We start from the raw sequence: 144,179 nt of genomic DNA, 5'->3' as shown, positions 1-144,179 counted from the left end.
TTGGGGGTGGGGGACTATGTATAATGTAATGTGCTACTATGGGGGGGGGGGGGTGTTGTAATGTGCTACTGTGTGTAATATGGGGAGTGTAATGTAATGTGCTACTGTGTGTAATGTGGGTGTGTGTGTAATGTGCTACTGTGTGTAATATGGGGGGTGTACTGTAATGTGCTACTGTGTGTAATATGGGGGGGTGTAATGTAATGTGCTACTTTGTGTAGTATGGGTGTGTGTGTGTGTGTGTGTGTGTGTGTGTGTGTGTGTGTGTGTGTGTGTAATGTGCAACCGCCGGTAATATAGGGGAGTGTACAATGTAATGTGCTACTGCGTGTAATATGGGTGTGTGTGTGTAATGTAATGTTGTACTGTGTGTAATATGGGGTGTGTGTGTAATGCAATGTTCTACTGTGAGTAATATGGGTATGTGTGTAATGTGCTACTGTGTAATATGGGGGGTGTAAAATGTAATGTGCTACATCGTGTTATAGGGGTGTGTGTAATGTAATGTTGTACTGTGTGTAATATGGGGGGTGTAATGTAATGTGCTACTGTGTGTAATATGTGGAGGGTGTGTAATGTGCCACTGTGTGCAATATGGGGGGGGGGGGTGTAATGTAATGCGCTACTGTGTGTAATATGGGGCTGGTGTAATGTAATGTGCTACTGTGTGTAATATGGGGGGTGTAGTGTAATGTGCTACTGTGTGTAATATGGGGGTGTAATGTAATGTGCTACTGTGTGTAATATGGGGGGTGTAATGTAATGTGCCACTGTGTGTAAAATGAGGGGGTGGGGGTGTAATGTGCTCATGTGTGTAATATGCGGGGGTGTAATGTAATGCGCTACTGTGTGTAATATGGGGCTGGTGTAATGTAATGTGCTACTGTGTGTAATATGGGGGGTGTAATGTAATGTGCTACTGTGTGTAATATGGGGGGTGTAAAATGTAATGTGCTACTGTATGTAATATAGGGGGGTGTAATGTAATGTGCTACTGTGGGTAATGTGTGTAAGAGGCTACCTGGTGTAAGGTGTGTGTAAGAGGTTACCTGGCGTAGGCTACTTGGCGTAATGTGTGTAAGAGGCTACTTGGCGTAATGTGTGTAAGAGGCTACCTGGTGTAGTCTACCTGGTGTAATGTGTGTAAGAGGCTACCTGACGTTGGCTACCTGGCGTAATGTGTGTAAGAGGCTACCTGGCGTAGGCTACCTGGTGTAATGTGTATAAGAGTCTACCTGGGGTAATATGTGTAAGAGTCTACCTGGCATAATGTATATAAGGGGCTGTCTGGCGTAATGTGTATAAGGGGTACTACTGTGTGGTGTAAAGTGGCAAAAGTACAACACTGTGCAGGGTAATGTAATGTGAATTATGTGGTCATGCCCCTTTCCCATGAAGCCACGCCCACATATTTTTGATACACGCCTTCACACAATCGCACACCAGTGTATATACTGTAGGTTCTCTATTTGTCAGTCTCCTCACAAGTGTACAGTACACACTATCTTAATATATAGTGTACCTATATTATTACGCTTTTTTCTTTCTTTCTGCTTTTAGTACTATAGTTTTCATCAGGACACACCCCTGAGTGGCAATAAATACCCTCATAGATGGACCTAGACATGCATGGCCCGATACCCCCATCCACCAACGGAAAGCGCTGCGTATCCTGCTGCCACCTGAAATCTCCCTGAAAGTGGTTTTCAAAAGTAGGCAAGTATGGCTCAACCTAGTAAGCCTTTCCTCGTAATCCAGTCCCTCTAGCCCTTTAATCAGTTTAGAAGCTCGCCTTTGAACCCTTTCGGGTCCACCGATATCTTTTTTATACAGTGGTGCCCAAAACTGAACACAATATTCCAGGTGCGGACGTACCAATGATTTGCACAGCGGCAGAATTACATCCTTGTCCCTTGTCTCAATTCCCCGTTTTATGCACGCTAACACCTTACTTGCCTTCTTTACTGCACTTTGACATTGTATACATTGTATATTAAGCTTATTATCAATGAGTACCCCCAAATCTTTTTCCAAAACATTTACCCCTAGACTTTCCCCATTTAATATGTAGGATGAAAGTTTGTTTTTAGTCCCGAAATGAATAACCTTGCATTTTTCTATATTGAACCTCATTCTCCATTTAGACGCCCAGATTTCAAGTTTAGATAAGTCATTCTGCAGAGACTCCACATCTATTTCTGAATTAATTACCCTAAACAGTTTAGTATCATCTGCAAATATTGACACTGTGCTTTCCAAGCCTATTTCTAGATCAGTGATAAATATGTTGAACAGTAGTGGCCTGAGTACGGACTCCTGTGGTATTCCGCTGACTACTGGTGTCCAGCTTAAGGACTTCCCGTTGACCACTACTCGCTGTACCCTGTTGTCCAGCCAGTGACTTATCCATGTACAAACAGTTTTTCCTAGGCCAAGCTCCTCTAATTTGATGATTAGTCTTCTGTGAGGCACTGTATCGAAGGCTTTTGCAAAATCTAAGTAGACCACATCCACTGCTTTTCCTTGGTCAAGATTGTCGCTCACTTCCTCGTAGAAGTTAACTAAGTTAGTTTGACATGATCTGTCCTTTACAAACCCATGCTGGTTCTTGCTAATAATCTTAGTGGTCTGCAGATACTCCTGTATGCTATCCCTTAGAATTCCTTCCAATATTTTCCCCACTATAGATGTCAGACTAACTGGCCTGTAGTTACCCGGATGATTTTTGGATCCCTTTTTAAATAATGGCGCTACCTCTGCTATATGCCAATCCTTCGGTACCATGCCAAATCTAATTGAACTATTGAAAATCAAGTACAGGGGTCTTGCTAGTTGTGACCTAAGCTCCATAAGAACCCTCGGATGAAATCCGTCCGGGCCAGGTGATTTATTAATCTTTATTTCGCGTAATCTCTCCCTGACTACTTCTTCGCTTAAACAAGTATCTAAACACGAATCCTTACTGTCACTATCGCTATGCACTACTCCCACCGTCAGTTCTTCTCTGGTGAACACTGATGACAAAAATTTGTTCAGTATTTCTGCTTTTGAGTCGTCATCATTTACCAATACTCCAAATTCATCCTTTATTGGACCTATGTTCTCCTTTTTTAACCTTTTACTGTTTATGTATTTAAAAAAAAATAGGATTGGTTTTACTCTCTATAGCACTTTGCTTTTCGTTTTCAATGTTAGCTGCTCTTATTGCATTTTTGCATCTTTTATTGCATTCCTTGTAGTATTGAAATGAATCCTCCTTTCCATTAGATTTAAATGCTATGAAAGCACGCTTCTTTTTATCGATTTCGGCCTTGACCTTCTTGTTAAGCCACATCGGTTCGAGTTTGGTACTACTGCGCTTACTGCCCATGGGAATAAATTTGTGAATATTGCTATCTAGCAACCCTTTTAAAGCATCCCACATTTCCGAAGTGTTCTTATCATGAAAAAAAACTTCCGACTCAATGTCGTTTAATGCACATCTCAGCTTACTGAAATTAGCCTTCCTAAAGTTAAATGTTTTTGTTGAACCCTTATACTGTAGCTATGTTTCCTGAAACTGATGTCGAATGTGATCATATAGTGATCACTGTTACCCAAAGTCTCCCCAACTTTAGTATTCGATATGATGTCCACATTATTAGTAATTACTAGATCTAGAATAGTTTTACCCCTAGTTGGGTCCTCGATTAATTGAAACAAGTATTGATCTTTTAACATATTTAAGAACCTGTTGCCCCTGGCTTTAACACATGAATCATTACTCCAATTAATATCAGGATAGTTAAAATCCCCAATCACTAGCATGTCCCCCAATCCCACAGCCCTTTCGATTTGCTGCAAGAGTTGTTCTTCCACATGTATGCTAATATCTGGCTGTTTGTAGCACGTGCCTATAACTAGTTTTTTTGCATCAATACCCCCACTTGAGATTTCAACCCATAGTGACTCCACATTATCGCCAGTCTCCTCATAAATAATCTCCTTTAAGTATGGTTTAACATAAAGACATACACCTCATCCTCCTCTTTTGCTTGCCCTGTCCCTCCTGAAAAGAGAATACCCCTCCAAGTTTGCAACCCAATCGTGAGAGTCGTCCCATCATGTTTCCGTAATACCTATAATATCATACTCAGCCTTTGATGCTAACAATTCCAATTCCCCCATTTTACCTGCTAGACTTCTTGCAAGCATACATTTTGGTTTAGTGGTTCCCTTGTCCACTTGTTTTTTTACAAGAAAAAAACTAGAGCCTCCCTAGAGTTACTCTTACGGACTTTCCTTCTCGCCCCTCTGCCCCCCCCCCCCCCATACTTAATACTGCCCACCTTACCTCTTTGATTAACTTAGAGTTTCGGCCTAAATTCTCCGCACTGACATAAGTATTTCCCCTTATGCTACGTACATCCTTTTCTATATACTGTAATGATGACACATAAATGTTGTTAGTTAATGTTTTGGCAATACCTTTGTTAATACCCTTTTTAGAACCCATGTAAATACCCTTGCCCTTGCCGGCTGCTCTTTCCCTCCCCTCTTCTCCACCCCCATTTAGCTAATTACCACCATCTTTACTATTCTCACTACATGACCCATAGTTTCTAAATAAACCCTCCCCCCAGGTGCCTAGTTTAAAAGCTCCTCCAACTTACTAACCATCCTTCCCCCCAGCACCGCAGCACCCTCCTCATTCAGGTGCAATCCATCATGACAAAAAAGATGGTGCCTGACTGAGAAGTCCGCCCAGTGTTCCAGGAACACAAACCCCTCCTTCCTACGCCAGTCTCTAAGCCACACATTTACCTCCCTAATCTCCCTCTGCCACCCTGGGCTAGCGCGTGGCACTGCTAATATTTCAGAGAATATTACCTTAGATGTCCTTTCTTTTAGTTTCTGGCCTAAGTCCCTATAATCTTTCTTAAGGACATCCCACCTACCGCTAACTTTGTCGTTGGTGCCAACATGCACCAAGACCGCCGGGTCTTTCCCAGCCCCTCCCAACAATCTATCTTCCCGGTCCGCGATGTGCCATACCCGAGCACCCGGGAGACAACAGACCATACGGCGATCACGATCCCGGTAGCAGATTGCCGTATCTGCCTTCCTGATGATAGAGTCCCCTACCACTACCATCTGCCTGGGTGCCGCTCTAACTTTCATCCCATATGAGCCAGAGTAACCACTCCTCCCGTTGCTAGAGGGAACAATCTCCTCCGGCTCCGTCATTTCCTCTCTATCGTCCGTCGAATCTTCGTCCAATCGGGTAAATTTGTTCGGGTATGATAGTTCAGAGATGTCGTGCCTATCCCTCTTTTTCTTTCTTCTAACAGTGACCCAGCTGGCTACCTGTTTTTCCTCGTCTACCGGTGACCCCTCCCGCAACTCCTCCACCGTTATATCTAAACCTTGCTCGAGATTATGAATATCTCTCAGTCGCGTAACGGTCTGCTCTAGATCAGTTACCTGGGTTTCCAGTGCAACCGTTCGCACACCTCTCTTGCATATGTATTCGCACTGGGACGGCTGCTCCAGGTGCGCATGCATCTTGCACGACATGCACTGAGTGAGATTCTCAATCACGGCCCATCCCATTGTTTGAAAAACACAACTCCCTAATACCTTCAGAAGAACAATGCAAAACAATACAAAACTATGCAATATGATATTGACTATGACCTAGCTGTGATGAGAATCAATATTCACAACACAGCAGAAACAGCCAATTCAATCACATACACAATAAAGTAGATAATCATTACTTATCTGAGTGGGCCCTCTCCTGCGTCACCGATACTCCTCCTTGCAGTTGCTCCAACTCTCTGCACCTCCTTCTCGCTTGCTGCCATTCACCTGGCTTCCGGCACCTGCTTCGTCCGCAGTCCTCACTCACGCAGGCTGTGGCTGCCGCAGCACACACTCGCTCACCCAGCAGCAGCAGCCCTCACACCCTTTCTCTCCCCTAGCAACACACTCTCACTCACTCTCACCCTGCAACAGCACTCACACTCTCACACCCCCCAGCAGTGCCCACACACTCACTCACCCAGCAGCAGCAGCCCTTTCACTTCCTTCCTTCTTTCTTTCTTTCTTTCTTTCTTTCTTTCTTTCTTTCTTTCTTTCTCACACCTATTCACACACTGAACGTGCCCTCACACACTTACTTGCTTACTCACACACTCCACTAGCTCATACTTACCTACTCTCCCGGAAGCTGTGGGAGGCTCCCGTTTTTTGGGGTAGCCCCCCGCACCCCCGGAAGAGTGGGGAGGTCTCACGCATCCTGCTCGCACCCTAGTGATGCGAGCAGGATGGAGAGATAACCTCCCGATTCGCGGGTCCGTCGGGTGGAGAAGGGGTTAAAATGACGCAAATCGCGTCATTTTAGCCCCGCCCCCTTCCCGCGGACCCGCGAATCGCGGCATTTACCGATGCGGCATTTACTCTCCCCGGAGAGGAGAAAGAAAATGTCGGTAAGTATGCACTAGCTACGCTAGCAGCAACGGCCCGGCAGTGGTAGGGCCCTCCACTTTCACACTCTCCCTCACTCCCACAGCAGCATCAGCACACACACAGCAGCGGCCTCACATACACACAGCAGAGGCCTCACACACTCACAGCAGCGGCCTCTCACACTCACAGCAGCGGCGGCAGCAGCAGTGATCCTCCCACTTCCCGGCACCCGGCCACTTCCGCACACGTGCGCGCCCGCTCACTTCCGCCAGCAGTCCGCTTCACTTCCACCAGCAGTCCGCTCCCCTCCGCCAGCAGATCACCAACTCCTGTCACGTTGCATTGCTCTGTCTCAAGCCATTGAAATGTATTAAAGGAGTTTTAGGGGCCTCTTCATTATGGTGAATGGGTCTTTTACACATTAAACAGTAACCCATTCGTCATTGGAGTGCGAAGTGGATGCCGTCCATTCCTCAACCTCCAAATACTCCCATGGTACCTCATTCCTACCTCCACCAGCCCTCTCTGTGCACATATATGAACTATATGCTCACGCATGTTCTCTTACACTGCCTAAACTTGAACATTACTAATTAGCAGTGAAAGTGGCAGTGCTAGGACTGGCGTATTTATAACTGGTGCAAGACGTGGCCGCTGGGTCCAGTGAGACCCACACACCCTGCACTCATATAACTATACTTACCACTCCGCCGGAGTTCCCGGAGACCTGCGCATGCACAGCAGACTCTTGCACAATGCCAAAGTGTACTGAACCATCGGGGAGGAGGGGGCCCAATCGGAGCCTGCACACGGGCCCCCTCTGCCTCTTAATGCTAGGCATTACTAAATACCAGCTGTCAGGGTACCCGAAAAACACTAAATTGCTCTGGTGCATTACTGTCAGCCCCTGAAAATAACAGCTAGTTAAAAACTTTTTCTGCACATTTATAATGAATAGGCCCCTTGTGGTCCTACTTCTGGACATAATGTACAGTATAGATTTTCTCTATCTTCTTATAGTGGTATCAGTAACAAGGCTGAAAACTCGTTGGAACATTGAGAAGAAAACAATGAATGCAGTAGCAGTTTGTGACTGAAAGAGAGCTCTGCTCTGGGTGAGATAGAACCATTGCTATTTGTTTGAGAGTGATGGCTGCTGAAAGATTAACTTCCAGCAGCCACCTAATGGGCAACCAATAGTGGGCGCTAATTATTATTTAAAAAATGAGCTGAGTACTTATTCTAATAGCGGCCCACACAAGGGGGATCTGGGTATCCACCAATACATCGAACTAGAAAATAAAAAAGTAATGTGGGCGCTCAAAAATAGGAAAAATGACCATGAAAAATATATTCAAATGTTGACAATTGTACTACTAGTCTTGTTTTGCAGACCCCATATAGCTGCAGATTCCATTTTCCATCATCTTAATGGAGTATGTGGTGCGCTCCTACACTTCCCTCCATAATACTTTACCTGAAGCATTTGCCCATACCTTACCAAGATGGCTGCTGATATTTAATCTGTACATAAGCAACGCCATCTTGCCATTCTATGTTTGAGCGTCACAGTGGTCAGTAGTGGATCTTGCCACGGGCAAGCATGACTTTTGCCCGGGGCGCCGCCTTCCGGAGGGCGCCGCACCATGGTAAGATCCGCTACTGTGCTACTGTGGCCCCCGCTGTGTACCCCGCTGGTCCCCCGCTGTGAAGGAAACTACCCGTCTAGTTTCCCTTCGTGAAGAGGACCTTTGCTGTGCGGTGCGCGATGACGTCATCGTGCACCGCACAGCATTGTGGGACTGACACAGTTAGAATTTACCTCTAGTGTCTATCTATGCTGTGATATGGGAGAGACGTCATGACGTCTCTCCCATAGATCAGAGGAGAGGAGCGGCGTCGGCGGAGGTCTGCAGCGGTCGGGAATCAGGAGCAGGGAAAGTAAGTATTAATTTTCTTTTGTATAAGCGGCGCTACTCTACAGGGGGCACAAATGGGGGCACAATTCTACAGGGGGTGTAACTGACCACGCCCCCTGTATGAAGCCACGTCCCTATTTTCCGCCCAGGGTGACAAAAGGGCTAGAACCGGCCCTGACAGTGGTACACGGCTGTGTACCATTTAGCTTCTCGGGGATCCTGTGAATCCTGCTTCCAAGTACCTACATGTATGACTGGCTGGTCCGCTGTATGCTCCACTCCATGGGTGGGATGTATGATGCATTTGCACATTTTGAATGTGATGAATCCCACCATGGTGCCCACTGCTTCCAAACCTCACAATATATTGTATAGCGGTCTTGGTGCATATGCATTAAGCAGTCAAACCTCTGAAAATGCAGCATTTTTAACCTTGTTGCATCCCACCCAATATCCGTTATCCATTATGGGAATCTGTGAGCATGGCTGTAAAATATCTGTGTCACTATAAATAAACTAGAGATGAGCGGGTTCGGTTCATCGAGATCCAAACCCCCCCCCCCCCCGAACTTCACGTGGTTTATACGGGTCCGAGGCAGCCTCGGTTCTTCCCGCCTAACATGCAAAACCCGAACGGGGGAAAACGTCATCATCCCGCTGTCGGATTCTCGCGAGATTCGGATTCCATATAAAGAGCTGCGTGTTGCCGCCATTTTCACTCGTGAATTGTCGATTGAGCGGAGACGACGTGGCTACGTTCTCTGCCTGTAAAGCTCAATATCTGTGCTCAGTGTGCTGCACTGTGGTGACCACCAGTATATAGTAGTACAGTACAGTACAGAAGGCCATTGCTGTATCTTGCAGCTCCGCATCAGACTCAGTTCTATTATCCAGATCAGTGCTCAATATCTGGTGCATTGTTGTGACCAGTACATAGTAGAACAGTGCTGCATTGTGGTGACCACCAGTATATAGTAGTACAGTACAGTAGGCCATTGCTGTGTCTTGCAGCTCCGTGTCAGACTTAGTTCTAGTATGCTGATCATTGCTCAATATCTGCTGTATTGTTGTGACCAGTATATAGTAGAGATGTGCACCAGAAATTTTTCGGGTTTTGTGTTTTGGTTTTGGATTCGGTTCCGCGGCCGTGTTTTGGATTCGGACGCGTTTTGGCAAAACCTCCTAAAAAAAAACCCTCAAAAACAGCTTAAATCATAGAATCTGGGGGTAATTTTGATCCCATAGTATTATATACCTCAATAACCATAATTTCCACTCATTTTCAGTCTATTCTGAACACCTCACAATATTATTTTTAGTCCTAAAATCTGCACTGAGGTCGCTGGATGACTAAGCTAAGCGACCCAAGTGGCCTGCACAAACACCTGGCCCATCTAGGAGTGGCACTGCAGTGTCAGACAGGATGGCACTTAAAAAAAATTAGCCCCAAACATCACATGATGCAAAGATAAAAAATAAAAAAAAGAGGTGCAAGATGGAATTGTCCTTGGGCCCTCCCACCCACCCTTATGTTGTATAAACAGGACATGCACACTTTAACAAACCCATCATTTCAGCGACAGGGTCTGCCACACGACTTTGGCTGACATGACTGTTTGGTTTGGGCCCCCACCAAAAAAGAAGCAATCAATCTCTCCTTGCACAAACTGGCTCTACAGAGGAAAGATGTCCACCTCCTCCTCATCGTCCGATTCATCACCCCTTTCACTGTGTACATCCCCCTCCTCACAGAGTATTAATTTGTCCCCACTGGAATCCACCATCTCAGGTCCTTGTGTACTTTCTGGAGGCAAATGCTGGTGAATGTCTCCACGGAGGAATTGATTATAATTCATTTTGATTAGTGATGAGCGGGTTCGGTTCCTCGGAAACCGAACCCCACCGAACTTCACCCATTTTACATACTCGGATTCTCCCGTATGGCTCGGTTAATCCGAGCGTGCCGAACGTCATCATCCCGCTGTCGGATTCTCGCGAGATTCGGACTCTATATAAGGAGCCGCGCGTCGCCGCCATTTTCACTCGTGCATTGGAAATGTTAGGGAGAGGAGTGGCTGGCGTCCTCTCCGTTTATTAATGTTGCTGCAAATATTTGTGCTTATTGCTTAATTGTGGGGACTGGGGAGCAGCTGTATTATATAGGAGGAGTACAGTGCAGAGTTTTGCTGATCAGTGACCACCAGTTTTATCCGTTCTCTGCCTGAAAAATGCTCCATATCTGTGCTCAGTGTGCTGCATATATCTGTGCTCACACTGCTTTATTGTGGGGACTGGGGACCAGCAGTATTATATAGGAGGAGTACAGTGCAGAGTTTTGCTGACCAGTGACCACCAGTATTATACGTTGTCTGCCTGAAAAACGCTCCATATCTGTGCTCAGTGTGCTGCATATATCTGTGCTCACACTGCTTTATTGTGGGGACTGGGGACCAGCAGTATTATATAGGAGGAGTACAGTGCAGAGTTTTGCTGACTAGTGACCACCAGTATTATACGCTGTCTGCCTGAAAAAACGCTCCATATCTGTGCTCAGTGTGCTGCATATATCTGTGCTCACACTGCTTTATTGTGGGGACTGGGGACCAGCAGTATTATATAGGAGGAGTACAGTGCAGAGTTTTGCTGACTAGTGACCACCAGTATTATACGTTGTCTGCCTGAAAAAACGCTCCATATCTGTGCTCAGTGTGCTGCATATATCTGTGCTCACACTGCTTTATTGTGGGGACTGGGGACCAGCAGTATTATATAGGAGGAGTACAGTGCAGAGTTTTGCTGACCAGTGACCACCAGTATTATATGTTGTCCTCCTGAAAAACGCTCCATATCTGTGCTCAATGTGCTGCATATATCTGTGCTCACACTGCTTTATTGTGGGGACTGGGGACCAGCAGTATTATATAGGAGGAGTACAGTGCAGAGTTTTGCTGACCAGTGACCACCAGTATTATATGTTGTCCTCCTGAAAAACGCTCCATATCTGTGCTCAATGTGCTGCATATATCTGTGCTCACACTGCTTTATTGTGGGGACTGGGGACCAGCAGTATTATATAGGAGGAGTACAGTGCAGAGTTTTGCTGACTAGTGACCACCAGTATTATACGTTGTCTGCCTGAAAAACGCTCCATATCTGTGCTCAGTGTGCTGCATATTAGAGATGAGCGGGTTCGGTTCCTCTGAATCCGAACCCGCCCGAACTTCAGGTTTTTTACACGGGTCCGAGCAGGCTCGGATCTTCCCGCCTTGCTCGGCTAACCCGAGCGCGCCCGAACGTCATCATCACGCTGTTGGATTCTCGCGAGGCTCGGATTCTATCGCGAGACTCGGATTCTATATAAGGAGCCGCGCGTCGCCGCCATTTTCACACGTGCATTGAGAGTCATAGGGAGAGGACGTGGCTGGCGTCCTCTCCGTTTAGAGAAGAGAGAGACACAGTATTTTCGGGGAGCATTATTAGGAGGAGTACTACTGTATACTACTATACTACTTGCTGAAGTGATATTTATAGATTAGATAGTGTGACTGTAAGTGTATTATCTGACTTGTGGGGGAGACACTGACAGTGGGGAGCAGTTAGAGTCTGAGAGCAGGACTCAGGAGTACATATAACGTACACTGCACACTTTTGCTGCCAGAGTCAGTGCCACACTGCCATTGTTGTGACTACACTGACCACCAGTATAATAATATATTTTGTGATTGTCTGCTTAGGCCTCGGAGTACTAGTTGCAAGTTGCAACGTGACCTGTCCTGAAGTGACCACCAGTTTAATAATCAATCACCACCAGTTTAATATATATATATATATATATAATTGTATATAATATATATATATATATATAATATTGTATACCACCTACCCGTGTTTTTTTTTTTTTTTCATTCTTCTTTATACATACTACTATAGTAGCTTACTGTAGCAGTCTGCGGTGCTGTGCTGACCTGACAGTGTCCAGCAGGTCCGTCATCAGTCATTACATAATAAATATATATAGTACCTGTCCGGCTGCAGTACTAGTGATATTATATTGATTTCATCTCATTATCAATAATTTATCATCCAGTCTAGACTCTATATTAGCAGCAGACACAGTACGTTAGTCCACGGCTGTAGCTACCTCTGTGTCGGCACTCGGCAGTCCATCCATAATTGTATACCACCTACCCGTGGTTTTTTTTTTTCTTTCTTCTTTGTACATACTACTATAGAGTATAGTAGCTTACTGTAGCAGTCTGCGGTGCTGCTGAGCTGACAGTGTCCTGCAGGTCCGTCATCAGTCATCATTACCTAATAAATATATTATCTACCTGTCCGGCTGCAGTACTAGTGATATTATATATACATACATATATATATTGATTTCATCTCATTATCAATCATCCAGTCTATATTAGCAGCAGACACAGTACGTTAGTCCACGGCTGTAGCTACCTCTATGTCGGCACTCAGCAGTCCATCCATAATTGTATACCACCTACCCGTGGTTTTTTTTTTTCTTTCTTCTTTGTACATACTACTATAGTATAGTAGCTTACTGTAGCAGTCTGCGGTGCTGCTGAGCTGACAGTGTCCAGCAGGTCCGTCATCAGTCATCATTACCTAATAAATATATTATCTACCTGTCCGGCTGCAGTACTAGTGATATTATATATACATACATATATATATTGATTTCATCTCATTATCAATCATCCAGTCTATATTAGCAGCAGACACAGTACGTTAGTCCACGGCTGTAGCTACCTCTGTGTCGGCACTCGGCAGTCCATCCATAATTGTATACCACCTACCCGTGTTTTTTTTTTTTCTTTCTTCTTTGTACATACTACTATAGTATAGTAGCTTACTGTAGCAGTCTGCGGTGCTGCTGAGCTGACAGTGTCCAGCAGGTCCGTCATCAGTCATCATTACCTAATAAATATATTATCTACCTGTCCGGCTGCAGTACTAGTGATATTATATATACATACATATATATATTGATTTCATCTCATTATCAATCATCCAGTCTATATTAGCAGCAGACACAGTATGTTAGTCCACGGCTGTAGCTACCTCTGTGTCGGCACTCGGCAGTCCATCCATAATTGTATACCACCTACCCGTGGTTTTTTTTTTTCTTTCTTCTTTGTACATACTACTATAGTATAGTAGCTTACTGTAGCAGTCTGCGGTGCTGCTGAGCTGACAGTGTCCAGCAGGTCCGTCATCAGTCATCATTACCTAATAAATATATTATCTACCTGTCCGGCTGCAGTACTAGTGATATTATATATACATACATATATATATTGATTTCATCTCATTATCAATCATCCAGTCTATATTAGCAGCAGACACAGTACGTTAGTCCACGGCTGTAGCTACCTCTGTGTCGGCACTCGGCAGTCCATCCATAAGTATACTAGTATCCATCCATCTCCATTGTTTACCTGAGGTGCCTTTTAGTTGTGCCTATTAAAATATGGAGAACAAAAATGTTGAGGTTCCAAAATTAGGGAAAGATCAAGATCCACTTCCACCTCGTGCTGAAGCTGCTGCCACTAGTCATGGCCGAGACGATGAAATGCCAGCAACGTCGTCTGCCAAGGCCGATGCCCAATGTCATAGTACAGAGCATGTCAAATCCAAAACACCAAATATCAGTAAAAAAAGGACTCCAAAACCTAAAATAAAATTGTCGGAGGAGAAGCGTAAACTTGCCAATATGCCATTTACCACACGGAGTGGCAAGGAAAGGCTGAGGCCCTGGCCTATGTTCATGGCTAGTGGTTCAGCTTCACATGAGGATGGAAGCACTCAGCCTCTCGCTAGAAAACTGAAAAGACTCAAGCTGGCAAAAGCACCGCAAAGAACTGTGCGTTCTTCGAAATCCCAAATCCACAAGGAGAGTCCAATTGTGTCGGTTGCGATGCCTGACCTTCCCAACACTGGACGTGAAGAGCATGCGCCTTCCACCATTTGCACGCCCCCTGCAAGTGCTGGAAGGAGCACCCGCAGTCCAGTTCCTGATAGTCAGATTGAAGATGTCAGTGTTGAAGTACACCAGGATGAGGAGGATATGGGTGTTGCTGGCGCTGGGGAGGAAATTGACCAGGAGGATTCTGATGGTGAGGTGGTTTGTTTAAGTCAGGCACCCGGGGAGACACCTGTTGTCCGTGGGAGGAATATGGCCGTTGACATGCCTGGTGAAAATACCAAAAAAATCAGCTCTTCAGTGTGGAGGTATTTCAACAGAAAAGCGGACAACAGGTGTCAAGCCGTGTGTTGCCTTTGTCAAGCTGTAATAAGTAGGGGTAAGGACGTTAACCACCTCGGAACATCCTCCCTTATACGTCACCTGCAGCGCATTCATAATAAGTCAGTGACAAGTTCAAAAACTTTGGGCGACAGCGGAAGCAGTCCACTGACCAGTAAATCCCTTCCTCTTGTAACCAAGCTCACGCAAACCACCCCACCAACTCCCTCAGTGTCAATTTCCTCCTTCCCCAGGAATGCCAATAGTCCTGCAGGCCATGTCACTGGCAATTCTGACGAGTCCTCTCCTGCCTGGGATTCCTCCGATGCATCCTTGCGTGTAACGCCTACTGCTGCTGGCGCTGCTGTTGTTGCTGCTGGGAGTCGATGGTCATCCCAGAGGGGAAGTCGTGGACATCTTGCCTCTGTAGAGCCAGTTTGTGCAAGGAGAGATTAATTGCTTCTTTTTTGGTGGGGGTCCAAACCAACCCGTCATTTCAGTCACAGTCGTGTGGCAGACCCTGTCACTGAAATGATGGGTTGGTTAAAGTGTGCATGTCCTGTTTATACAACATAAGGGTGGGTGGGAGGGCCCAAGGACAATTCCATATTGCACCTCTTTTTTCTTTAATTTTTCTTTGCGTCATGTGCTGTTTGGGGAGGGTTTTTTGGAAGGGACATCCTGCGTGACACTGCAGTGCCACTCCTAGATGGGCCCGGTGTTTGTGTCGGCCACTAGGGTCGCTTATCTTACTCACACAGCTACCTCATTGCGCCTCTTTTTTTCTTTGCGTCATGTGCTGTTTGGGGAGGGTTTTTTGGAAGGGACATCCTGCGTGACACTGCAGTGACACTCCTAGATGGGCCCGGTGTTTGTGTCGGCCACTAGGGTCGCTTATCTTACTCACACAGCTACCTCATTGCGCCTCTTTTTTTCTTTGCGTCATGTGCTGTTTGGGGAGGGTTTTTTTGAAGGGACATCCTGCGTGACACTGCAGTGACACTCCTAGATGGGCCAGGTGTTTGTGTCGGCCACTAGGGTCGCTTATCTTACTCACACAGCTACCTCATTGCGCCTCTTTTTTTCTTTGCGTCATGTGCTGTTTGGGGAGGGTTTTTTGGAAGGGACATCCTGCGTGACACTGCACTGCCACTCCTAGATGGGCCCGGTGTTTGTGTCGGCCACTAGGGTCGCTTATCTTACTCACACAGCTACCTCATTGCGCCTCTTTTTTTCTTTGCGTCATGTGCTGTTTGGGGAGGGTTTTTTGGAAGGGACATCCTGCGTGACACTGCAGTGACACTCCTAGATGGGCCCGGCGTTTGTGTCGGCCACTAGGGTCGCTTATCTTACTCACACAGCTACCTCATTGCGCCTCTTTTTTTCTTTGCGTCATGTGCTGTTTGGGGAGTTTTTTTTGGAAGGGACATCCTGCGTGACACTGCAGTGACACTCCTAGATGGGCCAGGTGTTTGTGTCGGCCACTAGGGTCGCTTATCTTACTCACACAGCTACCTCATTGCGCCTCTTTTTTTCTTTGCGTCATGTGCTGTTTGGGGAGGGTTTTTTGGAAGGGACATCCTGCGTGACACTGCACTGCCACTCCTAGATGGGCCCGGTGTTTGTGTCGGCCACTAGGGTCGCTTATCTTACTCACACAGCTACCTCATTGCGCCTCTTTTTTTCTTTGCGTCATGTGCTGTTTGGGGAGGGTTTTTTGGAAGGGACATCCTGCGTGACACTGCAGTGACACTCCTAGATGGGCCCGGCGTTTGTGTCGGCCACTAGGGTCGCTTATCTTACTCACACAGCTACCTCATTGCGCCTCTTTTTTTCTTTGCGTCATGTGCTGTTTGGGGAGGGTTTTTTGGAAGGGACATCCTGCGTGACACTGCAGTGACACTCCTAGATGGGCCCGGTGTTTGTGTCGGCCACTAGGGTCGCTTATCTTACTCACACAGCTACCTCATTGCGCCTCTTTTTTTCTTTGCGTCATGTGCTGTTTGGGGAGGGTTTTTTGGAAGGGACATCCTGCGTGACACTGCAGTGACACTCCTAGATGGGCCCGGTGTTTGTGTCGGCCACTAGGGTCGCTTATCTTACTCACACAGCTACCTCATTGCGCCTCTTTTTTTCTTTGCGTCATGTGCTGTTTGGGGAGGGTTTTTTGGAAGGGACATCCTGCGTGACACTGCAGTGCCACTCCTAGATGGGCCCGGTGTTTGTGTCGGCCACTAGGGTCGCTTATCTTACTCACACAGCTACCTCATTGCGCCTCTTTTTTTCTTTGCGTCATGTGCTGTTTGGGGAGGGTTTTTTGGAAGGGACATCCTGCGTGACACTGCAGTGACACTCCTAGATGGGCCCGGTGTTTGTGTCGGCCACTAGGGTCGCTTATCTTACTCACACAGCTACCTCATTGCGCCTCTTTTTTTCTTTGCGTCATGTGCTGTTTGGGGAGGGTTTTTTGGAAGGGACATCCTGCGTGACACTGCAGTGACACTCATAGATGGGCCCGGTGTTTGTGTCGGCCACTAGGGTCGCTTATCTTACTCACACAGCTACCTCATTGCGCCTCTTTTTTTCTTTGCGTCATGTGCTGTTTGGGGAGGGTTTTTTGGAAGGGACATCCTGCGTGACACTGCAGTGACACTCCTAGATGGGCCCGGTGTTTGTGTCGGCCACTAGGGTCGCTTAGCTTAGTCATCCAGCGACCTAGGTGCAAATTTTAGGACTAAAAATAATATTGTGAGGTGTGAGGTATTCAGAATAGACCGAAAATGAGTGTAAATTATGGTTTTTGAGGTTAATAATACTTTGGGATCAAAATGACCCCCAAATTCTATGATTTAAGCTGTTTTTTAGTGTTTTTTGAAAAAAACACCCGAATCCAAAACACACCCGAATCCGACAAAAAAAATTCGGTGAGGTTTTGCCAAAACGCGGTCGAACCCAAAACACGGCCGCGGAACCGAACCCAAAACCAAAACACAAAACCCGAAAAATTTCCGGCGCTCATCTCTACTGCATATATCTGTGCTCACACTGCTTTATTGTGGGGACTGGGGACCAGCAGTATTATATAGGAGGAGTACAGTGCAGAGTTTTGCTGACTAGTGACCACCAGTATTATACGTTGTCTGCCTGAAAACGCTCCATATCTGTGCTCAGTGTGCTGCATATATCTGTGCTCACACTGCTTTATTGTGGGGACTGGGGACCAGCAGTATTATATAGGAGGAGTACAGTGCAGAGTTTTGCTGACAGTGACCACCAGTATATATAGCAGTATGGTACGGAAGGCCACTGCTCTACCTACCTCTGTGTTGTCAAGTATACTATCCATCTAGATTCTATACCTGTGGTGCATTTTAGTTTTGCAGTTTGCTGACAGTGACCACCAGTATATATAGCAGTACGGTACGGAAGGCCACTGCTCTACCTACCTCTGTGTCGTCAAGTATACTATCCATCTAGATTCTATACCTGTGGTGCATTTTAGTTTTGCAGTTTGCTGACAGTGACCACCAGTATATAGCAGTACGGTACGGAAGGCCACTGCTCTACCTACCTCTGTGTCGTCAAGTATACTATCCATCTAAATTCTATCCTGTGGTGCATTTTAGTTTTGCAGTTTGCTGACAGTGACCACCAGTATATATAGCAGTACGGTACGGAAGGCCACTGCTCTGCCTACCTCTGTGTCGTCAAGTATACTATCCATCTAGATTCTATACCTGTGGTGCATTTTAGTTTTGCAGTTTGCTGACAGTGACCACCAGTATATATAGCAGTACGATACGGAAGGCCACTGCTCTACCTACCTCTGTGTCGTCAAGTATACTATCCATCTAGATTCTATACCTGTGGTGCATTTTAGTTTTGCAGTTTGCTGACAGTGACCACCAGTATATATAGCAGTACGGTACGGAAGGCCACTGCTCTACCTATCTCTGTGTCGTCAAGTATACTATCCATCTAGATTCTATACCTGTGGTGCATTTTAGTTTTGCAGTTTGCTGACAGTGACCACCAGTATATATAGCAGTACGGTACGGAAGGCCACTGCTTTACCTACCTCTGTGTCGTCAAGTATACTATCCATCTAGATTCTATACCTGTGGTGCATTTTAGTTTTGCAGTTTGCTGACAGTGACCACCAGTATATATAGCAGTACGGTACGGAAGGCCACTGCTCTACCTACCTCTGTGTCGTCAAGTATACTATCCATCCATACCTGTGGTGCATTTCAGTTGTGCGCAGTATATATAGTAGTAGGCCATTGTTATTGATACTGGCATATAATTCCACACATTAAAAAATGGAGAACAAAAATGTGAAGGTTAAAATAGGGAAAGATCAAGATCCACTTCCACCTCGTGCTGAAGCTGCTGCCACTAGTCATGGCCGAGACGATGAAATGCCATCAACGACGTCTGCCAAGGCCGATGCCCAATGTCATAGTAGAGAGCATGTAAATTCCAAAATACAAAAGTTCAGTAAAATGACCCAAAAATCAAAATTGAAAGCGTCTGATGAGAAGCGTAAACTTGCCAATATGCCATTTACGACACGGAGTGGCAAGGAACGGTTGAGGCCCTGGCCTATGTTCATGGCTAGTGGTTCAGCTTCACATGAGGATGGAAGCACTCATCCTCTTGCTAGAAAACTGCAGTGCCACTCCTAGATGGGCCAGGTGTTTGTGTCGGCCACTTGGGTCGCTTAGCTTAGTCACACAGTTACCTCATTGCGCCTCTTTTTTTCTTTGCATCATGTGCTGTTTGGGGACTATTTTTTTGAAGTGCCATCCTGTCTGACACTGCAGTGCCACTCCTAGATGGGCCAGGTGTTTGTGTCGGCCACTTGTGTCGCTTAGCTTAGTCACACAGCGACCTTGGTGCGCCTCTTTTTTTCTTTGCATCATGTGCTGTTTGGGGACTATTTTTTTGAAGTGCCATCCTGCCTGACCCAGCAGTGCCACTCCTAGATGGGCCAGGTGTTTGTGTCGGCCACTTGTGTCGCTTAGCTTAGCCATCCAGCGACCTCGGTGCAAATTTTAGGACTAAAAATAATATTGTGAGGTGTTCAGAATAGACTGAAAATGAGTGTAAATTATGGTTATTGAGGTTAATAATACTATGAAATCAAAATGACCCCCAAATTCTATGATTTATGCTGTTTTTGAGAGTTTTTTGTACAAAAACACCCGAATCCAAAACACACCCGAATCAGACAAAAAAATTTCAGGGAGGTTTTGGCAAAACGCGACCGAATCCAAAACACGGCCGCGGAACAGAATCCAAAACCAAAACACAAAACCCGAAAAATTTCCGGTGCAAATCTCTAATTTTGATGAACATCATCTTCTCCACATTTTGTGGAAGTAACCTCGTACGCCGATCGCTGACAAGGTGACCGGTGTTAGGTTTCTGGTGCTCAGAACTAGAGAGATGTTGCGTAGTGAGTCCAGAGCACCAGGAGGTGACGCTGAAATAAGGTGTGGTATGGAAATAGCCCCTAGCACCCTACCTCCATTGTTTCACCCGTGTGGTCAGTTCACGCCTGAGTGACTATGGTTTCTTGGGCCCACGGCAGCCGCGTTTGAAGGGCGGATTATGTCTGCCCAACTCCGATGCCCCCAGGTCTTAGAGTGAGACAAGGCATGAACCGAGACTGGATAATAACAAGGGGACCTCTAACTAAAGCAAACAGAAGGCTAGGGGCTACTAACAACCCTAAAACTAAATATATGCACGGCACGCCGCCAAAGGATAAGGACAACAAAAGATACCACTGTCCACACCCCACACGGCACCGTCGTGTACCGGGGAGGACAGTGAAAAGCGGAAACCTCCGCAAAACCACCAGTACAAAATAAACGCAAGGACTAAGCGGCCTAGGCCGCAACACGCGGCAGAAGCCGCTACTCACGAAACCGGGAGTGAACCCCAATAAGCGAGAACCCCCAGATGACTGCAACAGGTTCACTTGGACTGGAAGGATTCCCAGGACCGGCTTCAGAACTCCAGGACTCAGGAGCACAGGGAGCAGGATCGACCAGATGCAACTGACCAGGAACAAACTTTGCAAGGCAGGAACAGCATACAGGAAGCTATCACCGGCGAGGCTGCAGTGTGCTGGCTCCCATAAGAAGGCCCTGCTGGCCAATGACAGGAGGGCCAGCAAGACCAGACCCCAGACCCTAATTACTAGTTGCCGTGCAGCTGCCCTGCTGCACGAACAACAAATCAATTTTATCTGGCAATGGGGAACGCGGTCCGCCAATGGCGTCCCCGTTGCCATGGACCCAGCGGCTGTGGACGCCCGGCGTCCTAGCGTTGCCAGGGACCTGGCGGCTACAGTACGCACGGCGTCCTGGCGTTGCTAGGCGCCGGGCGGGCAGGGAGGGTGGTGCGGCGGCCGTGAGCGTCGCTCGGAAGCAGACCGAGCGGCGCCGTGGACCGCGGCACCTAACAACCGGCTGCACTAAACACTCTTTCGGAGTACACACTGGAGGGGGGGCAACTTAGGTAAAATAAAGCCAGTTTGTGCAAGGGCCTCCAAATTGCCTCTTTTTCCTGCCAGTATACGTACGGACTATCTGACGTGCCTACTTGGATGCGGTCACTCATATAATTCTCCACCATTCATTCAATGGTGACAGAATCATATGCAGTGACAGTAGACGACATGTCAGTAATCGTTTGCAGGTCCTTCAGTCCGGACCAGATGTCAGCATTCGCTCCAGACTGCCCTGCATCACCGCCAGCGGGTGGGCTTGGAATTCTTAGCCTTTTCCTCGCAGCCCCAGTTGCAGGAGAATGTGAAGGAGGAGCTGTTGACGGGTCACATTCCGCTTGACTTGACAAGTGTCTCACCAGCAGGTCTCTGCAGACTCGTGTCTGCCGGAAAGAGAGATACAACGTAGGCTTTAAACCTAGGATCGAGCACGGTGGACAAAATGTAGTGCTCTGATTTCAACAGATTGACCACCCGTGAATCCTGGTTAAACGAACGAAGGGCTCCACCCACAAGTCCCACATGCCTAGCGGAATCGCTCCGTTTGAGCTCCTCCTTCAATCTCTCCAGCTGCTTCTGCAAAAGCCTGTGAGGGGAATGACCTGACTCAGGCTGGCAGTGTCTGAACTGACTTCACGTGTGGCAAGTTCAAAGGGTTGCAGAACCTTGCACAACGTTGAAATCATTCTCCACTGCGCTTGAGTCAGGTGCATTCCCCCTCCTTTGCCTATATCGTAGGCAGATGTATAGGCTTGAATGGCCTTTTGCTGCTCCTCCATCCTCTGAAGCATATAGAGGGTTGAATTCAACCTCGTTACCACCTCTTGCTTCAGATGATGGCGGGGCAGGTTCAGGAGTGTTTGCTGGTGCTCTAGTCTTCGGTACGCGGTGGCTGAATGCCGAAAGTGGCCCGCAATTCTTCTGGCCACCGACAGCATCTCTTGCACGCCCCTGTTGTTTTTTAAATAATTCTGCACCACCAACTTCAATGTATGTGCAAAACATGGGACGTGCTGGAAATTGCCCACATGTAATGCACACACAATATTGGTGGCGTTGTCCGATGTCACAAATCCCCAGTAGAGTCCAATTGGGGTAAGCCATTCTGCAATGATGTTCCTCAGTTTCCGTAAGAGGTTGTCAGCTGTGTGCCTCTTATGGAAAGTGGTGATACAAAGCGTAGCCTGCCTAGGAACGAGTGGGCATTTGCGAGATGCTGCTACTGGTGCCGCCACTGCTGTTCTTGCTGCGAAAGGCAATACATCTACCCAGTGGGCTGTCACAGTCATATAGTCCTTAGTCTGCCCTGCTCCACTTGTCCACATGTCCGTGGTTAAGTGGACATTGGGTACAACTGCATTTTTTAGGACACTGGAGAGTCTTTTTCTGACGTCTGTGTACATTCTCGGTATCGCCTACCTAGAGAAGTGGAACCTAGATGGTATTTGGTACCGGGGACACACTACCTCAAGAAATTCTCTAATTGCCTGTGAACTAACGACGGATACCGGACGCACGTCTAATACCAATACAGCTGCCAAGGCCTGAGTTATCCGCTTTGCAACAGGATGACTGCTGTGATATTTCATCTTCCTCGCAAAGGACTGTTGGACAGTCAATTGCTTACTGGAAGTAGTACAAGTGGTCTTCAGACTTCCCCTCTGGGATGATGATCGACTCCCAGCAGCAACAACAGCAGAGCCAGGAGCAGTAGGCGTTACACTCAAGGATCCATCGGAGGAATCCCAGGCAGGAAAGGACTCGTCAGACTTGCCAGTGACATGGCCTGCAGGACTATTGGCTTTCCTGTCTAAGGAGGAAATTGACACTGAGGGAGTTGGTGGTGTGGTTTGCAGGAGCTTGGGTACAAGAGGAAGGGATTTAGTTGTCAGTGGACTGATTCCACTGTCACCCAAAGTTTTTGAACTAGTCAATGACTTCTGATGAATGCGCTCCCGGTGACGTATAAGGGAGGATGTTCCTAGGTGGTTAACGTCCTTACCCCTACTTATTACAGCTTGACAAAGGCAACACATGGCTTGACACCTGTTGTCCGCATTTCTGTTAAAATAATTCCACACCGAAGAGGTGATTTTTTTTGTAATTTGACCAGGCATGTCAATGGCCATATTCATCCCACGGACAACAGGTGTCTCCCCGGGTGCCTGACTTAAACAAACCACCTCTCCATCAGAATCCTCCTTGTCAATTTCCTCCTCAGTGCCAGCAACACCCATATCCTCATCCTGGTGTACTTCAACAGTGACATCTTCAATTTGACTATCAGGAACTGGACTGTGGGTGCTCCTTCCAGCACTTGCAGGGGGCGTGCAAATGGTGGAAGGCGCCACCTCTTCCTGTCCAGTGTTGGGAAGGTCAGGCATCGCAACCAACACAATTGGTCTCTCCTTGGGGATTTGTGATTTAGAAGAACGCACAGTTCTTTGCTGTGCTTTTGCCAGCTTAAGTCTTTTTATTTTTCTAGCGGGAGGATGAGTGCTTCCATCCTCATGTGAAGCTGAACCACTAGTCATGAGGAACATAGGATCGGGCCTTAGCCGTTCCTTGCCACTCCGTGTCGTAAATGGCATATTGGCAAGTTTACGCTTCTCCTCAGACGCTTTTAATTTAGATTTTTGGGTCATTTTACTGAACTTTTGTTTTTTGGATTTTACATGCTCTCTACTATGACATTGGGCATCGGCCTTGGCAGACGACGTTGATGGCATTTCATCGTCTCGGCCATGACTAGTGGCAACAGCTTCAGCACGAGGTGGAAGTGGATCTTGATCTTTCCCTATTTTACCCTCCACATTTTTGTTCTCCATTTTTTAATGTGTGGAATTATATGCCAGTAATATATCAATAGCAATGGCCTACTGTACTATCTGTACTACTGCTGCTGGTTACCACAATACTTCACTGTCCTACTATATACTGCTCACAACAATGCAGCACAGATATGGATACTTGAAGTGATACGGAGCTGCAAGATACTGCAATGGCCTACTGTACTGAACTACTGTATATGTATACTGGTGGTCACCACAATGCTTCACTGTCTTACTATATACTGCTCACAACAACAATGCAGCACAGATATGGATAGTATACTTGACACAGAGCTGCAAGATACAGCAATGGCCTACTGTACAGTACTATATGTATACTGCTGGTCACCAAACTGCTGCACTGTCCTATTATATACTGCTCACAATAATGCAGCACAGAGATAGTATACTTGACACAGAGCTGCAAGATACAGCAATGGCCTACTGTACTGTACTATATGTATACTGTTGGTCACCAAAATGCTGCACTGTCCTACTATATACTGGTCACAATAATGCAGCAAAGAGATAGTATATGTGACACAGAGCTGCAAGATACAGCAATGGCCTACTGTACAGTACTATATGTATACTGCTGGTCACCAAAATGCTGCACTGTCCTACTATATACTGCTCACAATAATGCAGCACAGATATAGTATACTTGACACAGAGCTGCAAGATACAGCAATGGCCTACTCTACTGTACTATATGTATACTGCTGGTCACCAAAATGCTGCACTGTCCTACTTTATACTGCTCACAATAATGCAGCACAGAGATAGTATACTTGACACAGAGCTGCAAGATACAGCAATGGCATACTGTACTGTACTATATGTATACTGCTGGTCACCAAAATGCTGCACTGTCCTACTATATACTGCTCACAATAATGCAGCACAGATATAGTTTACTTGACACAGAGCTGCAAGATACAGCAATGGCCTACTGTACTGTACTATGGCCCTCATTCAGAGTTGTTCGCTCGCTAGCTGCTTTTAGCAGCATTGCACACGCTAAGCCGATGCCCTCTGGGAGTGTATCTTAGCATAGCAGAATTGCGAACGAAAGATTAGCAGATTTGCGAATAGAAAATTCTTAGCAGTTTCTGAGTAGCTCCAGACTTACTCAGCCATTGCGATCAGTTCAGTCAGTTTCGTTCCTGGTTTGACGTCACAAACACACCCAGCGTTCGCCCAGACACTCCCCCGTTTCTTCAGACACTCCCGTGTTTTTTCCAGAAACGCCAGCGTTTTTTCGCACACTCCCATAAAACGTCCAGTTTCCGCCCAGAAACACCCACTTCCTGTCAATCACACTCCGATCACCAGAACGATGAAAAATCCTCGTTATGCCGTGAGTAAAATACCTAACTTTTGAGTAAAATAACTAAGCGTATGTGCTCTGCGAACCTTGCGCATGTGCAGTAAGTGACTATTCGCAATATAGCGAAACTCGTCAATGAGCGAACAACTCGGAATGAGGGCCTATATGTATACTGCTGGTCACCAAAATGCTGCACTGTCCTACTATAATTATATACTGGTGGTCCCCACAATGCAGCACACTGAGCACAGATATTTGCAGCACACTGAGCACAGATATGGAGCATTTTCAGGCAGAGAACGTCGATATTTGCAGCACACTGAGCACAGATATTTGCAGCACACTGAGCACAGATACAGAGCTTTTTAGGGAGAGAACGCAGCCATGTCCTCTCCGTTCAATCTCCAATGCATGAGTGAAAATGGCGGCGACGCGCGGCACTTTATATAGAATAAGAATCTTGCGAGAATCCGACAGCGGGATGATGACGTTCGGCCGCGTTCGGGTTAACCGAGCAAGGTGGGAAGATCCGAGGCTGCCTCGGAACCGTGTAAAATAGGTGAAGTTCGGGGAAGTTCGGATCTCGACGAACTGAACCTGCTCATCTCTAGAATATAGTAGTACAGTGCTGCATTGTGGTGACCACAAGTATATAGTAGTACAGTAGGCCATTGCTGTATCTTGCTGCTCTGTGCCACTTCTATTCTCCTGATCAGTGCTCAATATCTGTGCTGCATTGTGGTGACCACCAGTATATAGTAGTATAGTGCTGCATTGTGGTGACCACCAGTATATAGTAGTACAGTACAGTAGTCCATTGCTGTATCTTGCAGCTCCGTGTCAGACTCAGTTCTATTCTCCTGATCAGTGCTCAATATCTGCTGCATTGTTGTGACCAGTATATAGTAGTACAGTGCTGCATTGTGGTGACCACCAGTATATAGTAGTACAGCACAGTAGGCCATTGCTGAATCTTGCTGCTCCATGTTAGACTCAGTTCTAGTATCCAAATCAGTGCTCAATATCTGCTGTATTGTTGTGGCCAGTATATAGTAGTACAGTGCTGCATTGTGGTGACCACCAGCATATAGTAGTACAGTACAGTGGTCCATTGCTGTATCTTGCAGCTCCGTGTCAGGCTCAGTTCTATTCTCCTGATCATTGCTCAATATCTGCTGCATTGTGGTGACCAGTATATAGTAGTACAGTGCTGCATTGTAGTGACCACCAGTATATAGTAGTACAGTACAGTAGGCCATTGCTGTATCTTGCAGCTCCGTGTCACTTCTATTCTCCTGATCAGTGCTCAATATCTGTGCTGCATTGTGGTGACCACCAGTATATCGTAGTACAGTGCTGCATTGTGGTGACCACCAGTATATAGTAGTACAGTGCTGGATTGTGGTGACTGCCAGTATATAGTAGTACAGTACAGTAGGCCATTGCTGTATCTTGCTGCTCCATGTCACTTCTATTCTCCTGTTCAGTGCTCAATATCTGTGCTGCATTGTGGTGACCACCAGTATATAGTAGTACAGTGCTGCATTGTGGTGAGCACCAGTATATAGTAGTACAGTACAGTAGTCCATTGCTGTATCTTGCAGCTCCGTGTCAGACTCAGTTCTATTCTCCTGATCATTGCTCAATATTTGTTGCATTGTTGTGACCAGTATATAGTAGTACAGTGCTGCATTGTGGTGACCACCAGTATATAGTAGTACAGTACAGTAGTCCATTGCTGTATCTTGCAGCTCTGTGTCACTTCTATTATCCTGAACAGTGCTTAATATCTGTGCTCAGTGTCAGTGCTGCATTGTGGTGACTAAAAGTTCAGTCTCTTGTGCTGCATCTTGCTGCTGTAGGGTGCTGTGGTAGTGTCCTGTCATTGTGCATAGGTCATCATCATTCCAGTCAAGTGGTATCTGGTATCTATCTAGTGGTATCAAATTCCAGACATTACTGCCATCTAATTCCAGATATATTACTGGCATATAATTCCACACATTAAAAAATGGAGAACAAAAATGTGGAGGGTAAAATAGGGAAATATCAAGATCCACTTCCACCTAGTGCTGAAGCTGCTGCCACTAGTCATGGCAGAGACGATGAAATGCCATCAATGTCGTCTGCCAAGGCCGATGCCCAATGTCATAGTAGAGAGCATGTAAAATCCCCAAAAAACAAAAATCTAAATTAAAAGCATCTGAGGAGAAGCATAAACTTGCCAATATGCCATTTAAAACATTGAGTGGCAAGGAACGGCTAAGACCCTCTCCTATGTTCCTCATGACTAGTGGGTCAGCTTCACATGAGGATGGAAGCACTCATCCTCCCACTAGAAAAATGAAAAGACTTAAGCTGGCAAAAGCACAGCAAAGAACTGTGCGTTCTTCTAAATCACAAATCCCCAAGGAGAGTCCAATTGTGTCGGTTGCGATGCGTGACCTTCCCAACACTGGACGGGAAAAGGTGGCACCTTCCACCATTTGCACGCCCCCTGCAAGTGCTGGAAGGAGCACCCACAGTCCAGTTCCTGATATTCAAATTGAAGATGTCACTGTTGAAGTACATTAGGATGAGGACATGGGTGTTGCTGGCGCTGAGGGGGAAATTGACGATGAGGATTCTGATGGAGAGGTGGTTTGTTTAAGTCAGGCACGCGGGGAGACACCTGTTGTCCGTGGGATGAATAAGGCCATTGACATGCCTGGTCAAAATACCAAAATAATCACCTCTTCGGCGTGGAATTATTTCAACAGAAATGCAAATAACAGGTGTCAAGCCGTGTGTTGCCTTTGTCAAGCTGTAATAAGTAGGGGTAAGGACGTTAACCACCTAGGAACATCCTCCCTTATACGGCACCTGGAGCGCATTCATCAGAAGTCATTGACAAGTTCAAAAACTTTGGGTGACAATGGAATCAGTCCACTGACAACTAAATTCCTTCTTCCTCTTGTACCCAAGCTCCTGCAAACCACACCAGCAACTCCCTCAGTGTCAATTTCCTCCTTAGACAGGAACGCCAATAGTCCTGCAGGCCATGTCACTGGCAAGTCTGACAAGTCCTCTCCTGACTGGGATTCCTCCGATGGATCCTTGAGTGTAACTCCTACTGCTGCTGGCGCTGCTGTTGTTGCTGCTGGGAGTCGATCATCATTCCAGAGGGGAAGTCGGAAGACCACTTGTACTACTTCCAGTAAGCAATTGACTGTCCAACAGTCCTTTGCGAGGAAGATGAAATATCACAGCAGTCATCGTGTTGCAAAGTGGATAACTCAGGCCTTGACAGCTGTGTTCTGTGTTGGTGTTAGACGTGCATCCGGTATCCTCCGTTAGTTCACAGAGACTTAGAGATTTTCTTGAGGTAGTGTGTCCCCGGTACCAAATACCATCTAGGTTCCACTTCTCTAGGCAGGCGATACCAAGAATGTACACAGACGTCAGAAAAAGACTCACCAGTGTCCTAAAAAATGCAGTTGTACCCAATGTCCACTTAACCACGGACATGTGGACAAGTGGAGCAGGGCAGACTCAGGACTATATGACTGAGACAGCCCACTGGGTAGATGTATTGCCTCCCGCAGCAAGAACAACAGCGGCGGCACCAGTAGCAGCATCTCGCAAACGCCAACTCGTTCCTAGGTAGGCTACGCTTTGTATCACCGCTTTCCATAAGAGGCACACAGCTGACAACCTCTTACGGAAACTGATGAACATCATTGCAGATTGGCTTACCCCAATTGGACTCTCCTGGGGATTTGTGACATCGGACAACGCCACCAATATTGTGCGTACATTACATGTGGGCAAATTCCAGCACGTCCCATGTTTTGCACATACAATTAATTTGGTGGTGCAGAATTTTTAAGAAAACGACAGGGGCATGCCAGAGATGCTATCTGTGGCCCGAAGAATTGCGGGCCCCTTTCGGCATTCAGCCACCGCGTGCCGAAGACTGGAGCACCAGTAAACACTGAACATTCCCCACCATCATCTGAAGCAAGAGATGGTAACGAGGTGGAATTCAACCCTCTATATGTTTCAGAGGATGGAGGAGCAGCAAAAGGCCATTCAAGCCTATACATCTGCCTACGATATAGGCAAAGGAGGGGGAATGCACCTGACTCAAGCGCAGTGGAGAATGATTTCAACGTTGTGCAAGGTTCTGCAACCTTTTGAACTTGCCACACGTGAAGTCAGTTCAGACACTGCCAGCCTGAGTCAGGTCATTCCACTCATCAGGCTTTTGCAGAAGCAGCTGGAGAGATTGAAGGAGGAGCTAAAACAGAGCGATTCCGCTAGGCATGTGGGACTTGTGGATGGAGCCCTTAATTCGCTTAACCAGGATTCACGGGTGGTCAATCTGTTGAAATCAGAGCACTACATTTTGGCCACCGTGCTCAATCCTAGGTTTAAAGCCTACATTGTATCTCTCTTTCCGGCAGACACAAGTGTGCAGATGTTCAAAGACCTGCTGGTGAGACACTTGTCAAGTCAAGCGGAACGTGACCCGCCAACAGCTCCTCCTTCATTTTCTACCGCCACTGGAGCTGCAAGGAAAAGGATCAAATTTCTAAAACCACCCGCTGGCGGTGATGCAGGGCAGTCTGGAGCGAAAACTGACATCTGGTCCGGACTGAAGGACCTGCCAACGATTACTGACATGTCGTCTACTGTCACTGCATATGATTCTGTCACCATTGAAAGAATGGTGGAGGATTATATAAGTGACAGCATCCAAGTAGGCACGTCAGACAGTCCGTACGTATACTGGCAGGAAAAAGAGCCAATTTGGAGGCCCTTGCACAAACTGGCTTTATTTTACCTAAGTTGCCCCCCCCTCCAGTGTGTACTCCGAAAGAGTGTTTAGTGCAGCCGGTCACCTTGTCAGCGATCGGCGTACGAGGTTCTTTCCACAAAATGTGGAGAAGATGATGTTCATCAAAATTAATTATAATCAGTTCCTCCGTGGAGACATTTACCAGCAATTTCCTCCAGAAAGTACATAGGGACCTGTGATGGTGCATTCCAGTGGGGACGAATTAATACTCTGTGAGGAGGGGGATGTACACAGTGAAAGGGGTGAGGAATCGGAGGATGATGATGAGGTCGACATCTTGCCTCTGTAGAGCCAGTTTGTTCAAGGAGAGATTGATTGCTTCTTTTTTGGTGGGGGCCCAAACCAACCAGTCATTTCAGCCACAGTCGTGTGGCAGACCCTGTCGCTGAAATGATGGGTTTATTAAAGTGTGCATGTCCTGTTTATACAACATAAGGGTGGGTGGGAGGGCCCAAGGACAATTCCATCTTGCACCTCTTTTTTTTTTTATTTAGCTTTGCATCATGTGATGTTTGGGGCCAATTTTTTTTAAGTGCCATCCTGTCTGCCACTGCAGTGCCACTCCTAGATGGGCCAGGTGTTTGTGCAGGCCAGCTTAGTCATCCAGCGACCTTGGTGCAAATTTTAGGACTAAAAATAATATTGTGAGGTGTGAGGTGTGCAGAATAGACTGGAAATGAGTGGAAATTATGGTTATTGAGGTTAATAATACTATGGGATCAAAATTACCCCCAAATTCTATGATTTAAGCTGTTTTTGAGATGTTTATTTAAAAAAAAAACACCCGAATCCAAAACACACCCGAATCCGACCAAAAATTTTAAGGGTGGTTTTGCCAAAACGCGTCCGAATCCAAAACACGGCCGTGGAACCGAATCCAAAACACAAAACCTGAAAAATATCCAGTGCACATCACTAAAATAAACCAAAGCTCCTAGTCATGTCTATCCGACTGGTGTGCTCCAACAGTTCTTTTTCGCCGGTGTCTTCTATTCACCACCTTGTGTACACCATGTAATAGTATACACATCCCGCCACTTATCGGGTACATACCGGTGTAAATAATGCTAGTATTTACAAAGAAATTTGCAAAGGACAGCCCTCCCGATGAGAGCTGTCCCTTGCAATAAAAGTACTTTAGCGCCCAGCAGCTCTTCTGTGCATACACAAAAATGCTGCGGGGGTTGCTGGGAAGGATCAGGGGGAGTTCCAAAAAGAAGCACATAGATTTCTATTGGTTAATGCCACCCAAAGATGGCGTTACCCACCAGCTCCAAGCTCCAGGATGGGCTGCATTTGTATATATGGAAAACCCTGAAAACAGGATTTTCAGGGTTATTATCACATTTTAGGCTTTAGTACATTCTGCCCGCACCAATAGTGACAGAATGTAACAGGATGGTGGCAAAGGCCAAATAATGGCATCCAAATGGTTACCATTAGCACAATGTGAACAATGATGATTGACTTCATCAGAAAACACTGTCGTTATGGATCGACTGATAGCTAATCAAATTTATTAGGGGACTTAAAAAATAATAATAAGTATCTCCCATGTGAGGAGAAGCTGATTGCTGCAGCTCTCCTGCACCCTCGGTAACCGGAGCACACAGCGCCTCCCGCTCGCGGCTTTTCTCCGCACCTGGCGCACACTACCTGTGGGAAAGTGCTGGGGACTGGATGGAAAGGTTTCTGTCCTCCCCCATGCACCCTAAAGCCCAGAGATCGAGGTCTGAAAAACGGACGGGGAATCCAAGATGGCCGCCGCACCTAGCTCACAAACGAGTCTGCAGGCTGCTGGCAGCATTAAACAGGCTTCTGCAAAACACATTTCTCCCTCAGGTGAGCCTGACTGTTCCCCTGCCTCTCCAGTGACTTATGCTGATGTTGTGAGAGCTGTTAGGGATGCCATGGAGCCTACCATGGATGCACATGCTGCTAAAATGCAGCAGGCAGTAAAAGACCTAAAATCCCAAATCAAGCAGTTATCTAAGACTGTTCTTACAAATGAACAAAGGCTGGGGGAGACTTTTCAGGATGTTGGGGATCTTAAGCACAGATATGATGAGCTCCAGAAATCTCACTTTCAGCTGTTGAACAAGGTTGACGATCTTGAAAATAGATCGAGGAGATCGAATCTTCGGGTGCTGGGGCTCCCTGAGTCACTGAAAGGTCCTGATTTGACTCTTTTTTTTACAAACGTCCCTCCTTGATTTGTTGCATATCCAAGATGAATGCACTGGCTTAGTTATCGAGAGAGCCCACAGACTGGGTCCCCCACATTCTTCACCTAATAGCAGACCACGTGTGGTTATATTTAAATGTCTGAACTTTCTCCATAAGGAGGCAATATGGACGGCATCCAGGAGGCATAGGAATTTACAATGGGAGGGAGCTCGTTTGGCCATTTTCCAGGACTACTCCGCGGAGGTATCCCGGGCACGTCGGGAATTTACCCCCCTTTGCTCCCGTTTGGTAAAGGCGAATAAAAAATTTGCTTTGCTCTTCCCTGCAAGACTACGCCTGTTTGATGGAAATTCTTTCCGGGACTTTACAAATCTTGCAGATGCAGAGGCTTATGTTTCTGAGGCATCCAAGGCAGATGACGACTCCTCTCAGGCGGATGACACCCTGGATCGAGATGGCTGAGTATTGCTCCTGGACTTCTCTGTTTCCGGTTATGTCTGCCAATTTAATTATTGCTGTAGAATCTGCTGCAGGTGTTTTTTCCCCCAAAAGAGACTTTGGTCTTATACAGCGGGCTGAACCTTTTTGCCTTGTTTTCTGTTTTAGATTTTTCTTATTCATCTGTTGTCTTTTTGTAGCTATGTAATCTTTCTAGAATGGTTATATATGCTTAGCGGAGATATCTCCCCCTACTTCTTATGTGACAGGCTGCGTTTTTCTTTTTCTGTAACATGCTCTGTGTGCTCTGATATTTTCTTGTTATTTTTCCTATGTATATTTTCATATATTATGTTGCCGAGGGTGGGTAAGGGCGCCCCCTCCCTCATTTTTTCCTCAGGTTTTCATAATTCTGGCTGGCTCATTGGCGGTCTATGACGGCCTCTGTGCTTGCTTGAACCGGTTGTTCTCGTTTTCTGAAGTTATGATTGTCCTTAGCAGGACTTTCTTTCACAATGTTAATGTTATATTTTGTGTGTTTTCTATGTTTTTGTCCCTCTTTTCTTTTCCCCCTCCCCTTCTCCTCCTAATGTGTCCACCCCGGTATGATTTGTATCCGTTTTTCGGCGGCTGTAGATATCATGATTACTGCGCAGGTTTTCAGGTTTTCCCAGTTCATTTGATGCATGGCTAGTTTGAGTGTCAGCACGTGGAATGTGGGAGGGATCAACTCCCCAGCTAAACGCAGAAAGATTTTGCTCTATCTTCGGAAGGTGGGGATGGATGTTGTTTTCATTCAGGAATCTCACCTTATGCCAAATGAGGTGGTTAAACTGAACACTATGGGTTGGTCTGTGGTAGCCTCTTCTTCCTTCTCTTCTAAGGCTAGGGGAGTGATTATTTTAGCACGGCACACGGTCCCTATCTCTGTCCATGCGATTTTAGATGACACTCAGGGTCGTTATGTACTGGCAGATGTCACATTGTATGCATCCAGGTTCCTACTTTGTAATATCTATGCTCCCAATCAGTACTCTAAGCAATTTTATACGAACATGGTCACTAAGCTACTAAGCTACTGTGAAATTCCTATAATCTTGGGTGGAGATTTTAATTTATATTCTTCTCCAACCTTGGATAAATCCCCCCCCCCCCCCCTCGCGCTCCCCCCTCGTTACCACGTGTTGGTATCCCCTATATTTGCTCGCAGTTGTCCTTAGTGGATGTGTGGCGCGCATGCTACCCATTAGAAAGGGAATTCACATGCCTCTCAGCTGCGCACCACACGTTCTCGAGGATTGACTATCTGCTATTATCTGACTCCTTTTTCTCAAAAGTGGCTGACTCTAAAATTGAGAATATCTGTATTTCGGACCATGCTTTATGCTGGATGAAATTGATGCTCCTCTCAGAAAAATCCCCTTTTCGCTCCTGGCACTTCCCCTCTCATTTAAGTGGCTCTCTGAAATTCCGCTCCTCATTAGATGCAGCGTGGCTGGATTATCATACGCATAATGGAGAAACTCTGAGTGAGGATCCTGCTCTTTTCTGGCAGGCGTCAAAATCAGTTATTCGGGGGCACATTATGTCCTATAGTAAAAAAAGGGATTTAGATTTAAACTCACAATATTTGGAAGCCCAGGTGGCTCTTACTCACTCTTTTCAGGAAATTAAATCCTCCCCCTCCCCTTCTACTACGGAACGATACCTTACACAAAAAACACTGTTTGATACCCTAAAAAATTATAATCACCAGCGATAGGTTGTATGAAGTATGTATATAGTGATATACTAATTAAAAATTCAGGATGGTAGGTTATATTGAGATAATGTATATAATAAATTTAATAATAATTAAAAATACAGATGCCTTTGCAACACAATTATAGGTTAATTGATCAAATAAAATGACACATCCACATATCTCCTCAGTAGGATTAAATCATACCCCGGCTAGGACTCCCTCTGGAAATATGTCCATATATGTTGTAGGAGAATTGATAAAAGCAGTGGAGTTGGAAAAGTCCCTGTTAAGCATACCAAATGCAAGCGTTTTCAAGCAGATAGGGAAACTCCAATTTCTCCGCAGATGGTGATGTCCAAGGGAAATGCTGTCCAATTGATGCCGTATGGGTAGCAGGAATGGTGGTATCCAGCAATAATGAGGAGATTTTTGGAAGATGTGTCAGGCAGTCTCTAACTCAAAGCGTTTCGCTGGTGTTGACACCCAGCTTCCTCAGGAGTGAATGATAGAGTACTGACCCTGGGCTCCTTATAAACCCTGAGTAATTAGTAAAATCATAGACACCTGAATACAATGAATCAACAAACCTAGCCGTCCAAATAAAAATCTAAAAATAATATACTATTCAAGTTGGTATTGGTCTCACATGTATAAATATCATTTTGTACCCAAAAACGAGTTGTGGAAAGTGTTTATAATATACCTTAAATTTCTATGTAGTTTCAACAGGTCCGGTCATGTGACTACACATCGTCACATGATCGGTTTACTGCAGGATGATTTGTCCATAGAAGGTCAGGTGACTAGTCTGACCAAAGTCTGAGTCACGCCCCGCTGGTAGCGCCCGCGCCAGCCGCGCACGCATCCGCATCCGCCAGGACGAGCCAGCGGCCTCCCACCATGCCGCGCGGCCCGTGACGTCGACACGCGCGATGATCACGTGATCAAAGTCAGGACGCTGCACCATGGTAACAGGCCGCGGCGAGCCCAGCGAGCACGGACCGCACACGGCTCGCGCGTGCGCACCAGCGCGGCGATCCCCATACATTCACATTCCAAGTGGATATAGAGACATGCATGCATAGCAAATCCACCAGTATTAGATGTATAACTATAATAGTCATTTTGTTTTGAAAAGGACAATAAATCCAGAATAAAACAGTTATATAGGAAACTATGCTGGTGTTTATCACAATAGTACAAGGATATAATGTTTATGTTATATCCATCACTGGAAATATTTCAATTCCACATTATTACAAGTCACACCCAGATGAATGAAGAGGGAATTTTCCACCCGAGGTACAACCACAGGGGAATAAAAGACATAAGATCATTCAACACTTGAGAATCATTATATAAACAATAATAAAACAGACAAAAATGGGGGACAATGAATAAGAGAAGTGACATAGTGTTATTATAGCTATATTACAGAGTTAAGCTCTATTGTCTCGTTAAGTCCATCGGGATGTAAAGAGTTGCACTTCAACATCTAGTAAACCTCCCTATTGCATAATTTGTTAAAACGATCGCCACCCCTAGCTGTAGGTGCGATAAATTCCAAGCATACAATTGAGAGACTGCTGGGATCATTAGAATGTCTATCATTAAAGTGTTGAGAGACACTATGTGTGGTACAATTCTTCATGATATTGCGACGGTGTTCCATAAATCTGGTGTGAAGGGATCTTGTGGTCCTTCCTACATAGCATAGGTTACAGCCACATCGAAGAAGATATATAACAAATTTTGAGTCACAATTCATGAAGGATTGTAATGTATATTCTTCATTCATTGATGGCAACTTTAAAGTTTACAGATGTCGTTTTCCTTGGCATATAAGAGCACATAGTACATCTAGTTTTGCCACATCGATAAAAACCAGGTGGTCTCTGCATTAGCCAGCTATGATTCAAAGTTTTAGCTTTAGTTTTATAGGTTCTTAGATGGCTCGGTGCTCAAATAGTTTTTAGTGTTTTATTTTTCTTATAAATCACTTGTGCATTGCTCGGTAGTATTTTCCCAAGAATATTATCCTGTCTAAGGACTTTATAATTATGAGTAATAATAGCTTTAATTTGTCCCGAGCATCTATTATATTTGCTAATGAAGGCACATTGTCTGTCTTCTTTTTCTTTGTCCTTTTGGTGATCCAGAGAGGATTTATGCCCCTTATGTTTGGTTAAGAGATCATTTCTATCCATACTAGAAACTTCCTTTAGGGCTTGTGCCAAGATAGTTACAGGGTACTCCCTTGTCCTAAATGATTCGATCATAGCATTGGCTTGTGCGTAGAAGGTGTCAATTTCTGTACAATTACGTCTCAACCTCATTAGTTGTCCCTTTGGAATATTACGTTTCCAGGGAGCATAATGGGCACTTTTGTAATGCAAATATGAGTTAGTATTCACCGGTTTAATATAATTGGAAGTAATTATTTTACCATCTACTATTCTAAGGGTCACATCCAAGAAATCAACACTTTCCTGACTAAAAGTGGAAGTGAAAGATAAATTATAGTGATTAGAATTAAGAGTGGATACAAAAGAAAAGGCTGAAAAAGAATCACCAACCCAAATAATAAAAAGGTCATCTATATAACGGCCATAGAAAACCAGGTTCGCGTCCCAGGTGCCGCCCCACACATGGTGATCCTCAAAGTCACCCATGCATAAGTTGGCATAACTGGGCGCGAACCTGGTTCCCATGGTCGTTCCCATCACCTGGAGATAATAAACGTCAAGAAAAAGAAAATAATTGTGATGAAGAATGAAGAAAATGGAATCCAAAAGAAATTGACTATGTTCCACACTGAGGTCGCCATCCCTGGACAAGCGTTCACGTATAGAATCAAGGCCTTTAGAATGGGGGATATGAGTATATAACGCTTGAACATCTAATGTTAAAAATGCGTAACTTGATTTCCAGGGGATATTTTGAATTTTGTTGAGAAAGTCCGTCGTGTCCTTCAGATGCGACCTCAGTGTGGAAACTCGTGACTGAAGAAAAGAATCAATGTAATAGGACAAATTAGAGGTAAGTGAACTTATACCAGAAATTATAGGTCGCCCAGGAGGTGATGTGAGGGATTTGTGAATTTTTGGAAGAAAATAAAAGGTGGGTGTGACCGGAAACAAAGGAAGCAGGAATCTGTGTTCTTCCTTGGATATGACCCCTGAAAGCACTGCGGAGTCCAAAAGGATGCGGAGTTCTTGTATAAAGGAAGGAGTGGGATTATTCTTTAGTATTAAATAAAACTGAGTATTGTGTAATTGTCTGTGCGCCTCTCTGATGTAGTCATCTTGATTCATTATGACTAACCCCCCTCCCTTAGCTGCTTCCTTAATAGTAATAGTGGTGTCTTGAGTACGTAATTTGAGGGCCCTTTTTTCCTGTCGAGACAAATTAGACTGATGGTGGTTACGTTTTTGTTGTTTCCTGACTAGTTCTTTAAAATCTTCTAGGGTCATTTTATAAAAGGACTCTATACTACTACTTTTTGCCGAAATAGGAAAGAACTCAGATTTTAATTTGAATAAATGATTGGGTTCTTGTATGTCATAAATCTTCTTGTAGGTTGAGGTAGTGTCTTGTTCGATGTGATTTTGTTCCCAGAGTTCTTCAAGGGTGGAAAGCATGACATCATCATTTGAATCCAACAATATGGGTAAAGATTCGTCTCTATGTCGTTCGAGATTCCTTTTTGCAAAGTATCTCTTACGACATAGAGCACGAACATAACGGATTAATTCAACATAGAGGTCACAGATGTTCGGTTCGTCTGTCGGTGAGAATTTTAAGCCTTTCTCTAACAGAGATATTTCTGATTGACTCAAAATTCTGCTGGAAAGATTAAAGATGTTTCTTTTGCATTTCTCACCATCTTGGAACCGAACTATACCCTTCTTGGATTTTTTTCTGTTCATGCTTTCCTCCTCTCTAACCTCTGGGCTTATATCTCTGCCTCTTTTTGGAGTGTCTCTCTGATGAGGATAGAGGGTTTTTATCTTTGGGCGTGCCCCTAAAAAATCTCTAGTATTTGTATATTGGGTCTGATCATCTACGGAAAACTCCTCTCTATATTCCCCCCTTCTTTTATGTTGTTGTGGGGAAAAGGTATGCTCATTAGCAGGGTTGGGGTAATCTCTCCTATCACCTCTCTTTGCTCTAGAATCCTGATTGTGATGAGAAAAATCTCTGGAGTTGTTTCTATTAAATGATCTAGATCTTACTTTAGACCAATCCCTCTCTCTAGGGGGTAATGGTTGTTCCCTAGTTCTCTTTTGTTTTTCTGTATCTTTCCTATAGGATCGTACAGCATCATTCTCATAGTCAGATAAATCTCGCCTAAACTTTTTTTGTTTTTGTTCCATAATATTTCGTTCATATCTGATTACCTTATCATTAACTATCTTGTCCCTCTCATTAAAGGTGTCTTCTCTATTAAATGTTTCCATTGATTTTTTCAAAACATCAATTTCCGTTTCAATACTTTGAACTTTAGAGGATCTGTATCTGACGATTAATTTCATCAATGCAAGGGAGCACTCGTCTAGGAGTCTATCCCATTCAATTTAATAATCTTTATTATCATGAAAAATAGACGATTTAAACAAACGGAGGCCTCTAGGTACCATTTTTTTATCAACATATTGTTGTAAATTGGCACTATCTAGCCAATTCCTAGATTCGGCTTTCAAGAGGTCCTCTAGTTTGTGAAAATCCTGAGTCATATCAGATCTGTCCGATACAGGCCCTTCAGTTCTGGGTACATCCATGTGAGGCCAATACGCTTGCCTCCTATCATTACGTTCACTTATATTAGTAAAACAACTCATGACTGCCGCACTGCAGGTTACCAAAAAAACACAAATAGGTACAAAGAATTTAGAAAGAGTGCGCTGTCAAGAAGCTGCTGGTGTAGGGGGTGGTAATTCCCCAAGAGAGTATATACAATAAAAAATGATGATCACCAGCGCTAGGTTGTATGAAGTATGTATATAGTGATATACTAATTAAAAATTCAGGACGGTAGGTTATATTGAGATAATGTATATAATAAATTTAATAATAATTAAAAATACAGATGCCTTTGCAACACAATTATAGGTTAATTGATCAAATAAAATGACACATCCACATATCTCCTCAGTAGGATTAAATCATACCCCGGCTAGGACTCCCTCTGGAAATATGTCCATATATGTTGTAGGAGAATTGATAAAAGCAGTGGAGTTGGAAAAGTCCATGTTAAGCATACCAAATGCAAGCGTTTTCAAGCAGATAGGGAAACTCCAATTTCTCCGCAGATGGTGATGTCCAAGGGAAATGCTGTCCAATTGATGCCGTATGGGTAGCAGGAATGGTGGTATCCAGCAATAATGAGGAGATTTTTGGAAGATGTGTCAGGCAGTCTCTAACTCAACGCGTTTCCCTGGTGTTGACACCCAGCTTCCTCAGGAGTGAATGATAGAGTACTGACCCTGGGCTCCTTATAAACCCTGAGTAATTAGTAAAATCATAGACACCTGAATACAATGAATCAACAAACCTAGCCGTCCATATAAAAATCTAAAAATAATATACTATTCAAGTTGGTATTGGTCTCGCATGTATAAATATTATTTTGTACCCAAAAACGAGTTGTGGAAAGTGTTTATAATATACCTTAAATTTCTATGTAGTTTCAACAGGTCCGGTCATGTGACTACACATCGTCACATGATCGGTTTACTGCAGGATGAATTGTCCATAGAAGGTCAGGTGACTAGTCTGACCAAAGTCTGAGTCACGCCCCGCTGGTAGCGGCCGCGCCAGCCTCGCGCGTCCGCATCCGCCAGGATGAGCCAGCGGCCTCCCACCATGCCGCACGGCCCGTGACGTCGACACGCGCGATGATCACGTGATCGAAGTCAGGACGCTGCACCATGGTAACAGGCCGCGGGGAGCCCAGCGAGCACGGACCGCACACGGCTTGCGCGTGCGCACCAGCGCGGCGATCCCCATACATTCACATTCCAAGTGGATATAGAGACATGCATGCATAGTAAATCCACCAGTATTAGATGTATAACTATAATAGTCATTTTGTTTTGAAAAGGACAATAAATCCAGAATAAAACAGTTATATAGGAAACTATGCTGGTGTTGTTTATCACAATAGTACAAGGATATAATATTTATGTTATATCCATCACTGGAAATATTTCAATTCCACATTATTACAAGTCACACCCAGATGAATGAAGAGGGAATTTTCCACCCGAGGTACAACCACAGGGGAATAAAAGACATAAGATCATTCAACACTTGAGAATCATTATATGAACAATAATAAAACAGACAAAAATGGGGGACAATGAATAAGAGAAGTGACATAGTGTTATTATAGCTATATTACAGAGTTAAGCTCTATTGTCTCGTTAAGTCCATCGGGATGTAAAGAGTTGCACTTCAACATCCAGTAAACCTCCCTATTGCATAATTTGTTAAAACGATCGCCACCCCTAGCTATACCCATATTGTTTGATTCAAATGATGATGTCATGCTTTCCACCCTTGAAGAACTCTGGGAACAAAATCACATCGAACAAGACACTACCTCAACCTACAAGAAGATTTATGACATACAAGAACCCAATCATTTATTCAAATTAAAATCTGAGTTCTTTCCTATTTCGGCAAAAAGTAGTAGTATAGAGTCCTTTTATAAAATGACCCTAGAAGATTTTAAAGAACTAGTCGGGAAACAACAAAAACGTAACCATCATCAGTCTAATTTGTCTCGACAGGAAAAAAGGGCCCTCAAATTACTTACTCAAGACACCACTATTACTATTAAGGAAGCAGATAAGGGAGGGGGGTTAGTCATAATGAATCAAGATGACTACATCAGAGAGGCGCACAGACAATTACACAATACTCAGTTTTATTCAATACTAAAGCATAATCCCACTCCTTCCTTTATACAAGAACTCCGCATCCTTTTGGACTCCGCAGTGCTTTCAGGGGTCATATCCAAGGAAGAACACAGATTCCTGCTTCCTTTGTTTCCGGTCACACCCACCTTTTATTTTCTTCCAAAAATTCACAAATCCCTCACATCACCTCCTGGGCGACCTATAATTTCTGGTATAAATTCACTTACCTCTAATTTGTCCTATTACATTGATTCTTTTCTTCAGTCACGAGTTTCCACACTGAGGTCGCATCTGAAGGACACGACGGACTTTCTCAACAAAATTCAAAATATCCCCTGGAAATCAAGTTACGCATTTTTGACATTAGATGTTCAAGCGTTATATACTCATATCCCCCATTCTAAAGGCCTTGATTCTATACGTGAACGCTTATCCAGGGATGGCGACCTCAGTGTGGAACTTCCAATTATATTAAACCGGTGAATACTAACTCATATTTTCATTACAAAAGTGCCCATTATGCTCCCTATAATATTCCAACATAATATTCCAAAGGGACAACTAATGAGGTTGAGACGTAATTGTACAGAAATTGACACCTTCTACGCACAAGCCAATGCTATGATCGAATCATTTAGGACAAGGGAGTACCCTGAAAATAAGAATTTACTTACCGATAATTCTATTTCTCGTAGTCTGTAGTGGATGCTGGGGACTCCGTCAGGACCATGGGGATTAGCGGCTCCGCAGGAGACAGGGCACAAAAGTAAAAGCTTTAGGACTAGGTGGTGTGCACTGGCTCCTCCCCCTATGACCCTCCTCCAAGCCTCAGTTAGGATACTGTGCCCGGATGAGCGTACACAATAAGGAAAGATTTTGAATCCCGGGTAAGACTCATACCAGCCACACCAATCACACTGTACAACTTGTGATCTGAACCCAGTTAACAGCATGATAACAGAGGAGCCTCTGAAAAGATGGCTCACAACAATAATAACCCGATTTTTGTAACAATAACCATGTACAAGTATTGCAGACAATCCGCACTTGGGATGGGCGCCCAGCATCCACTACGGACTACGAGAAATAGAATTATCGGTAAGTAAATTCTTATTTTCTCTGACGTCCTAAGTGGATGCTGGGGACTCCGTCAGGACCATGGGGATTATACCAAAGCTCCCAAAAGGGCGGGAGAGTGCGGATGAGTCTGCAGCACCGAATGAGAGAACTCCAGGTCCTCCTCAGCCAGGGTATCAAATTTGTAGAATTTTGCAAACGTGTTTGCCCCTGACCAAGTAGCAGCTCGGCAAAGTTGTAAAGCCGAGACCCCTCGGGCAGCCGCCCAAGATGAGCCCACCTTCCTTGTGGAATGGGCATTTACAGATTTTGGCTGTGGCAGGCCTGCCACAGAATGTGCAAGCTGAATTGTACTACAAATCCAACGAGCAATCGTCTGCTTAGAAGCAGGAGCACCCAGCTTGTTGGGTGCATACAGGATAAACAGCAAGTCAGTTTTCCTGACTCCAGCCGTCCTGGAAATATATATTTTTAGGGCCCTGACAACGTCTAGCAACTTGGAGTCCTCCAAGTCCCTAGTAGCCGCAGGCACCACAATAGGTTGGTTCAGGTGAAACGCTGACACCACCTTAGGGAGAAACTGGGGACGAGTCCGCAGTTCTGCCCTGTCCGAATGGAAAATCAGATATGGGCTTTTGTGAGACAAAGCCGCCAATTCTGACACTCGCCTGGCCGAGGCCAGGGCCAACAGCATGGTCACTTTCCATGTGAGATATTTCAAATCCACAGATTTGAGCGGTTCAAACCAATGTGATTTGAGGAATCCCAGAACTACGTTGAGATCCCACGGTGCCACTGGAGGCACAAAAGGGGGTTGTATATGCAGTACTCCCTTGACGAATGTCTGGACTTCAGGAACTGAAGCCAATTCTTTCTGGAAGAAAATCGACAGGGCCGAAATTTGAACCTTAATGGACCCCAATTTGAGGCCCATAGACACTCCTGTTTGCAGGAAATGCAGGAATCGACCGAGTTGAAATTCCTCCGTGGGGCCTTCCTGGCCTCACACCACGCAACATATTTTCGCCAAATGCGGTGATAATGTTGTGCGGTCACCTCCTTCCTGGCTTTGACCAGGGTAAGTATGACCTCTTCCGGAATGCCTTTTTCCCTTAGGATCCGGCGTTCAACCGCCATGCCGTCAAACGCAGCCGCGGTAAGTCTTGGAACAGACAGGGTCCTTGCTGAAGCAAGTCCCTTCTTAACGGCAGAGGCCATGGGTCCTCTGTGAGCATCTCTTGAAGTTCCGGGTACCAAGTCCTCCTTGGCCAATCCGGAGCCACGAGTATAGTTCTTACTCCTCTCCGTCTTATAATTCTCAGTACCTTGGGTATGAGAGGAAGAGGAGGGAACACATACACTGACTGGTACACCCACGGTGTTACCAGAGCGTCCACAGCTATTGCCTGAGGGTCCCTTGACCTGGCGCAATACCTGTCCAGTTTTTTTTTTTTGAGGCGGGACGCCATCATGTCCACCTTTGGTTTTTCCCAATGGTTCACAATCATGTGGAAGACTTCCGTGTGAAGTCCCCACTCTCCCGGGTGGAGGTCGTGCCTGCTGAGGAAGTCTGCTTCCCAGTTGTCCACTCCCGGAATGAACACTGCTGACAGTGCTATCACATGATTTTCCGCCCAGCGAAAAATCCTTGCAGCTTCTGCCATTGCCCTCCTGCTTCTTGTGCCGCCCTGTCTGTTTACGTGGGCGACTGCCGTGATGTTGTCCGACTGGATCACCACCGGCTGACCTTGAAGCAGAGGTCTTGCTAGGCATAGAGCATTGTAAATTGCCCTTAGCTCCAGTATATTTATGTGGAGAGAAGTCTCACTTTTCCTGGTTTTAGGAGGTTCCTGACTAGCTCGGATAACTCCCTGGCTTTCTCCTCCGGGAGAAACACCTTTTTCTGGACTGTGTCCAGAATCATCCCTAGGAACAGCAGACGTGTCGTCGGGATCAGCTGCGATTTTGGAATATTTAGAATCCACCCGTGCTGTTGTAGCAGTACCCGAGATAGTGCTACTCCGACCTCCAACTGTTCCCTGGACTTTGCCCTTATCAGGAGATCGTCCAAGTAAGGGATAATTAAGACGCCTTTTCTTCGAAGAAGAATCATCATTTCGGCCATTACCTTGGTAAAGACCCGGGGTGCCGTGGACAATCCAAACGGCAGCGTCTGAAACTGATAATGACAGTTCTGTACTACGAACCTGAGGTACCCTTGGTGAGAAGGGCAAATTGGGACATGAAGGTAAGCATCCTTGATGTCCAGGGACACCATATAGTCCCCTTCTTCCAGGTTCGCTATCACTGCTCTGAGTGACTCCATCTTGAATTTGAACCTTTGTATGTAAGTGTTCAAAGATTTCAGATTTAGAATAGGTCTCACCGAGCCGTCTGGCTTCGGTACCACAAATAGTGTGGAATAATACCCCTTTCCCTGTTGTAGGAGGGGTACTTTGATTATCACCTGCTGGGAATACAGCTTGTGAATTGCTTCCAATACTGCCTCCCTGTCGGAGGGAGACGTTGGTAAAGCAGACTTCAGGAACCTGCGAGGGGGAGACGTCTCGAATTCCAATCTGTACCCCTGGGATACTACCTGTAGGATCCAGGGGTCCACTTGCGAGTGAGCCCACTGCGCGCTGAAACTCTTGAGACGACCCCCCACCGCACCTGAGTCCGCTTGCAAGGCCCCAGCGTCATGCTGAGGACTTGGCAGAAGCGGTGGAGGGCTTCTGTTCCTGGGAAGAGGCTGTCTGCTGCAGTCCTTTTCCCTTTCCTCTACCCCGGGGCAGATATGACTGGCCTTTTGCCCGCTTGCCCTTATGGGGACGAAAGGACTGAGGCTGAAAAGACGGTGTCTTTTTCTGCTGAGAGGTGAGTTGGGGTAAAAAGGTGGATTTTCCAGCTGTTGCCGTGGCCACCAGGTCCGAAAGACCGACCCCAAATAACTCCTCCCCTTTATACGGCAATACTTCCATGTGCCGTTTGGAATCCGCATCACCTGACCACTGTCGTGTCCATAAACATCTTCTGGCAGAAATGGACATCGCACTTACTCTTGATGCCAGGGTGCAAATATCCCTCTGTGCATCACGCATATATAGAAACGCATCTTTTAAACGCTCTATAGTCAATAAAATACTGTCCCTGTCAAGGGTATCAATATTTTCAGTCAGGGACTCCGACCACGCCACCCCAGCGCTGCACATCCAGGCTGAGGCAATCGCTGGTCGCAGTATAACACCAGTATGTGTGTATATACTTTTTAGGACATTTTCCAGCTTCCTATCAACTGGCTCCTTGAGGGCGGCCGTATCAGGAGACGGTAACGCCACTTGTTTTGATAAGCGTGTGAGTGCCTTATCCACCCTAGGGGGTGTTTCCCAACGCGCCCTAACTTCTGGCGGGAAAGGGTATAATGCCAATAATTTCTTAGATATCAGCAATTTTTTATCGGGGGAGACCCACACATCATCACACACTTCATTTAATTCTTCTGATTCAGGAAAAACTACGGGTAGTTTTTTCACACACCACATAATACCCTTTTTTGTGGTACTTGTAGTATCAGAAATATGCAAAGCCTCCTTCATTGCCGTGATCATGTAACGTGTGGCCCTACTGGAAAATACGTTTGTTTCTTCACCGTCGACACTGGAGTCAGTGTCCGTGTCTGTGTCTGTGTCGACCGACTGAGGTAATGGGCGCTTTAGAGCCCCTGACGGTGTTTGAGACGCCTGGACAGGCACTAACTGACTTGCCGGCTGTCTCATGTCGTCAACAGTTTTTTGTAAAGTGCTGACACTATCACGTAATTCCTTAAATAAGACCATCCAGTCAGGTGTCGACTCCCTAGGGGGTGACATCACTAATACAGGCAATTGCTCCGCCTCCACACCATTTTCCTCCTCATACATGTCGACACACGCGTACCGACACACAGCACACACACAGGGAATGCTCTGATAGAGGACAGGACCCCACTAGCCCTTTGGGGAGACAGAGGGAGAGTTTGCCAGCACACACCAGAGCGCTATATATGTATAGGGACAACCTTATAAATAAGTGTTTCTCCCTTATAGCTGCTATATATGTTTTTATATGCCAAATTAGTGCCCCCCCCTCTCTTTTTTACCCTGTTTCTGTAGTGCAGGACTGCAGGGGAGAGTCAGGGAGGGAAAATGGCGCATGTGTGCTGAGGAGGTAGGCTCCGCCCCCTTCACGGCGGCCTTTCTCCCGCTTTTTATGAGGTAAAATGGCAGGGGTTAAATACATCCATATAGCCCAGGAGCTATATGTGATGTATTTTTTACCATAAATAGTGTTTTCATTGCGTCTCAGGGCGCCCCCCCCAGCGCCCTGCACCCTCAGTGACCGGAGTGTGAAGTGTGCTGAGAGCAATGGCGCACAGCTGCAGTGCTGTGCGCTACCTTTCTTGAAGACAAGATGCCTTCTGCCGCCGATTTCTGGACCTCTTCACTCTTCTGGCTCTGTAAGGGGGCCGGCGGCGCGGCTCCGGGACCCATCCATGGCTGGGCCTGTGATCGTCCCTCTGGAGCTAATGTCCAGTAGCCAAGAAGCCCAATCCACTCTGCACGCAGGTGAGTTCGCTTCTTCTCCCCTTAGTCCCTCGATGCAGTGAGCCTGTTGCCAGCAGGACTCACTGAAAATAAAAAAACCTAAGTCTATACTTTTATTCTAAGCAGCTCAGGAGAGCTACCTAGATTGCACCCTTCTCGGCCGGGCACAAAAACCTAACTGAGGCTTGGAGGAGGGTCATAGGGGGAGGAGCCAGTGCACACCACCTAGTCCTAAAGCTTTTACTTTTGTGCCCTGTCTCCTGCGGAGCCGCTAATCCCCATGGTCCTGACGGAGTCCCCAGCATCCACTTAGGACGTCAGAGAAACTATCTTGGCACAAGCCCTAAAGGAAGTTTCTAGTATGGATAGAAATGATCTCTTAACCAAACATAAGGGGCATAAATCCTCTCTGGATCACCAAAGGGACAAAGAAAAAGAAGACAGACAATGTGCCTTCATTAGCAAATATAATAGATGCTCGGGACAAATTAAAGCTATTATTACTCATAATTATAAAGTCCTTAGACAGGATAATATTCTTGGGAAAATACTACCGAGCAATGCACAAGTGATTTATAAGAAAAATAAAACACTAAAAACTATTCGAGCACCGAGCCATCTAAGAACCTATAAAACTAAAGCTAAAACTTTGAATCATAGCTGGCTAATACAGAGACCACCTGGTTTTTATCGATGTGGCAAAACTAGATGTACTATGTGCTCTTATATGCCAAGGAAAACGACATCTGTAAAGTTGCCATCAATGAATGAAGAATATACATTACAATCCTTCATGAATTGCGACTCAAAATTTGTTATATATCTTCTTCGATGTGGCTGTAACCTATGCTATGTAGGAAGGACCACAAGATCCCTTCACACCAGATTTATGGAACACCGTCGCAATATCATGAAGAATTGTACCACACATAGTGTCTCTCGACACTTTAATGATAGACATTCTAATGATCCCAGCAGTCTCTCAATTGTATGCTTGGAATTTATCGCACCTACAGCTAGGGGTGGCGATCGTTTTAACAAATTATGCAATAGGGAGGTTTACTGGATGTTGAAGTGCAACTCTTTACATCCCGATGGACTTAACGAGACAATAGAGCTTAACTCTGTAATATAGCTATAATAACACTATGTCACTTCTCTTATTCATTGTCCCCCATTTTTGTCTGTTTTATTATTGTTTATATAATGATTCTCAAGTGTTGAATGATCTTATGTCTTTTATTCCCCTGTGGTTGTACCTCGGGTGGAAAATTCCCTCTTCATTCATCTGGGTGTGACTTGTAATAATGTGGAATTGAAATATTTCCAGTGATGGATATAACATAAACATTATATTCTTGTACTATTGTGATAAACACCAGCATAGTTTCCTATATAACTGTTTTATTCTGGATTTATTGTCCTTTTCAAAACAAAATGACTATTATAGTTATACATCTAATACTGGTGGATTTACTATGCATGCATGTCTCTATATCCACTTGGAATGTGAATGTATGGGGATCGCCGCGCTGGTGCGCACACGCGAGCCGTGTGCGGTCCGTGCTCGCTGGGCTCCCCGCGGCCTGTTACCATGGTGCAGCGTCCTGACTTCGATCACGTGATCATCGCGCGTGTCGACGTCACGGGCCGCGCGGCATGGTGGGAGGCCGCTGGCTCGTCCTGGCAGATGCGGACGCGCGCGCGGCTGGCGCGGCCGCTACCAGCGGGGCGTGACTCAGACTTTGGTCAGACTAGTCACCTGACCTTCTATGGACAAATCATCCTGCAGTAAACCGATCATGTGACGATGTGTAGTCACATGACCGGACCTGTTGAAACTACATAGAAATTTAAGGTATATTATAAACACTTTCCACAACTCGTTTTTGGGTACAAAATTATATTTATACATGTGAGACCAATACCAACTTGAATAGTATATTATTTTTAGATTTTTATTTGGACGGCTAGGTTTGTTGATTCATTGTATTCAGGTGTCTATGATTTTACTAATTACTCAGGGTTTATAAGGAGCCCAGGGTCAGTACTCTATCATTCACTCCTGAGGAAGCTGGGTGTCAACACCAGGGAAACGCGTTGAGTTAGAGACTGCCTGACACATCTTCCAAAAATCTCCTCATTATTGCTGGATACCACCATACCTGCTACCCATACGGCATCAATTGGACAGCATTTCCCTTGGACATCACCATCTGCGGAAAAATTGGAGTTTCCCTATCTGCTTGAAAACGCTTGCATTTGGTATGCTTAACATGGACTTTTCCAACTCCACTGCTTTTATCAATTCTCCTACAACATATATGGACATATTTCCAGAGGGAGTCCTAGCCGGGGTATGATTTAATCCTACTGAGGAGATATGTGGATGTGTCATTTTATTTGATCAATTAACCTATAATTGTGTTGCAAAGGCATCTGTATTTTTAATTATTATTAAATTTATTATATACATTATCTCAATATAACCTACCGTCCTGAATTTTTAATTAGTATATTACTATATACATACTTCATACAACCTAGCGCTGGTGATCATCATTTTTTATTGTATATACTCTCTTGGGGAATTACCACCCCCTACACCAGCAGCTTCTTGACAGCGCACTCTTTCTATTTTCTTTGTACCTATTACTGTTTGATACCCTCCTTTCTCAAATGGAAGCTAAATATTCATTTTCAAGAGACTGTGGCATTTACAGATATGGCAATAAGTCTGGCAAACTGCTATCCCGTTTGTTAAAAGGCAGACACCCTAAAGTGGTCATTCACTCTCTGCTCACCCAAGGTGGGGACAGAGTACGGACCTCTGCCGAGATTGCTGAGGTGCTACAGTCTTTTTATACCACTCTTTATGCACGTCCTGTTATTAACCAGACCCACAAGTCTAGCTTTTGGTCTTCTACTGATCTGCCTCAAATGTCAGAGTCGCACTGTACCTCTCTTCTTGCACCTATCACCACTGAGGAAGTTTCCTTAGCAATAGCTGGACTGAAGACTGGGAAGACTCCGGGCCCTGACGGTTTTGCCAATGACTACTATAAAATTCTATCTACTAGACTGTGCGAACCTCTTTCTGTCTTATTCAATTCTTTTATGCAGGGTGCTTCCTTGCCCCAATATTTTAATTCCGCGGTCATAAAGGTTATCCCGAAGCCTGGCCGGGATCCTGAGTCTCCCAGTTCTTATCGTCCGATCTCCCTTCTAAACACTGATTATAAATTGTTCACTAAAATCCTCTCGAATAGACTCAAATTCATAGTCCCTGATATAGTTCATACAGACCAGACTGGATTTGTCTGGGGTCGGCAATCAGTGAGCAATATCCGAAAGATCTTGACTGTTATGCAGGCCTTTCAGCTTTCCAAACCCACTGACACTAATGTATTATTGTCACTTGATGCCGAAAAGGCGTTCGACCTGGTCACCTGGGACCATCTTTATGAAACGCTTCACCGCTTTGGTGCACCTGAGGACTTTGTCTCTCTTATTTCCCGATTATATGAATCTCCCTCCACTCAAGTTTTGGGGAATGGTATCCTCTCATCCCCTTTTCTTATCCAGAGTGGCACACGTCAGGGCTGCCCCTTGTCACCTTTATTATTTGCCTTAGCTTTAGAACCCCTAGCTGTTTCCCTGAGATATTCTCCCAGATTTACAGGCATAAAAATAATGGACACCATGGTAAAATTATCACTGTATGCTGACGACATGCTTCTATTTATTTCTCATCCTGATACGTCCATCCCTGCGATTGTCTCCCTGATTGAACAATTTGGTTCCTTTGCGGGATACAAAATTAATATATCTAAATCCGAGCTTCTCCTCCTTTCAGGAGACTCTTCCCTCTTTCCATTACACCCGGTCCTGTCCCGATTCCCAGTGGCTCGAGATAGTCTTAGATATTTAGGGGTTCAGATCCCTACTTCTCTCCCGGGTCTATATGCGGTTAATTTTGGTACTATTTTGTCCAAGGTGTCTAAAATCCTTACAGACTGGGCGTCTCTGCCCTTGTCTCTTATGGGTCGTGCAGAAGTTATTAAATCTGTTGTTTTTCCCAAGATTGCTTATTTTCTTCTTATGCTCCCTATTGCCCTTGTTGAGAAAGATGTCCTTTTTCTTAAACAGTGTTTCACTAGATTTCTATGGGCAGGTAAACGACCAAGAGTCCCCTACGCTAGGTTACAGCTATTATGTGAAGAGGGAGGTATGGGAATCCCGGATCCTGTTCTATTTAGTAGAGCAGCGATGTACCGGTATATCACAGACTGGCTTTGGGGCAGATCAGTATTTACGAACTTGCCACTTGATCTGGCCGTATTCCATCCTTTCTCCCCTGCTGCACTCTAACACACCCCAAACTCCCGTCTCCCATCTGAGATAAAACACAATGGCCCTCATTCCGAGTCGTTCGCTCGGTATATTTCATCGCATCGCAGTAAAATTCCGCTTAGTACGCATGCGCAATATTCGCACTGCGACTGCGCCAAGTAATTTAACAATGAAGATAGTATTTTTACTCACGGCTTTTTCTTCGCTCCGGCGATCGTAATGTGATTGACAGGAAATGGGTGTTACTGGGCGGAAACACGGCGTTTCAGGGGCGTGTGGTTAAAAACGCTACCGTTTCCGGAAAAAACGCAGGAGTGGCCGGAGAAACGGAGGAGTGTCTGGGCGAACGCTGGGTGTGTTTATGACGTCAAACCAGGAACGACAAGCACTGAACTGATCGCAGATGCCGAGTAAGTCTGAAGCTACTCTGAAACTGCTAAGTAGTTTGTAATCGCAATATTGCGAATACATCGGTCGCAATTTTAAGAAGCTAAGATTCACTCCCAGTAGGCGGCGGCTTAGCGTGTGTAACTCTGCTAAAATCGCCTTGCGAGCGATCAACTCGGAATGAGGGCCAATATTTTATTTTGGCATACATATCGAGCATGGCAGGCCACTCACACTAAAGCCCAGAGAAAACCTGACACCTCTCTTCACACTACGTTTTGGGGTAACCCATGTTTCCTTCCTGGCCTTGATAACGCACATTTTTTGAGTTGGAGAGAAAAGGGGATTGCAGCTATTAGAGACATATACGACCCAGGAGGCAACGCAGTGCTTTCTTTCTCTGATATCCAGATAAAATTTGGTATTTCCCACCGGGAATTTTTTATGTACCTGCAGGCTAGACACTTTGCTCAATCCCAGTCTCACCCAATGATTTCTGAGGCTACCACAGACCCGCTGCGCACCTTAATGGTGCTTACTAAAGATTGTCCTTACCATCTTAGTTACTTCAGAAACACCTTTAGGGTCTCATATAGAGACCGGCTCTGGGATTCCGCGTTGTCTTCATGGGCCAGAGATATCCCCAATATGGGATCGTGCGCTGAATTGTTTGATAACATTTTACCCACTTTTAGGTTCTTATACTCTGCCTCTTTGCAAGAGGTTCACTTGAAGACGCTCCAAAGGGCATATATAGCGCCTAATCAGAGGGCACACATGGTCCCAGACGACACTGGCTGTTGCATCAAATGTACTGCGCAGAGTGCCACCTTGTACCACAATATGTGGTCTTGCCGGAAAATATCTAAGTTTTGGTACAAGGTGGTCGCTTATCTCAACACAGTATTTAACTTACGGTTAATAAAACGCCCGAGGGCTTGTTTGCTACTTGATTTTAGGGAGTGGTCTCTTGGGCCTGAAGATAGAGACATTGTTCCGGTACTCTCTGTTATCCTGACAATTGCCAAGAAACAAATTCTTAATAATTGGATCAAACCGTCTACCCCTTCTTTGATGGCTGTGAAACACATGACCCTCCGGATTATTTATGTTGAGAGGCGTGCTACTCTTCCTGATATTGAATTGGGGGTCAGGCGGTTTGCCAAGAAGTGGGAGAGGTATATTGATACTCTAGACCCGGATGTACAGTCGTTTATCTATAAACTTTTTGAGACCACAACGTGGTATCTATATAGACAAATCGATAGGGCCTCTTGACAACCTAGGCCCATGTACTATTCCTTTGGGACCCCCTGCTGTTTTCGTAGGAAATGCAATTATATTAATTTTAATACCCCATGCTGTATGTTTAGTCTGATGCCATATGGGTACTGAACCTTCTCTTTGGTTAGAATGGCTAACCATGCCTGAATTACTTCTTTAATATTTTTACTTAGGACTTCTTTGGCCGCTACTCATTCATGATATGATTATACTTGTATTGTTTTCCCCATTTGTTTCTCCCCCCCCCCCCCCTCCTGTCTGTCTTCTTTACTGACCTCTCGGGTATACTGATGTCCTGTGAATCCTCAGGTAGAATTGTATGCTTAGCCTTAGGTATATGGTGATTCTTATGCTAAGACTCACGTCGGTAATGTTTTCATCATTTCCTAGACCTCATGTAGGTTAAGATTGTTTATCCTTTACCTCTTACTCAAGCCTACAAGTACCGACTATGTATCTGTGGTTTCACTGATGTGGCTTAAAAGCACCTTACGATGGATTATTGTAACTATGCCGGTTTCTCTCTAGTTTTTGGTATGTCTGTATCATGAAGGTCTTCCCTGTTCTTGTATTTCTATAAAAAAATCTAATAAAAATTGTTGAATTAAAAAAAAAAAAAAAAATTAAAGAAAAAAAGTGTTTGTAAAACAAATGCTTACAATAATATATTTCTCTATGTACTCTTTAGTTGCATAATACGGGAAACAGTATACGAACCTGGCGTATGGTATCCCTGCATGCAAAATACCGACGCAGGGTTACTGAAGTTTAAAAGACAGAGAGGGGTGAGTTAAGGGTGTTCTACCCTCTCCCCACCCCCCTAACACTAACCCTCCCTACCCGCAGCCTAACCCTAATATCCTCCCATTGTGCCTAACCCTAACCACCACCCAGAGGTTCGTAAGCCTAAGTCCCCATCCCCGCTGCCTAAACCTAACCCTCCCGCCCCGTAGCCTAATCCTAACCCTCGGATGGTGGTGCCTAACCCTAACCCCCCCGCACTTCCTGCAGCCTAACCCCCCTCCCCCTCGGGACACAACCTAACGCTAATCTCCCAGGACGCAGCCTAAACCTTACACCCCCCTCACGCGGCTTAACTCTGCAGCACCGCGGTGCCACTACGTTCGGGATCCCAGTTGCCAGGATTCTGGCGCTGGGATGTTTCCCCCATTCTGAATGCTGGTGTCAGCATTCAGACTAGTGTCGGGATCCCGGCGTCGGTATTCTGACTGCCGAGTTGCCGACATCCAGGTTCCTGACTGCTTCCCGCATAATACATATTTATTAGGGATGTGCGCCAGCCCAAATCATGGGTTTTGGGTTTTGGTTTGGATCTGTATCTCCTTCGTGTTTTGGATCTGTCTTGGTTTTGCCAAAACCACCTTGCGGGTTTTGGTTTTGGATCTGTATTTTTTTGCAAAAAATCATAAAACTGCTAAAATCACAGAATTTTAGCCTGTTGTTGTTCCTACTGTATTATTAACCTCAATAACATTTATTTCCAGTCAGTTCCTCTTTATTCTGACCATTTCACAGCTCACAATATTAATTTCCTCCAGTTTAAGCCAAAAGGTTGCACCAAACTAGCTCCTTTGAGAGAAACATTGTATGTATTATTAATAACAAATAAAAATGTGTATATTTTATACATTATGAATTGAACCATTTTTAGTATTTTTTCAGCCATAGTGGTACAACTTCTATTTTGATTAAGCTAAGCGACAGCAGTGGGCAGCAAACACGTGGCAGCTAACAATATATTTTTAAATGCTTTAATCATCTGTTAAAATTATTTTCAACTTTAATGTAGGATCAAGTTCTTCAGTTCCTGAAAGACATCTTTGACCTGGAGAAGGTTCGCTAATCATCTATTAAAATTATTTTCAACCTCATCGTAGGATTAAGTTGTTCAGTTCCTGAAAGACATCTTTGACCTGGAGAAGGTTTACAATTCAAGTGTGGAGAGTTTGTCAGAAGATATCATGCAGTATTTGATGTTGTACCATTGCACAGATATGTTTTGGGTGTATATCGGAGCAGGCACACTGAAGCCAATTTATGTCCAATCCTATGTGAACCAAGTTCAACCAACCATCTAAAACCTGATATCTTAGTGACATCTACAGAGCACCTGTCGCTAACACACAGTGTGTGCAGCAATTTTGTGCCACATCCTCATGAATATTGATAACCATAGGGAGCAGACCATAAATGGCTGCTATCCAGTGTGAATGAGTGTGGTGGCCTTGTTTGTGGAGGTGCTAATAGTACACAGTAAACGTTTATTTTGTGCTCAGGGTGGTTGTTGGGGATAATGGGATCAAGATATGCTGTTCTACATCAGAGAAAAGCAGCCTGTGGCTCTGCAGTTGAACTATAACTCCCAGGAATCATGCTGTTTTCTGGGCTGACTAGAAGTTGTTTGTCAACAACGAGTGGAGTGCCTCAGGTTGTCTCAGCTAGCTTTACACACAGTATGTACCATGTTCTAAATGTTTTTGACCAATATACACAACAAAATTTTGTATTATTTAACTAGTTCAGAGGCCCAAGGAAGGTAGAGTATGTATGTAGTGGAAGCGAGGATTAATAAGTAATTTAATTTAGTTTGGTTGATTCTAAAAATTTAAATTACTCAATGGGAACATTGCTGGCAGTCTTTATTGCATAATCACCAATTTTTATTGGTTATTGCACTAATTCGACTTTTACTAATCCTACTTTTACTTTTTCTTTGATTTTACATGTCCTGACTTAAGCGGTCTTTGCCCTTGGGCATTAGCCTTAGTAGATGATGTTGACGGACTTGTTTCATCATGACTGGTAGCAGCACCTGCAGCACAAATATGTGCTTCCTGATCTCATCTGAATTGTTCACCCTCCATATCTATCTATTTATTGAATAACAGTTTCTTATATAGCGCAGCACATTCCGTTGCGCTTTACAATTGGAAACAACAATGATAAAACAAAATTGGGTAATAAGAAACACTCATAGAGGTAGGAAGGCCCTGCTCATGACACAAATCAAGTGGGATACAGCAAACACCACAATTTGAACAAAAAATGTACCACCTACAGTGTCACAATATATGTACGAGTCAGAGATAATACTCTAACACTACGGTTGACTTTCCCCAACAGTGTCACACAATACGTGTATGAGATTATTATATATACAAAATAATAATATACTGCAGTCTCACCAGCAGTGTCATGGTACTTATGAAAATAAAATAATAATTGTATAGTACACTGGGGTGCAGCACAAACAAAACATTTAAAAAAAAATATTTTAGGCTTTTAGCTTTTATTATTTTAATTTTACAATGAGGCAGAGCCCCTGGATGGATGGACAGAGCATCCCTGTACAGACACAGCCACCCTGGATGTATGCTGGGGTGCAGCACAAAAAAGAATAATAGTTTTTTTTTTTTTTTTAATTAATTAAACATTAGTTTTATTTTTTTTTAACAGTGGGACAGAGCTCCATAGAAGCCCCTGGATGTATACTGTGGTACAGCACAAAAAAAAAAATATATATATTTTAAATTAGAATATTATATTAGTTTTATTTCTTTAACACTGGGGCAGAGCCCCTGGATGGACGGACAGAGCACCCGTGTAGGACACAGTAGCACCCCCAGGATGGACAACACTGCACTTGTGATGTACAACACAGCACCCCTGATGGACAACACAGCACCGCTGGACCGACAGTCACAGACACATCTGCACTGTACAAGATCCACAGTGTGAAATGGTGCCGATCACTGGGGACCTTTATAGAATCCAAAACCCGTGAGAATCCGACAGTGGGAGGATGACATTTTGCCTCATTTTGGGATCCAAGTCAAGTGGGAAAACTCGAGCAGAACTCAGATCCTGGCTTGAATTGCTAAATTTGGGTGGGTCCAGTTCTCCGAGAACCGGACCCGCTCATCTCTAATATTTATCGTCCATTTATTTGACATTTTTGTAATATGCATCATTGGTTTTGAGTAACACACCAAACTATCTCAATTCAGTATTTCTGTTTGATTTTGTGAAGAAATTTTAAAAGATTAAATTTTTTTATTAAAATAATATTTATTGTGGCTGTCAGAAAGTGACTTTCACTCATATTTGAAAGATGTGACCTTGAAGTCACCTTTTACGGACAAGTATGTAATTTTATCATAGCCGTGGCGATTGGGAAAAGAGATCTCATGACCGTCAGGAAGTTTCACTTCAAACTTGTCCCCAGCGAACTTGATTGAGATCTGTGGAGAAAAAAAAAATCATTTGGGATGATTTCCCAGAATCCCTGTGTTGCCTAAAGTAATTCCAAAGAACACAGGGCTTTATGTATCAACAGTGAAAAAAGTGGAGAAGTTGACCAGTGGAAAAGTTGCCCATATCAACTAATCACCTGCTACCTTTCATTTTATAGAATGTATTTGATAAATGCTTCCAAAAGCTGATTTGTTGCTATGGGTAATTTCTCTACGGGCACACTTCTCCACTCTTTTCGCTGCTTGATACACCAACCCCACTGTCACAGGAATTTGGCCACAGCACCCACAGATACAGTAGGTACAGCTGATCCCACTCTTCATCGTTGATCATCCAACTATGCGCTACCACCCCAACCAAAATAATGGCGCATGCTCAGAAGAGTTCCATAGTCTTTGTGATTTTCTGCCAATGCAATGACATCACTGTTTTCAGGAGGAAAAGGCCACCTGACATCTGCACACATGACCACTCAAATCTTAAAACAATTTCCTTCCGTGATAGTAAAGTACAATTAAGAGGTCCATTCGTGGAGCAGTGAAAAGAGTGGAGAAGTGAGACAGTGGAGAAGTTGCCCATGGCAACCAATCAGATTTGAGGTAACCTCTATCAGTGCATTTAAACTATACATATCAGCTGATTGGTTGCCATGGGCAACTTCTCCACTGGCTCACTTCTCCACTGTTCCCACTGCTCCATGAATAGACCTCTAAGGCTGGTTACTCAGGAGTTACAAGAAAATGCTCTCTTTACCAAGTGTGCCACGGGTGTATTAAAAAACGAGAGTACACGTGCAGGCTTGTTGCAGACCCCCTGCTCTGTGGCACCAGCTGCAGTGCTCGCAATGCTGAAAATTCTGGCTTTGTGCTAGACTCTACAGCACATGTGCAGGTCTCCGGGAACGCGGCGCCAGCGTCTTGTTCCCAGGGAAGCTCTATTGCGCATGCGCAAATCGCCAAGAAAATGGCCACTGCACCATTTTCCCAGTGATTTCTGTCTACAGCTCCGGATGCCACAGGACTCCAGAGTGTGAAGTATACCTAAATGGGTGCAGGGTATGCGATGTGGGCCTGCCTAGACAAGTGGCCTGTGTGCACCGCACACCAGCACCCATTATAGATAAGTCAATGGATTATGTCTGCGATCATGGAGAGCCAATACAGCTCTCTGAACATAATCCTTTATGTTCAGTGACTGAAAGTGAAGACAGTGGGCCGATGCCAGATTAAGGGCAACGTGGGCATGGGGCTGATATTCATCAGGGGACGATTGTGAGAAGCAGAAGAGCTGTGACTAGTACTTTGCTGTCAGTTTTAACTTTAGTAAATGGTCGGTTTGCAAAAACTGACTGAAAAATGACCAAAGACCCGAAATAGACCTTTATTAAATTTACCCCTAGATCTTCAAATCAGTGTTCTCGTTGAGCAAATGATTCATAAATTAAGAACAGTTATATGACCCTTTCAGTTAAATGCACAGTGTTACAATATCTCTCAATCTCCTATCTGGTAACTGTAAAAAAAAATAACCAACATTTCACCATAATAAAAGTATTTCGTAATTAATAACATGATATAAATAATGTGAGGTGGAAGAGTAACCTTTATCATATGACTAATATGCTTGCTATCAACATGCTTGTCTTCTGGCATGAGATATCTATAATCTCCTCATACTGACCTTGGCATCTGTGCCCGGTGTAAAGCACATGTGCCCACTCCTCTGTTCTGATTCCCAGCTGTTGCTGCGCTTGGAGTTGCACACAATTGCCTTTTCATTAAGGCGAGGGTTAAAATGAAGCCCTACATCATTGGAACTGCGGCCCAGGTTGAAGGAGAAGCTGCGTGGGCAAAGCAGGAGTTAAGTGATAGATTAGACGTTATACTGACAGAAGAATATACACTATACAGTATACAGCCATAAGTAGGACATATTTCATGGTTTTCTAAGGCAATTGCTTTTTCTGCCACTGGAAATCAATCAGTAATTTGTAAAGCTTGTTTCTCTAGAGTTTGGACTTCTTATATACCTACAGTATATACAGGAGCTTAATTATCACTGTGGCAACCCAGGCAGCTCCTATGAGGTCTGACATGGAGGGAGGGCACATTGATGCGGGTTTATCTGCACTGCAGGACACTGATCTGCTGTTTTGAGCATCAGTACTTATACATATGAGAACTGTTTAGGTTTTTAGTTCCACTAAGATGGAACCGAAGTCCAAATGGTGATACATTGTAGAGGACCCCTGGAGCTGAAAGTAGATACTCATTGCACTACAATAAAACTGTGGCAGGGCATTTTGGGATGTGCAGTTTCTTAATAGCAGGAGAGCCGCAGGTTGGCCAGGCCTGGATCAATCTGTGTCTCAGATCACATTAATATATTGAAATGTCTGGCCGGCTATGTTAGCAATTCAGGGGTAGCATGGACAAACAACGGGCGAGTGCTCAAATGAGCATGAGCAAGTATAGATTCCTAGCGGTGTAAAACGAATGAGTCTCAACACAGGAATTTGTTGGGCTAATTAGGCTAGGGAGCTTGGCCAATTGGGTTTAAGGGAGTGGTTTAGGGTGGGAGCTGAGGACTTGTTAGGCAGTTTGTTAGATAGGGCCTGCATCTTTTTTCCTGGGTTCCCCGCCCTCCCGCTCTTATTCAGTATCCCTAACATTTTTTCTTTTCTTCGTCACTCTGTTGGGGTTTGTCAACCTATCCGTGGCAGGAAAGAATGGCAGTCTAATGGCAATTGTGCTGCTTTATGGAGGTGCGCTCTCTTCTGGGAGTCAGGGGCCCTGGCTGTCTGGCCGGTCGTATTATGATGAGTTTAGGGGGAGAGATGGGGCCTCAACAGTTATTGATGAATTGCCAATTGGATTACTTAAAGGCATGTTGTGGACATGGGAATGGGATCAGCGTTCAGACGTAATGTCGCTGATAGACTGGTCGTTCTTTCTTTCTGCCAGCATGCTTATTTAAAGTGTTATTAAATAAATACGGTTGACCGATTTTAATGGCATTTTAGTTGTCTGTGTCGTTATTTCTAGATAAGTTAGAATTTAGGGCATAATTCAGACCTTAGATTTGGGTGGGTTATTTTGTTTCTGTGCAGGGTAAATACTGGCTGTTTTATTTTTACACTGTAATTTAGATTTCAGTTTGAACACACCCCACCCAAATCTAACTCTCTCTGCACATGTTATATCTCCCCCACCTGTAGTGCTCATGGTTTTGCCCATTAGAGAACAAATTAGCTGCTGCGATCAGGTCTGAATTAGGCCCTTAGGCCCTCATTCCGAGTTGATCGCTAGCTGCCGTTGTTCGCTGCATAGCAATCATTTAAAAAAACGGCAAAACTACGCATGCGTATGGGCCACAATGCACACGCGTGGCGTATGGTTACAAAGAGCATCGTTGTTTAGCACTGCTTCTAGTGACGGTTCCATTTGCACAAATGATCGCAAGGAGATTTACAGGCACTGGGAGTTTAGATAAGCTGAAGGCTGCATAAGCCTGAGGCCATATAAGAGATCCACTTTTTGTGATTGGTTGTTAAATGACTAAGCAGTTGCTAGGCAGATCAGTTTTCCCTGTTGGTTTTTTCCTATTGGATTGGAAGGTTGTGCATCAAGCTTAATAGGAGGGTCTTAGGATAGTATATAGGTGGGGGCCATTTTCCTAGACTTCCTCTTGCCATGCATTTTATGGCCCAGGAAGGTAAAGTACATTGGCACTGTAATTTCATTGCTGTTTTTTCCTTTGTATATTAGCTTTTCTGTTCTGCTCCCCTCCCCCCCCCCCCCTTCCCCCCCTTTTCTTTTCAGTGATTCTTCCTGTGACATTTTAGTATATTGTATTCATGGGTTACCCCTCTCCTCCTGGTTTGCCGAGCCCGCGCCGCTCCGCTCCCCCCACCCGCCTCGTGGAGGTCGTGGGCGCCCCCCGCTCCCATTCCCGCAGTGCGGCCCCTAGGAGACTCCTTTCGGCGTCGGCTGGCGCGCGGCAGGGTCGGGCCACGACTACCCGCTGCCCTGTCAGCGCGAGGCAGACGGCCAATGGCCGCTCTGCACGTGTTGCTGGGGCGAGCGGCTCGGCCGGGCCGCAGTCACCGGCGTCCCCGGCTGCTGCAGCTGCGTCTCCAGTTCCTTCACCCGGCGCGCTGGGCAGCGCCGGGTCTCCTCCGCCTTCCCCGACAGCGGCTCTGAGCGGCGGCTCGCGCGCCCACGTGGTGTCGAGCGGCCGCGGCAGGGCTGCGGAGGGCGAGGGGGGGTGGGAGGGCTGGGCCTACAGCGGGGAATATGAGTCTGGGGCAGCAGGGTGAGGTGCCCTCTGTCCCCAGTACGGTTTGTGGGGTACAGGTACCCCTGTCTGCGTAGGGGCCTGTAGTACCCAGTTAGGGAATGGGGTGCCGGGGCTGCTATCGGGGGTTTCAGGAGTGGGGGGCGTGGCTGGTGCTACCACAGCGCCCGCCCCTCCTGCGGTTGCATGTCTGGGGTTCCCGGGTGGGAGTCACTCATCGGGGGCCTTTTTGGCTGGGCCCCCGGTCGCCCGTTGCGCGGCTGCCCCTTGTCATCATCCCCGGTCGTCGGGCTCCAGGCGCCCCCTCACGGCCCACCGGGGGTGCTGCAGTTGGTGGCGACTCCGTCGTCCATCATGGCGGCTTACCACCTGCCCGGCCCTGCCCACTCGATGGACGCGCCTCAAGGTTTCGCTGGGGACCAATTTTTCCCCGGTGGCCTTCCTTGGCCTATTGCGCCGGCGTTCCCTGCAGCTGCCGGAGCTCCCTCCATGGGCCTGACGGTGGGGTCCATACCACAATTTTACCCTTACTTACGGCTCGGGCTCCGGCGTCCGGCCACGTGGTCGGTCGGCGGCCCCCCGGGTTATGTTTTCCCTCCCTGCCTTTTCGGGCTCGCAGCACGGTCCGCCCCTAGCTGTAGCCAATCAATTGGCGCATATTTTGCCGCCCCTTCCTGCCCCTCCACAGTCCCCCCCCGGTTTCGTCCGGATTTTCAGGGACGGGCGGTTGCATGCCGCATCCTTCTTGGCGGCCTGCTTACTTCATGGGGGGCGCTGCGGGGGTCAGGGCTGCCTTCCCCCACGCCGGCGGGTACCCCTCAGTTGGGGGTCCTCCCCCGCCGCTCCCCGCCGGCCCTCCGCCGCGGGGCGGCTGTACTTGGCCTCCTCCCCTGCATGCTCACCCCAATACCATTTATGCGCTGGTTTCCCCCGCGCCTGTTGTCCCTTCTGTTTCTCCCTCACAGGTGCAGGCCGGTTCCGGGGCTACGTCGCGTGGGGGACGAAGGTCGCAGAGGGACGCGGCAGCAACGGGGGAAGTTCGGCCACCAACGGAGTCGGGTGCAACGGACGACGCTGTTCCGGGTTCGTCTAACATGGGTGAGCATGCCCTTCCTTTACACAGTTCAGCTAGTTGTTCTTCCTCATCATCTAGCAGTGTTTCTTCAGGCTCCCCGCGGCGCCCGCGTAAATTAGCTAGACTCATCGCGCGGCGCATGGCAAAGGAATCACGGAAAAGGGGGGGAAGGACGTTGACATCTTCACCCTTAAGGATGAGATGCGGCAGGGTTTCGACGCAGCTAAGAAACCGGGCGGCATTGGGGGAAAATGCTTGCCGCAATTTTAACCAGTGGTTGCGAGGGTTTTTGGTTTACTGCTTGCTACACGGAATCGCGACCCGCGGAGTATCACAATTTAGTGATATAGTTGTTTTTAGTACATGACATGTACTTGAAATCCAAGGGTAATGCTTGGCGGGATTACGATGAGAAATTCCGTCGCAATCAGGATGGCAACCCCACCCTGCCCGCGGGGTTTAGGAATGTCAAGGTGTGGTTGGAGGTCATGCAGCAGGTTAAGCCCGCCCCGGACGTCACGGTCAAGAAGCCCGGGGCTCCGGGTTCCCGCTTGATAGGGAAAGGGAAGTGTTTTGCCTACAACGAGGGAAATTGCGTCAAGGGGGTGAATTGTCGTTTTCGCCACTCGTGCAGGTAGTGCGGGGCCAGTCACCCGGCCAATGATTAGACCTCGGCGGCAAGCGGGAAGTCCTCCGCCCCTGCCGAGACCAGGGGAATTGGCAAGTAAGGCCTTTTTCCCCAATTCGGGTTCCCGAGTTGCGGCGCTGGCTCAGCTTATACCCCGTCATTCCTCTTGGCGGGTTTTTTCTGCACGGTTTTGGTTTGCCCATTTCGGATTCGGTGCACGTGGTGGCGCGCCAGAATTTGAGATCGGCGCGCAAATTCCCGCAGGAGGTTAGGCGGAAGGTGGACGGGGAGATCGGCTTGGGGCGCATGTTGGGGCCCCACGCCTTTCCCCCACTGCCCTCCTCGTGCATTTCCCCAGGTAGGGTGGTGCCCAAGAAGGCTACGGGCAAGTCCCGCCTGATACAGCACTTGTTGCACCCTCCGGGCTTTTCGGTTAACGACGCTATTCCGCAGGCTATGTGCAGGGTACGTTATCAGTCTTTTGATGACGCTCTGCGCTTGGTGCGGGTTGTGGTCCGGGGGGCTTGTTGGCAAATTTGGACGTGGAGTCGGCTTTCCGGCTTTTTTCCACTGCATCCGGATTCCCTGCGGTTTCTGGGTTTCAAAATAGGGGGCGAGTTTTACGTGGGTCGGTGGCTCCTCATGGGTTGTTCGGCCTCCTGTGCCCACTTTGAGAGTGTTAGTACATTTTTGCATTGGTGCGTCCAGTCCGCCTCCGGTCAACGCGGGGTGGCTCACTACCTGGACGACTTTCTCTTTGTGGGCCTGGGGGGCAGTTCGATCGGTGGGGATATTCTGTTGGTAGCTAGATCCTTGTTCAAAGGCTAGGGGTGCCTGTCGCGCAAGACAAAGGCGAGGGCCCTTGCACTTGTCTTAGCTATTTAGGTATCGAAATTGACACGGTGGGGGGTTGCTGTCGCCTGCTCGAGGATAAAGTGCGTAAGCTTTTGGGTTTAATTACTGACTGTTTAGGCAAGCGCAGAGTCCGGCTTAGGCAGGTGCAGTCCTTGCTGGGTTCTCTCAATTTGGCGTGCAGGATTATCCCCATGGGTAGGATTTTCTGTCGCAAACTAGAGCGGGCCACGGCGGGGACGGTCCGGCAGAATCACACCGTGTACCTTTCCCGCGAGATCAGAGATGATTTGCGGATTTGGGTCTCTTTCCGGGTGTCCTTCAACAGGGAAGTTTTGTGGCCCGCGCCTTGTTGTTCCAGTAAGCAGCTGCATTGTTCACGTATGCCTCAGGCAGTCGAGTTTTAGGGCGCGTTTTTTGCTGGCGCATGGTGCGCTGCGGCTTGGCCGGCCTCGTGGGTAACGCGTGAGTTTACCAAGAAACCTCCTTTTGCTGGAATTGTTCCCGATCATAGTGGCGCTTGAATTATGGGCCGGCCAGTTCGCAAATAGGGACATGTGGTTTCGTTGCGGCAGCTTGGGGGTGGTACATGCGATTAATAATCAGCGTTCCTCCTCGCCGCAGGCTCTGAGGCTGCTACGGCATCTAGTGTAGTTTGCTTGCAGCGCAATATTAATTTCAGGGCCCGCCACGTGCCTGGAGTTGACAATGGAATTGCGGATGCATTGTCTCGGTTCCAGTTTGACAAATTCAGGACGTTGTTTCCGGGAGCGACGGCGGAGGGGTTACAGTGCCCACCTTCTGTCTGGCAGATGGTCGAGTCGGTTTAAAATGCTTTAGCCAGGTGTGCGCTGGCTCCTTCCACTCTCCGAGCGTATGATGCAGCCGGGCGGGATTGGTCGGTCTTTCAGAGTAGGTACGGGGTAGCAGGTGAGTCCTCGGCCGTCGCCCTGATGACCTTTGTTTGGGAACATTGCCAAAACGGTGGGGTCAAAAGCGACCATGGCATCTGCCCTTGCGGGCATTTCCTTTCACTCGCAGCTCCACGGGATGACGGACCCCACGGGGTCGTTTGTCCTTTCCAGAGCGCTGAAAGGTTGGGCCAGGTTGCGCCCAGCGCCTGCGGATTCACGTAGTCCCGTAACGTTGCAGCTCTAACGGATCTACTGCGGGTAGTGCCTCAAATTGCGTCCTCGGAATTCGAGGTCGCGTTGTTTGGTTGTGCGTATGCCCTGGCCTTTTTCGGGGCTTTTCGGGTGAGCGAGTTGGTGGCATGCAGCAAACGTCTCGGGTGTCGGGTTGGCTTTGCGAAAATGTGCGCTTGCAGGAGGGCCTGTTACTCTGTAGGATTGTGCGGTCCAAGACAGATCAAGCAGGTCGGGGTCGCTGGTTGTCCTTGGAGGCTCAGGAAGAACCGGGTGTTTGCCCGCTGCGGTTGACGCAGGAGTATGTACGGTTGAGGCCTCCTGGGGGCGACCAGTTGCTGGTGCACGCGCAGGTTGACCCTCTGACAAAATGTCAGTTTGCTGCTGTGTTCAAAAAAATGTTTGGCGGCAGTGGGCTTGCAGGGGGCGGACTTCGGTACCCATTCCTTGCGGATTGGGGCGGCTACTCATGCAGCGGCTACAAGTTCATCCCCTGTGGCTGTTCGGGAGCTGGGCCGTTGGAAGTCCGCCTCCTATAGGTCATATGTCCGTTTGTATAAGTTATAAGTGCGCCTGTTGCGCTAACCCAAAAACGTGTTTACTCATCGGTTTTTGAACGCTTACCGTTCAGGAATCGAGGGTGTGAAGTGAATTTTTAAAATTTTTCCTCCGAGGGGGCCTAATTTCAATTGGCTGTTCTCTTAAGGTCCACGGGAGGTTTTTTGATTTTTCTCCTTCACTTGGGTTTCTTTTCGTTCCGTTGTGTTTGTTGTATGTATTATGGCCCTCATTCCGAGTTGATCGGTCGCAAGGCGAATTTAGCAGAGTTACACACGCTAAGCCGCCGCCTACTGGGAGTGAATCTTAGCTTCTTAAAATTGCGACCGATGTATTCGCAATATTGCGATTACTAACTACTTAGCAGTTTCAGAGTAGCTCCAGACTTACTCTGCCTGTGCGATCAGTTCAGTGCTTGTCGTTCCTGGTTGACGTCACAAACACACCCAGCGTTCGCCCAGGCACTCCCACCGTTTCCCCGGCCACTCCTGCGTTTTTTACGGAAACGGTAGCGTTTTCAGCCACACGCCCCTGAAACGCCGTGTTTCCGCCCAGTAACACCCATTTCCTGTCAATCACATTACGATCGCCGGAGCGAAGAAAAAGCCGTGAGTAAAAATACTTTCTTCATAGTAAAGTTACTTGGCGCAGTCGCAGTGCGAACATTGCGCATGCGTACTAAGCGGATTTTCACTGCGATGCAATGAAAAAGAACGAGCGAACAACTCGGAATGAGGGCCTATGTTCATAATCGGATGTTAGGATATTTTCTTTTGCAGATATCATCAATTTTGGGCATTCCTATATTTTTTTTTTGGGCAACAAAGCGTCACATGGCACTTAGGGCGGATGAGGTTTTTGGGATCCAAGCAAGTGAGATGGTTAGGTGTTCTGGGCATGTTATGGGGTGATTTGTTGCGGGTCCTTTTTGCCCGGGAGTGCCGCTGGGGTCACCCCAGTTGTATTGTCATTCCTTGGGGTGGTAATGATATAGGTCGAGTTAAGGGCATAGATTTGGTTTGTCCGTTAAGGCGGATTTGGTGGCGGTCCGTTGTCACTGGCCAGGAATCTGCATTGTTTGGTCGGAAATGGTACCTCGTTTCCATTGGCGTGTTGCGGTGCGTTTCTCGGCGCTGGAGAAAGCACGCAAGAAGGTTAGTTCGGCAGGGTCTCTTTTTGTTAGGGCCATAGGTCAAGTGGCGATCAGGCATCCTCTACTGGTGCTAAGGAACAAGCGGTTTTACATGGAGGATGGGGTTCATCTTTCTCCGGAAAGGGTGCAATTTTTCCTGGAGGATATTTTTTGTCTGTTTCGGTAGAGCTATTTAGTTGTTCTTAGTTGGGTTACGGTTGCGGATGGCGGTGGCGGTTTGGTAAACCTTGGTGGCGGGAAGTCGCTACCAACCAGCTGTCACACAGGCATAAGTGGTCATTGTGGGGCTCCCTCTTTAGAAGGACGGCAGGTGTGTCCTTTTCTTGCGGTTGGACATTTAGACGTTCCCCTGCGGGAACCGAACGTTTGCCAGAGAAAGAGGGGTAAGGCCAGCACAATGCGGGTTATGCGGGAAGGAGGCGGGGTATGTGTACTCCCCTCCTTGGTTTGGTGGTTTTCATCTAGGTGACTGGTGCTGGTGTGTGGCAGCGACTTTCTGTTTGCCATCCTCCAAACTAAATTTAAGTCTATATCAAAATCAATTCTAATTCGATCACAATTATAGTTTAAAGAGTTGGTCAGCGGTTAATAAACATCGTCTGACCTTTAACTCCAGCTACTGTGTCCGTGTCTTTATTTCAGTGTGTGGTGTGGTTTAATTTAGTGATAAGCTAGCTTAAAGAAAAGGTTTATGTAATCACAATAAAGTTATGAGCGCCTTAGATAAGCTGAAGGCTGCATAAGCCTGAGGCCATATAAGAGATCCACTTTTTGTGATTGGTTGTTAAATGACTAAGCAGTTGCTAGGCAGATCAGTTTTCCCTGTTGGTTTTTTCCTATTGGATTGGAAGGTTGTGCATCAAGCTTAATAGGAGGGTCTTAGGATAGTATATAGGTGGGGGCCATTTTCCTAGACTTCCTCTTGCCATGCATTTTATGCCCGCCCGCCCTCCCGGATTTCAGCTACGGTTTGTTGATTTTTATAGTTGGCTATTTGAAAGCCAGATTGGCGGGAAGTCGCTACCAACCAGCTGTCACACAGGCATAAGTGGTCATTGTGGGGCTCCCTCTTTAGAAGGACGGCAGGTGTGTCCTTTTCTTGCGGTTGGACATTTAGACGTTCCCCTGCGGGAACCGAACGTTTGCCAGAGAAAGAGGGGTAAGGCCAGCACAATGCGGGTTATGCGGGAAGGAGGCGGGGTATGTGTACTCCCCTCCTTGGTTTGGTGGTTTTCATCTAGGTGACTGGTGCTGGTGTGTGGCAGCGACTTTCTGTTTGCCATCCTCCAAACTAAATTTAAGTCTATATCAAAATCAATTCTAATTCGATCACAATTATAGTTTAAAGAGTTGGTCAGCGGTTAATAAACATCGTCTGACCTTTAACTCCAGCTACTGTGTCCGTGTCTTTATTTCAGTGTGTGGTGTGGTTTAATTTAGTAATAAGCTAGCTTAAAGAAAAGGTTTATGTAATCACAATAAAGTTATGAGTAGAGATGAGCGGGTTCGGTTTCTCTGAATCCGAACCCGCCAGAACTTCATGTTTTTTTTCACGGGTCCGAGCGACTCGGATCTTCCCGCCTTGCTCGGTTAACCCGAGCGCGCCCGAACGTCATCATGACGCTGTCGGATTCTCGCGAGACTCGGATTCTATATAAGGAGCCGCGCGTCGCCGCCATTTTCACACGTGCATTGAGATTGATAGGGAGAGGACGTGGCTGGCGTCCTCTCCATTTAGATTATAAGAGACTGAGAGAGATTTACTGGAGCTGACTAGGAGGAGTACTGTTACTGTAGAAGTGTAGAGACTGAGTGGAGAGAGTTTACTAGTGAGGACAGTGCAGTTTACTTTATAATCCGTTCTCTGCCTGAAAAAAGCGATACACAGCACACAGTGACTCAGTCACATACCATATCTGTGTGCACTGCTCAGGCTCAGGCCAGTGTGCTGCATCATCTATTATCTATATATAATATTATATATATCTGTCTGACTGCTCAGCTCACACAGCTTATAATTGTGGGGGAGACTGGGGAGCACTACTGCAGTGCCAGTTATAGGTTATAGCAGGAGCCAGGAGTACATAATATATTATATAGTGAGTGACCACCAGACACACAGTGCAGTTTATTTAATATATCCGTTCTCTGCCTGAAAAAAGCGATACACACAGTGACTCAGTCAGTCACATACCATATCTGTGTGCACTGCTCAGGCTCAGGCCAGTGTGCTGCATCATCTATATATATTATATATCTGTCTGACTGCTCAGCTCACACAGCTTATAATTGTGGGGGAGACTGGGGAGCACTACTGCAGTGCCAGTTATAGGTTATAGCAGGAGCCAGGAGTACATAATATTATATTAAAATTAAACAGTGCACACTTTTGCTGCAGGAGTGCCACTGCCAGTGTGACTAGTGACCAGTGACCTGACCACCAGTATATATAATATTAGTAGTATACTATCTCTTTATCAACCAGTCTATATTAGCAGCAGACACAGTACAGTGCGGTAGTTCACGGCTGTGGCTACCTCTGTGTCGGCACTCGGCAGCCCGTCCATAATTGTATATACCACCTAACCGTGGTTTTTTTTTCTTTCTTTATACATACATACTAGTTACGAGTATACTATCTCTTTATCAACCAGTCTATATTAGCAGCAGACACAGTACAGTGCGGTAGTTCACGGCTGTGGCTACCTCTGTGTTGGCACTCGGCAGCCCGTCCATAATTGTATATACCACCTAACCGTGGTTTTTTTTTCTTTCTTTATACATACATACTAGTTACGAGTATACTATCTCTTTATCAACCAGTCTATATATTAGCAGCAGACACAGTACAGTGCGGTAGTTCATGGCTGTGGCTACCTCTGTGTCGGCACTCGGCAGCCCGTCCATAATTGTATATACCACCTAACCGTGGTTTTTTTTTCTTTCTTTATACATACATACTAGTTACGAGTATACTATCTCTTTATCAACCAGTCTATATTAGCAGCAGACACAGTACAGTGCGGTAGTTCACGGCTGTGGCTACCTCTGTGTCGGCACTCGGCAGCCCGTCCATAATTGTATATACCACCTAACCGTGGTTTTTTTTTCTTTCTTTATACATACATACTAGTTACGAGTATACTATCTCTTTATCAACCAGTCTATATATTAGCAGCAGACACAGTACAGTGCGGTAGTTCATGGCTGTGGCTACCTCTGTGTCGGCACTCGGCAGCCCGTCCATAATTGTATATACCACCTAACCGTGGTTTTTTTTTCTTTCTTTATACATACATACTAGTTACGAGTATACTATCTCTTTATCAACCAGTCTATATATTAGCAGCAGACACAGTACAGTGCGGTAGTTCACGGCTGTGGCTACCTCTGTGTCGGCACTCGGCAGCCCGTCCATAATTGTATATACCACCTAACCGTGGTTTTTTTTTCTTTCTTTATACATACATACTAGTTACGAGTATACTATCTCTTTATCAACCAGTCTATATATTAGCAGCAGACACAGTACAGTGCGGTAGTTCACGGCTGTGGCTACCTCTGTGTCGGCACTCGGCAGCCCGTCCATAATTGTATATACCACCTAACCGTGTTTTTTTTTTCTTTCTTTATACATACATACTAGTTACGAGTATACTATCTCTTTATCAACCAGTCTATATATTAGCAGCAGACACAGTACAGTGCGGTAGTTCACGGCTGTGGCTACCTCTGTGTCGGCACTCGGCAGCCCGTCCATAATTGTATATACCACCTAACCGTGGTTTTTTTTTCTTTCTTTATACATACATACTAGTTACGAGTATACTATCTCTTTATCAACCAGTCTATATATTAGCAGCAGACACAGTACAGTGCGGTAGTTCACGGCTGTGGCTACCTCTGTGTCGGCACTCGGCAGCCCGTCCATAATTGTATATACCACCTAACCGTGGTTTTTTTTTCTTTCTTTATACATACATACTAGTTACGAGTATACTATCTCTTTATCAACCAGTCTATATATTATCAGCAGACACAGTACAGTGCGGTAGTTCACGGCTGTGGCTACCTCTGTGTCGGCACTCGGCAGCCCGTCCATAATTGTATATACCACCTAACCGTGGTTTTTTTTTCTTTCTTTATACATACATACTAGTTACGAGTATACTATCTCTTTATCAACCAGTCTATATATTAGCAGCAGACACAGTACAGTGCGGTAGTTCACGGCTGTGGCTACCTCTGTGTCGGCACTCGGCAGCCCGTCCATAATTGTATACTAGTATCCAATCCATCCATCTCCATTGTTTACCTGAGGTGCCTTTTAGTTGTGCCTATTAAAATATGGAGAACAAAAATGTTGAGGTTCCAAAATTAGGGAAAGATCAAGATCCACTTCCACCTCGTGCTGAAGCTGCTGCCACTAGTCATGGCCGAGACGATGAAATGCCAGCAACGTCGTCTGCCAAGGCCGATGCCCAATGTCATAGTACAGAGCATGTCAAATCCAAAACACCAAATATCAGTAAAAAAAGGACTCCAAAACCTAAAATAAAATTGTCGGAGGAGAAGCGTAAACTTGCCAATATGCCATTTACCACACGGAGTGGCAAGGAACGGCTGAGGCCCTGGCCTATGTTCATGGCTAGTGGTTCAGCTTCACATGAGGATGGAAGCACTCAGCCTCTCGCTAGAAAAATGAAAAGACTCAAGCTGGCAAAAGCAGCACAGCAAAGAACTGTGCATTCTTCGAAATCCCAAATCCACAAGGAGAGTCCAATTGTGTCGGTTGCGATGCCTGACCTTCCCAACACTGGACGTGAAGAGCATGCGCCTTCCACCATTTGCACGCCCCCTGCAAGTGCTGGAAGGAGCACCCGCAGTCCAGTTCCTGATAGTCAGATTGAAGATGTCAGTGTTGAAGTACACCAGGATGAGGAGGATATGGGTGTTGCTGGCGCTGGGGAGGAAATTGACCAGGAGGATTCTGATGGTGAGGTGGTTTGTTTAAGTCAGGCACCCGGGGAGACACCTGTTGTCCGTGGGAGGAATATGGCCGTTGACATGCCAGGTGAAAATACCAAAAAAATCAGCTCTTCGGTGTGGTGGTATTTCACCAGAAATGCGGACAACAGGTGTCAAGCCGTGTGTTCCCTTTGTCAAGCTGTAATAAGTAGGGGTAAGGACGTTAACCACCTCGGAACATCCTCCCTTATACGTCACCTGCAGCGCATTCATAATAAGTCAGTGACAAGTTCAAAAACTTTGGGTGACAGCGGAAGCAGTCCACTGACCAGTAAATCCCTTCCTCTTGTAACCAAGCTCACGCAAACCACCCCACCATCTCCCTCAGTGTCAATTTCCTCCTTCCCCAGGAATGCCAATAGTCCTGCAGGCCATGTCACTGGCAATTCTGACGAGTCCTCTCCTGCCTGGGATTCCTCCGATGCATCCTTGCGTGTAACGCCTACTGCTGCTGGCGCTGCTGTTGTTGCCGCTGGGAGTCGATGGTCATCCCAGAGGGGAAGTCGTAAGCCCACTTGTACTACTTCCAGTAAGCAATTGACTGTTCAACAGTCCTTTGCGAGGAAGATGAAATATCACAGCAGTCATCCTACTGCAAAGCGGATAACTGAGTCCTTGACAACTATGTTGGTGTTAGACGTGCGTCCGGTATCCGCCGTTAGTTCACAGGGAACTAGACAATTTATTGAGGCAGTGTGCCCCCGTTACCAAATACCATCTAGGTTCCACTTCTCTAGGCAGGCGATACCGAGAATGTACACGGACGTCAGAAAAAGACTCACCAGTGTCCTAAAAAATGCAGTTGTACCCAATGTCCACTTAACCACGGACATGTGGACAAGTGGAGCAGGGCAGGGTCAGGACTATATGACTGTGACAGCCCACTGGGTAGATGTATGGACTCCCGCCGCAAGAACAGCAGCGGCGGCACCAGTAGCAGCATCTCGCAAACGCCAACTCTTTCCTAGGCAGGCTACGCTTTGTATCACCGCTTTCCAGAATACGCACACAGCTGAAAACCTCTTACGGCAACTGAGGAAGATCATCGCGGAATGGCTTACCCCAATTGGACTCTCCTGTGGATTTGTGGCATCGGACAACGCCAGCAATATTGTGTATGCATTAAATATGGGCAAATTCCAGCACGTCCCATGTTTTGCACATACCTTGAATTTGGTGGTGCAGAATTTTTTAAAAAACGACAGGGGCGTGCAAGAGATGCTGTCGGTGGCCAGAAAAATTGCGGGACACTTTCGGCGTACAGGCACCACGTACAGAAGACTGGAGCACCACCAAAAACTACTGAACCTGCCCTGCCATCATCTGAAGCAAGAAGTGGTAACGAGGTGGAATTCAACCCTCTATATGCTTCAGAGGTTGGAGGAGCAGCAAAAGGCCATTCAAGCCTATACAATTGAGCACGATATAGGAGGTGGAATGCACCTGTCTCAAGTGCAGTGGAGAATGATTTCAACGTTGTGCAAGGTTCTGATGCCCTTTGAACTTGCCACACGTGAAGTCAGTTCAGACACTGCCAGCCTGAGTCAGGTCATTCCCCTCATCAGGCTTTTGCAGAAGAAGCTGGAGGCATTGAAGAAGGAGCTAAAAGGGAGCGATTCCGCTAGGCATGTGGGACTTGTGGATGCAGCCCTTAATTCGCTTAACAAGGATTCACGGGTGGTCAATCTGTTGAAATCAGAGCACTACATTTTGGCCACCGTGCTCGATCCTAGATTTAAAGCCTACCTTGGATCTCTCTTTCCGGCAGACACAGGTCTGCTGGGGTTGAAAGACCTGCTGGTGACAAAATTGTCAAGTCAAGCGGAACGCGACCTGTCAACATCTCCTCCTTCACATTCTCCCGCAACTGGGGGTGCGAGGAAAAGGCTCAGAATTCCGAGCCCACCCGCTGGCGGTGATGCAGGGCAGTCTGGAGCGACTGCTGATGCTGACATCTGGTCCGGACTGAAGGACCTGACAACGATTACGGACATGTCGTCTACTGTCACTGCATATGATTCTCTCAACATTGATAGAATGGTGGAGGATTATATGAGTGACCGCATCCAAGTAGGCACGTCACACAGTCCGTACTTATACTGGCAGGAAAAAGAGGCAATTTGGAGGCCCTTGCACAAACTGGCTTTATTCTACCTAAGTTGCCCTCCCACAAGTGTGTACTCCGAAAGAGTGTTTAGTGCCGCCGCTCACCTTGTCAGCAATCGGCGTACGAGGTTACATCCAGAAAATGTGGAGAAGATGATGTTCATTAAAATGAATTATAATCAATTCCTCCGCGGAGACATTGACCAGCAGCAATTGCCTCCACAAAGTACACAGGGAGCTGAGATGGTGGATTCCAGTGGGGACGAATTAATAATCTGTGAGGAGGGGGATGTACACGGTGATATATCGGAGGGTGAAGATGAGGTGGACATCTTGCCTCTGTAGAGCCAGTTTGTGCAAGGAGAGATTAATTGCTTCTTTTTTGGGGGGGGTCCAAACCAACCCGTCATATCAGTCACAGTCGTGTGGCAGACCCTGTCACTGAAATGATGGGTTGGTTAAAGTGTGCATGTCCTGTTTTGTTTATACAACATAAGGGTGGGTGGGAGGGCCCAAGGACAATTCCATCTTGCACCTCTTTTTTCTTTTCTTTTTCTTTGCATCATGTGCTGATTGGGGAGGGTTTTTTGGAAGGGACATCCTGCGTGACACTGCAGTGCCACTCCTAGATGGGCCCGGTGTTTGTGTCGGCCACTAGGGTCGCTAATCTTACTCACACAGCTACCTCATTGCGCCTCTTTTTTTCTTTGCGTCATGTGCTGTTTGGGGAGGGTTTTTTGGAAGGGACATCCTGCGTGACACTGCAGTGCCACTCCTAGATGGGCCCGGTGTTTGTGTCGGCCACTAGGGTCGCTAATCTTACTCACACAGCTACCTCATTGCGCCTCTTTTTTTCTTTGCGTCATGTGCTGTTTGGGGAGGGTTTTTTGGAAGGGCCATCCTGCGTGACACTGCAGTGCCACTCCTAGATGGGCCCGGTGTTTGTGTCGGCCACTAGGGTCGCTAATCTTACTCACACAGCTACCTCATTGCGCCTCTTTTTTTCTTTGTGTCATGTGCTGTTTGGGGAGGGTTTTTTGGAAGGGACATCCTGCGTGACACTGCAGTGCCACTCCTAGATGGGCCCGGTGTTTGTGTCGGCCACTAGGGTCGCTTATCTTACTCACACAGCGACCTCGGTGCAAATTTTAGGACTAAAAATAATATTGTGAGGTGTGAGGTATTCAGAATAGACTGAAAATGAGTGTAAATTATGGTTTTTGAGGTTAATAATACTTTGGGATCAAAATGACCCCCAAATTCTATGATTTAAGCTGTTTTTTAGTGTTTTTTGAAAAAAACACCCGAATCCAAAACACACCCGAATCCGACAAAAAAAATTCGGTGAGGTTTTGCCAAAACGCGTTCGAACCCAAAACACGGCCGCGGAACCGAACCCAAAACCAAAACACAAAACCCGAAAAATTTCAGGCGCTCATCTCTAGTTATGAGCGCCTTATGGGTGTTAACTGATCGTTTTCTGGGAGTGTTTGGAAAAAAGCAGGTGTGTATCTGACGTCAATTCCGGGACTTTCGCAGCAGCAATCATCGCACAGAATAAGTAACTACAGGGCTGGTCTTGTTTTTCACAAAATGTTTTTGTACCGCTCGGCTGCACAGGCGTTTGCACTCTTGCAAAGCGAAAATACACTCCCCGTGGGCAGCGACTATGCATTTGCATGGCTACTAAAAGTAGCTAGCGATCAATCAACTCGGAATGAGGGTCTTAGTCATTAGCAAATAAGGTGCACTGTGTGGGGTTACACTTGGTCTCACATCTGCCGATAGGAAGTTTATATGTTGGACATATTTAGTAAAGATTATAGACAGCATGAACTGTACCTGTAAATGGCACAAATGAACTGTCATTTCTCGAAAATAGAGCTAATTTCTTATCATTCAGGTTTTATTTGTTGCAATAGTCTAGTGTCAGTGTATGACTGATATGTTGCAATACAGTGGATCATGTTACATCTGTGTCAGCATACTGTACGTGTCAGCACCAGAACTGTTGGTTCCCTTTGATATACAGAATCTTATGTTCGCCAGTGGTGGTGTCATATAATTTACTGTACTTACAGGTACAATTCAAATGAGTTTTATTGACTGTAGAGTGTAAAGCTGTGTATTGGCAGATGTTATAATTTCATGTAGTAAACAAGTGTTTAGGTATTCCTCATATAAACCCTTTTATGGGCATTTCCCAGGGCCGCCATCAGGGGGGTGCTGGGGGCACAGCTGTCCCAGGCCTGGCCTCTCTGTCAGAGAGGGGAGGGCCCGGGATGCTCTTGTAGCCCCCTGTCTGCCTGCTACCGTCCCTGCCGTTCCGCTGTCCTGCTGCTTTCCTCATCCCTCCAGCAGCTCTGTATTGAAAACGTCCCTCCAAAAATGGCCACAACCACAGAGGAGACAGTTATTCAAGATACTAGAGGAGCCCTCTAGTATCTTTAATAACTGTCTCCTCTGAGGCGGCGGCCATTTTGAGAAGGACGTTTTCAATACAGAGGTACAGGAGGACGGAGGACAGCAGTAGAATGGCAGGGATGGAGGCGGGCGGCCAGGCAGCGCAGCAATGAGGGAGGGGGGTGGGGTGGGTGAGGAAGCCCCATGACAACGAGCAGGTCCTTGTGTGGCCATGATATGGTGACTGTGGGTGCATAATATGGTGACAGGGGGATTACTGTGTGGGGCATTATATGGTGACGGGCATTACTGTGGGGGCTTAATATGGTGTAAGGAGCATAATATGGTGATGCTCCGTGAGTGCATAGAAATTTTATTTTTGATTTTGTTTAAATATATATTTATTATTATGTAACTTTTTTTTTCCGAGAGGGGAGAGGGGGGCCCCTGACTATTTTGTTAGTCCCGGGCCCCACGATTTCTGATGGCAGCCCTGGCATTTCCCTCTCTGACTCCAAATATTACCGGATTACACGCATCCACCGTCTGTACTGGCAACTCAGCAGCTCCATTTATTACACTAGTTTGTTAGTGCTGACGGCTCATTTGTCTTCCTGCGGCTGCATCCTTTAATGTGCAGAGCTGCATAAAATGTTGGCACTTTATAAAGGAGAATAATGACTATCCACTGACTATGAATATAGATATGTTTTTTACCAAGCATCTGATATATAAATACTTTTGGTGCTCACAAGTGAACTCTCTTCCTGTCTGTCTCCCACAACATTTACTACTGGCAGGAGATGTCACAGGGCCTGATTCTGAGATGGGAGTAAAGCTGGGTACACACTGGCCGATATATTGGCCATTCAATCGAACGGCCGATATATTGCAAGCCTATCAGCGTGTGGTTCTTCAGATATATCAGTGCATTTGGCTATGTGCATAGCCAGATTAAGGGGGAGTTGGGACCCATAGCAGGAGCACACTGACATCACTAGCACTCACTCTTGTGCAGCAGTAACACCATGCAGTCAGAATACAAGCAGGACAGTATACATTACAGGCAGGGCCAGTTCCGGGGCTTCTGGCGGCCCGGGCGGCATTAGAGGCGTGGCTTCATACAGGGTGTGTGGTCAGTTACGCCCCCTGTACTGTTGTAGGATGTGCGGTGCGCGATGACGTCATCGCGCACCGCACAGCAAAGGTCCTCTCCACGAAGGTAAACTAGACGCTAAGCGTCTAGTTCCCTTCGTGGAGAGGACCTTTGCTGTGCGGCGCGCGATGACGTCAACGCGCACCGCACATCATTACAGTGAAGGTCCTCTCCAGGAAGGGAAATTAGACGCGTAGCGTCTAGTTTCCCTTCACAGCGGGCAGCCCCTACGCGTCTAGTTACCCTTCACAACGGACAGCGGGCCGCGGCAGCGGGGGGCACCACAGCAGCAGCGGATCTTGCCATGGTGCGGCACCCTCCGGATGGCGCCGGCGCCCTCCGGAAGATGGCGCCGGCGCCCTCCGGAAGGCGGCGCCCCGGGCAAAAGTCCTGCTTGCCCGTGGCAAGATCCGCTACTGATTACAGGCAGAGACAAAGGAGTATCAGGTGTCATGAGCTACTGTACTAATGGAGCTTCCCGACCAGATTAGAGATAGGAGGAGGGAGAGCGCTGTAAGTGACCCAGAGATCCCAGCTTCTCTTCCTCCCTGACTGGGTGTATGGGTCCTCTATAATCTGTTATCTAATGAGAGCATTTGGGTCTAGAGAGACACACACATAAAGAGTCCTCCTGAGTCCTGTACCAGTGTGTAAGTAGTACAGAGGCTGCTGCTATTCTTGCATGTGACAAGATCAATTATAGACTTTATATTTTTATGTGCATTTTAAGGTTGTTTTAGTTGTCTTTGTTCCACTACAAGAAAACTTTATAAAATAGTTGTCTGGCAATTAGATGGAACTATAAACACTACCCATACATTATTAAACAATTAGTTTAAATGTAATATACACCATTGGTTTAAAGTTAATATACACAATCCAGACATCCCAATATGACCCATTCCAGGAGGGACAAAATGCTCTACCTGGACTTCCTTCTTATTTTATGATTGCAATCACCTCTGTTGAAATACCTTTCTTATCAATGAAATAGTTCAACACAGGTGACGCCAATCATATATTAAGAGGGTATATATTTATCTGCATGCAAAAAAATAAAGTATCTGCACCCTTTGCATTGTAACATGGTTTGTCCAGATGCGGTTACTTGCTCGTTTGTAGTCCCTCCTTAGACTCAGGCACATTAAGGGTCATTCAGGTGTGGGTGCACATGAGACCACCAGCATAAAGTACCACTTTTCGGTACTTTGTGCATGCGCAGGACCCGTTCTGAGGCATAGGACGTAAGCCAGCATCAGAGTAACATTGATTGAGAATCTGAAGTTGTTTCAAGGGCGGCTTTTTATTTTAAGGGAATAAATGGACCATAAGTATTCTTGTGCACATTATAAACTTATCACACTACCCATCAATTTTGAATAGGGAAAATAGGCAACTCCAACAAAATTAAAGTTACTTTTTAGTAAAAAGGTATCTGAGGAACAGTACATTAATTCTCAGCAATCCATGGATAAATTACGCAATGAACTCACTTCTTAGCATCACCTGGGAGCTGGCCCTTTAACTTCAAACTTTCGCCAGGTTTCAGCTCCAGATTCAGAATTTCAAATTTCTCCTGTTTGAGTTAAAGATGAAACACATTGTTAATTAATGTCCACCACTTTTATGGGAAAACGTGTAACCACACTTTCCTGTCTTAATTACAATACAGTCACCATCTGCCTGCACTAACATACATTGTTAAACTGCATTGGGGAATGCTAACACGGGACAACTTTAAAATAAGAATTTACTCACCGGTAATTCTATTTCTCGTAGTCCGTAGTGGATGCTGGGTACTCCGTAAGGACCATGGGGTATAGACGGGCTCCGCAGGAGACTGGGCACTCTTAAAAGAAAGATTAGGTACTATATCTGGTGTGCACTGGCTCCTCCCTCTATGCCCCTCCTCCAGACCTCAGTTAGGGAAACTGTGCCCGGAAGAGCTGACATTACTAGGAAAGGATTTGGAATCCAGGGTAAGACTCATACCAGCCACACCAATCACACCGTACAACTCGTGATAACTATACCCAGTTAACAGTATGAACAATAACTGAGCCTCTCTCAACAGATGGCTCATACAATAACCCTTTAGTTAAGCAATAACTATATACATGTATTGCAGAGAGTCCACACTTGGGACGGGCGCCCAGCATCCACTACGGACTACGAGAAATAGAATTACCGGTGAGTAAATTCTTATTTTCTCTGACGTCCTAGTGGATGCTGGGTACTCCGTAAGGACCATGGGGATTATACCAAAGCTCCCAAACGGGCGGGAGAGTGCGGATGACTCTGCAGCACCGAATGAGCAAACTCAAGGTCCTCCTCAGCCAGGGTATCAAACTTGTAGAATTTTGCAAAAGTGTTTGAACCCGACCAAGTAGCAGCTCGGCAATGTTGTAAAGCCGAGACCCCTCGGGCAGCCGCCCAAGAAGAGCCCACCTTCCTCGTGGAATGGGCTTTTACTGATTTAGGATGCGGCAGTCCAGCCGCAGAATGTGCAAGCTGAATGGTGCTACAGATCCAGCGAGCAATAGTCTGCTTTGAAGCAGGAGCACCCAGCTTGTTGGGTGCATGCAGGATAAATAGCGAGTCAGTTTTTCTGACTCTAGCCGTCCTGGAAACATAAAGTTTCAGGGCCCGGACTACGTCCAGCAACTTGGAATCCTCCAAGTCCCTAGTAGCCGCAGGCACCACAATAGGTTGGTTCAAATGAAACGATGATACCACCTTAGGGAGAAATTGGGGACGAGTCCTCCATTCTGCCCTTTCCATATGGAAGATCAGATATGGGCTTTTACATGACAAAGCCGCCAATTCTGACACACGCCTAGTCCAAGCTAAGGCCAAAAGCATGACCACTTTCCACGTGAGATATTTTAGCTCCACGGTCTTAAGTGGCTCAAACCAGTGGGATTTTAGGAATCCAACACACGTTAAGATCCCAAGGTGCCACTGGAGGCATAAAAGGGGCTGAATATGCAGCACCCCTGTAACAACGTCCGAACTTCAGGCAGTGAAGCCAGTTCTTTTTGAGAGAAAAAGGGATAGGGCCAAAATCTTGGCCTTTATGGATCCTAATTTTAGGCCCATAGTCACTCCTGACTGTAGGAAGTGCAGGAATCGACCCCCCTGGAATTCCTCTGTAGGGCCTTCCCGGCCACACACCAAGCAACCTATTTTCGCCATATACAGTGAAAAAGTCTTGCTGTCACGTCTTTCCTAGCCTTTATCAGCGTAGGAATAACTGCATCCGGAATGCCCTTTTCCGCTAGGATCCGGCGTTCAACCGCCATGCCGTCCAACGCAGCCGCGGTAAGTCTTGGATCAGACAGGGTCCCTGTTGCAACATGTCCTGACTGAGAGGCAGAGGCCATGGGTCCTCTGAGAGCATTTCTTGCAGTTCCGGGTACCGAGTCCTTCTTGGCCAATCCGGAGCAAAGAATATTGTTCACACTCCTCCGTTTATTACAATTCTCAGCCCCTGGGTCTGAGAGGAAGAGGAGGGAATATATAGACCGACTGGAACACCCACAGTGTTACTAGTGCAACTACAGCTATCGCCTGAGAGTCCCTTGACCCAGCGTAAAACCTTTTTTATCTTTTTATTGAGGTGGGACGCCATGTAGTCCACCTGAGGCAGTTTCCATCAATTTGCAAAACTGCGTGAAAACTTCCTGATGAAGTCACCACTTTCCCGGGTGGAGGTCGTGTCCACTCCCGGAATGAACACTGCTGATAGTGCGCTTACTTGATTCTCCGCCCAGCGAAGAATTCTGGTGGCTTCTACCCTCGCCACCCTGCTCCTTGTGCCACCCTGGCGGTTTACATGAGCCCCTGCGGTCTGACTGGATCAGAACCGGTTGGTCGCAAAGCAGGAACTCCGCTTGACTTATGGCGTTGTATATGGCCCTTAGTTCCAGGATATTGATGTGAAGGCAAGTCTGTTGGCTTGACCACAAACCTTGGAATTTTCTTCCCTGTGTAACTGCCCCCCACCCTCGGAGGCTTGCATCCGTGGTCACCAGGACCCAGTCCTGAATGCCGAATCTGCGGCCCTCGAGAAGGTGAGCACTCCGCAGCCACCACAGGAGAGACACCCTGGCCCTGGGGGATAGGGTGATTAACCGATGCATCTGAAGATGTGATCCAGACCACTTGTCCAGTAAGTTCCATTGTCCTTGCATGGAACCAGCCGAAGGGGATGGCCTCGTATGATGCCATCATCCTTCCCAGGACTCGAGTGCAGTGATGCACTGACACCTGTTTTGGTTTTCAATGGATTCCTGACCAGTGTCATGAGCTCCTGAGCTCTCTCTATCGGGAGATAAACCCTCTTCTGGTCTGTGTCTAGGATCATGCCTAGGCGAGGCAGATGAGCTGTAGGAACCAACTGCGACTTTGGAATATATAGAATCCAGTCGTGTTGCCATTTCACTTCCAGAGAAGGTGATACGCTGTCCAGCAACTGCTCTCTTGATCTCGCTTTTATGAGGAGATCATCCAAGTATGTGATAATAGTGACACCTTGCTTCTGCAGGAGCACCATCATATCCGCCATTACCTTGGTGAAATTGGTAATGACAATCCCGTACCGCAATTCTGAGGTACGCCTGATGAGGTGGATAAATGGGGACACGAAGGTATGCATCCCTTAGGTCCCGATTAATTTCAGGCATGCAATGACCGCTCTTATCGATTCCATCTTGAACCTGAACCTTTTCAGGTATATGTTCAGGGATTTTAATTCAATATGGGTCTAACCGAACCGTCTGGTTTCGGGATTATAACATGGTCGAATAATAACACCCTCTTGTTGAAGGAGGGGACCCTTGACCACCACCTGTTGAAGATACAATTTCCGAATTGCAGTTAACACTGGCTCCCTCTCTTGGGGGGAAGCCCGCCGGGTCCTCGGTGAGGGGGCATCTTCTCACAGTCCAGCCTGTATCCCTGCAATACAATTTCTATTGCCCAGGGATCTAACCGGGAGTGAACCCACTTGTGGCTGAACTTACGAAGGCGTGTCCCCACCGGGCCTAGCTCCGCCTGTGGAGCCCCAGCGACATGCGGTGGATTTTTGTAGAGGCCGGGGAGGACTTCTGTTCCTGGGGACTAGCTGTGTTGTACAGCTTCTTTCCTCTGCCCCCGGCTCTGACAAGAAAGGACGCACCTCAGACTTTCTTGTTTCTTTATTCGAAAAGCTGCATTTAATAATGTCGTGCTTTCCTAGGCTGTGCAGGAATATAAGGCAAAATATCAGAATTACCAGCTATAACTGTGGAGACCAGGCCCGAGAACCTTTCTCCACACAATCCTCAGCCTTCCATATGCCTCTTAAGTCGGCATCATCTGTCCAATGTATATTCTACAGGACACGTCAAGCAGAAATCGACATAGCTTTTGTCTCTAGGACCCAGTATACTCATGTCCCTTTGGGCATGCTTTATAATTATATATCTATCACTTAAGACAGCATCTTAAAATATTTATATGCATACTAGGGTCTCAATCTCTGCTGATAAGGTACCTGTCCACGCTGCCACAGCGCTATAAACCCATGCCGACACAATCGCCGGTCTGGGTAGTATACTAGAATGTGCACGCTATCTGCAGGATCCCTGAGAATAGCTAGTGCAAACAGGACACCCAAGGGGAAGATTCTCAACACATCCTGGCCCTAGTGGGGAAAGGATACAGCCTGAGAATTCTCTTGTGGGAACTAGCTGCCGTCTCTTGTCTGGAGATTCCCGCTCTTTTTCCTCATGAGAGGAGGGAAATTTACCTCAGCATTCTTCCCCTTAACATGTGTACTCTCGTGTCAGGGACAGATGAGTCATCAGTGATATGCAAATCATCTTTTATTCCAATAATCATATATTGAATATCTTTTAGCCCTCTTGGCTGTAACTTTGCATTATCGTAGTCGACAGTGAAGTTAAACTCCGTGTCGATACTTTGTTATTTTGGATAGTGAAGGACTCTGTGACATAGGGACAGACCAGGGTAGATTTCCTTTCTGTTCCCTAACCTTTTGTGCAATCATTTTACCTCAGCACTTACACATATCCAAACAGGTGTCGGCGTTGTTGACGGAGACACCCTCCCACACACTTATCCGCTCTATCACCTCCTTAGAGGAGCCTTTTACCTCAGACATGTCGACACACGCGTACCGACACACCACACACACAGGGGATGCTCTATTTGAAGACAGTTCCCCCACCAGGCCCTTTGGAGAGACAGAGAGAGAGAGTATGCCAGCACACACCACAGCGCTATATAATACAGGGATGTACACTATACTGAGTGATTTTTCCCCTATAGCAGCTTATATACACAGTTTTGCGCCTACATTTATGTGCCCCCCCTTTCTTTTTTACCCTTTGTGTACCAGGATACTGCAGGGGAGAGCCTGGGGCAGTGCCAGATTAAGGACCACATGGGCCTGGAGCTGAAATTTCTGAAGGGCCTACTGTGTACCGTAGCAGAGGGTTGACCAGCAGCAGTGGGGTTGTGACTAGGGGTAGAGCCCCTTATACACAATACGCCATGTAGAGCCCCTTTTATTCACGTTATGCCAGGTAGAACCCCTTTCTTTTATTCACGTTATGCTAGGTGGAGCCCCTTTTATATACGTGTCGCCAGGTAGAGCCTGTTATACAAACTGCACCAGGTAGCGCCTTATACACATAGCAACAGGTAGCCCATTATACAAATTGCGCTAGCCAGCCGTCACTCACCATTCGGCGCCTGTGGTCCCACGGCTCTATGTTCTTGTCATACTCCCGCGGTGGGGTGCAGGCAGCGTGAAGTGGCCAGGATGGGGGGCGGCCGGCCGGAGCAGGAAGCGGTGAGGGGCACTGTGGTGCAGGCAGCAGACAGGTGCTGATGGCACTGGCAGGGGCCTCAGGCCACAGTGACCCGGGTGCCCGTCCTGCTAGCCCGCACCTAAAACTGCCACTGGCAGGATCCCCTGAGCTGGACGAGCAGCGACCCTCCCAACACTCCAACGTTGCCCCTCCCAGTGCACATAGTGCAGCCGAATGCACATGGACTGAGCGTCCATAGACGTGCAGGTCAATGTGAGCAACCCAGAGTCGCTGCATGCAACCAACCCCACCAACATGCCCATATCACCACACACACAGTCTGTTCCCCCCCCCACTCCCTATACACGCCCAATCTGTTTACCCAGTCCCTACACACACACACACACACACACACACACACACACACACACACACACACACACACACACACACACACACACACACACACACACACACACACCCTGTTCCCCAGTCCCTACACACACACACATATACCCTGTTCCCCACAGCCCTCTCACTTTCCCCCGTTTTCCCCGGTCACTTAGCTATGCCGACAGAGCAGGAGCAGACAGACCAACCAGGAAACATTGGGGGCGTGGCCTAATCACGGACCCGTGACCACGCCCTCTTGGGGGGTGGAGGGGGGGAACCCCTACCATTTAGCAAGCACCACTAGCCGGGACGGCAGAGGGGTCACAGGACTGTCACCTTGCGACCTGGCAGGCAAGTACACCGCTGGCTGCTGCTGTTGTACCCAGTGGAGGGGAGGCGCGGCGCGGCGCCTGTGTGAGATCATGGCGCAGGGGAGAAGCAGAGAAATCTTTCGGCGCAGGGAGGACTTCTGAGGCTGTCTAGTGCTGCTGATGTGCTGTAATAGGAAAAACATTTTTCCTGTTACCAACAGCAGGGGATCCTGTGGGCCTATTTTGATGGGGGGGCCTGGAGCTGCAGCTCCATCCGCCCCATTGTTAATCCGGCCCTGGCCTGGGGAGCTTCCTTCCAGCTGAGCTGTGAAGAGAAAATGGCGCCGGTGTGCTGAGGAAGAAGGCCCGGCCCCCTCAGCGGCGGGCTTCTGTCCTTTTATGTACTTTAATGGCGGGGTTAATGCACATATACAGTTTATCAGACTGTATTATATGCTTTTCGCCAAGTAAGGTAATCTAATTGCTGCCCAGGGCGCCCCCCCCCAGCGCCCTGCACCCATCAGTGACCGGAGTGTGTGGTGTGCTAAGGGAGCAATGGCGCACAGCTGCAGTGCTGTGCGCTACCTTAATGAAGACCGGAGTCTTCAGCCGCCGATTTTCAACTTCTCTTCGTTCTTCTGGCTCTGCAAGGGGGACGGCGGCGCGGCTCCGGGACCGGACGACCGAGGACTGGGCCTGTGTTCGATCCCTCTGGAGCTAATGGTGTCCAGTAGCCTTAGAAGCCCAAGCTAGCTGCAAGCAGGTAGGTTCGCTTCTCTCCCCTCCCACGTAGCAGTGAGTCTGTTGCCAGCAGATCTCACTGAAAATAAAAAAACTAACAAATACTTTCTTTTCTAGGAAGCTCAGGAGAGCCCCTAGGGTGCATCCAGCTCTGGCCGGGCACAGATACTAACTGAGGTCTGGAGGAGGGGCATAGAGGGAGGAGCCAGTGCACACCTGATATAGTACCTAATCTTTCTTTTAAGAGTGCCCAGTCTCCTGCGGAGCCCGTCTATACCCCATGGTACTTACGGAGTACCCAGCATCCACTAGGACGTCAGAGAAAGAAGGTTACTGCAGCTGTCCATCCAGGATACTGTGCAATTTGATTGTATGCCTTTCACCAAATAGCCCTAATCTGCTATATGTATGGGCAAATGCATAGGGGGTTTCCAGGAAACCACACCCTCTCTGGCCAGCGACTCGTATCATGACCACAATGTCAGTTGTATATGACTTTTATAGAGCTACAGCCACAACATACGGTATATGGGACAGAAAGGAGCTGCTGCCCATACATAAACATTAGATTTTTTTAAACTCCCTGTAGACTGTCTGCTTATAATGTAGACCATCTATAAGGTTAATTATTCATACTGTATTACATACTCTATCCAGTGTATAAGGAGACCAATGTGTACATACCCCCATAATCAATGACTTGCTCCAATTCTCTACATAGCATAGGACTTATGCCCACATCCAGAAAAACTTGGGCTGGCCCTACTGCCGCATCTAACAGCTTACTGTCATCGCTGGCCCTGTATACAGATGTAGCCACGTTCATCTTTGCTGCGATGTGACATGCTGCATCATGGCATGCTGCATGGTGTGCCGCGGGCCGCAGCGTACCATGCATCATGCCGCAATGCAGCAAAGATGAACATGGCTACATCTGTATATCTTGAGGTGTTACATAGTGTATACTATACTTTGTATGAGACAGGATATATCTTGTTAAGTACTAATTGTGCCCCTGGCCCCCTATGGGCTGGTCTGGCATTGATAAATCCCCCTATAGAAATCCAGTGTTTCCCGGTGAAAAGTGTGCCACAAATAACCACATACTGTTGTTCTGATTTTCCAACATCTGATTGTGGTTCCATAGTAAAGCAGGAAAACCTGGCTGCCTTCACATTGGTGTTGTGTTCACTCATAATTAACCTATGGGAATTATTGCACTGTAGTCATCAGTAGCATTCAGATCTCTTGCCATGTATACCCAATTAAGAATCTAATATCGTTATTCTATTTAGTAACGTAATATCCTCTGAAGATCATGCCGAAACGGCATACAGTATGCATCATGGCATTGTGCCATGCTCAGTTTTTATAGCCCCTGCAATGAAATTAAATAAAACGAATACTGATAAATGCTATGGCCATAAAATAATTATAGGCAAAGGGGAATCACAGATACAGTATAATGCTGGCAACCACCTGTTTTATTGGCAAGATAAAGTAAGGGATTAATTTATGGGTGAGGCAGGTGCAGGAAGCAGAGGGCAAACAGCACAGGAAACTTGGCTAAAGGGACAAAATGTGAAATGTTAGCCTGAGTGTAGCCATTACAAGGGACCCATGCACAAACTATGAGTTGTTAATGCAGTGTACACTGGCCCTCATTCCGAGTTGATCGCTCGGTATTTTTCATCGCATCGCAATGAAAATCCGCTTAGTACGCATGCGCAATGTTCGCACTGCGACTGCGCCAAGTAACTTTGCTATGTAAAAAGTAATTTTACTCACGGCTTTTTCATCGCTCCGGCGATCGTAATGTGATTGACAGGAAATGGGTGTTACTGGGCGGAAACACGGCGTTTCAGGGGCGTGTGGCTGAAAACGCTACCGTTTCCGGAAAAAACGCAGGAGTGGCCGGAGAAACGGTGGGAGTGCCTGGGCGAACGCTGGGTGTGTTTGTGACGTCAACCAGGAACGACAAGCACTGAACTGATCGCACAGGCAGAGTAAGTCTGAAGCTACTCTGAAACTGCTAAGTAGTTAGTAATCGCAATATTGCGAATACATCGGTCGCAATTTTAAGAAGCTAAGATTCACTCCCAGTAGGCGGCGGCTTAGCGTGTGTAACTCTGCTAAATTCGCCTTGCGACCGATCAACTCGGAATGAGGGCCACTGTTCCTAGGAGTTGGTTTACTAAAATCAATGATGAAACTAACAGAAACTCTTGATTGTATCCCAGAAAGTTAGACGTTAAGATAAGCAGATATATTCTTAACTGACTTTTCTGCTTAGTTATACACACAATAAATATAGAAACATAGAATTTGACGGCAGATAAGAACCACTTGGCCCATCTAGACTGCCCCTTTTTTTTTTTTTTATATCAAACCTCATTTGATCCTTATTTCTTTGCAAGGATATCCTTATATGTATCCCATGCATGTTTAAATTGCTCTACTGTCTTAGCCTCTACTACCTCTGATGGGAGGCTATTCCACTTGTGACTTTTTGTGAAGTAATTTTTCCTCAAATTTCCCCTGAACCTACCTCCCTCCAGTCTCAGTGCATGTCCTGATGTTCTAATACTTCTCTTCATTTGAAGAATGTTTCCCTCCTGGACTTTGTTAATGCCCTTGATAGAATTGAAAGTTTTTATCATGTCCCCCCTTTCCCTTCTCTGCTCCAAACTATACATATTGATATTTTTTTATTCTTTCTAGGTATGTTTTGTGATGTAAGCCATGCACCATTTTAGTTGCCCTTCTTTGTACAGTCTCTAATGTATTAATATCCTTTTGAAGATATGGCCTCCAGAATTGAACACAGCATTCTAGATAACCTATACAGTGCATTATTACTTCTTTCTGCTGCTGATTCCTCTCCCAATGTAGCCAAGCATCTAACTAGCCTTCTTCATTGCTTTGTTACATTGCTTACCTGCCTTTAAGTCACCTGAAATAGAGACTCGTAGATCCCTTTCCTCCTCAGTAGTTTCCACTAGTATAGTGCCATTAATATTATATTTAGCCTTTGGATTTTTGAGACCCAAGTGCATGATTTTGCATTTTTTTGGCTTTGAACTGTAATTGCCACACTCTTGACCATGCCTCTAGTCTACCTTGACCATTCCTCTAGTTCCTCAACAGTCACCTACTGTAAGGTAATATTAGTAATATCACCTTATAGTAGGTGACTGTTGAGGAACCTATGTATTATGTGTATGTGGATTTCCTACTAGGCATATACCTAGGGACACCACTTGTTCAGAGAGGCACTGCAGGCTCACCCGCTGCCCATGCCCTATGCATCTGAGCGGCAGGCCCTTTATTTTTTTTTACAGGAGAGGAGAGGGAGCATTAAGTGTGAGTTGGGGAGCTGAGCTACACAGGCCCAGAGGGCTGCCATCATAGAGAAAGAGAGAGGGAGCTGCTAAAGATAACCGGCTGCTTGTGAGGTGTGTGTGTGTATGTGCAGTGTTTGTATGTGTGCAGCGTTCGTATCATACTTCCCTACTCTCCCAAGTAGGCAAGTATGATAATACTATCAAGCCCAAGTATAGCCCCTGCAATGAAATTAAATAAAAATAATACTGATAAATGCTAGGGATGAGCGGGTTCGGTTCCTCGGAATCCGAACCCGCCCGAACTTCAGTTTTTTTTACACGGGGCCGAGCGACTCGGATCTTCCCGCCTTGCTCGGTTAACCCGAGCGCGCCCGAACGTCATCATCCCGCTGTCGGATTCTCGCGAGGCTCGGATTCTATCGCGAGACTCGGATTCTATATAAGGAGCCGCGCGTCGCCGCCATTTTCACACGTGCATTGAGATTCATAGGGAGAGGACGTGGCTGGCATCCTCTCCGTTTATAGAGAAGAGAGTGAGACAGTAGAGAGAGACACAGTAGTAATTTTGGGGAGCATTAGGAGGAGTACTAGTAGTTACTTGCTGAAGTGATAGATAGTGTGACTGTATTATCTGACTTGTGGGGGAGACACTGACAGTGGGGAGCAGTTAGAGTCTGAGAGCAGGACTCAGGAGTACATATAACGTACAGTGCACACTTTTGCTGCCAGAGTGCCACACTGCCATTGTGACCACACTGACCACCAGTATAATATATATTGTGATTGTCTGCTTAGGAGTACTACTTGCAAGTTGCTGATAGTGTGACCAGTGACCTGACCATCAGTTTAATAATCACCACCAGTGAGTTTAATATATATATATATATATAATTGTATATAATATATATATAATATTGTATACCACCTACCCGTGGTTTTTTTTTTTCTTTCTTCTTTATACATACTACTATAGTAGCTTACTGTAGCAGTCTGCGGTGCTGCTGAGCTGACAGTGTCCAGCAGGTCCGTCATCAGTCATTACATAATAAATATATATACCTGTCCGGCTGCAGTACTAGTGATATTATATATATATATATTGATTTCATCTCATTATCATCCAGTCTATATTAGCAGCAGACACAGTACGGTAGTCCACGGCTGTAGCTACCTCTGTGTCGGCAGTCGCTCGTCCATCCATAATTGTATACCACCTACCCGTGGTTTTTTTTTTCCTTTCTTCTTTATACATACTACTATAGTAGCTTACTGTAGCAGTCTGCGGTGCTGCTGAGCTGACAGTGTCCAGCAGGTCCGTCATCAGTCATTACATAATAAATATATCTACCTGTCCGGCTGCAGTACTAGTGATATTATATATATATATATTGATTTCATCTCATTATCATCCAGTCTATATTAGCAGCAGACACAGTACGGTAGTCCACGGCTGTAGCTACCTCTGTGTCGGCAGTCGCTCGTCCATCCATAATTGTATACCACCTACCCATGGTTTTTTTTTTCTTTCTTCTTTATACATACTACTATAGTAGCTTACTGTAGCAGTCTGCGGTGCTGCTGAGCTGACAGTGTCCAGCAGGTCCGTCATCAGTCATTACATAATAAATATATATACCTGTCCGGCTGCAGTACTAGTGTGATATAATATATATTGATTTCATCTCATTATCATCCAGTCTATATTAGCAGCAGACACAGTACGGTAGTCCACGGCTGTAGCTACCTCTGTGTCGGCAGTCGCTCGTCCATCCATAATTGTATACCACCTACCCGTGGTTTTTTTTTTTCTTTCTTCTTTATACATACTACTATAGTAGCTTACTGTAGCAGTCTGCGGTGCTGCTGAGCTGACAGTGTCCAGCAGGTCCGTCATCAGTCATTACATAATAAATATATCTACCTGTCCGGCTGCAGTACTAGTGTGATATAATATATATTGATTTCATCTCATTATCATCCAGTCTATATTAGCAGCAGACACAGTACGGTAGTCCACGGCTGTAGCTACCTCTGTGTCGGCAGTCGCTCGTCCATCCATAATTGTATACCACCTACCCGTGGTTTTTTTTTTTCTTTCTTCTTTATACATACTACTATAGTAGCTTACTGTAGCAGTCTGCGGTGCTGCTGAGCTGACAGTGTCCAGCAGGTCCGTCATCAGTCATTACATAATAAATATATCTACCTGTCCGGCTGCAGTACTAGTGTGATATAATATATATTGATTTCATCTCATTATCATCCAGTCTATATTAGCAGCAGACACAGTACGGTAGTCCACGGCTGTAGCTACCTCTGTGTCGGCAGTCGCTCGTCCATCCATAATTGTATACCACCTACCCGTGGTTTTTTTTTTTCTTTCTTCTTTATACATACTACTATAGTAGCTTACTGTAGCAGTCTGCGGTGCTGCTGAGCTGACAGTGTCCAGCAGGTCCGTCATCAGTCATTACATAATAAATATATCTACCTGTCCGGCTGCAGTACTAGTGATATTATATATATATATATTGATTTCATCTCATTATCATCCAGTCTATATTAGCAGCAGACACAGTACGGTAGTCCATGGCTGTAGCTACCTCTGTGTCTTTTAGTTGTGCCTATTAAAATATGGAGAACAAAAATGTTGAGGTTCCAAAATTAGGGAAAGATCAAGATCCACTTCCACCTCGTGCTGAAGCTGCTGCCACTAGTCATGGCCGAGACGATGAAATGCCAGCAACGTCGTCTGCCAAGGCCGATGCCCAATGTCATAGTACAGAGCATGTAAAATCCAAAACACCAAATATCAGTAAAAAAAGGACTCCAAAATCTAAAATAAAATTGTCGGAGGAGAAGCGTAAACTTGCCAATATGCCATTTACCACATGGAGTGGCAAGGAACGGCTGAGGCCCTGGCCTATGTTCATGGCTAATGGTTCAGCTTCACATGAGGATGGAAGCACTCAGCCTCTCGCTAGAAAACTGAAAAGACTCAAGCTGGCAAAAGCACCGCAAAGAACTGTGCGTTCTTCGAAATCCCAAATCCACAAGGAGAGTCCAATTGTGTCGGTTGCGATGCCTGACCTTCCCAACACTGGACGTGAAGAGCATGCGCCTTCCACCATTTGCACGCCCCCTGCAAGTGCTGGAAGGAGCACCCGCAGTCCAGTTCCTGATAGTCAGATTGAAGATGTCAGTGTTGAAGTACACCAGGATGAGGAGGATATGGGTGTTGCTGGCGCTGGGGAGGAAATTGACAAGGAGGATTCTGATGGTGAGGTGGTTTGTTTAAGTCAGGCACCCGGGGAGACACCTGTTGTCCGTGGGAGGAATAGGGCCGTTGACATGCCTGGTGAAAATACCAAAAAAATCAGCTCTTCGGTGTGGAAGTATTTCACCAGAAATGCGGACAACATTTGTCAAGCCGTGTGTTGCCTTTGTCAAGCTGTAATAAGTAGGGGTAAGGACGTTAACCACCTCGGAACATCCTCCCTTATACGTCACCTGCAGCGCATTCATAATAAGTCAGTGACAAGTTCAAAAACTTTGGGCGACAGCGGAAGCAGTCCACTGACCAGTAAATCCCTTCCTCTTGTAACCAAGCTCACGCAAACCACCCCACCAACTCCCTCAGTGTCAATTTCCTCCTTCCCCAGGAATGCCAATAGTCCTGCAGGCCATGTCACTGGCAATTCTGACGAGTCCTCTCCTGCCTGGGATTCCTCCGATGCATCCTTGCGTGTAACGCCTACTGCTGCTGGCGCTGCTGTTGTTGCTGCTGGGAGTCGATGGTCATCCCAGAGGGGAAGTCGTAAGCCCACTTTTACTACTTCCACCAAGCAATTGACTGTCCAACAGTTCTTTGCGAGGAAGATGAAATATCACAGCAGTCATCCTGTTGCAAAGCGGATAACTGAGGCCTTGACAACTGTGTTGGTGTTAGACGTGCGTCCGGTATCCGCCGTTAGTTCACAGGGAACTAGACAATTTCTTGAGGTAGTGTGCCCCCGTTACCAAATACCATCTAGGTTCCACTTCTCTAGGCAGGCGATACCGAGAATGTACACGGACGTCAGAAAAAGACTCACCAGTGTCCTAAAAAATGCAGTTGTACCCAATGTCCACTTAACCACGGACATGTGGACAAGTCGAGCAGGGCAGGGTCAGGACTATATGACTGTGACAGCCCACTGGGTAGATGTATGGACTCCCGCCGCAAGAACAGCAGCGGCGGCACCAGTAGCAGCATCTCGCAAACGCCAACTCTTTCCTAGGCAGGCTACGCTTTGTATCACCGGTTTCCAGAATACGCACACAGCTGAAAACCTCTTACGGCAACTGAGGAAGATCATCGCGGAATGGCTTACCCCAATTGGACTCTCCTGTGGATTTGTGGCATCGGACAACGCCAGCAATATTGTGTGTGCATTAAATATGGGCAAATTCCAGCACGTCCCATGTTTTGCACATACCTTGAATTTGGTGGTGCAGAATTTTTTAAAAAACGACAGGGGCGTGCAAGAGATGCTGTCGGTGGCCAGAAGAATTGCGGGACACTTTCGGCGTACAGGCACCACGTACAGAAGACTGGAGCACCACCAAAAACGCCTGAACCTGCCCTGCCATCATCTGAAGCAAGAAGTGGTAACGAGGTGGAATTCAACCCTCTATATGCTTCAGAGGTTGGAGGAGCAGCAAAAGGCCATTCAAGCCTATACAATTGAGCACGATATAGGAGGTGGAATGTACCTGTCTCAAGCGCAGTGGAGAATGATTTCAACGTTGTGCAAGGTTCTGCAACCTTTTGAACTTGCCACACGTGAAGTCAGTTCAGACACTGCCAGCCTGAGTCAGGTCATTCCCCTCATCAGGCTTTTGCAGAAGAAGCTGGAGGCATTGAAGGAGGAGCTAAAAGGGAGCGATTCCGCTAGGCATGTGGGACTTATGGATGGAGCCCTTAATTCGCTTAACAAGGATTCACGGGTGGTCAATCTGTTGAAATCAGAGCACTACATTTTGGCCACCGTGCTCGATCCTAGATTTAAAACCTACCTTGGATCTCTCTTTCCGGCAGACACAAGTCTGCTGGGGTTCAAAGACCTGCTGGTGACAAAATTGCCAAGTCAAGCGGAACGCGACCTGTCAACATCTCCTCCTTCACATTCTCCCGCAACTGGGGGTGCGAGGAAAAGGCTCAGAATTCCGAGCCCACCCGCTGGCGGTGATGCAGGGCAGTCTGGAGCGACTGCTGATGCTGACATCTGGTTCGGACTGAAGGACCTGACAACGATTACGGACATGTCGTCTACTGTCACTGCATATGATTCTCTCACCATTGAAAGAATGGTGGAGGATTATATGAGTGACCGCATCCAAGTAGGCACGTCAGACAGTCCGTACTTATACTGGCAGGAAAAAGAGGCAATTTGGAGGCCCTTGCACAAACTGGCTTTATTCTACCTAAGTTGCCCTCCCACAAGTGTGTACTCCGAAAGAGTGTTTAGTGCCGCCGCTCACCTTGTCAGCAATCTGCGTACGAGGTTACTTCCAGAAAATGTGGAGAAGATGATGTTCATTAAAATGAATTATAATCAATTCCTCCGTGGAGACATTGACCAGCAGCAATTGCCTCCACAAAGTACACAGGGAGCTGAGATGGTGGATTCCAGTGGGGACGAATTGATAATCTGTGAGGAGCGGGATGTACACGGTGATATATCGGAGGATGATGATGAGGTGGACATCTTGCCTCTGTAGAGCCAGTTTGTGCAAGGAGAGATTAATTGCTTCTTTTTCGGTGGGGGTCCAAACCAACCCGTCATTTCAGTCACAGTCGTGTGGCAGACCCTGTCACTGAAATGATGGGTTGGTTAAAGTGTGCATGTCCTGTTTATACAACATAAGGGTGGGTGGGAGGGCCCAAGGACAATTCCATCTTGCACCTCTTTTTTCTTTCATTTTTATTTGCGTCATGTGCTGTTTGGGGAGTGTTTTTTGGAAGGGCCATCCTGCGTGACACTGCAGTGCCACTCCTAGATGGGCCAGGTGTTTGTGTCGGCCACTAGGGTCGCTTATCTTACTCACACAGCTACCTCATTGCGCCTCTTTTTTTCTTCTTTGCGTCATGTGCTGTTTGGGGAGTGTTTTTTGGAAGGGCCATCCTGCGTGACACTGCAGTGCCACTCCTAGATGGGCCAGGTGTTTGTGTCGGCCACTAGGGTCGCTTATCTTACTCACACAGCTACCTCATTGCGCCTCTTTTTTTCTTCTTTGCGTCATGTGCTGTTTGGGGAGTGTTTTTTGGAAGGGCCATCCTGCGTGACACTGCAGTGCCACTCCTAGATGGGCCAGGTGTTTGTGTCGGCCACTAGGGTCGCTTAGCTTACTCACACAGCTACCTCATTGCGCCTCTTTTTTTCTTCTTTGTGTCATGTGCTGTTTGGGGAGTGTTTTTTGGAAGGGCCATCCTGCGTGACACTGCAGTGCCACTCCTAGATGGGCCAGGTGTTTGTGTCGGCCACTAGGGTCGCTTATCTTACTCACACAGCTACCTCATTGGGCCTCTTTTTTTCTTCTTTGCGTCATGTGCTGTTTGGGGAGTGTTTTTTGGAAGGGCCATCCTGCGTGACACTGCAGTGCCACTCCTAGATGGGCCAGGTGTTTGTGTCGGCCACTAGGGTCGCTTATCTTACTCACACAGCTACCTCATTGCGCCTCTTTTTTTCTTCTTTGCGTCATGTGCTGTTTGGGGAGTGTTTTTTGGAAGGGCCATCCTGCGTGACACTGCAGTGCCACTCCTAGATGGGCCAGGTGTTTGTGTCGGCCACTAGGGTCGCTTAGCTTACTCACACAGCTACCTCATTGCGCCTCTTTTTTTCTTCTTTGCGTCATGTGCTGTTTGGGGAGTGTTTTTTGGAAGGGCCATCCTGCGTGACACTGCAGTGCCACTCCTAGATGGGCCAGGTGTTTGTGTCGGCCACTAGGGTCGCTTAGCTTACTCACACAGCTACCTCATTGCGCCTCTTTTTTTCTTTGCGTCATGTGCTGTTTGGGGAGTGTTTTTTGGAAGGGCCATCCTGCGTGACACTGCAGTGCCACTCCTAGATGGGCCCGGTGTTTGTGTCGGCCACTAGGGTCGCTAATCTTACTCACACAGCTACCTCATTGCGCCTCTTTTTTTCTTTGTGTCATGTGCTGTTTGGGGAGGGTTTTTTGGAAGGGACATCCTGCGTGACACTGCAGTGCCACTCCTAGATGGGCCCGGTGTTTGTGTCGGCCACTAGGGTCGCTTATCTTACTCACACAGCGACCTCGGTGCAAATTTTAGGACTAAAAATAATATTGTGAGGTGTGAGGTATTCAGATATGACTGAAAATGAGTGGAAATTATGGTTTTTTGAGGTTAATAATACTTTGGGATCAAAATGACCCCCAAATTCTATGATTTAAGCTGTTTTTTAGGGTTTTTTGAAAAAAACACCCGAATCCAAAACACACCCGAATCCGACAAAAAAAATTCGGTGAGGTTTTGCCAAAACGCGGTCGAACCCAAAACACGGCCGCGGAACCGAACCCAAAACCAAAACACAAAACCCGAAAAAATTCAAGTGCACATCCCTAATAAATGCTATGGCCATAAAATAATTATAGGGGAATCAAATACAGTATAATGCTGGAAACCACCTGTTTTATTGGCAAGATAAAGCAAGGATTCATTTATGGGTGAGGCAGATACAGGAAGCAGAGGGCAAACAGCACAGGAAACTTGGCTAAAGGGACAGAATGTGAAATGTTAGCCTGAGTGTAGCCATTACAAGGGACCCATGCACAAACTATGAGTTGTTAATGCAGTGTACACTGTTCCTAAGATTTGGTTTACTAAGATCAATGATGAAACTAACAGAAACTCTTGATTGTATCTCAGAAAGTTAGAAGTTAAGATAAGCAGATACTGTATATTCTTAACTGACTTTTCTGCTTAGTTATACACACAATAAATATAGAAACATAGAATTTGACGGCAGATAAGAACCACTTGGCCCATCTAGACTGCCCCTTTTTTTTTTTTACCATATTTTTATATCAAACCTCATTTGATCCTTATTTCTTTGTAAGGATATCCTTATATGTGTCCCATGCATGTTTAAATTGCTCTACTGTCTTAGCCTCTACTACCTCTGATGGGAGGCTATTCCACTTGTAACTTTTTGTGAAGTAATTTTTCCTCAAATTTCCCCTGAACCTACCTCCCTCCAGTCTCAGTGCATTTCCTCATGTTCTAATACTTCTCTTCATTTGAAGAATGTTTCCCTCCTGGACTTTGTTAATGCCCTTGATAGAATTGAAAGTTTTTATCATGTCCCCCCTTTCCCTTCTCTGCTCCAAACTATACATATTAATATTTTTTATGCTTTCTGGGTATGTTTTGTGATGTAAGCCATGCACCATTTTAGTTGCCCTTCTTTGTACAGTCTCTAATGTATTAATATCCTTTTGAAGATATGGCCTCCAGAATTGAACACATTATTCTAGATAACCCATACAGTGCATTATTACTTCTTTCTGCTGCTGATTCCTTTCCCAATGTAGCCAAGCATCTAACTAGCCTTCTTCATTACTTTGTTACATTGCTTACCTGCCTTTAAGTCACCTGAAATAGAGACTCCTAGATCCTTTTCCTCCTGTTATGCACACCAGTGCCAGCAGGAATGTACTGGTGTCTGAACGGTGAGGGATGCAAAACAAATGAACTCACAGACAGACTGGGGAATATGACATTACATACACAGAAGGTGATAGGGTAACAAAATAAACACAAAGAAAACAGAGAAGCCCAAAGGCTAAGAAACTGGGTGTCTCCCTAGTATTAGGAATGCTCAGATGGAAAGAAGCGAGATGTAGTGATTTAATACGTAGAGAACCCAAAATGCTGTTGCTAAGGGCAACAGCAAAACCCTAAAGGGTTACCAACGGGTGTGGCAGTAAACTCCTTGGTCAGAGATGGAATAATAGACACAAGGAGAGTCTCCACAATCCTAGTCCTCACTTGCAGTGCACTGGTTCAGCTTACTGCCACTAAACTGACACCTGAACACCTTGCACAGTGAGAAAGGATTTTGGCAGGCAAGTCTGAGAATACAGCCGCAAACTTGCTAGGTTCACAGAGTAGCAAAAGAACCCCAGCAGGTTAAACGACTGACTCCAGTCTTACTGCTAGGTCTGGATTGGCAGAGTGTAATACCAAATCCCAAGGCCTATTTGCAGTAAGCAACAAACAAATACAAAGTTTACACAGTACTAGCTAGCTTTCAGGAACTGACTAACCAACAAAGATTCAGCAGCATCTGCCTAACCTGAGAAGAGGGTTTATATAGCAGGTGCTGTCCACGCCCCACTCAGACCTCACAGACTGTGAGCACAAAAACCAGCACCGGATCCCCTGCCGTGCACAGAGCCTGTAACCACTGCACAGCAAAATACCCGAACCGGAGTATCAGCTACGCTCAGGTTACTCCGCTAGCACTTGTCTCCCGGTTGCCATGACGACGTGGCAGCACAGAGCAGGAGACCCTAACAGTACCCCCCCTCTGACGAGGGGTCAAAGAACCCCTACCACCGGGTTTATCGGGGAACTGCGAGAAGAAAGAGCGTAACAGTCTGGGGGCATGAAGATCACAACTGCGCACCCACGACCGCTCCTCCGGGCCATACCCCTTCCAGTGCACCAAAAATGACAGCCGACCCCGAACCATCTTGGAGTCAAGAATCCTTTCAACAACAAACTCCCTCTGGCCACGTATCAGAAGAGGGGAAGGTCTTCCACTGGAAGAAGGATTACTAATCGCCCGTTTTAAAAGGGAACAATGAAATGTTTTATTGATACCCAAAGAACGGGGTAGATCTAACTGAAATGCCACCGGATTGATAACCCTAGTGATCTTATAAGGACCGATGAACCGGGGGCCTAACTTATGAGATGGCTGTCTCAACTTCAAATTCTTGGTAGACAACCAGACGAAGTCTCCTAATTTGAAGCTGCAGGGTCTTTTCCGCTTATCAAAAACCCTTTTGGTCACTAATGACACAGACACAAGGGCTTTCTTCACTTTCCTCCAAATACCTCTAAGGACCGAAACCACAGAGGAACCACCAGGCGTGGAGTCCAGGGGGTCAAAAGAATTGGCCTTAGGATGATGCCCATACACACAAAGGAAGGGAGAGATCCCTGTAGCAGAGTGAGCCGCGTTGTTATAGGCAAACTCCGCCATGGACAGATGAGCAACCCAGTCAGTCTGACACTTGGAGACATAACACCTGAGGAACTGCTCCAAGGACTGGTTCACCCTTTCAGTCTGCCCATTAGACTGCGGATGGTAGCCTGACGACAAGCTGACAGAAATCTGGAGATCGGAACAAAATGCCCTCCAGAATTTGGCCACAAACTGGGATCCGCAGTCAGAGACCACATCAAGTGGCAACCCGTGGAGGCGCACAACATGCAGCATAAATAATTCAGACAGGCGTCTGGCCGATGGCAGCCCAACCAATGGAACGAAGTGCGCCATCTTCGAAAACCTGTCAACGACAACCCAGATGGCTGTCATCCCCGAGGATTTGGGCAAGTCCACCACAAAATCCATTGAAATGTGGGTCCATGGCTTAGATGGAATAGAGAGTGGATGTAATGGGCCAACAGGAACCCCTCTAGGAGTCTTATTTCGGGCACAGATGTCACATGCCCGAACCCACTGATCCACATCCCTAGCCACCGAGGGCCACCACACCGCCCTAGATAGCAACTCCCGAGTTCTGGCAATACCCGGGTGACCTGCCGACTTCTTGGCATGGAATTCCAGGAACACTCGCTGTCTTAACCTAGGAGGCACAAACAAAAGACCTACCGGAAGGTCTGGAGGAGCCTGCTCCTGTGCTCTAAGGACTAATGACAAGAGGTCCTGGGTAATGCCCACTTTAATACATGATGGGGACACAATGGGCACTGGCTCCTCGGTGGTCTCCTGGATTGGAGCAAAACTCAGCGAGAGCGCATCAGCCTTGATGTTTTTTGACCCAGGGCGATATGTTATCAAAAAATTAAAGCGAGCAAAAAACAAAGCTCATCGTGCCTGCCTGGCATTGAGGCGCTTCGCTGACTCTAAATATGCCAAATTCTTATGGTCGGTGAGAATTGAGACCACAAACTTAGCCCCCTCAAGCCAGTGTCTCCACTCCTCGAGTGCATCCTTAATAGCCAACAATTCCCGGTTACCCACGTCATAATTCATCTCGGCAGGCGAAAATTTACGGGAAAAGTAAGCACAGGGATGAAGGCGATTATCAGACACCCCCATCTGAGAGAGCACTGCCCCAATACCCATCTCAGAGGCATCCACCTCCACCACAAAAGGACGCTCTGGATCTGGGTGTCGCAGCACCTTGGCCGAGACAAATGCCCTTTTGAGACGGGCAAAAGCCGCTTTGGCCTCACAAGACCAGTGAGCAACATCCGCCCCTTTCTTAGTGAGTGCTACCAAGGGCGCCACTATAGACGAAAATCCAGCGATAAATCGTCTATAAAAATTCGCAAAGCCCAGAAAACGCTGAAGCGCCTTCAAACTAGTGGGCTGCACCCAATCCAGGACTGCCTGTACCTTGGAACCCTCCATTTGGAAACCTTCTGGGGAGATAATATATCCTAGAAATGCGATTTGCTGAACTTCAAATTCGCACTTCTCCAGCTTCGCCCCAAGCCGGTGGTCTCTGAGTTTCTGGAGGACTAAGCGTACATGCTTCCGATGTTCCTCCAGGGAATGGGAGAAGATTAGGATGTCATCTAAGTATACAACTAAGAATCTATCCAAATATTCCCTGAGCACATCGTTCATGAAGTCCTGGAAGACTGCCGGGGCATTACAGAGCCCAAAAGGCATCGCCAAATATTCATAATGCCCTGAGTGGGTATTAAAGGTAGTCTTCCATTCATCCCCCTCTCTTATTCGGATTAGATTGTACGCACCGCGTAGGTCAATCTTAGAAAAAATGGTGGCAGTACGAAGCTGGTCAAACAAGACCGAAATGAGAGGCAGAGGGTATGAGTTTTTAATCGTGATACGGTTCAATTCCCTGAAGTCGATGCAGGGTTGCAACGAACCGTCCTTTTTACCCACGAAGAAGAACCCCGACCCAACTGGAGACTGTGAAGGTCTGATAAATCCCTTAGCCAAGTTCTCCTGAATGTACTCTGCCATAGCCTGAGTCTCAGGACGTGACAGAGAGTACAACCTGCTCTTGGGAAGCTTAGCATTGGGCAACAAATCAATGGCACAGTCATAGGGGCGATGGGGAGGTAGTACCTCCTCAACTCTTTTGGAGAACACGTCCGCAAAATCTGCATAACATCCTGGCAATCCTGGCAAACTTAGCTGCGAAAGCCTGACTGGAAGGCTCAAGCAACTCCTGAAACAATCAGTATCCCAACTAAGAATCTCCCCAGAGACCCAGTCAAATTGAGGATTGTGGGCCCTTTAACCAGGGTAACCCCAACACCAATGAGGCAAAAGTACAGACAGTCACATAAAAGGACAATTTTTCAGAGTGTGTGGCTCCAATAAACAAAGAAATCTGGCTAGTGCAAGAGGTAATTTTACCCTGGGATAATGGTTCCCCGTTTAACCCACAGATCTCAATTTCCGATGCCAAGGGTACTAAGGGAACAGAGTGTTTCAGGGCGAATTGGCGGTCCATAAAAACCCCGTCGGCCCCACTGTCCACAAAGGCCTCAGTCTTGACAGTTTGACCGAGGATCTTCAAGGTCACCGGAATGATAAAAGTCTTCTTGGGAAATTCTGACTTCTGGCCTGACAGGATATTTCCCATCACCCTCAGGCCCTGAAGTTTTCCGGCTTTTCTGGGCATGATACTACCACATGACCTTTATTCCCACAGTACAAACATAACCCCTGCTGTCTCCTCCGCGTCTTCTCACGCGAGGAGAGGCGGGTAGCCCCAATCTGCATAGGCTCCTCGGAAAATTCCTCAGAGTCTGAGGTTCCCTTGGGAAAGAAGGAAACCTCGGTCTCCCTTTCAAGCCTGCGCTCTCTCAGCCGTCTATCCACCCGAATGGATAACTGCATAAGCTGATCCAAGCTATCAGGCAAGGGATATTGTACCAGTTGGTCTTTTAACTGGTTAGAAAGACCTCTTCGGTACTGGTGTCTCAGGGCTGGGTCATTCCACTCGGTATCATGGGCCAACCTCCGAAACTCCGTACAATAAACCTCAACTGGCCTTCGCCCTTGCTTAAGGATCGAAATCTGAGCCTCGGCTGAGGCCGTCTTGTCAGGGTCATCATACAACATGCCCAGTGCCGTAAAAAAAGCATCAACACTTTTAAGCGACGGACAATCAGGCTGCAACCCATATGCCCAGACCTGTGGGTCTCCTTGTAGCAAGGAAATCACTATGCCCACCCGCTGAATCTCCGACCCAGAAGACTGAGGCCTAAGCTGGAAATATAGCTTGCAGCTCTCCTTGAAACAAAAGAACTGCGAGCGATCTCCAGAAAAACGATCCGGGAGATTTACTTTCGGCTCCTTAACCCCTGAAGGTACTGCTGCTGCAGGAGCTCCGCCAGCGGCCTGTGAGGTGTGCATTTTAATGGACAAATCATTAAATTGTCGAGTCAGGACCTGCACCTGATCGACCACCTGTTGCAAAGTATTTTGAGGGGTATGCTCCATATTCCAACAAAATTTCAACAGGAGTATTGGGCTGCTGAATATGTTACGCACACCAGTGCCAGCAGGAATGTACTGGTGTCTGAACGGTGAGGGATGCAAAACAAATGAACTCACAGACAGACTGGGGAATATGACATTACATACACAGAAGGTGATAGGGTAACAAAATAAACACAAAGTGAACAGAGAAGCCCAAAGGCTAAGAAACTGGGTGTCTCCCTAGTATTAGGAATGCTCAGATGGAAAGAAGCGAGATGTAGTGATTTAATACGTAGAGAACCCGAAATGCTGTTGCTAAGGGCAACAGCAAAACCCTAAAGGGTTACCAACGGGTGTGGCAGTAAACTCCTTGGTCAGAGATGGAATAATAGACACAAGAAGAGTCTCCACAATCCTAGTCCTCACTTGCAGTGCACTGGTTCAGCTTACTGCCACTAAACTGACACCTGAACACCTTGCACAGTGAGAAAGGATTTTGGCAGGCAAGTCTGAGAATATAGCCCCAAACTTGCTAGGTTCACAGAGTAGCAAAAGAACCCCAGCAGGTTAAACGACTGACTCCAGTCTTACTGCTAGGTCTGGATTGGCAGAGTGTAATACCAAATCCCAAGGCCTATTTGCAGTAAGCAACAAACAAATACAAAGTTTACACAGTACTAGCTAGCTTTCAGGAACTGACTAACCAACAAAGATTCAGCAGCATCTGCCTAACCTGAGAAGAGGGTTTATATAGCAGGTGCTGTCCACGCCCCACTCAGACCTCACAGACTGTGAGCACAAAAACCAGCACCGGATCCCTTGCCGTGCACAGAGCCTGTAACCACTGCACAGCAAAAGACCCGAACCGGAGTATCAGCTACGCTCAGGTTACTCCGCTAGCACTTGTCTCCCGGTTGCCATGACGACGTGGCAGCACAGAGCAGGAGACCCTAACACCTCCTCAGTAGTTTCCAGTATAGTGCCATTAATATTATATTTAGCCTTTGGATTTTTGAGACCCAAGTGCATGATTTTGCATTTTTTTGGCATTGATCTGTAATTGCCACACTCTTGACCATTCCTCTAGTCTACCTTGACCATTCCTCTAGTTCCTCAACAGTCACCTACTGTAAGGTAATATTAGTAATATCACCTTATAGTAGGTGACTGTTGAGGAACCTATGTATTATGTGTATGTGGATTTCCTACTAGGCATATGCCTAGGGACACCACTTGTTCAGAGAGGCACTGCAGGCTCACCCACTGCCCATGCCCTCTGCATCTGAGCGGCAGGCCCTTTATTTTTTTTACAGGAGAGGAGAGGGAGCATTAAGTGTGAGTTGGGGAGCTGAGCTACACAGGCCCAGAGGGCTGCCATCATAGAGAGAGAGGGAGCTGCTGAAGATAACCGGCTGCTTGTGAGGTGTGTGTGTGTGTATGTGCAGTGTTTGTATGTGTGCAGGGTGTGTGTGCAGTGTGCGTATCATACTTCCCTACTCTCCCAAGTAGGCAAGTATGATAGTATAGCCCAAGTATAGCCTCTGCAATTAAATTAAATTAAAATAATACTGATAAATGCTATGGCCATAAAATTATTATAGGCAAAGGTTAATCAGATACAGTATAATGCTAGAAAGCACCTGTTTTATTGGCAAGATAAAGCAAGGATTAATTTATGGGTGAGGCAGATACAGGAAGTAGAGGGCAAACAGCACAGGAAACTTGGCTAAAGGGACAAAATGTAAAATGTTAGCCTGAGTGTAGCCATTACAAGGGACCCATGCACAAACTATTAGTTATTAATGCAGTGTACACTGTTCCTAAGAGTTGGTTTACTAAGATCAATGATGAAACTAACAGAAACTCTTGATTGTATCCCATAAAGTTAGAAGTTAAGATAAGCAGAGACTGTATATTCTTAACTGACTTTTCTGCTTAGTTATACACACAATAAATATAGAAACATAGAATTTGACGGCAGATAAGAACCACTTGGCCCATCTAGACTGCCCCTTTTTTTTTTTTTTACCATATTTTTATATCAAACCTCATTTGATCCTTATTTCTTTGTAAGGATATCCTTATATGTTTAAATTGCTGTACTGTCTTAGCCTCTACCACCTCTGATGGGAGGCTATTCCACTTGTCCCTTTTTGTGAAGTAATTTTTCCTCAAATTTCCCCTGAACCTACCTCCCTCCAGTCTCAGTGCATGTCCTCATGTTCTAATACTTCTCTTCATTTGAAGAATGTTTCCCTCCTGGACTTTGTTAATGCCCTTGATAGAATTGAAAGTTTTTATCATGTCCCCCCTTTCCCTTCTCTGCTCCAAACTATACATATTGATATTTTTTTATTCTTTCTGGGTATGTTTTATGATGTAAGCCATGCACCATTTTAGTTGCTCTTCTTTTTACAGTTTCTAATGTATTAATATCCTTTTTGAAGATATGGCTTCCAGAACACAGTATTCTAGATAACCTATACAGTGCATTATTACTTCTTTCTGCTGCTCATTCCTCTCCCAATGTAGCCAAGCATATAACTAGCCTTCTTCATTGCTTTGTTACATTGCTTACCTGCCTTTAAGTCACTTGAAAGAGAGACTCCTAGATCCCTTTCCTCCTCAGTAGTTTCCAGTATAGTGCCATTAATATTATATTTAGCCTTTGGATTTTTGAGACCCAAGTGCATGATTTTGCATTTTTTGGCATTGAACTGTAATTGCCACACTCTTGACCATGCCTCTAGTCTACCTGGACCATTCCTCTAGTTCCTCAACAGTCACCTACTGTAAGGTAATATTAGTAATATCACCTTATAGTAGGTGACTGTTGAGGAACCTATGTATTATGTGTATGCGGATTTCCTACTAGGCACATGCCTAGGGACACCACTTGTTCAGAGAGGCACTGCAGGCTCACCCGCTGCCCATGCCCTCTGCATCTGAACGGCAGGCCCTTTATTTTTTTTACAGGAGAGGAGAGGGAGCATTAAGTGTGAGTTGGGGAGCTGAGCTACACAGGCCCAGAGGGCTGCCATCATAGAGAGAGAGGGAGCTGCTGAAGATAACCGGCTGCTTGTGAGGTGTGTGTGTGTGTTTGTGTGTATATATGTGCAGTGTTTGTATGTGTGCAGGGTGTGTGTGCAGTGTGTGTATCATACTTGCCTACTCTCCCAAAATTGGCGGGAGGCCTACAAAAATCAGGTGGTGTTCCCCCAGAAGAGTGGGCAAGTCTACTGGCCAGTCACCACTTGCCTGCTCCCCAATTCAGCCGACCCTCCCGCAGCCTAGGGGGCGATGACGCGATTTGTGGTGAATCACATCATTGTAGCCCCTTCCTCACAATTGCTGTGATCTCTACATTGTGTAGTGGGGGTGGGTCTGCAATGATGTAATTTGCAGACACACCCCCCGCTCTGCCCATAACCAGTATCACCCCCATTTCCACACCTCCAGTATGACACATCACACATCCCCACCATGTAGAGCTGGCTGCCTCCTCTTGGAGGGGGCAGCAAGAATATCGGCAAGTATGGTATGTAGTGTGCAGTGTCTGTGCAGTGTGTGTTTGTGTACAGTGTATGTGTGTATGTGCAGTGTTTGTATGTGTGTGTATTTGTGATAGTGTATTGAGCTGGTGTAGGGGGTTTAGGTGAGGGGAAAAGTGGGAGCTGTGTGGGGCAGTGAGCATACCTCCCAACTGTCCCGATTTTCGTGAGACAGTCCCATTTTGGGGGACTGTCCCACTGTTGCACATGCGGGCTGCAGTATCCCGCAGTGGGGGGGGGGGGCAGTCGGGAGGCTTTGTCACTGCTGCTCAGCTTAGCAGAGCAGCAGTGAAAAGACGATGTGCGCATGTGCACAGCGTCTATTCACTAGAGTCAGAGGGAGAGTGGGTATGCCAGCAACTCAGAGCGCGCTGGGCATGCCCCCTCAGTGACGAGAATGGGGGGCATGGTTCACGATCGAGTCACTCCTGCAAAGCCATGCACCTTTTTCTAAAGGCCATGGCCGTTTCGAAAATGTCCCGCTTCAACTATCCCACATGTTGGGAGGTGTGGGGTGAGCAGTGTGAGCTGTGGAGGGGGCAGGACAGTGATATATGTAAGGAACTGGCAAGAGCTATGAATCTATCAATCTTTCTATCTATCTATCTATCTATCTATCTATCTATCTATCTATCTATCTATCTATCTATCTATCTATCTATCTATCTATCTAATCTGTCTGTCTATCTATCTATATATCAGTGACGTGCGGCTCTCGGGTTAGCCAGTGCTTCCTGAACCATTTAGCTCACCGCACGTCCCTGCTATATATCACAAAGGTCACTTTTTCTTGTTTCTCTTCTCCTTACTACATATGTAAGGAACTGGCAAGAGCTATGAATCTATCAATCTTTCTATCTATCAATCTATCTATCTAATCTGTCTGTCTATCTATCTATATATCAGTGACGTGCGGCTCTGGGGTTAGCCAGTGCCTCCTGAGCCATTTAGCTCACCGCACGTCCCTGCTATATATCACATATGTTGCAATATGTGAAACTGGCATTCCCTAGAATACAGCTTGGAGATTTAATGATGGATTTGGTAAATTAAGAATTTCTGTGATTTCTGATGTTTATTTAACATCGATCCCTATTGCACACTGAACTTGGTAGTGTGGAGTGCAATTGTTTAAAGCATTTTGTTAACTAATTTTTTTTGTGGTTACATATCTCATGCCCCCGATTTGAGCTCATTTAATTATTTCATTCAACCTATGCCAGGTTATTCCCCAGATATATAATACCTGCTATTCTTGAGGAAATTCTTCTCTTTAAAAGTAAACCCCGGTGCAGATATAAAGCATACTGTAGGTCATGTTTAAAATCTGTGGGATATCTAATATAGAAAAATCATTTGCTGTGGTTAATGACTGTATTTAGTAAAAGTTTCAGGAGAGCATATATGAGTCTGTAAAGTGGTTCTGGGGAATTCATAGTAGAATTCAGCACAGTGAGTAGTGGGGCGTAGAGACACAGTTTGGACTTACACGTATCATTAAGATATCACTTTAAGAAGGCACATCTTTAAACACCCCATAGCCCTTTTTCAGGTTTCTTAGTTGGTGAGGTTGATAGGCAAATGCTTGCTGTGGACGTCTCTTTACTCTAGATTTAAAGCCTTATATATGTTAGGATACATGAAACTCCAACTACAGCCGCAGGAACATAAATGTACAGATGTATATTGTACATGTATTAATAATACTCAATTTTAGGTTTAGCTCTGAATCAGGTCCTGATGTGCAGTCTCTAATGGCCCCTGTTGTAAGGTTTTGAAAAACATTAACCCGTGTCTGCGTGGATATTTGGGGTGTTAGTTCATTCATTGCTATTGTATCTAGCACATCCTGGTACCTCAAACAAAACATAAGAAATATATGTACAATGAGGATACTTACAGTCATGGTGGAGAGCTTGATGGTGGGTCTACAGGGAAGCTTTGGAAGAATGTACCTCCTGCAGATTGGGACCCTTATTTATATCCCATTTCATTTATTCCTTCCCGATATCCAAGTTATACATTAACTTGAAAGGATCCTGGTGCAGTCACATTCAGGACTTTGAACTGGTAACAGCATTTTGATATCTCGGTAAACATAACCAGACTATAGAAGGGGCATGAATGAATGTAGGGCACGCTAGGTGTGGTGCTGACGGTGAGATTGTCATGGAAAGCCGTCATGTTTTGCAAAAATTACAATGCAGAAATGTCACCATTATTTGTAATGACTCACTGAAAGCCGTTCATTGATTTTGCTCTGCTAGGAATGTAAATGTAAACTTCAAATATACTCTCTGCTATAGCATAGTGTGATTGTCACTAGTGTCATTGTCCTCTGTGTCCTATGTGTCCCTTAGTCCCACATGCAGGTGGAACAGGAGGAGGTAAATTAACTACAAATGTCGCTCATCACTATAATGACTCAGAGTTTGCCTCCCATATATTCCAGACTACGACATTAAAGCTGAAAACAAGAGTTCAGCATAGATAGCATATAATGTATTCTATGTAGCATGCATAGTTGATGTATAAATATACAATAATCACATTATTTTGCGTTTTAATTACTTAATACAGGTTGAGTCTCCCTTATCCAAAATGCTTGGGACCAGAGGTATTTTGGATATCGGATTTTTCCGTATTTTGGAATAAATGCATACCATAATGAGATATCATGGTGATGGGACCTAAATCTAAGCACAGAATGCATTTATGTTTCATATACACCATGGGGGTCATTCCGAGTTGTTCGCTCGTTATTTTTTTCTCGCAACGGAGCGATTAGTCGCTAATGCGCATGCGCAATGTCCGCAGTGCGACTGCACCAAGTAAATTTGCTATGCAGTTAGGAATTTTACTCACGGTTTTTTCTTCGTTCTGGTGATCGTAATGTGATTGACAGGAAGTGGGTGTTTCTGGGCGGAAACAGGCCGTTTTATGGGCGTGTGGGAAAAAACGCTACAGTTTCTGGGAAAAACGCGGGAGTGGCTGGAGAAACGGAGGAGAGTCTGGGCGAACGCTGGGTGTGTTTGTGACGTCAAACCAGGAACGACAAGCACTGAACTGATCGCAGATGCCGAGTAAGTCTGGAGCTACTCAGAAACTGCTTAAGAGGTGTGTAATCGCAATTTTGAGAATCTTTCGTTCGCAATTTTAATATGCTAAGATTCACTCCCAGTAGGCGGCGGCTTAGCGTGTGCAAAGCTGCTAAAAGCAGCTTGCGAGCGAACAACTCGGAATGACCCCCATATACACACAGCCTGAAGGTAATTTTAGCCAATATTTTTTATAACTTTGTGCATTAAACAAAGTGTGTGTACATTCACACAATTCATTTATGTTTCATATACACCTTATACACACAGCCTGAAGGACATTTAATACAATATTTTTAATAACTTTGTATATTAAACAAAGTTTGTGTACATTTAGCCATCAAAAAACAAAGGTTTCACTATCTCACTCTCACTCAAAAAAGTCCGTATTTCTGAATATTCCGTATTTCGGAATATTTGGATATGGGATACTCAACCTGTACTAGGAAATGTTATATACATTTTTTAGACATGTTGGTCTACGTAATGTATTAAAGTAAATATGGAGCAAAGGGCGACACATCTCCACTCCTTCCTCCATTCTATTCACTCGGTCTGCAATCAGTGGAAGAAATAAACAAAGTCTTTGTGGAGTAAGGGCATATATGTGTGGCCAAGAGTTTGCTCATTAACATGTGACTTGTTTTATACACATCCTTTAAGGAGAGATGTATCAAGTAGTGTAAAGAGTGGAGACGTGAAGAAGTTGCCTGTAGCAATCAATCAGCTTGAGCATATTATATTCTAGAATATACATGATAAATGCTACAGTAGCTAGCAGTCAATTGGTTGCTATGGACAACTTCTCCACTTCCCACTTGTACACTGCTGGAGACATTTCCGCCATGTCACCATTGAGGTGGAGGAAACCAATTCTACTCTGTGTTTAACCAGAGCTGTGCGATATGTTCTACCTATATATATGCTCTTCTACAAAAAAAACAGTACTGGTGTAAGTACATTTTGCCCTTAGGTTCCTTTTGTTTGCACTTTGAAAGCATACCTGCTTACTTTTTAGGGGAGGTCTAAGGAGCAAGTGCAGGGAGCATGATGATGTGAATTTTAGTCAAAAGGGTCTGGATTCAAAGATTGACAATGAATAGGTTGATAGTCAACAGGTCAACATCATATGGTTGACAAACATTAGGTCGACAGGGTCAAAAGGTCAACATTTAAAAGGTACACAGTACAAAAGGTCGACAGGTACAAAAAGGTCAACAGGGTCAAAAGGTCGACATAGAAATGTCGACACACATATTATTGACACAATTTTTTGTATGTTTAACCATATCTAAGATAACTTAGCGGAAATGTGTACCTGCGCAGTCTCGCTTTGGAAAAAAAGTGCATCGCTCTGCTACTGGTTACTATTCCCAGTCGTAGTCCACATGGATGGTAAATGATGAAAAAGTTGGAAAAAACTTGTGTTGATCATATGTGTGTCGACCATTGTCATTTCAACCATTTGTACCCGTCAACCTTTAGCACTTTAGATCTTTCATCTGTCAGCCTTTTATACCTGTCGACCATTTGTACCTGATGACCAAATGCATGTCAACCATATGGTGTCGACCTATTGACTGTCGATCTATCATCCACCACTCATCTCTGCTGCAGAATGATGCGATTCACTTGCACAGTGGGATGGGTCCATGATGCTGGATCACAGCCCCGCCCACTTCACTGGGAAGTGATTGAGATTGGTTGTCTTCCATTTCAATGGGCAAGTATGATAAAATAATACATATAGATTTTTATATATTCTTACACAGAGGGCGAGACTCAAATCCTCTTGCAGCCACTAGATAGCGCCAAACTGAGCTATTCTAATGTAACACTGTTCGGGCGCGATCGGCTGCCGGTGTGTACACTTCAGCTCGCACCCGCCAGGGGTGGTGAGCTGAAATGTCTGAAAAGTGATCCGTTTGGGAGCCCAAACGGCACTTTTCTTGATCGCACCTATTACTTTAGTCAGGTTTAGCCGCTTTTTTACGCGCCTTAACCCGAAACTAATGGGCGCGATCAGCGCGATTGGGGGCATCAAATTAATATAATTTTAGACGAGAGATCGGAGGCAATACCATTTGAATTTCCTCCAATGTGTTGTCCACAATTCTTACCTAGAGTATTAACCTGATGTACTGTAAAATGATACAATTCAAGGATTATACAGCATTTTATAAAACAAACCACAGAAGAAAACTTTTTAAAACCAATCTGGCTACCCAAGATAATACAACAACCACATTCGCTACCAACACCCCACCAAGTGCAAGACAAAGTTTCTGACTCTTGCTGTTACCAACTTAGCAAACATACAGTATAAAGGCAAATATTTCTTACTCTTTATATCATTCTGCTTATGAATTCATTGAGTTCAGCTTCAAAGTTCACTAATCCACCTCTCTGTGAATAATGGCCCTCATTTCGAGTTGATCGTTCGCTAGCTGCTTTTAGCAGCAGTGCACACGCTAAGCCGCCGCCCTCTGGGAGTGTATCTTAGCTTAGCAGAAGTGCGTCCGAAAGGTTAGCAGAATAGTGTTGAAATTTTTTCAAGCAGTTTCAGAGTAGCTGCAAACTTACTCCTTCCTTGCGATCACTTCAGTTTGTTTAGTTCCTGCTTTGACGTCACAAACATGCCCTGCGTTCGGCCAGCCACTCCTCCGTTTTCTCAGGCACGCCTTCGTTTTTACCTGACACGCCTGCGTTTTTTAGCACACTCCCGGAAAATGCTCAGTTACCACCCAGAAACACCCACTTCCTGTCAATCACTCACCGATCAGCAAAGCGACTGAAAAGTGTCGCTCGACCTTGTGTGAAACTGCATAGTTTTTTGTGAAAGTATGTCGCACGTGCGCACTGCGGCCCGTACCCATGCGCAGAAATGCCGATTGTTTTGCCTGATCGCTGTGCTGCGAACAACGGTGTTTTGTTCATATGTTTGTAAATCCAGTCATAAGGACACAGAGACATGTGAGTTCACTGCTGTGCTGTTTTATTCCATCACCAACTCCAGGCACACTGCACACTGGACCACCCACTTCCCAGCATCCCCCTGGTCCCAGGGACCATCACTAAAGATTCAGGCTTACACATATTAGTAAGGGAGTGTCTACAAATATTAAGCATTCTAATACATTAACATCACATCCTCTTTTCTTTAAAGATAAGCCCTGTATGCTTCAATGCAACAATTAACAACGTCATATTAAGAACATCATCTAACACGTTTCAATGAGTCTCTCAGGTCTGCGTATTTCCCTTTTGGGTCTTTCATACACAGTCTGTGTTTCATCGACCATGTTGGACCTTTCTAGAATCGTGGTTTGTTCACCATTATCAGGATTATCATACATGTCAGATGAAGGGTATTCTTCAGTCATGTTGTCTTCATTATGGTTAGGTTGAGATCTTAAATCCACCCGATTTCTTCTTACTTCCGTTCCACGCTCTGTACGTATAGTATAAGATATTGGTGCTACTTGTGCTTGCACAATACCTTTCTGCACCCAAATACCTTTCTCGTGATCTCTGAGATGGACTTGGTCACCCGATTTTAGATCAGATAAGCTTTTTGCTCGCCTGTCATGGAACAGTTTCTGTTTCGCCTGTTGACGTTCCTTACTCAGTCTGACCAACGCTGAGTTATGTGTATTAAGCAGTTCATCATGTATCGGGAGATTTGCTCTAATCCTCCTTCCCATCAGCATTTGTGCAGGAGAAAGTCCATTCTGTAAAGGTGTACTGTGGTAGATTAAAAGACTTTTGTAGAAATCTTCTTTACCTTTCTTGAGCTTTTTTCATGAGACTCTTTACAGTTTTTACTGAACTTTCCACCAACCCATTTGAGCGTGGATAGTGGGGACTTGACGTAGTATGGACAAATTCCCATCAGCAAATTGTCTAAATTCAGCACTGGAAAACTGAGGACCATTGTCAGTGAATACTTCCATAGGAACACCATGCCTTGCAAAGATTGACTTCATGCAATTGATTACGGTTTACTAGTAGTTGTATGTAGTGTCTTCACCTCAGGGTAGTTAGAGTAATAATCAGCCACAACAATGTACGTTTTCCCATTACAATCAAACAAATCTGTGCCAACTTTCTGGTACGGTCTCTCTGGCACTGCGTGAGGACTCAGTGGCTCGACTTGTTGTTCCGGTCTATACGTAAGATAATTCACATGTAGCTGTAGTCTGTGCTATGCCTTGGTTCATTCTTGGCCAATACATAACTTCACGCGCTCTCCGCTTACATTTTTCTTCTCCTAAGTGGCCTTCATGTATCTTGCACAGCATAGTTTTTCTTAGTCGTGCAGGTATGACAAACCTATTGCCTTTGTAAATAATACCATCGACAACTGTAAGGTCACTGCGGTACATCCAATAATCCTGGATAGACAGTGGGCTTGCATGTTTTTCTGCTGGCCAACCTTTCAGAATGATATCTTTCATCACTTTCATTGTGTCATCTGTCTCAGTTTCTTTCCTAATCTGTTCTTGTCTTGCAAGAGACACTGGTAGAGAAGCTACGATCAAATTAACATAGGCTTCTATCTCTTCATCCATCAGACTTTTGGAACCTTCACTTTTGTCCACAGCACGAAAAAGTGTATCAGCAATGTACATGTATTTGCCGGGACAGTACAGCAAGTGTACATCATATTTCTGTAGTCTGATAAGCATTCGTTGAATTCTCATGGGACAGTCATGTAATGATTTAGTCATGATAGCTACCAATGGCTTGTGGTCAATTTCCACTGTAAATGTTTGACCATACACAAACTGATGAAATCGCTCACATGCATATGTGATCGCTAGAAGTTCTTTTTCTATCTGAGCATACCTTGTTTCAGCACTTGTCAGTGCTCTTGATGCATAGATTACTGGTTGCCATGTATCCTCATGTTCTTGTAACAGCACTGAGCCTAGGCCAAATTGCGAAGCATCTGCTGAAATTCTTATTCTTTTCGCAGGATCAAAGAATTTTAGCAGTGGTTGCTCTGTAATGATCTGTTTCAAGTTTTGCCAACTTTCTTCTTGTTCATGTGACCACATCCACTCGTTATCTTTGTCCAACAACCATCTAAGAGAGGCTGTTCGTTCAGAGAGTTGAGAAATAAACTTTCCTAAGTAAGTAATCATTCCTAGGAATCTTCTGACGTCGTCTTTGTTGTTAGGACGTTCCATGTTCAGTATGGCTGATATTTTCCTTGGGTCTGGTTTTACACCTTGATCCGAGACCACGTCGCCCATAAAGGTAAGTGTATTCACGCCAAATTCACATTTGTCCTTGTTTAGCTTTAGATTCACTTTCTAGACAAGTTCCATTACTTGTCTCAATCTAGAATTATGTTCTTCCTTTGTAGATCCCCAGACAATAATGTCATCCATCATTGTTTCAACACCTGGAATATGTTCAAAAATCATGTGTATCTTTTTGTGATATACTTTTGGAGCAGACAATATTCCATATGGTAGTCGAAGAAATCTGTATCGACCTTCTGGTGTATTAAATGTACAAAGCTTTGAGCTGGCCTCATCTAGCTTCATTTGCCAGAATCCTGAAGATGCGTCCAATTTACTGAACCATTTTGCTCCCGCAAATTGCGACATGAATTCATCTCTGGTTGGTAGTTTGAAATGTTCTTGTTTAATAGCTTTGTTTAAATCTCTGGGGTCTAGACATATTCTGAGTTGTCCATTTTTCTTTTCAACAATTAATAAGGAGCTTACCCATTCAGTAGGCTTATCAACTTTCTGTATCACACCCAAGGCTTCCTTGAGATTTAACTCTTGTTTCAGTTTTTCTCTCAGCGCAAACGGCACTTTTCTACAGGGGTGTATCACTGAAGAAACTTGCGTGTCTATATTTATTTTATGCTCTCCAGGCAAACAACCTAGACCTTCAAACAAGTCTCTGTATTCTGTAAACATCGATTTGCAGTCATCTTCTACTTGTGATGTCACCATAAAAACTTTTTTTAGCAAGCTTAGTTTTTCACAGGAACTTAATCCTAGAATCAGTTGCACATTTTTATCCACAATCAGTAGAGATGTTTTAAACTGTTGTCCCTTATATTTCAGTGTCACTAAGCATGTACCTTTCACAGGAATTTCCTCCCCAGTGTACCCTGTAATTTTCACTTTGGCTGGATGAATTTTAGGTTTTACTCTAAAAGTCTTATAGTCTTGAAACTAAATTAAATTCACCTGCGCGCCAGTATAACAGCATGCACATTGGTTGTTTCACTTTTAATTTTACAGCATTTGGCAAAGTGATTAAGTCTACCACATTTCATGCAGGTTTTACCATAAGCAGGGCACATTTTAGAATTGTGAGCATTTCCACATCTACTACACATTTCCTTGTTAGACTGTGGCTTAAACTGCTTCATTCTTGAGAATGGAGGTTTGCTTGGCTCTGTTTTCTGCACTATCTGCACTACAGGTTTGCTTGGCTCTGTTTTCTGCACTACATCAGCTTCCTTGTGTAAATTTTTGGCTTGAAATCTAGTTATTTCTGCAGATCTACACATAGTCACTGCCTTGTCTAGTGTTAGGTCTTGCTCTCTCAGCAGTCTCTCTCTGAGTCCATTATCAGGTATTCCACAGACAATACGATCTCTAATCAGTGAATCCTTTAAATCACCAAACTCACAGGTTATACTGAGTGATTGCAGCTCTGTAACATACTGATCAAATCCATCTACAGACTTCTGATCACATGTGAAAAACTTATATCTTTCATATGTCACATTTTTCCTTGGCACAAAGTAATCTTCAAACTTTTGCATTATAGAAGATAGCATCATATTCTGCCCCTCAGCAAACTGAAAACTATTATAAATGTCTAGCACATCCTCTCCTATCACATGGAGGAAAATGGATGCCTTAGTTTTGTCAGCCTCTGTATCAGCTCCACATGCAGCAAGATATATATTAAAGCTTTGCTTAAATCTTTTCCAGTTTTCAGACAAGTTACCAGACATCAGCATGCCGGTTGGAGGAGCCAGTTTATCCATGGTTACTCACTGTTTGAAGAGAGGAGCACACGGCAGGCTTTTCAGACACTGAGTATCACAGCCTTACAGACTGCTACAGGATTCTTTCACATTCTGAGAACACTAGCAGTCCAAGTTAAACTTCTTCTGACACCATGTTTTGTTCATATGTTTGTAAATCCAGTCATAAGGACACAGAGACATGTGAGTTCACTGCTGTGCTGTTTTATTCCATCACCAGGCACACTGCACACTGGACCACCCACTTCCCAGCATCCCCTTGGGCCCAGGGACCATCACTGAAGATTCAGGCTTACACATATTAGTAAGGGAGTGTCTACAAATATTAAGCATTCTAATACACTAACATCACAAACGGCAGCTAACGATCAACTCGGAATGACTCCCATGGATCACAGCTATGCTGCTCATTCTAGATTGAGCCACTGCTGAGTGTAAAAATGTCATTAAACAGGTGGTGCACTTACTGGTGTGTGTGTGTGTTGTGTCGTGATAGGGACAGTAGGAATTACATAAATAATTTGAACATCTCAGGAAACATAATGGGAAATGTAAGATCAGACATTAAGGGGGAATTCAAATGTTTGAAAAGTCGGTTGAGTGTCTGTTTTTTTCTGTCTATTAGATAGGAAAAAAACAGACACCCAACTGACTTTTCAAATAATTGAATATCCCCCAAAATGTCACAGTGTACTGCATATTTTTAAACACAATCCAGATAATGTTGTACACCTACAGTATAATGTCCAGTCCAAGTCCTACAATCAACCTCATACTATATTACAGTGGCACACACCAAAGCAGTGATGTGTACAGATGGTGTAATGGTTAGCATTACTGCCTCACAGCACTGAGGTCATGGGTTTGATTACCACCACGGCCCTAACTGTGTGGAATTTGTATATTTTCCCTGTACTTGCGTGGGTTTCCTCTGGGCACTTCTGTTTCCTCCCACAATCCAATAATATAATGGTAGGTTAATTGGCTCCCAACAAAATTAACCCTAGTATGTACTGTACATGTGGTAGGGAATATAGATTGTAAGCTCCACTGGGGCAGGGACTCAGAGTCGGCCCTAGGCATAGGCAAACTAAGCAAATGCCTAGGGCATTTGGTATGCCTAGTGGCACAAGCAGCTTCTGCTGATTAAAATGATATGCTCATGCCTATATTCTGTGTGTGACTGCGGCTGTATCTGCACACAAAATGCTACGTTACATTGTATTCTTGGAAATCACTGTAACGTATCATTTCGTATGCAGATATAACCACAGTTGCACACAGAATATAGGCATGCTGCATATCATTTTAATCAGCATAGTAATGCAAATAAGATGCATTTTCATTAAAAAAGGCGCCTGACGTCAGCAGAGCTGTCAGGTGAGTCTCACCAGGCATCTCCTGCTGCATGGCGTATTGAGGCAAGATGTACAGTATGTGGACACATCTGTATCCAAGCAGAGGCAGAGTGAGTGAGTGCTGTGTGCAGGTGGGTTGGTTGTGCAGAGTGTTCGGCATATGTGTAAGGGCCAGTATGTGGGTCATGTATAAATGCATTAATAATTTGCAGCAAATGTGTGAAGGTCACTATGTGTGTCATTATGTGTATAGGTGCACTAATAATGTGCTGCATATCTGAAAGGTACATTATGTGTGTCATTATGTATATAAGGGCATTAATTGCAGCATATGTGTAAGGGACATCATATGTATAAGTGCATTAACCACTTAACTGATGATTTATTTCGCCGAAAACCCCTCCGAAATGAGTGAATTAGGTGAAGAACATGAATTTAACCCTATCCCAAATGATTTTAGTTTAAAAAAAATAGGTTTTTTGTTTACATTTTCAAACATCGAAACATTGATCGGGAACATCGCGACCATCAGAACATCGGGAACATCGCGAACATCGCGGCTTTAATTTTGAAAGCCGGGACAGCCTGCAGGTATTCAGGAGGGTCTGGGGTGGCTTTGGAGGGTTCATTTACACTCCCCAGCGGCTGCCATTGTCTGCAGCCGCTGGAGGTAACAGGATCCTGCGGAGGGAAGTTTATCTTCCCTACCGCTGCTAACACTCTCTAGGTCAAATAGAGCACTTGCAGCCATGGTCGCATCTGATGTGACCATGCCAGGCAAGTGGTTAATAGAGGTTGACATAATATGTAAGGCACATTGGTGGTCATTCCGAGTTGTTCGCTCGTTGCCGTTTTTCGCAACGGAGCGATTAGGTTGAAAATGCGCATTCGCATGGTAAGCAGTGCGCATGCGCTTAGTTATTTTACACAAAACTTTGGAGATTTGCACAAGCTCGAGCGACGTTTTTTCAACGCTCGAGTGATCATAGTGTGATTGACAGGAAGTGGGTGTTTCTGGGCGGAAACTGGCCGTTTTCAGGGAGTGTGCTAAAAAATGCAGGCGAGACATTGATGTATGATAGATCAAATGTATATTTATATTCTCCTACACATAGTTTTAAACACATCTAACCCACGGTTTATATATATTTCATAACGTAATTGTAATAGCAGGAAACTATATATATACATATATATATATATATATATACATATAAAACTGCAGGGGGTACCTTCAATTGTTGTCCATAAAGAAGGAAACCAGGCGGCACTCCAAGGATTTGTTGCAGGCAAAATACTTTATATTAAAGTGACAGTGCAAAATAAGTTAGTACAGCATAGTGCGAGCCACCGACGTTTCAACGCCCCTCCGGCGTTTTCTTCAAGGTGCTATGCTTACAAAGTGCAGCGTGATAAACAGCAATAACAAACATGTTTATCACGCTGCACTTTGTAAGCATAGCACCTTGAAGAAAACGCCGGAGGGGCGTTGAAACGTCGGTGGCTCGCACTATGCTGTACTAACTTATTTTGCACTGTCACTTTAATATAAAGTATTTTGCCTGCAACAAATCCTTGGAGTGCCGCCTGGTTTCCTTCTTTATGGACAACAATTGAAGGTACCCCCTGCAGTTTTATATCATTTGGAGGAGGGCACCCAGGTGGATGACAGCATGATTGGGAGTGCCATAAAAATATAAGGATATATATACATATATATATATATGTATATATATATACACTGCTCAAAAAAATAACGGGACCACTTAAACAACACAATGTAACTCCAAGTCAATAACAATGCTGTGAAATCAAACTGTGCACTTAGGAAGCAACACTGATTGACAATCAATTTCACATGCTGTTGTGCAAATGGAATAGACAACAGGTGGATTTATAGGCAATTAGCAAGACACCCCAATAAAGGAGTTGTTCTGCAGGTGGTGACCACAGACCACTTCTCAGCTCTTATGCTTTCTGGCTGATGTTTTGGTCACCTTTGAAAGCTGGCGTTGCTTTCACTCTAGTGGTAGCATGAGACGGAGTCTACAACCAACACAAGTGGCTCAGGTAGTGCAGCTCATCCAGGATGGCACATCAATGCGAGCTGTGGCAAGAAGGTTTGCTGTGTCTGTCAGCGTAGTGTCCAGAGCATGGAGGCGCTACCAGGAGACAGGCCAGTACATAAGGAGACGTGGAGGAGGCCGTAGGAGGGCAACAACCCAGCAGCTGGACCGCTACCTCCGCCTTTGTGCAAGGAGGAACAGGAGGAGCACTGCCAGAGCCCTGCAAAATGACCTCCAGCAAGCCACAAATGTGCATGTGTCTACTCAAACGATCAGAAACAGAATCCATGAGGGTGGTATGAGGGCCCGATGTCCACAGGTGGGGGTTGTGCTTACAACCCAACACCGTGCAGGACGTTTGGCATTTACCAGAGAACACCAAGATTGGCAAATTCGCCACTGGCGCCCTGTGCTCTTTACAGATGAAAGCAGGTTCTCACTGAGCACATGTGACAGACGTGACAGTCTGGAGACGTTCTGCTGCCTGCAACATCCTCCAGCATGACCGGTTTGGCAGTGGGTCAGTAATGGTGTGGGGTGGCATTTCCTTGGAGGGCCGCACAGCCCTCCATGTGCTCGCCAGAGGTAGCCTGACTGCCATTAGGTAGCGAGATGAGATCGTCAGACCCCTTGTAAGATCATATGCTGGTGCGGTTAGCCCTCGGTTCCTCCTAATGCAAGACAATGCTAGACCTCATGTGGCAGTTCCTGCAAGACGAAGGCATTGATGCTATGGACTGGCCCGCCCGTTCCCCAGACCTGAATCCAATTGAGCACATCTGGGACATCATGTCTCGCTCCATCCACCAACGCCACGTTGCACCACAGACTGTCCAGGAGTCGGCGGATGCTTTAGTCCAGGTCTGGTAGGAGATCCCTCAGGAGACCATCCGCCACCTCATGAGGAGCATGCCCAGGGGTTGTAGGGAGGTCATACAGGCACGTGGAGGCCACACACACTACTGAGCCTCATTTTGACTAGTTTTAAGGACATTACATCAAAGTTGGATCAGCCTGTAGTGTGTTTTTACACTTTAATTTTGATTGTGACTCCAAATCCAGACCTCCATGGGTTAATAAATTTGATTTCCATTGATAATTTTTGTGTGATTTTGTTGTCAGCACATTCAACTATGTAAAGAACAAAGTATTTAATAAGAATATTTAATTCATTCAGATCTAGGATGTGTTATTTTAGTGTTCCCTTTATTTTTTTGGGCAGTATATATATAATTATTATTATCCTTTATTTATATGGTGCCACAAGGGTTACGCAGCGCCCAATTACAGAGTACATAAATAATCAAACAGGAAAACAGCAACTTACAGTTGATGACAGTATAGGACAAGTACAGGGTAAATAAACAATTACATCAGCAGACGACACTGGAATAAGTATCAGGTGGCAGAAGACTGCTGGATGTGGTACAGTTGAAGATTATTAAAGTACTGTAAGACAAAGGATAAGCACATATATCTAAAAATATATATCACAAGGATGGGATTGCATAAATACATCATGTGTGGGATCAAACTGTTCAGGGTCACATAAGCAGTAATTCGGTGGTTGCGAGGATATTGTCACATATTGCGGCAACAAGTTATTAGCAATACCGGATTTATGTATATTACTGTATGATAATGTGGTGGGTTTGACTGGTCTTGGGGCGGGAACTAAGATGTAAACAACAGTAATCACATCTCAGGACTTAGTCATCGCCCACCGTTTGAGCCGACCAATGATCCCCATACTGGATATGTCCCACCCCTGGACCAATAGCAGAAGACCCAGCCCCAGACATGTATCTTCTCCAATACACAGTATATAAGTATTTTCCCTTACCCCAGGAAGCTCAATTGTTGCTGATTCTAAATGGAGATGACTGTCTACTGATCTAAGGGTGATGTATGCTGACTGTAACTGTTTCCCATGTAACTGTAACTGTACCACAAACGTATTATTTATTATTATGTTATACTGAATGATATACTGTACATATGTTATTTTGTATGCATACCTTTTAATATCAAATACATATATATATATATATATATATATCTGAGCGTTGGACCTCAGTATACCATGGGTGTGACTATTTGCTTTCTCTTAAAGGACATAGTGCTGCAACATTTAGCGCACTATTATCATATATGGTAATAAGATGCAATTTGCATCCGCAGTATATAATAACACTGGTATGTAAATGTTTATTTCAAATAATGGGATTTCACATATCTTAATAACATTACACTGGCCCTGTCTGCTATAAAAGTTTTGGTGCAGTTAAAAATTAAAAGCACACTGTTCCTGTATGCTGTGAAATATAGGTGTGCATATGTCTTAATAACATTACATTGTCCCTGTCTGCTACAAAAATTTGGGTGCAGTTCTTACAAATTAAAAGCACACTGCTCCTGTATGCTGTGAAATAATAGGATTTTAATTACCTACCGGTAAATCCTTTTCTCGTAGTCCATAGAGGATGCTGGGGTCCATATTAGTACAATGGGGTATAGACGGGTCCACCAGGGACCATTGGCACTTTAAGAGTTTAACAGTGTGGGCTGGCTCCTCCCTCTATGTCCCTCCTACCAGACTCAGTCTAGAAACTGTGTCCGAGGAGACAACATACTTCGAGAGAAGGAAATACACAGATAGTGGCGAGATTCATACCAGCTCACACAACAGGCAAAACCGGCCAACATGCTAGAAAACTCAGCAACAGCCGAAACAGTACTGAAACAGTAAATAACGCAGAACTTACCTATGAACCAGGCAGTACTGAACTATAAAACCAATGCAGGAAAACTAAGCGCTGGGCGGGCGCCCAGCATCCTCTATGGACTACGAGAAAAAGATTTACCGGTAGGTAATTAAAATCCTATTTTCTCTTACGTCCTAGAGGATGCTAGGGTCCATATTAGTACCATGGGGATGTACCAAAGCTCCCAGAACGGGAGGGAGAGCGCGGAGGCTCCTGCAAAACTGTTTGACCAAACTTGAGGTCATCAGAGGCCAAAGTATCGAACTTGTAAAACGTAGCAAACGTGTTCGACCCAGACCAAGTAGCAGCTCGGCAAAGCTGTACAGCCGTGACACACCGGGCAGCCGCCCAGGAAGAGCCCACCTTACAAGTAGAGTGGGCCTTTACAGATTTTGAACATGGCAACCCTGCCGTAGAATATGCATGCTGGATGGTGAACCTGATCCAGTGTGAAATCGACTGCTTAGAAGCAGGACACCCAATTTTCTTGGGATCATAGAGGACAAACAGAGAGTCAGATTTTCTATGACGAACCGTCCTCTTCACATAAATCTTCAAAGCCCTCACAACATCCAAGGCCTTTGAAGCAATTGAGGAGTCAGTAGCCACTGGCACCACAATAGGTTGGTTGATATGAAATGCAGATACAACCTTAGGCAGCAACTGCGGACGAGTCCTGAGTTCCACCCTATCTTCATGGAAGATCAGATAGGGAATTTTACAGGACAAAGCCCCCAATTCCGACACACATCGAGCAGAAGCTAAGGCCAACAAAGTGACCGCCTTCCACGTGAGAAACTTGATTTCAGCCTCCTGTATAGGCACAAACCAATCCGATTGCAGGAACTGTAATACCACATCAAGATCCCAGGGTGCCGTTGGTGCCACAAAGGGAGGCTGGATATGCAGAACCCCTTTCAAAAAGGTCTGAACCTCAGGGAGGACAGCCAATTGTTTTTGGAAGAAAATGGATAAAACTGAGATCTGGACCTTGATGGAGCCCAATCTCAGGCCCATATCCACACCTGCTTGCAGGAAAAGGAGAAACCGTCCAAGTTGAAACTCGACCGCAGGAAATTTCTTGGATTTACACCAAGACACATATTTTTTCCAAATGCAATGGTAATGTTTAGACGTTACCCCCTTCCTAGCCTGTATCAGAGTAGGAATCACCTCGCTCGGGATACCCTTCCAAGCTGAGATCTGGCGTTCAACCGCCATGCCGTCAAACATAGCGTGGTAAGTTTTGATAAGCGAACGGCCCCTGCAGCAGCAGATCCTCCAGAAGAGGTAAGGGCCGTGGATCTTCCAGCAGAAGATCCAGCAGATTCGCGTACCAAGCCCTCCTTGGCCAGTACGGAGCAATGAGGATTGCCAGAACCTTTGTTCTTTTTACAAGTTGAAAAACTTTTGGAATCAGAGTAAGTGGAGGGAACATATACACTGACTTGAACACCCACGGTGTTACCAGTGCGTCCATCGCCACTGCCTGCGGGTCTCTCTCTTGTTGAGGCGGGAGGCCATCATGTCTATGTGAGGAACCCCCCACCAACTGGTTACCTCTTCGAACACCTCTGGATGGAGTCCCCACTCTCCTGGATGGAGATCGTGTCTGCTGAGGAAGTCTGCTTCCCAGTTGTCTACTCCCGGAATGAAGATTGCTGACATCGCCACTGCGTGCCTTTGTGCCCAGAGGAGAATTCTTGACACCTCTGACATTGCAGCCCTGCTCTTCGTTCCACCTTGTCGGTTTATGTAGGCCACTGTGGTCACGTTGTCCGACTGCACCTGAACAGCTCGATCCTGTAGAAGGTGTGCTGCTAGAAGAAGGCCGTTGTATACGGCCCTTAGCTCCAGGATGTTTATTGGGAGAAGAGATTCTTGATACGACCACCTTCCTTGGAAGGTTTCCCCCTGAGTGACTGCTCCCCAACCTCTTAGACTTGCATCCATGGTTAGAAGGATCCTGTCAGGATTCCGATTTTGTCTGTCCCCGGCGGGGGCGCTAGTGGGTCAGTGTTGGTGTGACGTAATGCACGATGAGACCGAAGAATAGTCCTGCGCATAGGCGCTGATATTTATTATGTCACAGGGATCACAAAGCAATTGAATAACAGGTGCAGTGGAATGCAATTGCAGTGGAATGCAAAACCAGAAATAACAGGAAATAAATATTCAAAAGTCACTGGTAACTATGATTGAAACAAACAGAACTCCGGTAATTGTAAAAAGCACACAGTCTCAGTATAACTCAGGATGAAATAACTTTGGAAAAACAGAACTCTGATAACTGTACAGTCTCTATGAAGCACAAGTCCAGATAGCCTAACGGGCTTAAGCAGGAGACAGTCTCTAAGCAAATAGATGTTAACTGCTGAGATGCACAGATGGTAACTGATAATGAGTGCACAGGTAGATAATGATAAAACACCTGAGGAGAGTCTCTTACTGCTGGTGGATTGTGGCTGGCTGTGGCTGGAGTTTGTAGTTCCACAGGAACACTGGAACAGGGAGATGACTTGGAGATGCCAGAAATAGAAGACTGCTGGAAACAAAGGATTGAAGACTGGAACTGGAACTGGAACGGAACTGGAACTGCTGGGACCTGTAGTTCCACAGGTCCAATACACAGGGGTATCTCTGCAGACAGAGGACTGCAAACAGGAGACGCCTGTTCACAGAATGTGACGTGTTGTCCAAGGCGATGAGACTGAGCCAGGAACTGGAGTTTATACCCCTTGGTCTGTGATGATTGGATGTTGCATCTGTGAGAACACACCCCGCTGGATTGGGTGTTCAGATCAGCTGTGAGTTAGCTGAAGCACTGTGTACTCCAGGCTGCAGTAGACTGAAAACTGGAACTGGAACAGAACTGAACTGCTGGAACCTGTAGTTCCACAGTAGTGATGCGACAGAGAATGCAGATTCCTGACAGATCCAGTCCTGAACTCCGAACCTTCGGCCTTCCAGATGGTGTGGTAGTTGTAGCCACCAGAGGAGTGAAATCTTGGCTTTTGGTGACAGACGTACCCTCTGGTGCATATGTAGGTGAGATCCCAACCACTGGTCCAAGAGATCCAGCTGAAAGGATCGAGCATGAAACTTTCTATACTGCAGAGCCTCGTAGGAGGCAACCATCTTCCCCAGAAGGTGGATGCACTTATGAACCGATACCCGGGAAGGATTAAAGACATCCCGGACCATTGTTTGAATCACCAATGCTTTCTCCATCCAAATGAGACTTTGGAAGGTTCAGGATCCACCGTGCTCCTTGAGCAGATGTGTCGTGAGAGCAATGGATTTTAACAACTTCTCCCTGGACGACGCTTTGATCAGGAGATCATCCAGATACGGAATTTTGTTCACGCCCTGCTTGCGGAGGAGCACCATCATCTCTGCCATCACCTTGGTGAAGACCGAACGGCAGTACCTGAAACTGATAGTGATCATCTAACAGTGCATACCAGAGATATGCCTGATGCGGCGACCAAATGGGAATGTGGAGGTACGCATCCTTGATGTCCAGGGACACCAGGAACCCCCCATCCGTCAGTCCTGAGATGACAGCTCTCAGAGACTCCATCTTGAACTTGAACTCCCTGAGATAAGGGTTCAAAGACTTTAAGTTCAGAATTGGTTGTACCGAACCATCCGGCTTCGGTACCACGAAAAGGTTCGAATAGTAGCCTTTGTTCCACTGATGAGGCTGAACTGGAACAATGACATCAGACACTACCAATTTTCAGATAGCTTCCAGAAGAATTGTTCTGTCTGCTGGCAAAGCCGGCAAGCCTGATTTGAAGAAACGGTGAGGTGGGAGAGTTTGAAACTCCAGTCTGTACCCCCTGGAATCTATATGCGGTATCCAAGGGTCCAGGCCAGACGACACCCAGACATGGCTGAAATGCCGGAGTCTTGCTCCCACCTGACCTTCCTCCAGGCTGTGTGGTCCACCGTCATGCAGAGGACTTGGAGGCACCAGAAACAGGCTTCTGGTCTTGGGGACCTGCGGGAGCAGGCTATTTTCCTTTAGCACGACCACCTCTGAAGAAGGTGTGAGAAGGCTTGTTCTTTCTAGGCCTCGCGGGCTGATTGGACTGTGACGTGGCTGGTGTAAAAGGCTTCTTCATAGCCGGTGCAGCTGAGAGGAGAAAAGGAGACTTACCCGCCGTGCCGAGTCAATCCACTCATCCAGCTCCTCCCCAAACAAAGCCTGACTTGTATAGGGTAGGCCCTCCACACCTTTCCTGGATTCCGCGTCCACAGACCATTGGCGCAGCCAGAGACCCCTGCGAGCCGAGACGGACATGGAGGAGATTCCCACAGCCATGGAACCCAGGTCCTTCATGGAATCTACCAGGAACCCTGCCGAATTCTGTATGTTACGTTAAAATAAATCAATGTCACCTTTATCCATCGTAGTCAAGTCCTCCTGCAGAGTGATTGACCACCTGGCTATAGCTTTAGAAATCCATGCACAGGCAATAGTAGGCCGCAGTATAGCCCCTGAAGCCGTGTATATGGATTTGAGCGTAGCATCCACCTTGCGATCTGCCGGATCCTTCAACGTGGTAGATCCCGGCACTGGTAAAACCACTTGTTTTGATAATTTCAACAAATGGGGGTAATCTGCGCACTGGGGTAGTTTGGCTGTTTGGGATGTGCTGCTAATCAAAAGGGTGTCCTTGCCCTTTAAATAAACAATGTAAAACAAATGGTTTTTAACCTGACTGCGCTCATCCCCTACAGTTCTAAATGATTGTGAAAGAATTCTACTCAGTATACTGGATACTAATTAAAATAGGTTTTACTTGCATACAAAATGATTGTAATCACACTCAAAAAAAGCAATGAAATGAGAACGAGAAATAAACCGGAACCCGAGTATTTGTTCCATACCACTAGAATATATATATTACTGCAATAAACAAAGATGACAACCAACAGCTTAGTTGCAGGTAACTGCATCTTGGCACTAACGATTTAAGCATAGAAACTCAGTCATATATCAAGTATTTATTTAGTTTATCCAAGAATACAAACATTTAGTTGTCACCAATAAACAAATAAATTACTTTCTCAAGTAACAGATCTTCACTTGCATTGCCATGTTTTCAGGCCTCCCCCTTTTTCTGATACTAAAGTATTGGATAGAGTGAAGGAATGCTCTAATTACTCCTGTCTAATATTGACAACCTCAAACACCAATCAAACCATTGAAACAAAGGAAGAACAGACATGAGTCCCGCCCTTTAACCTATTTAAAATCAGCCTCGATCAGGACACTGCAAAGACTCCTAGAGGAAGACCAAATCGGTTGAAACACGTTGGAGGAGACTAACAAGGAACATCACACATCAGCGGATAGCAGGAGAGAGCTGCAAGACCTTCGGACCCACGGCGCAGACACCGGTTAGCCGTACATACGGACGGGCAGCAGGAGGATCACACAGGTGAGTTCTCCGTTGTGGGGAGGTGTGCTATTGCCACAGGTTCCATACAGATCCTGCGACTAAGCTCCCTCCCCCGTGACCACGACTAGCCCGGCGAGTGCTGCAGGCTCACGGGGAGATCCGTAGCAGGACGAATCGACAGAGCGGGCACACGAGCCAAGCGGCAAGTCTGTCCGGAGCCGCCAAGAGATCCCGCTGCCCCCTGCACCTGTACCCCTTATCACTACGGCCGCAACGAGAGTGCACTTACACCTGCTTTCACTCACAGAGGTACGGGACGCCGTCCTCTGTTATAAAGACAGACATTGAAAGAAACTTTCACAGTCCGGTCAGGACCAGGGATACCTTTACCCGTGAGCCTTTTTAGACTCTTAAGGAACCACATTTTGACTTTATTAACCATTTCCAGCTCATTAGTCTGTGTGCTATGGCACCCATGTGTCACAACTGAGGGCCTGAGCTGACAGGGGGAAGCCTCAGTTGTAGGGGCTGGGGTGAAGCTAAACTTCGCAGGTTTTATCAGACCCCTGGACATACGAGTAGGATGTAGAAAGGTTGCCCGAAGGCGTGACCATGACAACCAGGATTAAAAGTCAATAAGTATTTATTAACAGAACTCCATGTAATCACAGCAGTAATAAGTCAATGAATATATACAGCAGATTTGGTAAAAACAGTTCCTGGAGAACTACGGGTTGGCAACGGCCACAGGGTACTGGTAGCAGTAGGTACAGTTCTTAATGTCCCAGAGATGGAATGTCCTTACCAGACCCGTCCGTAGTATGAGATATAGTCAAAGAACACACCAGCAGATGTTTCACTGGAAGCTGGTAACACTGTAGTTGAGGTAGCTGCTGAGGACGCTGGATGGAACCAGCCAGGTGTTAAGACATGGAGTAGATGCTGGATGGAACCAGCCAGAGAGTAGAATGAAGCTAGGGAGCGAAGATGTAGAAACCAATGGTTTGCAGGTACCGATGGTTTGCAGGTAACTGATGGTATGCAGGTAATAGCTGGAAAAGCACCGGCTCTTTAAGATAGCTAATCACTGCTGGAAGCTGACCGCTGGAAGCAGATGAGACTGTAGCTGGAGACTGGAGCAAACACAGGAGACTGTAGAGTCAGGCTGCACCGCAAGATGGTAGGCTGGTGCGGGTCTCTTAGTGGAATCTGGAAACAGGAGCTGGAACCTGAAATAGAAACAACCACAGGAGAGAGAGACTGGAAACAAGGTTTGACAACCAAAGCACTGACGATTTCCTGGTTCAGGCTCAATCCCTTTATACCCTTAGGTATGCAGGGATTGGATGAACAATTAGGCAGACTTCAGCGGAGCTATGGATTGGAGGACAGGATCATGTGACTAGAACTAAGATGGCTGCGCCCATACCGGCCAGTGGAGGGAAACCTTGTTTGTAACACCACATGGAGATTCCTCTGTAATGGCGGCGGTGAACACAGAGAACGCCGGCTTGCGTCTCAGACCTCCAGCGCGGACGGCCGCGGCCGCAGTAGATGAGGAGTGCCACATAACCTGCAATGTATTGAGAATACCAAGACGATGCCCGAGGCCCCGCCGGCTGGTGACGCCATGCCAGTCGCCCGGGCACTGGAAGGACAATATCCACGGATCAGCAGAGATGGGTCATGACATATGAATGCTAACAACACAGCTGGGAACCGGGCCTAGGATGCTGGGCCAGCCTCAGGAGACACCTGAAAGGTAAATAATGGCGTCCAGATACCCGGATCGTGACAGCACCCCCCCCTTTAGGAGTGGCCCCAGGACGCTTCTTAGGCTTCTGAGGAAATCTGGAGTGGAAATTCCGGACCAAGGTAGGAGCATGGACATCTGAAGCATTGGTCCAAGAACGTTCCTCAGGGCCATAGCCCTTCCAATCAATAAGATATTGTAACTGACCATAACGGAAACGTGAATCCAGAATCTTGGCAACTTCATACTCAACTCCCCGCTGAGTCTGCACTTTAGGAGCCAAAGGTAGTGCAGAATGGAATCGGTTCAGGATCAGCGGTTTCAGAGGGGAAACGTGGAATGTCCTAGGAATTTTCAAGAATGGGGGTAACTGGAGTTTGTAAGCAACAGGATTGATAACTTGTTCAATTTGAAAAGGACCGATGTAACAGGGAGCAAACTTCATGCTTGGAACTTTCAACCTCAAATTCTTTGTAGACAACCAAACACGATCACCCACTTTGAGGGCAGGAATTGCCCTATGCTTCTTATCTGCAAACTTCTTGTATCTGAACGATGCTTTGAGCAGAGCCGCTCGAACATTCTTCCAGTTGTTTGAAAACTGGCGCAAGGTGATATCAACTGCTGGTACAGAAGTCGCTGGAAGCGGTTGGAATTCTGGAACTTTAGGGTGGAATCTGTAGTTGATGAAGAATGGTGTTGAAGAAGATGAGGAATGATATTGGTTGTTATGGCTGAACTCGGCCCAGGGAAGGAGTTGAACCCAGTCATCTTGAGAGGAAGACACATAAATGCGGAGGAAGGCCTCCAAGTCCTGATTCACCCTCTCAGTTTGACCATTGGTCTGAGGATGGTAAGCTGTAAAAAACTTTAATTTGACTTGGAGGGCTTGACACAAACTTCGCCTGAATTTGGCTACAAATTGTACCCCTCTGTCAGAGATGATCTCCTCGGGAAGACCGTGTAGCCGGAAGATCTCCTGAATGAATGCTTGAGCCAATTTGGAAGCTGACGGAAGACCGGTGAGGGGAATGAAATGTGCCATCTTGGTGAACCGGTCAACCACTACCCAGATGGTATTAAACTTCTTGCACATAGGCAGGTCTGTAACGAAGTCCATCGACAAATGGGTCCACGGTCGACGGGGAACAGATAATGGAACCAGTTGCCCCGCAGGCGACTGGCGGTATACTTTGTGTTGGGCACACTTTGGGCAAGAAGCAATAAACTCCATGACGTCCTTTTTCAGAGTTGGCCACCAATAAGTCCTAGAAATGAACTCAAGGGTTTTCTGAATGCCTGTATGTCCGGCAAAACGGGAAGCATGTGCCCAATGCATGAGCTTCTTCCTTAACACCGATTTCACAAAACTTTTCCCTGGTGGGGGCGTAGAGTCCATCCTTACCGTGGAGAATGCCATCAGATTGATAATAGGATGCTTGTCAGAAGACTCCGACTCATTTTCTTGCTCCCAAGAGCAGGAAAGGGCATCGGCCTTACGATTCTGAGAGCCCGGACAGAACTGGAGTTTAAAGTCGAACCTAGAAAAGAAAAGTGCCCATCTGGCCTGACGAGGATTGAGACATTGTGCGCCTTTCAAATACAAAAGATTCTTGTGATCAGTAAGTATGGTAACAGAATGAGAATCTCCCTCCAGCAGGTATCTCCACTCCTCCAGAGCGAGTTTGATTGCCAGCAACTCCTGATCGCCAATGGCATAGTTGCGCTCAGCTGGGGAAAACTTCCGGGAGAAGAAACTGCAAGGATGCAGATGACCATCTTTTGCTCTCTGGGATAGCACGCCGCCTACTCCAACGGAAGCGGCATCCACCTCAAGGATGAAAGGTGAGTTGATGTCGGGCTGTTTCAATACCGGAGCAGAGATGAATCGTTGCTTTAATAAATGAAAGGCTTGCATAGCTTCTTCAGACCACTTGGACGGATTAGCACCCTTCTTAGTTAACGCAGTGATAGGCGCCACAATGGTGGAAAAGTCTCGTATAAACTTTCTGTAATATTTAGCGAATCCTAAAAATCTCTGGACCCCTATGAGGGTTAAAGGAATCGGCCAATTCTGAATAGCTTGTAGTTTCTCAGGATCCATCTCTAGTCCAGAACCGGACACAATGTAGTCTAGAAACGGAATGGATTTGACTTCAAAAACGCACTTCTCCAATTTGCAATAGAGATGATTGACGCGGAGACGGATCAGAACTTCCTTTACCCAGAAACGATGTTCCTCCAGATTGTTGGCAAAGATGAGGATATCATCGAGATAAACCACGACATGATGATATAAGATGTCTCTGAAGATCTCGTTCACGAAATGCTGGAAGACAGCTGGAGCATTACTTAATCCGAAAGGCATGACGAGGTACTCATAATGTCCATCACGGGTGTTAAATGCGGTCTTCCACTCGTCACCCTCTCGGATCCGGATGAGGTTGTAGGCACCCCTCAAATCTAATTTCGTGAAGATGGTTGCTCCGCTAACTCGATCAAAGAGTTCTGTAATCAGGGGTAAAGGATATCGGTTCTTGACAGTGATGTCGTTCAAGCCTCTGTAGTCGATGCATGGCCGCAGGCCACCATCTTTCTTCTTGACGAAGAAGAAACCTGCGCCAGCTGGGGAGGAAGAAGGTCGAATGAAGCCCTTCGCCAAATTCTCCTTAATATATTCTTCCATAGAATGCGTTTCTGGTAAAGACAGCGGATAGGTTCGGCCTTGAGGTGGAACCTTCCCCGGGATGAGATCGATTGGACAGTCCCATTCCCTATGAGGAGGAAGGATATCGGCAGAAGCTTTACTGAACACGTCCGTGTAATCTTGATACGGAGGAGGTGGAACATCAGACGACTTGGAGGAGGAAGAACATACGGGAAGCACTTTGGACAAACAGGTCTCAGTACAGGAAGGACCCCATGCCAGGATTTGAGTAGTCGTCCAGTCAATCGAAGGGTTATGGAGACGAAGCCATGGAAGGCCCAAAACCACTGGATGTGTGGCTCTTGGAATTACTAGGAAGGAAATGAATTCTGAATGAAGAACTCCTACTTTCAGACGAACTGGTAGAGTTCTTGAGGAAATAACTGCATCAAAAATCTTACTGCCATCCACAGCAGTCAAAGATATGGACGAGGAAAGTCTCTCAGTGGGTAGGGACCACCGTTTAACATATGCTTCAGTTATAAAATTCCCAGCTGCTCCGGAATCTAGGAGGGCAATGACGTTCCTATAACATTGAGCAATTTGAAGCGAGACTGGGAGATTACAATCATGAGGAGATGGAGAGGAGAGCATTACTCCTAGCCGGCCCTCTCCTTGGTGGGCTAGGACTTGAAGTTTCCCGGACGTTTGTGACAGGCATTGATTACATGAGACGGAGCTGCACAATAAAGACAGAGGTACTCAGAAAGACGTCTTCGAAGCTCAGATGGAGATAGACGGGAACGACCAATCTGCATGGGCTCATCTTTGGATGGAGACGGTTGACGAAGAGGAGGAGCAGAAGATTTCGGGATAGATGACCTTCCCCGCTCGGTTGCTCTTTCTCTGAAACGTAGATCAACTTTTGTACACAGGGATATTAGCTCATCCAACTTAGAGGGCTCTGGTAGCTAATTCGTCCTTGATGCGTTCAGAAAAGCCATGCCAGAATGCAGCATACAGGGCTTCGTCGTTCCATGCCAGTTCAGATGCCAGGAGCTTGAATTGTATTAAGTACTGTCCCACAGTATGCGTTCCTTGGCGTAAACAAAGAATCTCAGAGGAAGCAGAAGTTACACGGCCTGGCTCGTCGAAGATGCGCCTGAATGTTGTTACAAAGTCAGTATATGAGGACAACAGGGTGTCGGAGTTCTCCCATAAAGGTGATGCCCAATCAAGGGCGGAGCCACTGAGGAGGGAAATAATGTAAGCAATTTTAGTGCGATCACTAGGGAAACTGCCAGGTTGTAGCTCAAAATGAATTTCACATTGGTTGAGAAATCCCCTGCAAGATCTTGGAGATCCATCAAATTTTGCTGGCGTTGGAAGATGAAGACGTGGAGCAGAAATGGGTAAGGTGGGTGGGGTTACAACTGGTGTCACTGTGGTGGATGCAGCGGACGCCCCTGAACCACGGAGGGTCGTTTGGATCCCATCCAGCCGAGTAGAGAGATCCTGGAGACAGCGGATGATGTGGCCTTGTGCAGCCTCCTGATGTTCGAGTCTGGCTGCCAGTTCTTGCATTGGCCTGGCCGCTTGATCCTGGTCTCCGGCTGGATTCATCTGGTCAGTGCTTACTGTCACAACTGAGGGCCTGAGCTAACAGGGGGAAGCCTCAGTTGTAGGGGCTGGGGTGAAGCTAAACTTCGCAGGTTTTATCAGACCCCTGGACATACGAGTAGGATGTAGAAAGGTTGCCCGAAGGCGTGACCATGATAACCAGGATTAAAAGTCAATAAGTATTTATTAACAGAACTCCATGTAATCATAGCAGTAATAAGTCAATGAAGATATACAGCAGATTTGGTAAAAACAGTTCCTGGAGAACTACGGGTTGGCAACGACCACAGGGTACTGGTAGCAGTAGGTACAGTTCTTAATGTCCCAGAGATGGAATGTCCTTACCAGACCCATCCGTAGTATGAGATATAGCCAAAGAACACACCAGCAGATGTTTCACTGGAAGCTGGTAACACTGTAGTTGAGGTAGCTGCTGAGGACGCTGGATGGAACCAGCCAGGTGTTAAGACATGGAGTAGATGCTGGATGGAACCAGCCAGAGAGTAGAATGAAGCTAGGGAGCGAAGATGTAGAAACCAATGGTTTGCAGGTACCGATGGTTTGCAGGTAACTGATGGTATGCAGGTAATAGCTGGAAAAGCACCGGCTCTTTAAGATAGCTGATCACTACTGGAAGCTGACCGCTGGAAGCAGATGAGACTGTAGCCGGAGACTGGAGCAAACACAGGAGACTGTAGAGTCAGGCTGCACCGCAAGATGGTAGGCTGGTGCGGGTCTCTTAGTGGAATCTGGAAACAGGAGCTGGAACCTGAAATAGAAACAACCACAGGAGAGAGAGACTGGAAACAAGGTTTGACAACCAAAGCACTGACGATTTCCTGGTTCAGGCTCAATCCCTTTATACCCTTAGGTATGCAGGGATTGGATGAACAATTAGGCAGACTTCAGCGGAGCTATGGATTGGAGGACAGGATCATGTGACTAGAACTAAGATGGCTGCGCCCATACCGGAGATTCCTCTGTAATGGCGGTGGTGAACACAGAGAACGCTGACTTGCGTCTCAGACCTCCAGCGCGGACGGCCGCGGCCGCAGTAGACGAGGAGTGCCACATAACCTGCAATGTATAGAGAATACCAAGACGATGCCCGAGGCCCCGCCGGCTGGTGACGCCATGCCAGTCGCCCGGGCACTGGAAGCACAATATCCACGGATCAGCAGAGATGAGACATGACATATGAATGCTAGCAACACAGCTGGGAACCGGGACTAGGACGCTGGGCCAGCCTCAGGAGACACCTGAAAGGTAAATAATGGCGTCCAGATACCCGGATCGTGACAACATGCTTAATACCAGAAGGAATTGATTGTTAATATCAGTGGCACAAAGGACAGAGTTGCATGACAAGTGCTCACCATTGGAGCACATGACCGTTATATTCGTTTCATATTGTATTTCAGTATTATTTTCTCGTTCTCATTTCATTGCTTTTTTGAGTGTGATTACAATCATTTTGTATGCTAGTAAAACCTATTTTAATTAGTATCCAGTATACTGAGTAGAATTCTTTCACAATCATTTAGAACTGTAGGGGATGAGCGCAGTCAGGTTAAAAACCATTTGTTTTACACTTGTTTTGATAGCCTCGAGACAGAGGTGTCAACTATAGGCGGAGACTCCCATTTTTTTTCTATCATCCTCTGGGAATGGAAAAGCAACCAAGACCCTCTTAGGGATCTGGAATTTTTTCTCCGGATTTTCCCAGGCCTTTTTAAATATAGCATTTAGCTGCTGGGGTGAGCGTTTCCCTGCATCGGGTAGCGATCTATCCCCTCTGGAGCTCAGTGTCCAGTCAGCAGAGACAGTGGCTCAGAACCCGCAGGGCGGACACTGCTCACCCCCCCCCCCCCCTCCTCAGTCCCTCGATGTAGGGAGGCTGTTGTCAGCAGCCTCCCTGTAAAATAAAAACTCTAAGAAAACTTTTAGTAAGAAAGCTCTGTAGAGCTCCCCTAGCTGTGACCGGCTCCTCCGGGCACATTTTCTAAACTGAGTCTGGTAGGAGGGGCATAGAGGGAGGAGCCAGCCCACACTGTTAAACTCTTAAAGTGCCAATGGCTCCTGGTGGACCCGTCTATACCCCATGGTACTAATATGGACCCCAGAATCCTCTCGGACGTAAGAGAAATAGGGGTGCTAAAGTCTTAATAACATTACACTGGCCCTATCTGCTATAAAAGTTTGGGTGCAGTTAAAAATTAAAAGCACACTGTTCCTGTATGCTGTGAAATATAGGGGTGCTGATGTCCTAATAACATTACACTGGCCCTGTCTGCTATAAAAATGTGGGTGCAGTCCTTACAAATTAAAAGCACACTGCTCCTGTATGCTGTGATATATAGGGGTGCTGATGTCTTAATAACATTACACTGGCCCTGTCTGCTATAAAAGTTTGGGTGCAGTTAAAAATTAAAAGCACACTGTTCCTGTATGCTGTGAAATATAGGGGTGCTGATGTCTTAATAACATTACACTGGCCAGGGCCGACACTATCCGCTCAGCCAAGGAATGCAAAGCAGGGAGGCGCCAGGCTGGAAAGGCGCTGTCTCTGCTCTGCATCCCTGCTGATGTCCTCTGCAGGCTGCTGCGCCTGTCACACTGCACGACAGGCAGCGGCGGCAGCAGCTTGAAGTCTCCTCCCCTCGTGCCTGTGAAAGCAGCAGTGTGCGAGACCTGCGAAGGGGGCGGAGCTACACAGGAATGGGGTCAGAGCTACATGGGACTGAGCGGGTGGAGCTACATGGGACCAGGATGTTACAGAGGCTGTATAATATGTGTTTAAGTGGCTTTTTTGGGCATTTTGTGTATAAGCAGCTCTACTACTGGGGGCATTATGTATATAAGTGGCACTACTACGTGCAGTATAATGTGAATAAGATTGTGCTACTAGCTGCACTCCCTGCACTTATGGTAGCTACACCCTTGTATGCAACACATGTAACTGTGACAGGAAAGGTGGTCCCTCTCAGCTGTGGGTCCCAAAGCAGCTGCACCTATGGTAGCTACAGCCTGCATATAACACATGTAATTGTGACAGGGAAGGTTGCCCCTCTCAGCTCTGCATAGCAGCTGCACTCCCTGCACTTATGGTAGCTACGTCCTTGTATATAACACATGTAACTGTGACAGGGAAGGTGGCCCCTCTCAGCACTGGGCCCCATAGGCAGGGCCGGTGCAAGGTAATTGGCACCCTAGGCAAAACTTATGCTCCCCCCCCCCCCCCCCTTCACACACACCCTTAGGTGAGAAAGCGTGGAGGAGATAGATCTGTGTCAGGGTTCAGCTTCACCGCACCATGCTGGCACTGTGCGGTGACCTGTTATTGGCTGGCTGGTGAACTTGTTCCTGTGCACAGTGCGGGACCTCACACAGCTGCTGCCACTGTCATTGGTCAATGGATGTGGGGGCGTGTGCGAGAGCGGTAGTGTATCAGCAGGGTTCAGTGTGTACAGTGGCTTCCAGATGCGTAGCGGGGACCATGGTGGATAATGTGTATCGGACCCGCTCCCTGGGGGTGGCGGCTGAGGGGCTTCTGGATTAGGATGTGGATGGCTGAGCAGCTCTGGTCTGGCATTACTACATCAGAGACAAATGAAGTTGCACCGATAAATATCGCTAGTGGATCTTGTCCCTGCTGCAGAGGTATGAGTGCCAGACCATGCTGTGGCACAGGGTGAGCTCAGTGGGGAAGTATGACTTGTACCCGGGAGAGAGGACGGCTTCCCTGTCACTGCTACAGTAGTGTCCTTTACTCACATCACGCCTCACAGTTATGTCCGTTGCTCACATTAAGATGCACACTAGAGCCCCTTGTACACATTATACCACACAGTAGTGCCCCTTACACATTATGCCCGCAACACCCCCAACCCCCTCTTCCCTCCAGTGAGCTGAAAAATAAGATTGTAAACAGAATAGCTTTCAATCTAGCATGATGAGAGCAAGCAATAGGATTGCCAGATCTAGAGTTACAGGGCCTAATTCAGAGGTGATCGTAGCAGCAAATTTGCTAGCAGTCGGGCAAAACCATGTGCACTGCAGGGGGGGGGGCAGATGTAACATGTGCAAAGAGAGTTAGATTTGAGTGGGGTGTGTTCAAACTGAAATCTATATTGAAGTGTAAAAATAAAGCAGCCAATATTTACCCTATACAGAAACAAAATAACCCACCCAAATCTATCTCTCTCTGCAAATGTTATATCTGCCCCCCCTGCAGTGCACCTGGTTTTGCCCAACTGCTAACAAAATTGCTGCTGCGGTCAACTTTGAATTACCCCCATAGAGAGGAAGATCCTTAATGTAAACAGTGATGGGCGGATGTACAGATGGAGCCACGCTAATCGTGGCTCCATCTGCGACTAGGTGCGCTCCGCTGGGAACGAATTGGACGCACGTGCGTCATAGATGTGCCCCATTCACTTTGAATGGGAGCATCTGTGTACGCTTGGCGGCGGGCCGAGGCGCACCTAGGCATGCCTCTTGCCCCCGTCTGTGTGGCTCCAGTCGGCCAGTGCATATAGAGGAAAAGGAGGGATTTGAAGGATCCCTGTTCAAGGATTTCTAAGGATTTCTACTGAAAGAAGCCCAAAGGCTTCTTTTGGCAACACCATTTATAGATGGTGTTACCTATTGGGCACAATTTTCTGGAGCTTTGTGCAATAAAAAAAAAAAAAGAAAAAGAAAAAAAGGTCAAAACTGTGAAAACTGCATTTTTCTTTTTAGTGCAGTTTAGTGTTAGTACATCCCACCTGTGGGGGTCATTCCGAGTTGTTCGCTCGCAAGCGGATTTTAGCAGATTTGCTCATGCTAAGCCGCCGCCTACTGGGAGTGAATCTTAGCTTCTTAAAATTGCGAACGATATATTCGCAATATTGCGATTACACACCTCGTAGCAGTTTCTGAGTAGCTCCAGACTTACTCGGCATCTGCGATCATTTCAGTGCTTGTCGTTCCTGGTTTGACATCACAAACACACCCAGCGTTCGCCCAGACACTCCCCCGTTTCTCCGGCCACTCCTGCGTTTTTCCCGGAAACGGTAGCGTTTTTTCCCACACGCCCATAAAACGGCCTGTTTCCGCCCAGTAACACCCATTTCCTGTCAATCACATTACGATCGCCAGAACGAAGAAAAAGCCGTGAGTAAAAATCGTAACTGCATAGCAAATTTACTTGGCGCAGTCGCAGTGCGGACATTGCGCATGCGCATTAAGCGGAAAATCGCTGCGATGCGAAGATTTTTACCGAGTGAACAACTCGGAATGACCCCCTGTGTGTGCACATGTACAATGCAAAATGTGTTAAATGCATGTCTACAAACTCACTCACAGGTTACAGTAAAAGCACTGATGAAACTAGAGCTGCCTGGGAGATTGCAAGGCACCCATTCCTAGTCATCTACCTTCAAGAAACATGCCTGTCTGCATGGGTCAAACAGCACCAGACCCTGCAGAAAGTTGGCACTGGAAGGCACCAATAGCCATGTGGCAGCCACGACCTGGGGGTATATTTACTAAAATTCGTATTTTTACGAATGAGGTTAAAGTTCAAACACGAATGACATCGAAAGTGTAAAATTGTAACTTTTTGAATTTATTACGACTAATTTACTAAGCTGTCGTATTTTGCATTTTCAAATTTTCCGATGTCGATGTCATTCGTATTTTTTGGCAGTGTTTTACGGGAGTGAATTGTAAAACACTGCCGACATTAACACAATGAATCTCGGCCGGGTCTGTGAGATCCGTGCTGGGCTTCATTGTGCACCTATCGTAAAAAAAAGAACATTGTTAAAAAAAAAATTAAAAAAATGCATGGGGTCCCCCCCCCTAAACAAAACCAGCCTCGGGCTCTTTAAGCCGGTCCTGGTTCACAAAATATGTGGAAAAAAATGACCGGGGTTCCCCCATATTTCATAAACCAGCACCGGGCTCTGCGCCTGGTCCTGGTTCCAAAAATACGGGGGACAAAAAGCGTAGGGGTCCCCCGTATTTTTGAAACCAGCACCGGGCTCCACTAGCCAGGTACATAATGCCACAGCCGGGGGACACTTTTATATTGGTCCCTGCAGCCCTGGCATTACATACCCAACTAGTCACCTCTGGCCGGGGTACCCTGGAGGAGTGGGAACCCCTTAAATCAAGGGGTCCCCCCCCTCCAGCCACCCAAGGGCCAGGGGTGAAGCCCGAGGCTGTCCCCCCCATCCAAGGGCGGCGGATGGGGGGCTGATAGCCTTTTGTGAAAATAAGAATATTGTTTTTAGTAGCAGTACTACAAGTCCCAGCAAGCCTCCCCCGCAAGCTGGTACTTGGAGAACCACAAGTACCAGCATGCGGTGGAAAACAGGGCCCGCTGGTACCTGTAGTACTACTACTAAAAAAATACCCCCCAAAAAACAGGACACACACACCGTGAAAGTAAAATTTTATTACATACATGCACACCACCATACATACATACTTACCTATGTTCACACGTGGCTCGGTCCTCTTCTCCATGTAGAATCCTAGGGGTACCTGTGAAAGAAATTATACTCACATAATCCAGGGTATCTTCTTTCCTTACCGCTGACCGCAAAGTTCCCACCATTGGCTACAATGGAGCGCATAGGCGCTACATTGTATCTGTGCCGTGTGCTACCTGACAGAAACTACAGGAGCACACAGCCAATCAGGAGAGTGCCACGACGTGGCGCTCCCTGATTGGCTGAAGTGACCCTCTTTGACAGGAGTCAGGGGGGGTCCTGGCAGTCGGAGAAAGGGGTCCCATGTGTAAACATGGGACCCCTTTCAGTGCGTGGTCGGGTTTCCGTTTTATTTTTTTGCCAAGTACGTGGATTATACAAAGGAAAGAAGATACCCTGGATTATGTGAGTATAATTTTTTTCACAGGTACCCCTAGGATTCTACATGGAGAAGAGTACCGAGCCACGTGTGAACATAGGTAAGTATGTATGTATGGTGGTGTGCATGTATGTAATAAAATTTTACTTTCACGGTGTGTGTGTCCTGTTTTTTTGGGGGTATTTTTTTAGTAGTAGTACTACAGGTACCAGCGGGCCCGGGTTTCCACCGCATGCTGGTACTTGTGGTTCTCCAAGTACCAGCTTGTGGGGGAGGCTTGCTGGGACTTGTAGTACTGCTACTAAAAACAATATTCTCATTTTCACAAAAGGCTATCAGCCCCCCATCCGCCGCCCTTGGATGGGGGGGACAGCCTCGGGCTTCACCCCTGGCCCTTGGGTGGCTGGAGGGGGGGGACCCCTTGATTTAAGGGGTTCCCACTCCTCCAGGGTACCCCGGCCAGGGGTGACTAGTTGGGTATGTAATGCCAGGGCCGCAGGGACCAATATTAAAGTGTCCCCCGGCTGTGGCATTATGTACCTGGCTAGTGGAGCCCGGTGCTGGTTTCAAAAATACGGGGGACCCCTACGCTTTTTGTCCCCCGTATTTTTGGAACCAGGACCAGGCGCAGAGCCCGGTGCTGGTTTATGAAATATGGGGGAACCCCGGTCATTTTTTTCCACATATTTTGTGAACCAGGACCGGCTCAAAGAGCCCGAGGCTGGTTTTGCTTAGTGGGGGGGAACCCACGCATTTTTGTCCAGCAAATTTAACACAATCCAACCCCTTCCCACTGATAAACATGCACGGATCTCATGGATCCGTGCATGCCTATCAGAACACGGTAAAAAAAAGCAGGTCTGTTTTATTTTAGCTTTTTTTTACGAATTGTATTTTTTCACGGCAGTGTTTGGCTATTGCCGGCAGTGTTTGTGAATTACACTTTTTAGTAAATTACCGAGTTCTACCAAATAACAGGTGTATTTGACCGATGGTGTATTCATTCGTAATTTTTTTCTTTGACTTCCAAAAAAATACAAATGCCCTCATCACTGCCGAGATTTGAGTTTAGTAAATTCCCGAGATGACACTTTGAAGAAAAAACACCAACTCGGTCAAAATCGGGAGCTTAGTAAATGTACCCCATGGTGTCCAAACCTCCAGCCACTTACCTGAGTGAGAAAGGGCAGGGAGTACATTCTGGTGCAGATTAGCCCAGGTGTAGTGTGACCAGGGAGAGGGGACAGGATCACGTGTGATGCTGCTATTACTAGAGATGAGCGGGTTCGGTTTCTCTGAATCCGAACCCGCCAGAACTTCATGTTTTTTTTCACGGGTCCGAGCGACTCGGATCTTCCCGCCTTGCTCGGTTAACCCGAGCGCGCCCGAACGTCATCATGACGCTGTCGGATTCTCGCGAGGCTCGGATTCTATCGCGAGACTCGGATTCTATATAAGGAGCCGCGCGTCGCCGCCATTTTCACACGTGCATTGAGATTGATAGGGAGAGGACGTGGCTGGCGTCCTCTCCGTTTAGAATTAGAATAGATTAGAGAGACACTTGATTTACTAATTTTGGGGAGCATTAGGAGTACTCAGTAGTGTACAGTGCAGAGTTTTGCTGATAGTGACCAGTGACCACCACTTTTATTTATAATCCGTTCTCTGCCTGAAAAAAGCGATACACAGCACACAGTGACTCAGTCACATACCATATCTGTGTGCACTGCTCAGGCTCAGGCCAGTGTGCTGCATCATCTATTATCTATATATAATATTATATATATCTGTCTGACTGCTCAGCTCACACAGCTTATAATTGTGGGGGAGACTGGGGAGCACTACTGCAGTGCCAGTTATAGGTTATAGCAGGAGCCAGGAGTACATAATATAATCCGTTCTCTGCCTGAAAAAAGCGATACACAGCACACAGTGACTCAGTCACATACCATATCTGTGTGCACTGCTCAGACTCGTGTGCTGCATCATCTATTATCTATATATAATATTATATATATCTGTCTGACTGCTCAGCTCACACAGCTTATAACTGTGGGGGAGACTGGGGAGCACTACTGCAGTGCCAGTTATAGGTTATAGCAGGAGCCAGGAGTACATAATATATTATATAGTGAGTGACCACCAGACACACAGTGCAGTTTATTTAATATATCCGTTCTCTGCCTGAAAAAAGCGATACACACAGTGACTCAGTCAGTCACATACCATATCTGTGTGCACTGCTCAGGCTCAGGCCAGTGTGCTGCATCATCTATATATATTATATATCTGTCTGACTGCTCAGCTCACACAGCTTATAATTGTGGGGGAGACTGGGGAGCACTACTGCAGTGCCAGTTATAGGTTATAGCAGGAGCCAGGAGTACATAATATTATATTAAAATTAAACAGTGCACACTTTTGCTGCAGGAGTGCCACTGCCAGTGTGACTAGTGACCAGTGACCTGACCACCAGTATATAATATTAGTAGTATACTATCTCTTTATCAACCAGTCTATATTAGCAGCAGACACAGTACAGTGCGGTAGTTCACGGCTGTGGCTACCTCTGTGTCGGCACTCGGCAGCCCGTCCATAATTGTATATACCACCTAACCGTGGTTTTTTTTTCTTTCTTTATACATACATACTAGTTACGAGTATACTATCTCTTTATCAACCAGTCTATATATTAGCAGCAGACACAGTACAGTGCGGTAGTTCACGGCTGTGGCTACCTCTGTGTCGGCACTCGGCAGCCCGTCCATAATTGTATATACCACCTAACCGTGGTTTTTTTTTCTTTCTTTATACATACATACTAGTTACGAGTATACTATCTCTTTATCAACCAGTCTATATATTAGCAGCAGACACAGTACAGTGCG

At 46.1% G+C, this 144,179-nt stretch overlaps 1 protein-coding gene across 1 annotated transcript; it reads right to left on the bottom strand.

Annotated features, from left to right (window-relative positions):
• Window positions 1–57,197: 57,197 nt before the first annotated feature.
• Window positions 57,198–108,714, bottom strand: LGALS2 (galectin 2). The gene is made up of 4 exons (XM_063938811.1): window positions 108,586–108,714; window positions 79,297–79,379; window positions 59,084–59,243; window positions 57,198–57,390 (listed from the first exon to the last, which is right to left on the bottom strand). The coding sequence occupies exons 1-4, from the start codon at window positions 108,589–108,591 to the stop codon at window positions 57,244–57,246; spliced, it is 396 nt and encodes a 131-aa protein (XP_063794881.1). The 5' UTR covers window positions 108,592–108,714; the 3' UTR covers window positions 57,198–57,243.
• Between the last annotated feature and the right edge of the window lie 35,465 nt (window positions 108,715–144,179).

This window comes from Pseudophryne corroboree, chromosome 9 (assembly GCF_028390025.1).
Source record: "Pseudophryne corroboree isolate aPseCor3 chromosome 9, aPseCor3.hap2, whole genome shotgun sequence".
NCBI lineage: Eukaryota > Metazoa > Chordata > Amphibia > Anura > Myobatrachidae > Pseudophryne > Pseudophryne corroboree.
The sequence above is the reverse complement of the archived record's forward strand: the minus strand, read 5'-3'. Positions and strand labels throughout refer to the sequence as shown.

Excerpts from the sequence above, each read along its gene's own strand:
- LGALS2 (XM_063938811.1), bottom strand. Across the intron at positions 59,244-79,296 it reads CTCCCAGGTGATGCTAAGAA|CTTCTCCTTCAACCTGGGCC; the intron begins GTGAGTTCATTG and ends TTGCCCACGCAG. Across the intron at positions 57,391-59,083 it reads CACCGGGCACAGATGCCAAG|ATCTCAATCAAGTTCGCTGG; the intron begins GTCAGTATGAGG and ends TTTTCTCCACAG.